The following is a 140305-nucleotide window of genomic DNA, read 5'->3' as shown; positions in this document are numbered from 1 at the left end:
TAGGAGGCAGGGTGCCAGGACTACTGAGGGAGAAGCCAAGGCACAGAGAGGTCAAGCAACTGATCCTGGATCACACAGCTCCACAATGAAGCTGAACCCGAACATGATTTGCCTCCCAAGCCGCCTGCCTCCCCAAAGTCACTCCTTGTACCGAAGGACTAACGCTCTATGAGCAAGCACCTATAAATCAAGACTAATAAAATGCCTACTTTGAAGTGCTGCCATGGTGATTCAATGAGATAAAGGGCATGAAAGATTCTGGTACGTGATTCCTTAAGAAACATTCGCCCATTTCCTGCCTCTCCCAGCTGGCAAGACACATTTGTAAATACCAAAGACAAAGATTCAGACAGATTAGGTTCAATTTGAGCACTCATCACTGAGTGGCCACGTGATCTTGAGTGAGTCACTTAACCCTTGCTGGGCGTCAATCTTCCTCACCTGGAGAATGGAGCCAAGGGCAGTGCCTACCGCTCGCTCGGGCTGGCTGCGGCGAGGGTACAGGAGGAAGATGCGGCAGTCCCTGTGATTATAGAAGACAGTAGCCAGCTGGTGACCTTACGGGGCATGGCTTGACCTGGAGAACACAGGCGCCGTGGGGCCTGGGGAGGTGGGAGACCTGGGACGCCACCTGAAGGGAGCCCCAAGGTGACTCTGCACCTTTGCTTTATGCCAGGTGCTGAGCTAAGCTCCACTCAGGAACTGACCTGGGACATTTGCTCTGATTCTCATTTAAACCGCGCAAAAAGCCCAGGGAGCGAGGTCCAGGGATGAGACCTGAGGCTCAGAGAGAAGTCCCTTCCTCGGTCGGCCATGCAGGGGTGTGGCAGGAGGAGACCGTGGGGCCCCTTCCCTGCCCCAGTTGCCCATCACACCCCCGGGCACCGGGCCTCCCGCAGCATTTCCACTCATCAAAGGCCTAGCGTCCACTCTTCTGGGTTGGCTGCCGAGCGACCTCAGAGCCTCACCAGGCAGCACAATCGCGACATCCTTACCGGGCCCCTTAGCTGTTTAGAAAGGACTCAAGGAGAAGAAGACTTTGGGGAAACCGCTGGGATTCTTTGGTGGCTACACCCTCGCGATGCAGTTGGCAGCCTCGCCGTCAGAGGTGAACTCGGGTCAGGGTTCTTAAAAAAAACTCAAATCCCACAAAGTGGCGGGGCTGCAACCTGTGCGGATGTGTCCCCACCCCCGCCCCCAGCAGAAAGAAGCAAATCCCCGAATTCTTGAAGCCCTCCCAAGAGCGCTGGTCTGGTGGGATCTTCCAACCTCCTCCCCGGCGCCCGAGACCAGGCAATTCTTTGTCATGTTAATGAATCATTTTAATAGGGAGTTTTAACAGAAACATTCATCACCTTTTGTACAACGCGGCTTTTCTTTTTTGTTTGATTTAAATGGTTAAGTAGGTAATAAATGCCTATCAGCTTCTCCGCTATAGGCTGGTAATCCCTCCAAGCCGTCAATCATCCCAAAGATTATTATTGTCCTGATAAATTAACACTTGGAGGAAATGGGTAAGCCAGGGTTTGGGGCTGTCTGGCCCACAGGAGCAAGGAAGAAAAATCTGGGTTTTCTCTGAGACGTTAATCTGCTGATCAGTGAGGGTCTGGGTAGAGGAGGGCCCCACTCCTGCTCATCGAGGCTGCGATGCCAACCCGGGATGGTCACTTCTCTCTCCCCGTGCAAAAAGCCCTGCCATGTGCTGGGGACTTTCTAGGCCTGGGGCAACTGAAGAGAAGGAGCCAGGTGGCACGCTTGTCCTCACGGAGCGAATGGGCAGCTGAGAGCTGGGCAGAGATGCCCAGTGACCCGATGCTCTGCTTTGTCCTGCTGTGGTTCCACCAGGATGGAACTGGGCAAGGCCTGGCTCAGCTGTGCTCCTGGTGGGGGTGACGTTCATCTGAGAGGCTGGGCTTGCTCTCATGTCCTGGTGTGGCCAGGCTGAGCCATGGAACCCCCTTCTCTGTGGGGTGTTTGGGGGGGGTTGCATTTGTTTCCTGGGGCTACTCTAGCAAAGTACCAAAAGCTTAGATGGCTTACCAGGACAGGGCTCTATTCTCTCACAGTGCTGGGACGGGAAGGCTAAATCAAGGTGTGGGCAGGGCTGTGATCCCCAAAAAAAGCCTTTAGGGGAGGAACGTTCTTCCCCCTTCCCATTTCCAGTGGCCTCAGGCCTTCCCTGCCTTACACCTGCCTCCCCCAGTCTGCCTCCACTGTCACACCAGCCATCTACATGCCTGGGTCTGAATGTCCTCCTTTTAAGGTCACTGAGCTAGAGCGGGACACCCTACTCTGATATGACTTCATCTATGACCTTAACGAAGCACGTCTGCATTGACCCTACTTCCAAATGAGGTCACGCTCAAACATCCAGGAGGTCAGAGCTTCAACATCTCTTCGGCAGGGACACAATTCAACCCCTAAGAGGGGGCAGTGGAGAGATCCTCGTGTGAGACCCGGAGGGCGCCGTGGGGCTCAGCCTCTCTGGCTCACCGCCACTCACCTCCTGGCTCACCTCCATAGCACCAGGCCTGCCACTGGCCCTCCTCCTTTCCCCTGCTTCCTCCTTCAGCTCCTGGGCCAGGCTGTGTTCAGCTTTTGGACGTTCTGGCTGCTGCAGGACCCCCAGGCACCAAGTCAGAGAGAACAAGAGGGGACCGGCTCCAGTCCACCCTCGGGGACTCCAGCTCATGCTTGCAGCCCCAGAATGGTCTGTTTGTCCCCCACTTTACATGCACCCTGCTCCCTGCCAGTCCTCCACATGTGTCCAGGCTGCCTGGGATCCCCCTCCTGTGCTGTGCTCACCTCTCCAACACCCCGACGCCCCCGCACCTGCCCTCCTCCTCAGAGGACGTGGCCTGGGCTGCGGTGGCCCCTCTGCCTGCAGGTACAGGGACCAAGAAGCACCTGGTTGTTGACATGCTAGCAGCCTCTAGGCTCTGAGTGTCCTTCACACTCCAGAACCTTCCATGGGACTGTGGGATTGGGCCCAGCCGGGCATTGTGCCCAAAACCACCCCCAAGTCTGGCTTCTTCCCTCTCTTGTCTGGCTGCCCCCGGGCACACATCCTTAGCAAATCACGCGCACATGAATCAGCAGCTACTTCAGGGGGACTCGACCTATTGCAGAGGCTTTTAGCAAGGTGGTTTCAATTTGGGGCTAGGGGTCAATCTGACTGCGTTCAAGTTCTGAGAAGCCAAACACAGGGGTATCAGAGCATCAATATGTGTACTTTCTAAAAAGATCTTATTTATTTATTTATTTGAAGGAGAGAGAACACGAGCAGAGTGAGGGGCAGAAGGAGAAGCAGACTCCTCGCAGACCAGGGAACCCCATGCGGGGCTCGATCTCAGGACCCTGGGATCACCATCTGAGCCGAAGGCAGACACTTAACCGACTGAGCCACCCCGCAGCCCCAATATGTGTGTATTTTGAGTGACTTTGCTTTGTATTAGTGGAGCCTCACGGGGATGGTGGATAGACAAAGGACAGGCCTTGACCCACAGGATAAGGGGGTCTCGCCCTGCAGGATCTGTGGGGCCTGAAATCAAGTCCACTAGGACCATCAGGATGAATGGGCCCCTTTTCTTGTTAACTTTTTGTTTTGGAAGTAATTTTAGACTTGCAGCAAAATTGCCAGAACAGCACAGAGGGCTCCAGTACACCCCTTGCCCCGCTTCCCCTAAAGTTAGCGTCTCACATAATCATGGTACAGGGGCATCCTTTACAAATTCATACTAGGGACCCAGGGCCAGCAGCTGCTCTTCCCCCAGGGTGAGTGGAGGAGACAGGGAACCGATGCTGCAGGGAGGGGTGACCTTACCTGATCCTCAGGGCAGAGGCATGCCAGGAAGAAGGAACAGCTCATGTGGAGGTTGGGAGCAGAAAGCACAGGCTCGGGGGTGCTGAGGGGTGGGAATGGGTGGGGACACCAGCGAGGGCACAAGGCAGAGAGAGCTGCCACCCCAGGTCGGCCGTGCTGAGCAGTTTGGAGATTAATGTGCAAACAGGGGATCCTGGGCCACTTCTTAGGACACCCCCATCCCCAGAGTTTGCTGTCTTCACTCCAAGGGAGCAAAGGGAGGGGGTAGGGAGTGGATGAGGACAGAGTCAAAGGCAAGACAGAGAAGCAGGGTGTCTAGGACCCATCCCCCTGGGATGGAGTCACCTCCTAGCAGGGGCAGCCTTCGGCCTTCCTGCTGTGGTGAAGGCAGTGACCTTATCACCGGAGGGCTTGGCCGGTTACCTGGGACCCCACATCTTCCTCCCATGCCTCCCAGCAATGCCCAGGTCCGGCACTTTCCTCCCGTCTGCACCAACCCCTTCTAAGTGTCTGGGAAGTTCCCCCCCTCCTCCCCAGCCTCCTCTGTTCCTCCTGCAGTTCCTGAAAGTAGCTTTGTCCCCATTCAGCCTTGGTCTAGCTTCCCTGAGAAAGAAGTCAGTCTCTTTCCTGATAAGGCCTCAGGGGAAGTTTGGGCATCTAGGAGGTAAGGTGCTGATCTAATTAGCTGAGTAAAGCAATTGCCACTAAGGTGTGAGTGACAATAGGCCTCACCTGGAGGGGAATGTTTGCAGGGCCATGGAGGAGACTGGGTGAGTTCTGACAGTGTGCCGGGCAGGCGACAGCCACAGCGAATGGGGAGGGGCACACAGGTGGCTGCCCCAGGAATGCCAGGAACTCCCAGAGGGGCTCACCTGCTTGTTACCTGGAAGTGCAAACGCCCCTCTGGCTTGCTTCCTCGCCTTTGCAGGGACTCTTGGCCGCTAAGGACTATCACAGCCTTGTCCAGGAAGAGTCTTGCCCTTCCGTGGATGGAAGCCTGCCCAGCTTTGTCCCCAAGTCATCCCTAGCCGTCCCTGTAGACCTCCAAGGGCACTGCCACTGCCATCCACCAATGACACCAAGCCAACTACCAATGTAGTCAAGGAACAACTGGGGAGAAGGATCACCTGAGGGGCCAGGAGCCATGGACTTCCTAAGATTTTCATGTGAATTTTCTTTCATTTAAAAATTAAACAGGTATCATAATCCCAATTCCTCTTGTATGCGAGCTAGGTGATCTAAAGCAACTACCATTTGGCCTCTGTGCCTTGATTTCCCCAATAGTGAAGTGATGGGGTTGTGATGATTCCAACGGGATGATATGTAAGGCATTTTGGAAGCGCTCCATAAGTGTGGGCTCTGGTCCTCCGTGACCTGCTTATGTTGGAGAGTAGGAAAAGAGGGTCAGTTGGCAGGAGAAGACTTGGAATTGATCCTTCTGGGGGTCAATGATAGAATATGGGCCAAAATTTAAAACATGCTACTCACCAGCTGTGATCTCAATTACTTCACCTGTCTGTGACTCCGTTTCTACAGCTGTAAACGGGGCTAAGATTGCACAGATCACTGTAAAGATTAAATTAATTAATAACAGTAAGCATTAAACAATGCCTCAGTCCTAGTAAGTGCTTGATTCCTACTATGATATTCACTGACCCACTGATTCTGCTTTTCTAGTTTGAATTCTAACTTTCAATTTTATGACTCCTCCAGTGCCTTCCAATACGGGCATAAGGCTGTTCATTGCAGCAGTGTTTGTAATAGCAAAAAATTAGAAACCACTCAATACCTACCTGTAGTGGCGGGAATGATATATTACAGATCATCCCTACAACAGATTCTTTGCAGCGGTTGAAAAAGGGTTTGGGACTCCTGGGGGGCTCAGCAGTTGAGTGTCTGCCTTCAGCGTGAGGGGGCGTGATTCTGGGGTCCCGGGATCCAGTCCCGCATCAGGCTCCCCCACAAGGAGCCTGCCTCTCCCTCTATGTCTCTGCCTCTCTCTGTGTGTCTCTGATGAATAAATAAAATATTTTTTAAAATAAAAAATAAATAAATAAAGAAGGACTTGATTTGGAATGATGTCTAAGATGTGCCTGAAGGGGGATCCCTGGGTGGCACAGCGGTTTGGCACCTGCCTTTGGCCCAGGGCGCGATCCTGGAGACCCGGGATCGAGCCCCACATCGGGCTCCCGGTGCATGGAGCCTGCTTCTCCCTCTGCCTGTGTCTCTGCCTCTCTCTCTCTCTCTCTCTCTCTCTCGTGTGACTATCATAAATTAAAAAAAAAATGTGCCTAAAGGTAAAAGAAAAAAAAAGTGACTAAAATACACATAGTGTTGCCCATGTTTGTTTAAAAAGTAGTCAGGATATACCCCAAAAAATACTAAAGAATTTTTCAGAAACTGCTCATTTCTGGGGAAAGGGATTCACTCATGTTTCAACATTTAAAAAATGAGACTATACGGCTTGTGTAACCTAGAAATAACAATATAGTAGTAAAGGTACATGGAAATGAAAACGGCTATAATTGCTCTCCTCAGGGGAGGACAGAGATTGAGCTCCTGAGAGGCGGGTGGGAACAAACCATGGAATCGCCTAACTCTGGAAAAGGGCTGAGCCAGTCTCTGGGGGTCAAATTCCACTGCAGTGACCTGGAAAGGGCTGTCCCACAATTTGCAAAAGGAACCTGGGTGCACCGAGTGTGACTTTGACGTAGGTGATCCGGGAGTGTGGCTGGGAGAGGTTTTGCTATCCAGAGGTAGGTGCAGGCGAGCAAGGAGCAGGACCCGGTGGTGCCCTGTGTCAGTGCACCCTGGCCACCCAGAGAGGACTACTGGGGCCCCAGAGCAGGGAGATGGCCCTGGGAGCTTGGCAGGCAAGGTCTCCATCCCGGCCACCCCCACCTTGGAATGCAGCCACTTGAAGGTGGGAGAGGAAAGAGCAGAGGGGGGTACAGGAGACAAGGAGGTCAAATCCTCCTCTCCTTCCCATGTCCCTGGGACACACCTTCGCTCTCAGCCATCCGCGTGCCTGAGATGGCTCACAGCCGTCTTGTGGATGAGCATTACGTGAGCCAGTGTAATTGAGGGCTTTCCATGAGCAGATGCTGGGCGCTCAGCATTACACTCACTATTTCATCTCTGAACAAACTGTGGCTAGCCCATTCTCCCCCTTTCTAGAGTCAAGATCCTGAAGCTCAGAGCTTGAAAATAATTTATGCCAAATCACACACATCACAAGCAGTGGGTGGAATTTATACTTTTGAAATGTGTACATCTTTTTTTTTCTCTACAAGCTACTGTTTCTATAAAATGTAAAAGCAGGGCAGCCTGGGTGGCTTAGCAGTTTAGCGCTGCCTTCAGGCCAGGGCGTGATCCTGGAGCCCTGGGATCGAGTCCCACGTCGGGCTCCCTGCATGGAGCCTGCTCTCCCTCTGCCTGTGTCTCTGCCCCCGCCCCTCTCTCGGTGTCTCTCATGAATAAATAAAACCTTTAAAAATAAATAAATAAAAAACGTAAAAGCTGAAATTTCAGCTCATGATGCCTTGAAACCATCACAACACAACATAGTAAATAAGGCACCAACGTCTGAGAACGTCATTGCTGACAAGCTCTTGAGAGATTCACTGCACCGTCCAACAAATGTTTGATGAGCCTCTTCCATATGCAGCACACTGCTCAACTGTTCCAGGCCTGAAATGCCTGCTTGGACTTCAACAGGAGGGACACCTGAAGGGAGGACCTCAACCGGTATTTTATTTTATTTTTTTTAAGTTTTATTTATTTATGATAGTCACTCAGAGAGAGAAAGAGAGTGAGAGAGAGTGAGAGAGGCAGAGACACAGGCAGAGGGAGAAGCAGGCTCCATGCACCGGGAGCCCGACGTGGGACTCGATCCCGGGTCTCCAGGATCGCGCCCTGGGCCAAAGGCAGGCGCCAAACCGCTACACCACCCAGGGATCCCCGGAATACCTTTTTAGACTGGACTTCCTTATACTAATCTCCAACTCACTTTGAAAGGATCGCCAAAAAGCAGATGGAATGATTGGTGGCCAGAGGGAAATAGAGATGGATAGATATGAGAAGAAGTGAGTTTAGTGAAATGGGGATATGGGTGTTCACTGTACAATTTTTTCTGCTTCTCTGTATCTGAAAGTTTCCAAAATAAGAAGGAAACAATTTGGACTTCCTTTGAAGCTGTATGTTAAAGAGTATTCCTATAATTATTCAGACCAATGTCTATCAATGAGCTGATCAAAAAACCTACGTTTTAATCTTGTGACTCCAAAGGGCATGTGAGGGATCCCTGGGTGGCGCAGCGGTTTGGCGCCTGCCTTTGGCTCAGGGCACGATCCTGGAGACCTGGGATCGAATCCCATATCGGGCTCCCGGTGCATGGAGCCTGCTTCTCCCTCTGCCTGTCTCTCTCTCTCTCTCTCTCTCTCTCTCTGTGACTATCATAAATAAATAAATAAATTTAAAAAAATAAAAAAAAAACTAAAAAAAAACAAAAAACAAAAACAAAAAAAAAAAAAAAAAAAAAAAAAACAAAGGGCATGTGAAACAAGAAAGAAGAAAATCCATCTGACAAGAGTAAAGCCGGATAGAAACTTTCATGCGAAGAAAACCAATGTTCTTCTGATGGAGACTTAGGGAATTCTTTGCATTTCACTCGGCAATTGGGAGGAAGGACCCCTCCATTGTGGGGACTTCACAGGTCCCCTTGCTGGGGAATCAGCCAACAGATGTTCTCTTGGGGTTGCAGGACTGAGGAAGGCTTGAGGGGCCGTCGCAGCCTGCGGCCTAGGGGCCAGCCGCTGGAAGCCACAGGACACACGAAAACCTTTTCTGTGTTAAGACGTCCTCCTCTACAGGGCCGTGCACGTCTCCTTTCCCAAGATTAGAAACATGTAGCCAAGGAGCTCATCCTTCTGCCTGCCCTAAATCTTCAGTGCTGGGGTGTGGACGGAAGGCTCTCAGATGCCCCCGTGACCCCCAGCTTCTGGTATTCATGTCTTTGTGGAATCCCTCCCCTGTGAGTAGGGCCTGGCCTGTGATGTGGGATGTCACTTCCTGAGTAGGCTACCAAAGATCGGGCACTCTGATACTGCCATATTCTATTGATACACTGTGATATTCCATTGATACACATAACACTCTACTGATAGAAATGAAACTCCATTGATACAACACAATACTCTACTGAAACACTATGGTACCCCATTGATACACATAATACCCTATAAATACACTAGGATATTCCACTGATACAGTGCAATACTCTATTGATAAACTACGATACTGGTACATATAATACTCCATCGATACACTGATACTCCACTAATTCAGTGCAATACCTATTGATACACTACGATATGTCATTGATACTATGTAATTCCGATCATTCCAATCCCTACCTCACTCCTGTTCTTAGAAAAAGGATGGAAATTTTCACCGGGCTCTCAGGCTCCTGCATGCCTTTGCCCATGGTCCTCTCCAGCTCCCCTTCCCCACTTGCCACCTTCCCCAGCTCTCCAGCCTCGCCCACCTTCTGAGGTCACCATGCTTTCCCCAAGCCATTTGCACATGCTCCTTTCCCCTGGAGCTCTCTTCTCTGCCTCTTGGGCCAGGGAACTCTTCCTCAGACCTCAGCTCAGGTGTCACGTCCTGCATGAACTCTTCTCTGGTTCCCCAGAGGAAATAAAATCCCTCCCCGCCCCATTAAACATGCCCTCAAAGTCCAGAAACACTTTTCCCATTAATCCTCTGTGTGATAATGTCTGCCCACCCATCTAGACTGTAAACTTCACAAGGACAGGACCATGTCTGTTTGCTCTCCACTGTCTCCCCGGATAGATGCTCATTAAGTAACCACTGCATAGGGTCCAGCCTTAAGGGGGAAGGTGGACATGTGGTCCAGATAACCCTAAGTCAAGACAGGCCAAAGCCATATATGATGTTGCCGTAAGAGGGGAGAGGAAGGTAAAATTGCCCCCAGCCAGCAAACACAGAGGACACCTGATGGGGGACACACAAGGACCCAGCCTCAGAGAAGGCCAGGAATCAAGGCGGCAGGGGCAAACAGTCAGAAAGGCTGAGTGGACAGTGCATCCTCTACCCGGGTTGAAGGCTGGCAGGAGGCATGAAGGATTGAATCCTACGTACCTACGATGAAGACAACTTTTGTTTCTCAGAGTTGCTGCCCTCGTATTTTACAGTATGACGACCCTGCTCACACCGAGTCTGGACATTTAGGCAAGGTACTGAGTTGAGGATTTTGCCCTAAGTCCCTGCTTTGCTTTTTCTAGGGCCTCTTTCAAAATAACTACTTAGTGAAGTAGTTCATGAAGTTAGTGACCTCCACCCCAACTACCTTCTAAGTAATACTAAGTGCTCAAGCCTGGGATGGAAGAGGGCTCTTGTCCCAGTACATTGCGCTCCCGTGGTCCTGGGATCTGTAAGTAATAAATCTTGCAATTTTGCTTCCGTGGCGTAGGTGTACTGAAACCGCCTTCAGTGAAGATGACCCTGCGGTCTTCACTTCCCCAAAGCGGAGCTCAGCTGCTGAGGGAGCTCCCTGCCAACCCCGTGTGGGTGGCGTGTGCCACCCCATTGCTCAGGTCGTAATCTGCATCGTCTCAACTCAGCACACCAGCTCCAACTTCCCTACGCAGTATCAACCTCTAGCCTTTCATATGCACGAAGCAGAACCACCACTCCTCCCAGCAGGGATCTCCGCTTTTCCTCAACTGGCCCTGTACAGCCCTGGTGGGGCTGCCAATCCCTGAACCCATACCTCCTGGCCATGACGGGCGGCACAAGACTCAGCCTTGGCCACCAACGTCCTTATGAAGACTTTTAATGGGGCAGGGAAATGGTGCCACTACTACCATGCAGGAGCACCACGCACACTTAGATATGTAAAATGACCTTAATTATTGGAAAAAATATTCATAGTACATAGGAAACACGTTGGAATGTAATATGGAGGGCTTCCTCTGAGTGTGAGATTATAGGTAATTTTGTTTGTTTGTTTGTTTTGTATTTTTCCACACAGTCACATATTCCTTTATAAACAGAGGAGAAAATACTGTTGAAGGTGCGTACAGGTGGGTTGGGCAGGTAACACCTGAGCAGCTCCTGAGGGGGAGCTTCCTGCCTTTTGGTTTGTGAGAGCCTGCAAGCAGGTGAGCAGCTGGGGGTAATGGCAGAGTTACTGCACCTGCGGTGGTTGAGAACGGGAATGGCAAAGAGTGGAACCTATGGGAGATTTTTCTATAATAGGAAAAAGCTTGGGGCACCTGGGGGCTGGCTCTGGCAGGAGAGCACGTGACTCTCCATCTTGGGCCTGTGAGTTCCCACCCCATGCTGGGTGTAGAGATGATGTTTTTGTCTTCTCTCCTCAGTGTGCTTAACACTTTTTTTTTTTTTCTGAAAATTTCATCGGAGACACACCCTCCTCTGAGTCCAGGGAGCTCTGGTGGGGCTGGCGCTGGCTGTATATGGGTGAGCCAATCAGAGTGTCACATCCCCCTGTGGCCAAAGTGATTGGTCCAGGGATGGGCACATGACTCAGGCAACGTTGGAGTTAGTGCCACCCCGTCCCAGCCTTTCTGTTGGAAGGAACTATTGTGGGAGAGGCACTTCTTCCCACTGGAGTTGCTGAGAGCATTGGACGCAAGCCTGGAGCTACTGACCACCATCTTCCCGGGAGAGTGCCTGCCTGAAAAAGGGGGACACCGCAGAGAGCAGCACTGTTAGAGCACCTGGACCCAGCCGCACCTGAAATCGTCTACTCTGCACTTTTAAGTGAGGGAGCCAATATTTATCTTTCTGTTTTTCTGTTAAGCCAGTTTGATTAGGTTTTCTGTCACTTGCAACCTAAAGTGTCCTGCTAACACCAGAGGCAGAACACGCAGAGTTGCTTTTGAAGTGGCTTCTTGAGGCCACACCTCCTTGATTTCTTCTTGGAGTTCCGCAGCTGGCTGGCTGCAAGCTGACACTCCTGCCCAACAGGCTTGGGCTCCCCTGGGAGGCCTGTGCCAAGCATCAAGGCCATCCAACCTCCCTCCCTGACACCTGCGCCCCTTTCTTCCTCCGATTCTCCTGTCCCCTCACCGTCTTCTCCCTCTTCTCCTGAGGCCGTTTTTCTTTCCTGTTTTTCTAAGAGGAAGAATTGTGAGCCAATTAAGGATGAGAGGATGGAATTTGGACTCAAGACAACCCAGACTTCAGATATCCAGTGTCCGTGCTGTGTGACCTAGGCAGATTACTTAACCTCTCTGAGCCTCAGTTTGCTTTTCTATAAAACGAGGATAATAATTCCTTCTCACAAGGAATCTTATCTATAAGTTGTGCACAGTTTGTAGGAAGTACTCATCAATGTTGATTGCCACTGCTAGCCTTTTCCCAGGATGTGGCCCCTTGATGCCCATAGCCTTTGGTGGCCTTGAGCCATCTCCCTGGCAGTCTCCACGGAGTCATTTAGAGACACTGTTGGCTGATGACTTAACTCTTCAAACAAGGCCCACCCCAAAGAAATCCTGTCTGCTCAGCCACATTTTAAGAATATAAATACCACCATCGGCAAGATTCAAAGGCCAGGACCAGGTAATGACTACCCCTTATAGTCTAAGGCAGGTTTCAGCTTGCTGTGCAGGGCACGGAGCTTCTCTTCGATGAGGCTGTAGCAAGCAGCTTTGTCTTGCAAGGAGCATTTCATCTGAGTTTAGGGAATAAGAGTCACGTAGAGCTCTGCTGTGTCTTCTCGTCCCCAGGTTCAGCTCCCTTACAGCGGAATGGAACATGGTCACTGAGTAGACTTAGCTAGAGGTCACTAGGAAACCGCATCACCAAGTGTAGCCTGTGAATGAACTGGCGCAGCACCCTTAGCCGAAGCCGTCCCCGGGGATGCTGCTGGGTTGTGAGGTCTATTACGAAGCCTCTTCCATTCAGAGCACTATTCCAACAACCGGCTATTTGTGTGAGATATTCAACGTGTTCTGGTCCATGTCTTTGCATAACTGGGGATTCTCTTGGAGTGACACGGACGTCAGTTCAGGGCATTCTAGAAGCCATGGAGTGCTGTGTCGTGACCTGAGTGTGGGCTTTGGACAGTCCTTCTGTAAGGAACGGGATCTGAGGCACATTGTCTGCATTTGACTTTTTTTTTTAAGTGCCACGTAAAGCAGAGCTGAGTTTTTGGTGTAGTTGTTTTCTTCGTGCCCACTAAATTGCAAACTCGCTGAAGGCAGGGTGGGCCTTGTTTGGCTCTGTCTGCTGACAGGCTTGCTTAGTTTCCCAGTCTTCTAAATGGGGATCCTAGTGGTTCCTGCTCAGTAAGGCTCCTGTAAGGCTTAGCAACGGCTGCCTTGGCTGAGCCTATACCCCGCATGGAGCACCTTTCTATGTATGCTACAGACCTCACTTTATTAAATCCGGACAACATCCCAGGGAGATGGGTACTGACATTATCCCCAGAGGGGGATTTACAGATGGGGAAATTGATACCAGGGAGCCTGAGCAACTTGCCCAAGGACACAGACGTAGCAAGTGCTGGGGGCAGAATCGAACCCAGACAGTTGGACAGTAGAGCCAGCTCACTGGCTGCATGCACCACAGCTCCCCAGTTCAGCACGTAATGGGTGTGCAACACACGCACAGCACAGCATCTCATCCAGTCGTCCGTAACTTGCAGCATTTGACCTCAGCACCCTCCACACCCCACAGGATTTTCACTCCTTCATATTTAGAGAATGGATTCACGCCGTTGATCATCAAGTACTGGTGCAGTTCCTGCAATGCCAAGGGTACTATTCCAGACACCAGGAACGGAGCAAGGCCAAGCAAGGCCTCTGTCCTGATGCTTCCACTGCAGTAGAAGGAAACCACAGCAGACCGAGAGTCAGATATGGAACCAGATGTAATCTAATGCCAAACGGCGGTATGAAGGAAAACACAGCAGCCCCAAGGACAAGGGAAAAACAGGAGCCGAAAGGGGAATCACTTATGGTTTGTTTCAAAGTGTGGACTTTTCAGAAAGAGAGGGGCAGTGAGAAAAGTTCCAAAGCGAATATATTTGTGGCTCTGTCACACTTTGGTGAAATTAAGTGCCAGCACACAGCAGTGAGAGTAATGGTAGGGGTTTTGGGATGGCAAGCAGGAGAGGTGGTTGGTGAGGTTGGGCTGGGGGAGGGGGCGGGGTTTGTGGGGAAGCCTCGGAGCACACCTGCTTGCTTGGGCTTCCAGAGCCTAAGGCCCAGTTGAAGGCAGGGACTAGCTCCCAGCAGAGGTCGTCCACCTGCACCTCACCAGCCTGCCTAGTGGACCTGGGAGGGTGCCTCTCGAATCCTGTATTTCACCTACTCTTGAGTGAGTGGTGGGGAGGTGAGCACAACCTAACATATGATGCCATCCATCTGTGGCTGGCACAGAAGAAGCTAGACCCCCCGGATGGAATGGTCAATGACGTCAAAAATGCAGATGCAGTCCCTGCCCCGGTTGCAGCCGCTGGACACAGCGAGAAGCTCATCAAGACAGGGATTTACAAGCACCTGACAAAATGGACAGCTTCCCTGGTTGAAAATCCCACAAAAGAGGGTGGGTATCTTCGCGTTGCAGATAACCAGATAAGAAAGAAAAGAAAACAGATCTGTGTGCAATTATCTCCGGCACTGAGTCCGAAGGCACACGAGCGGCGTCCTGCAGGACTGTCATCCACAATGACAGCTGCGGCCTTGGCTGATGGCCTCCCGGCTTCTCTCCGTCCGCTGAAGTCCCCAGGGAGCTTGGTGGTGACTGCATCAATGTCCAGTTCTGGCGCTCCCTAGGGAACCGGCTGTGTGGAGGCCTGGATGAGGTCAGTCGAGGAAATCCACAGGGAGCCAGAGATGGAAGTTACTAGCAAACAGAAGCAGTTTCTGCAGCAGGTTCCCACTCAGTCTGTGGCATCGCCTTCAGCAGGTGGCGTTATGGGATCAGAGCAGACCACCAGGGCCCCCTCCCCAGATCAGCACCTTGCTCTCCTGAACAGCCCGAGGAGGTGAAAGGACAGGGAGACCCAGTGGCTGAAGTCTGCAAGCCGACACCGTGCGTCACCTCGGGAGAAGACAGGAAATGACAGAGACGTGGGAGGGAAGGCCAACGTTATTCCTAAAACTCCCCCGGTGAGGTTGGATTTGGCATGCAAAGAACGGCCTGTCTTCGCACACCCAGCCCTGGGGATGGAAGGACAAGCGTCAGCTGCCATAGCCACGTCCCGATGACACATTGTGTTTGTCCTCTGCCTCTAGCACTGAGTACGTGGCTTGCTTGGCCACCCCCAAAAGAAATCCATCTTCACAAGAACATTCTAATTCTATCAGCGAGGCAGCTGAGCCAAAGGGTTTTTGGCTCTTCCTGTGTCTCTGGGGAGCACCCAGGATCACGCAGACACAGGGAGGAGGAGCATTGTGAGTGGAGGTCCTGAGCTGGGACCCCAGGAATCAAGGCCAGTGTCACTCTGGTGTGTTGATCCTTAAGAGGTGCTTCCACCAGGGAAAGAGCAGGGCTCCTGTCCCAGGAGAAGCTGTCTCCCACGGTGGGTACACACTGGAGTTTGGGAGACAGGTCCGGGCCCCAGTCCCAGCTTCACTCTGTTCTTGCTGGGGGCTTGGGGGTAAGTTCCTTAACCTCTCTGTGCCTCAGTGGCCCTGATCTGTGAGATGAAGATAATCAACACCACCTCAAACGCCCTTTAGGAGGACTCAGTGCAACAGTGCACACAGAGCACAGACCCGAGCCTTGCATGTAGTCTGCGCTCCGTAAGTGCTCTCATTTACCACGAACTCCGTCACAGGCGCAATGTTGAAGAGCTCTTACGTTCCAACCACCCAGGGCTGACGCTGGCCAAACACTTCAGGACTAGGCGCTGGGCTAAGTGCTTTACAAACACCGCTACCTCCCTTAATTGTTGCATCGGATCTGTGGCACAGGGCCTGGGGTTAGGTCTGACAGGTCACAGGAGGGTCAATTAAAAGGAGATCAAACAGTAAGAAAGTAGGGACACCTGGGTGGCTCAGTCAGTTGGGCATCTGACTCGTGATTTTGGCTCAGATCATGGTCTCAGGGTCATGAGATCGAGCCCTGTGTTGGGCTCTGCATTGGGCATGGAGCCTGCTGGAGATTCTCTCTCGCTTTCTCCCCCCACCCCCAAAAACAACACAACAACAACAAAAAACAATAAGAAAGTGAATTTCCTCCCAGAATGTGATGGCCACTGGTAGGTGGCTCCACTTGGGATCAGTAGTGTCCCTGGGAACTGTTCAAGGATCCAGAGTCATCTTACTCGACCCCATCTACTTCAGACCGGCCCGTCCCCTCAGGGTCACGGGATGCTGCTGGAGCTCCAGGCATCACACACAGATGTGACAACATCCTTCAGAGAGCCTGAGAGACCTTAAAGCACAAATTTTCATGCCTGTTGTTTTGGGGGACTCCCGATTTACTGCTGAATAAAAAAGAGTAAATGGGTCTCGGGGATCTGACTGTGATCTTGTTATAAGGACATCACTAAGGTCCCCTCCTGCAGGCTGGTCCTCTGCCCACCTGTTCCTTTTTTTTTTTTTTTTTAGATTTATTTATTTATGAGAGACACACAGAGAGAGAGAGAGAGAGAGGCAGAGACACAGGCAAAGGGAGAAGCAGGGTCCATGTAGGGAGCCTGATGAGGGACTCAATCCCCAGTTTCTGGGATCACGTCCTGGACTGAAGGCAGCGCTAAACCACTGAGTCACCCGGGCTGCCTTTTTTTTTCTTTTCTAAAGAAGCCCACCTGTTCTTAATCATAGTTGGGGGTCATGGTCCTTCAAGACCTGAGAGGAGTTGGCCCCTGTCCCCGCTGTGGACAAGCAGCCATGAGGCCATGTCCTCCCTACCTCCCATGCTGCTTCTCCTAACTACCTAGAAAATGGCCTTTGCTCCTGCCTCTCTTTATTGGAGCAGGAAGCCTGTCCCATAAACTGATGGTATGGAGGCCCTTGGGTCTCATCGGCCAGGACGGGGCATAACCCAGACTAGAGTCTGAGCATGTGTTTATACTGACCTACATTTTCATCACAATCGAAAGACAATGATAATAATATTAATACAGAAAGTAGTGGTAGTGGGGCACCTGGGCGGCTCAGTCGGTTAAGCGTCTGAGCTCAGCTCAGGTTACGGTCTCGGGTTCCCAGGATGGAGCCCCCATCGGGCTCCCTGCTCAGTGGAGAGTCTGATTCTCCCTCTCCCTCTCCCCGTTCATGCTCTCTCTCTCCATCTCTCTCTCTCTCTCAAATAAATAAGTAAAATATTTTTAAAAAAGTAGTGGTAGAGGGGCAGCCCGGGTGGCTCAGTGGTTTAGTGCCGCCTTCAGCCCAGGGCATGGTCCTGGAGGCCTGGGATCAAGTCCCACATCGGGCTCCCTGCATGGGGCCTGCTTCTCCTTCTGCCTGTGTCTCTGCTTCTCTCTCTGTCTCTCATGAATAAATAAATAAAAATCAAATAAATAAATAAATAAATAAATAAATAAATAAATAAATAAATAAATAGTAGTGGTAGATATTTACAGAGTACTTACTATGTGCCAGGACCTGTGCTAAACCCTTCACGTGTATCACCTCACTTAATCCTTCAAACAGCCTATGGCATAGACACCTGATCATCCCCAACTTAAAGGTAGAGAAACTGAGGCCCAGAGGGATAGATCATTTGTCCAAGGTCACGCAGCTAATAACTGGGAGAAGTTGGGTGAGAGCCCAGGAATTCTGGCCACAGAGCACACATTCTGAGCCTCAAAAACCAGAGTGAACTGTGTGTCTACCGCCGGGAAGCCGAGCTGCTCTCAGGGCGATGTTCTCGTTTCTGGTCCTGACTGCCAGGCCTTGAACGAATCTTTTGAAAGAGTTGCCAAACGAACTCCTCATCACAAATGCAGCAGAAATGGAAGCGCTTGGACGCTGGAAGGCTTGTGGCTGTGGGACAGTCCTGAGAGGCTCTCCAACCACAGATCTGGTGACGGCTCTCCTCTGCCTGCCTCCTTGCTCTTTTCTTTCCAGAATCTACCTTGTCTGGACAACATGCTAATGAGCTGAGAAGCTCTGACTTACTGGCAGTGTTTCTTAGTGAAACCCACTTGCTCAACAGAAGAGCTGGCACTGGCCAACAAGCCTGAGTGGCAGGGCTATGCGCAGGTGCCAAGTGGCATTGGGATAATTGAGTTCAAGGGGTTGTCCAGCTGCCAGCAGCACCTCTACACATAGAACTAATAACAGGGCCAAAGCATGTGGGTGTGATTTTCTTTCTTTCTTTTTTTTTTTTTAAGATTTTATTTATTTATTCATGAGAGACACACACAGAGAGGCAGAGACACAGGCAGAGGGAGAAGCAGGCTCCTAGAGGGGAGTCCAATGCGGGACTCGATCCCAGGACCCCGGGATCATGCCCTGGGCTGAAGGCAGATGCTCAACCACTGAGCCACCCAGGTGCCCCTGGGTGTGGTTTTCTAGGTAGTTAGGGGAAGCAGCATGTGCAGTAGGGAGGATGTGGCCTCATGGCTGCTTGTCCACAGCGGGGACAGGGGCCAACTCTCCTCAGGCCACCGAGGACCATGACACATAACAGGATTAAGAACAGGTGGGCAGGGGCCCTGGAGTCAGTTCTACCTTCAGCTCAGGTCATGATCTCAGGATCCTGGGATCGAGTCCTGCATCGGGCCCCCAGCTCAGCGGGGAACCTGCTTCTCCCTCTCCCTTTGCCTGCTGCTGCCCCTGCTGTGCTCTCTCTCTCTCTGTCAAATAGATACAATTAAAAAAAAAAAAAAAAGCAGGAAGCAGCAGGAATGAGGATTTGTACCTTGAGATCCCTGGGGCTCTCTGAAGCCGAGACAGAAAAGGAGGGAGACAAAGTCGAGGATATACCAAGATCCTCAGTGACTTCCACTCTGGGAGGTTCATGCCTCTTTCCCTTTTTCCTGATTATGAAATAATCCCTTCCTTAAAAAACAACTCAAACATTTCAGGAATGTACAATACGGAAGGCGAACATATAATCTACTCAAGTGGGATTATGTGACACAAGTGGCTTTTCGCCTGAAATGTCCCCGGGTAGCGCTAGTTCCCATTATCAGCCTCAATGGCTTCCCCTGGGTATCTGGACGGTGGAGCCCATCGAGTATTGGAGAATATTTTTCAGTGTTTGCAACTTGCTGGCTTTTCCGAACAATGAGGCAAACTCTGTGCCGATTTTTAAGGACGCTGCACGTTTTAGAACAGACACTGGGTGCCCAGAGAGGTCTTAGAGGCAAGGATTGCTCCTACGTGTTGAACACGTTACAGTGTCGAGGCCTGTTATCCTCACGACCCTCTCTGGTGGGTGTGGCGGTCGCCCCCACTTTACAGATGGGCAAAGCGAGGCTCACGGTCACAGGGTTAGTAAGTGGAGGGGCTGGGATGAATCCCAGCATGTGAAGGGGGAAGGCTCTGCACCTCAGCTGTGGGGTTGCGGCAGCAAAGCTGGGGAGGAGGAATCAGAGCCCAAAGGGAGCCAGGGACACGCACGGGCAGCAAGACAAGCATTGTGGGAAGACAACGTTACAAGCGCTCTGCTTTCCTGGGCTGGAAAAACGGAGCAGTCCCTGCCAGGCAGCAAGGCGATGAGAAGTGGGGTGAGGGCAGCTGGACCAGCTGGGGTGCTGGGGGCAGCACGGCCATGTGGGGAGGTCCCCAGGCCCAGCTCCCCTTGAGACGACAGTGCCCTGCAAAGATCTAGCCCTACCTCAATTTCCCCCTCTGCTCAGCGTGACATAAGCTGTGCCTCCCCATGCACGGTGTCCGACGGGCAACGAATGATGAGGCCATCGTGACGCCACCCTCCGCCCACGACCCTGGCCCCCGTCCCCACGTACCCTGGACGGGCTGCCATCCCTGCACCCTGGTCGTACAGGGCTGTGCCCAGCGGGGCCTCTGGGAGGTCGGGCTCTGCCCACTACCTCGCTGTGCAGCACCTGCAAGTGTCCTGACCCCCACTGAGCCTCAGTTGCCACATATGGAAAATGGGGGTCATGACAGACCTCCACCTCTCAGGGGTTGAGCTGCGGCTGAGCTGAGTCCACGCACGAACCACCCTGGGCGCAGCGCCCAAGCCCTGGTAAGCATCCTCAGCCGGGGACTATTCCTCCCACCAGTGACCCACTTGACCCAGTGTTGCTTGAGGGCCTGCTGTGTAGCAGGCAGGGTTCTCAGCGCTGCAGTGCGGCAGTGAACAAAACCGGACAAACCCCGCCCTCACGGGGCTTAGAATTTAGGGGGAGAAGGCAAGAAATGAACAGCTAGGTGCAGCACAGGTCAGGTAGGGAGCGGAGCAGCGGAGCACCCTGCAGGGCGGGCTTCACAGACGCGGGTGCTTACAGGGAGGGGTAACACTGAGCTGCTCCCCAAGTGTCTTGGTTCTTCTTTTGGACACTTGTGACTCGCTTTGGCCAATGAAATGTGACAGGTGCCAGTTCTGAGTGGCAGCACAGAGCCACTGCGTGATGTATCATTGTCCCTTCTCATGCCACTGTGCCCGTGAAAATGCAAGTGGGGGAGGCTGGATCAGCCTGGGCCTCCGAGGGAGGGACCATCAGAGCGCCCAGGCCGTGACATTGGATATGCAGAGTTTAGGGTTGCTAACTGCAGCATAACTGGGCCAAAGTCGTATGTCTTAAGGGGGTAGGAGCTTAAAGAGAGTGAGGGAACAGCCACAGGATAATGCGTGGGATAGTGATGCTGGGGGGGGGACTGCAGGTGCAAGGGTCCTGAGGCAGGACTGTACTGGTGTACTTCAGGAACAGCAAGGAGGCCCTTGAGGCTGGAGGAGCTCCAGCAGCAGAATGGAGTTAGAGGGGGAGAGGGGACCCATCACACCCTTGTAGGCCACTGTAAGGCCAAGCACAATGGTGTCTGGGGAGAGGAGGGTCTTCAAACCAACCAGCACACCTGTCCTCCCAGACCTGTTTCCAACACTGCATTTAGAAAAGTAACAAGGAGAAGATGCAGCTGTTGGTGCCACCCCCTCCTAACACACACACACACACACACACACACACACAGGCCATGGGCTGGGGCATCCTGCTGGACCACCCCCATCCCAGGGCTCCCCGCCCTGACTGGGACCTTCCAGCCGGCCTCACACTTGGCTACAGGTCATCGTTTGTTTGGGGCTTGGACAGACTTTCCAAGCTGCTCCTCTCGGCATCTGTTTATGAAGATGACTCTGTTGCACGAGCCTCCCAGGGTTGCTCCATGGCTCCAAGCATCTGTTCTGCTGAATTTCTTTCCCTATTTATTTCTCCAGTAAACAACCAGGGTAAAGGCAGGGTTGTGTGGTGTTTCCACAACTCCCGCTGCCTGTGCCAAGATCTAATAGGATGCAGAGATAACGAGGGGGAAAAGAGGGGGCCCCACAATTGGAGGGAAACCCAGGGTATGGCTCTGGAATCTCCATGCAGAAGCTATATTGCCCACAGCTCCCACAGCTCCCACGGTACCCACAGCACCCACAGCTCCCAGAGACGTAGGCAGAGCTGGCACTATTAGAACTGCTGGCTTTGCCCCACCAGCATCTCTTCCCTCTTTTGCTCTTCACAGCCTCCTGGTGACCCCCTTAAAGACCCCAAGGGACCAACCCTCCTCTTTCTCAGCCTAGGGGGCTTGAAGGTAGGCCAGAAGCCCCCTTACTCCTCATCCCCTGAGCCCCAAATTCAGGAACAGGTCCGTGGCTGAGGCCTCCCTACTGCATTTTTCCTTCCCCCACCCTTTGGGAAGAAGAACCAGTCGCAGTTCTCTGGTGGTCACATGACCCAAGCTGGGCCATTCCAGGTCATCCCAGGATTTTTAGGGGAGCCATGTAGAAAGGTGGAGGGGGGGGCCTCTCTGATTGGATTGTTAAGAAGATAGGATGTGACTCACAACTGCCGGTGACCGTTTCAGCTGCCACGTGGGGGAGAGCCTGCTTGAGGATGAGGGCAAGGCAGAAGAAAGCCAAGCGGAGGGAAGGAAAGGCAGATTTCTGAAGGTAATACTTGAGCTCCTGGATCCAGCTACTCCTGAAGGCCCTGGATGTGAGGGTTAAGTAATTTGTGTGGTGTCCTGTCACTCACACTTAACAGTGCTCCAGTGGATTCACAAACACCCATCAGTAGGTAGACATAAGGAAGTAGGGTGTGGTGACGGAATGAACACTGGGCAGGATGGAAAGTGAGAGAAGGCAAGTCTGTGAACAGACGGTGAGGAGGTCTGAGAGTTACACAACTGTGGTGCTTTCCCGTGTCCTCGGCACACACGCAAAGCCCTGCGGGATCTGGCCTGTCACCTCTTGGGCTTCACCACCTCTTCTCCCATTTGCACCCTCTGTTCTAGCTACACCACCTCCACATCCACTCTCTATGCTGTATAATGAATGACCCACATTTACCAGCTTAAAACAACACCTTTCCATTAGCTCACAGTCACGTAGGTTGGAAGTACATCTCAGCAGAGCCGGTTCTCTGCTCAGGCTGAAATCAAGGTGTTAGCCAGTTGTGCTCCCTCCAGGAGCCGAGGGTTCTCTCCCACGCTCATTCTTATAATCGGCAGGATTCCATTCCTCGTGGTTGCAGGACTGTAGTTCCATTTCCTTGGTGGCTTTCTGCCCGGGGCAGCTCTCAGCTCCCAGGAGCCAGCATGTCCTGTGGCTCCCAACCAGCAGCAGCACATCAAATCCTCTTGACGTCCAGCCCCTCTGACTTTTCCTCCTGCCTCCAGCCCCCCCAGAACTCACTTTCTGCTCCCAGAGAGCTCACCTGATTAGGTCAGGTGCACTGGCTCACCTCTGCACCTGAAGGTCTGCTGGCTGGGACTTTAATTACTGATGCAAAGTCCCTGCCCAGCAGCACCTAGATTCCAGTTTGGATGAATAAGCTGAGGATCAGAATGTGGGGGCGGGGGCAGCTTGAGGATTCTGCAGCTTCTCTGTTCCTCCAACATCCCATCTGTACTCTCCCTCGATGACTGTATGTGCTGTCCCCTCCTCTGAAAGAGCTCTTCTGGCAAGTGCCCATGTGGCTCATCACTCACCTTGTGTTTCCGTACTGATGGCACCTCCTTGAGGAGACTGCCTTGATCTCCCAGCAGAAACATCACCCCTCTCGCTCCCCAGCCCCTTAACCCCACTTTGTTTTTCTTCACAGAGCTCACGTGACATCACAGATTTATTCGCTTTCCCTCCCCCGTTGGACTGCGAGCCCAGGGACAGGGACTTTATTTTGTTTGCAGAGCCTGGCACAGAGTAGATGCTCAATAAATATTTGTTGAATGGAAGGATGAACATGTTTTTTAGATTTTCTTAATGGTCTTAAATAGTCACCGTGAGGTCTTTCTAGTGTTTAGCTGCCAGCCCTGGGCTCCACAGGAGGCACAGTAAAAACGAGGCAGAGAGCCCAGGCATCGGAGCCAGACTGCCTGAGTTCCAGACTTACAGGCCAGCCCTTCACCTCTCAAAGCTGGTTTCTTTATCTGCAACACGGGAGGATACTAACGACCTACCTCAAAGGGCATCTGTAGGTGTGAGATAGTCCAGGTGAAATGGCAGGCACCCAAGTCCAAACCATAAAGTGACACCATTTCACACCCTCAGAAAGGCAGGGTTGTCACAGATGGACAAGGATGGGTGTGATGGGCCCTTCTGTGGGAGGGTCCCTCGAGGTGGTCACTTCAGAGATTCATTTGGCAAACTCTAGCCAAATAGAGGTGAGGACATGCATGTCCCATGTCTCGCCCAGAGACAAGCCCAGGAATCCTTTAGAGGTTTGCAATCACATCCACCCTTCTACCAAGATATAGTGTTTACATCAGTAAGATCTCACAATACGGATTCATAGACGCTACCAGCTTCAGTTGATGGACTGCCAGACACTGGAGCAAGGACTTTCCATAAACCACCTCCTTTAGTGTATGTGTGTATGTGTGTGTGTGTGTGTGTGTGTGTGTGTTTTAAGATTTCATTTATTTATTCATGAGAGATAGAGAGAGGCAGAGACGTAAGCAGAGGGAGAAGCAGGCTCCCTGCAGGGAGCCCCCTGCGGGATTCGATCCCAGGACCCCGGGATCACAACCTGAGCTGAAGGCAGATGCTCAACCACTGAGCCACCCACTCTACAGATGAGAAAATCGAGGCTGGGGAGGTGCACATTACGTGCTCAAGATCACACAGCTGGGAAGCAGCAAAGTTCTGACCTGCACCCTGGACGGTGGAGAGGGGAGGAGGCGGGGACATGAGGGGGATGGCAGAGGGGACACAATGAGGGCTTCAATGAGTCTCAAAGAAAGCCCTCTTCTGCAAAATGCTGAATGCACACCTACCACCTGGCCCAGCTGTTTCACTCTGAGCTCTGGACCCAAGAGCCACAAAAACACATGGCTACACAAAAACTTGTATGGGAACGTTCATAGCAGCATTATTCATAAAAGTGGAAACAGCCCAAGTGCCCATCCGCTAATGAATGGGTAAACAAAACAGTGTTCTTTCCACACAGTGGGATATTTACTTGGCCATAAAACGGAATGAAGCCCAGATACACATGGATAAACCCCGAAAACATGCTGATTGAAAGAAGCAGTCACAAAAGGCCTCATGTTGTCCGACTGCATTTATATGAATTTCCAGAATAGGCAAATTAATGAAGTCAGAGGTTTGCCAGGACTCTAGGAAGGAAGAACGAGAAATGACTAATAGGTACAGGGGGTTCTTTGCAGGGAGAGGAGGGTGGGGAGGAGGGACACAAATATGTTCTGAAAGTGGGTAGTGGTGGTGGTTGCACAGCTCTGTGAACGCCCTCGGAACTGTGAACTTTAAAAGGGCGAATCTTGTGATCGGTGAATTGTTTCTCAGGATAGCTGTTGTTAAAACGTGTTCTAAGGATCTCTGGTTTTTCTGAGTGTCAATGAGGAAAAGTCATGAAAAAGTAAGTTTGGCAAATGTAGGTTAAACAGGTTGGGTAAGATTTTTATGCAGGGCCTTCAATTTGTAGATATGCGTGGTGACACCCCGAGGGACGTGTTCTACAAACAGGTCGTGCTGGCCGAGTACCCGCCATGTGCCAGGCACATACACACTCATGTACACACATTAACAAATCAACTCTCCCTGACCCTGTGAGGTGGGTACCACTATTCTCCTTATTTTAGAAACGAAGAAACTGAAGCACAGAGAGATTGCAGAATCTTACCCCAGATCGCACAGCTAGCAAGTGGCAAAGCCAGGGTTTGAACCCATCTCGCCTTGCTCTGGGATTTGTGCTAGACTGTGGCCTTGGTGGACTATCCTGGATTTTCAAAACATGTATGACCATGGCTTACCTGGATAAAATGCATCCCCAGACCTGTGCCTTCTCTCCTTGGAGGATAGCACCCTGGTTCAGGAGCACCCTGGTCACCTGCATGGGCACTGCTCACCTGCATGGGCTCACTGCCTCCACCCTCACTCCCTATGTTCCGTTCTTTGTTCCTAACCCAGCTTGTGTCGTTCCCTCACTCTGAACCCTCTGATGACCTCCCCCTGCCTTTGGACCAGGCTTTCTCAGCCGTGGCACTATTAGCATTTGGGATTGGCTCATTCTCTGCTGTGGGGGCTGCCCTGTGCACTGCAGGATATTTAACAACATCCTGCCCTCATCCTATTACATGCCAGTAACACCTCCTACCCCCTAACCCTGACCTCCCGAAAGTCTGACAGTCAAAAATATCTCCCAACATTGCCCAATATCCTGGGGAGGCAAAATTGCCCCAGTTGGAATCACTGCCTTATAGCAACGTCCCAATTTGTCCTGCTGGCTGGGAGGCCTCCAATGGTCTGACCCTTGTCCACCTCCTCTCCACCACCTTCCTGTCCTTCACACTCTCCACCAACACTGGTGGGCTCTCGATTCCCATTTCTCCTCAGGGCCTTTGCACGTACTCTTCCCTCCACCTGAGCCTAGCCCTTCTTCATTTTTCAAGTTTTCTCTGTTCACTTCACTTCGTGTTCGGCTTTTCCTGTCCTAACATCGGGATCTGTGTTCCCAGCAACACAACATTATTGAAATTATGTCGTGTATCTGGCTTTTCCCCTTTATAATCTGTCTCCCCCACCAAAGTACTAGCAATGTGGGCCTGGCACTCTGATCTTGCTCTTCGTTGAATCTTGGTGCCAGGAAGAGCCCTGGGCACCAGGCAGGCGCTTGTCTCTGTGTGCCAGATGATTCACGTCAATATGTAAATCCAGAAACCCTTCTGGTGTGAGCCTGTGCACAGTAAAGAAAGGAACTGAAGGGGAAATCACCTTAGGAGAGTTTCATCACCTTGGCTTTGGGCACCAAATATGCCTTCTGGTCTTTCATCAAAGGTCTCTTTCCTTCAAAACCAGTTGCCAAGAAGCCTTTAGAAAGGAAGACAAACAATAAAAGAAGAAAAAGAAGTGGCAGAGAGGAAGGATGAGAACTACTTAAAAAATTTTAAAGTCTCTTAAATCAAAGCAAGTCGACGTTTAGTGTCAACTGATTTTTCGAATAAAGCAGAGACTAGATGTTGGAGCAGGGCTGGAAAACAGTTGTGGTAAGGGTGTCTCCAGGCCAGGGCTTCGCCAATTCCGACACACGGGGTGGGTGGAAGGGAGTGATTAGCAGCCCGGTTGGGGTGTGAGGAAGAAATGAAAAGCCTAGAGGATGAGTCAGGCTGGGCTGTGGCAAGAAGACTGCGTGTTAGCCAGCCAAGAGGCAGCCAGGTGGAGAAACCTTCCCTGCAAATCCGTAGGACAGTTCCATGCAGTGGAGGGAAATTGTGAACTTCCTTCTCTGAGTTGGTCTTCCTGTAAGGGATTCAGAACTCGGCAGGGATTTTGCTGAGTGTGACTTCCCTACTGGGGTGAGTTTCTCCTTCTGCTAATTGGGAGGCTCAAGCTGGCTCTGAGCTTATCAACCTGGAAACCCTAGCCACAGAGGTCCTGGAAGGTTATAATGGAAATCTTACATATTTCAAACTACCTATGATATATTTTTTGCTGAAGGAAGGCAGGAAGGGAGGAAGGAAGGAAGGAAGATTCAAGCAGGACCAGTCAGGCTCCTAAATCTAACCTCCAATTTACAGGAAATACCAGGGACAGAAAAACATGTTAAACGACACCACAGGGGTGCAATCCACAAACTATTAATTGCACGAAACTCTCCAGGACAAATGACTTGTTATCTCCAACAAATAAATGGTAAAGAAGGAAAAGAGGGGAACCTATAGAATAAAGGAATTTAAGAGACATATTAGCCAACAGCTGATTGAATGGATGGATCTTATCTGCACTTTGAACAGAAGAAACTATAAAAACAATTCATGGAGTAATGAAGATCACTGAGCAGTGATAGAATATTGGGGGAATATTAAAGGATGATTGTGAATAGAAGATTGGTTCTGAAAATGGGACTATGGCTATCTTTTAAAGAGTCCTTATTTTTTAAAGATACCTGTTCAGATACTTTTTTTTTAAGATTTTATTTATTTATTCTGAGAGACACACAGAGAGAGAGAGAGAGAGAGAGAGAGAGAGAGAGAGAGAGGCAGAGACACAGGCAGAGGGAGAAGAGGCTCCATGCAGGGAGCCCGATGTAGGACTCGATCCCGGGTCTCCAGGATCACACCTTGGGCTGAAGGTGCCGCTAAACTGCTGAGCCACCCAGGCTGCCCTATCCGTTCAGATACTTAAGATGAAATCATATGACACATGGAACTTGCTCCCAAATAATCTGGAAGGAGGTTTGGGAAGGGGGTGGATGTAGGTGAAAAAGTTTGGCTACAAGTTGACAGTCATGGAAGCTGGTGTTGGGTTGATGGTGGTGTATGTATTTTACAGCACTCTCTCCCTCAAAACAACCACCATGCCCTGCATCAGTAAGATGACCCACAAATGCTCACAAAATATTTTGCTGATATTATTAAAAGTTGATTTGTCTTCTATTCACTGATCTGCTTCACATCACACATCCTGTTATATAATCACTGGTTATGAAAAATGGGCAAAATAATTCACCAGTGCTAAATTACCTTGACTTTGAGGTGACATTGGATAGTGGCTGACAGCTCAGCTTTGTCATATGCATCTCTAAGAAACCCAGTTCAATTTTTTTTAAAAATATTTTATTTATTCATGAGAGACACACACAGAGAGAGGCAGAGCCACAAGCAGAGGGAGAAGCAGGCTCCATGCAGGGAGCCCAATGCAGGACTCGATCCCAGGTCTCCAGGATCACGCCCTGGGCTTAAGTCAGATGCTCAACCGCTGTGTCACCCAAGCGCCCCCAGAAGTTTTCTTTATACTTCTTCAAGCCTCAACTTTCTCCCTCACACAGTGGGAAGGAGTAAATGAGGTTTTGTGTGTGGAGCATTTGGCTCAGTGTCTGACCATCAGCAAACTGCGGTTTTGATTATGACCAGTGGCAGCAATCCCAGAAGAATGTAGAGTAGCATCTTATTCATATAAAAAATTATGCTTATTTGGGCATGCACAGAAAGATGTCTTAGGTGAAATACTACAAGTAGATAATAGACATAATCCCACAAGGGGTCATTCATTCATTCAACAAACACTGCTGAGTGCCTTCTGTGTGGCAGGCACAGAGGAACTGTGGGGTACTGGATGAGCTCAGCCCCTGGGGCTGACAGGGTAAAGAAATGCAGGCATGTCGAGACAGGGAGAACACAGGGGTCAAGACTTGGGGGTGGTCCAGGGAAATGTCCAGACAGAGATCTGAAGGATACAGGAGAATTAGCAAAGCTGGATTTGGTGGAGGGATGACAGGGAGTAGAAGACAAAAAGGACAAAACATTCCAAACTACTAAAGGATGAGCAAGTGCAAAGGCCCTGGGGTCAAGAAGGAGTAATTCCCAGGGTCCAGAGGATGGGAGAGTCCAGAGTAGGACACATGAAGGTGGGGCAGTGAGTGGCTGCATGGGGGGAGGGGGGTTCTTTCACTCTTACTTTGTATCTTCTGAATTATGTAAATATTTTATGAAAAACATATATCATTCTTACAAAGTTTTAGGAGCACCTGGGTGGCTCAGTGGTTAAGTGTCTACCTGTGGCTTAGATTGTGATCCCGGGGTCCCGGGATCGAGTTCCAGATCAGGCTCCCCACGGGGAGCCTGCTTTTCCCTCTGCCTGTGTCTCTGCCTCTCTGTGTGTCTCTCATGAATAAATAAATAAAATCTTTTTTAAAAAAAAGCATATATTGGGCAGCCCGGGTGGCTCAGCGGTTTGGTGCTGCCTTCAGCCCAGGGCCTGATCCTGGAGACCCAGGATTGAGTCCCATGTCGGGCTCCCTGCATGGAGCCTGCTTCTCCCTCTGCCTGTGTCTCTACCTCTCTCTCTCATTAATAAATAAATAAAATCTTAAAAAAAAAGCATATATCCCTCTTACAATGTTTTAAAAACCTAAAAAGCCCCACACATATAAAAAAAAAAGAGAACACCCCTTAAAGCTCCAAGAAATGAAATTATTATAGCATTTACTTTTTTCCCCAAGAATCTATATGTTAAAATCCACTTACATTTGCTAAGAAACCACCTTGCTTAAATGTAACAAGTATGGCATCCCCTCCTGTCTGGTTTGCTGGCAGGGCCTCCCCATCCTCCCCTACGATAATTGTGCCTGATTTAAATAACGCTCCTTGCCAGTCCGCATGTGGGCTCTGGCTCTCAGACAAGTTTCTGGAAGTCAGGTTGGGTTCTGAGGAAAGGCCCACTGGCGGGGTTTGGGGAAAAGCTTTTCATTTTCCCAAGAGCGGCTTAGAGCACGGCTTTGTGCCCCTTCTCTGTCCCCGTGCCCAGCACAGCCGGCCAGCAGGAGAAAGAACCCAAGAGCGAGACTACTCTGCAAAGTGGCACTTGCCAGTTTCATTTGCAATCTGCTGCTAGGGGCGGAATCTGTTTTTCTGGCTTCCTCCCCGGGGCCTGGGGCGAGGCTGGCTGACTTTGATGTGGAGGTGGCGCACGCAGAGCCTGCAAGTTACCTGAGTGCAGCCTGGTACCTGGAGGCAGAACTACAGCTGCCTGCAAGGACGGCTAACGCCTCCCGCTTTGGTCTGCCGCAGTGGGAACACAGCGAGGCCTTTCAAGTCTGCCCCTGTGGTTTCTCGCTGCAGGAATGCCAGGTTTATTATGGGTTGTTCCCTGCTCTGTTTTGATCCCCTCCCTGTGCCCCTGCCCAGCTCGGGACTTTTCATTTCATGTCAGATCTAGTGAGGCCGCTGGCTCCTGGCTGCAGAGCGTTGCACTACGTGATACAGAACGGCCTGTCCAAGAGAGAGGGAAAGAGAGAGAGATGCAGAGACACCCACACAGATGGTTCTAGTCCTAGGAGAGGCACCTCCCAGCAGACAAGCACCCAGGTGATATCACTGACTGGCCCTGTCCCTTCAAAGGTCTGTTGGTTCTTCCTTGTTGAGGATGATAAAGGAGAGCCCACCTGTAGCACCACCCTCACCGAAACCTGGAGAAAACTCAGACTCCAGGGGTAATCCCACTGCTAGAAAGGCGGCTGCAAGATTACTGCACCTTCCCGAGCCAGCCCCGCAGTGGTGCCTCCTAACCCCAGGGGAGCAGCTCAACTGCCAAGTTAAGATTTACCTCTCGGCTCTCTCACCTTCCAGAGTGCAATCTTGCACAAATTGCTCAACTTTTCTAAGCCTCAGTTTCTTCATCTGTGAAATGGGGATAAGAATTCTTGGGGCACCTGGATGGCTCAGTGGTTAAGCATCTGCTTTTGGCTCAGGCTGTGTTCCCGGGGTCCTGGGATCGAGTCCCGCATTGGGCTCCCTGCATGGAGCCTGCTTCTCCCTCTGCCTGTGTCTTGGTGTCTCTAACAAATAAAAAATAATAATAGAGTATTTGCCGTTTATCTGAAATTGAAACTTCACTGAGTGCCCTGTATTTTCATTCGCTAAATCTGGCAACCCTTCCAGGCCATCCAGCTGGGATGCTACCCCAGCCTGACTGAGCTGTGCATGCACCTCACGCTCCTCCTCTCCCGCAAAATCACCACGACCGCATCAGGAAGCTCCTGGGATCGTTATGAGGATTAAGAGCGGCTACTGTAAACATATCAAAAAGGGCAGGAATTTTATTTGCTTTGACCGCAGCCGAACCCAGGGCCTAGTGCTGCATCTGGCACGGAGGCGGATCACCAGAATGATTTATTTTCATGAAAAATCGCTAGTACTATTTTCCCTAAAAACCACCCCTTAGTAACCAACCAACCAACCAACCAACCAACCAACCAACCAACCAACCAACCAACCAACCAACCAACCTCATAAACCCATTTCAAGGAAAACTGGGTCCAACATCCAAACACGCCCTGCGGGTCCCCACTGGCCCATCACTTTGCCCCGCCCCCAGGTGCGCCTGCGCACTCCCCTCACTGCAGAGAGGCGTTATACGCATGCCTGGGGGGCAAGGTGTGCGCATGCGCAGAGGCGGTGGCATGGGGGGGGGCGGCCAAGGGGTGCGCATGCGCAGAAGCGGTGGTGCCCGCGGAGAGGGTGGTGCGGTGCCCGCGGCAGCCCCGCCATCGTGGGCGACGGTGCTGGAGCTGCTGCCCTCGGAGGTTTCCCTCGCCGTCGGCCGTCATGGCCTTTGCGCCCATGGGGCCTGAGGCCTCGTTCTTCGCGGTTCTGGACCAGCACAGGGCTTCCCTGCTGGCCGCCCTGAGGAGAGGCGGTGGGGAGCCCGCGGGCGGGGGGACGCCTCAGGCCTCGAGGTAGAAGGGCCCCGGGGTCCCGGGGCGGCGCGCATGCTCGGGAGGTAGAGGGCGCGGGGCGCGAGGCCCGGGTCTCCAGGCCGCTGAACGCCCCCCCCCCCCCAGGCCGGGCCTTCCTCAGCTCGCCCCTCCCTTCCCGGCGGACAGGCCCCGCCCCCGACTCCCGGTGTCTTCTGGAATGTTCCCCGCCTAGAAGGTTCCAGGAGCTTCCCGCGCGGCTCCGCTCGCAGGTTCCCTCAGGAAGTGGTCCCGAGGTCAGGGAGTGTGGGGCGCGCTCCGGCTTTGTGTTTGTTTTAAAACACAATTTAAAAAAAATGTTTTTTTTGATAGTTTTAACTTAAAAAAAGCTCTGAGGAGAGTGTGTGAGGAGAGAAAGAGGGAGGCTTGTGGAGAGACCTCGAGGGGAGCAAGGACGCGGTCGCGGTGAGACGACGACGGACCTGGAACAGGACAGCGTCTACACACGTTTGAAGTGGTTTATTTAAAATCTGTGAAAGTCGGTGGCGGCTGGCGGCGGCAGGTGCTGCGGCCGCGGGGAACGTGTTCGTGTTCTTGGCCATTTTTACTTAAAATGCTGTTTGTTTTTTTTTTTTTTTCCCCTCTCTGGATCCGCTTTTCTGGTTGATCAGCAAAGGTTTTCTTTTTCTTTTCTTTCTTTTTTTGTTAAAGATTTTATTTATTCATGAAAGAGAGAGACACACACAGGCAGAGGGAGAAGCAGGTTCCACACAGGGAGCCCGACGCGGGACTCGATCCGGGCGGGGTTCTCCAGGATCATGACCTGGGCGGAAGGCAGATGCTCAACCGCGGAGCCACCCACACGTCCCACTACTTTGAAATTAAAAAAGTTCTTTTGTTGTTGTTGTTAAAGATTTTATTTATTTATTCATGAGAGAGACAGAAGCAGAGACACGGGTGGAGGGAGAAGCAGACTCCCCGCAGGGAGCCCAACGCGGGACTCGATCCTGAGACCCGGATCCTGAGACCCCGGGATCGTGACCTGGGCCCAAGGCAGACGCTCAATCCCTGAGCCACCCATGCGCCCCGATCAGCAAAGTATTTCAGCCTAAACAGCTTGCTCTCATTTTTTTTGAATATTTATTTTTTTTTAATTTTTATTTATGATAGTCACGGAGAGAGAGAGAGGCAGAGACACAGGCAGAGGGAGAAGCAGGCTCCATGCACCGGGAGCCCGACGTGGGATTCGATCCCGGGTCTCCAGGATTGCGCCCCGGGCCAAAAGCAGGCGCTAAACTGCTGCGCCACCCAGGGATCCCTTGCTCTCTTATTTTTAAGAAGACTAAGCCAACTACCAAAAACAAAACCAAACAATCCCCACCCCCCCAAAAAAAAGTGGAAAACCTACAAGCAAACCGATTTTTATGAAAGTATTTGCTTTGAGGAAGAATTCGTGAGGGGGATGGAAAGGAGGGAATGGAAGGCCCTGGTTTCGGCTTCAGATGCGAATGAATCTAATTGTATTTTCTAGTTGGTCACACTATCACCTTGCAAGTTTTTTTTTTCCCCCCAGACTGGAAAAATGAATGAGATCTTGGAGTCAGTTTTTCTCTGTGTTAGAAAATACTGATCGTTTTAAAATTTGCTTTCTGACGAGGTGCATGTTCAAAGCAAGCTCTGAAGTTTCTGGGGGAAATTAGAACGTTCTGCATTTTTACGCATTTTCTAGATTTAATTTGATTTCCCTTCTTAGGCAATACACTAATGGTATTTATAACTGAGCAGCATTTTTTGAAGCTGATGGCTTGTGAAATTAAAAGTCAGCTCACAGAAAACTGGGCTAAGTCTTCATATTTTGCTGTAAAGTGGTGAGATGGTTGCCAAGTCTTTCCATGGTAGTGATTAAAAATTTTTTTTTCTCTTTGTATCACTAAAATTCAAAACGGCGGGTTTAAGGCATGAGATCAATCAGGGTGATGTGCTACAATAAGAAGTATTTATTTTGGAATATTCTTGCATTGCATTTTTGGGAAAGAAATTAAATTCAAAGCCAGTATTATTACATCATTTTTAATTAAAACATTTATCAGTAGTATTTCGAGCCAACAAGTTTGAATTTAAGTAGGTTAATATGAAGAGATTGGAATATATTTATAAATCATTGTCTAGTTATTAATATTGTCTAAAAGGGAGATATTACTTCAGTTGGTAATTGAGAAGCAAAATTACAAGCAAATGAAATTTCTCTGCAAGAAACTACTATGAATACAGTTCTTTCAGTGCAACGCTGATGTCAAAATTTAGTGGGAGGGATCAGTATGGACGCAAATTACCTATTCTTAATAGACAACCAATGAAACAAAAACCTATCTGTATTGATCTGGGGAAATGTTACATTTTGCAAAGGCCTAATCCAGAATTAAGACTGAATCACAGTGTGTTTATTGTTTCAGTTCTGAGGTTCTTGCATCTATAGAAAGTGTTATCCAAGACATAATCACAAGCGTGGCAAGGAATGAAGCACCTGCGTTCACAATAGGCAACAGATCAAGCTGGGAAAATATAAAGTGGGCACTTTGCATTTTTAAGTTTTTAAATAGAGTATCTATGTCATTATTTGAATTTATTCGAGTTAGAGTTCTAGTCTGATTTCATTCTTTTTACTGCTTTTACCCTGCCTAGAAGGATTTAAGGAAGTTTACAAAATACATATCTCATAGGCAGGTCATATAAACTAGAAGTGGGTGTGAAGATAAGGCAAAGGGAAAAAAACAATGTTAGGAACAACAAATGAAAGGGCCAAAAGAGTTTAGAATTAAAAATGTATATGATAAAGTCTTAGGGTTCTGCTAAAAATAGCCTCCAAACTGGGATCTAAGCTTCCTAGCACTCAAAGGGGGGAAATACGACCAGCGGAATTCTGCAGAAACTACAAAAGCAACCCACTTGGCTCAGGGAAGCTACAACCAATCCTGATACTGGAATGAAAATAAATGTATCCAGAACACAGCACATTTCAAAGGCTATCTCTCCTGGAAGATTTGTGCCTTTGCTAAGTCATGTGTCCAGGAGGGAAAATCTGCAAACAGCTTTGTCAAAGTCCTCCAACCTGCTCCTATAGTTTGTGTATTTCATATGCTCAGCCTGTAGAACCTAAATAATGAAAAACACTACAGTAGTTCTCAGTAAGAGTTGCACAAGCAGAATAAAAGTAATTTTGAGTCTCTTTAGTCACTATTTTTTTATGGTCAGTATAATTAGTACAAACTGTAAACTTTTGAATCATATTTTGCATCATTTTCCAAGATGGATTTCATGAAGCCCTGAGGCAGCTAATATCTGGCCTATTTGCCTGGTGCCTTCTGCCACCTTTAGGACAGGCTTGGCAGTTCAGTTTAACAACCTAATGCAAATTGTTATTTCATTTAATGTAATTTTGGAGGTAAATCAGAAATGCAATATTTCAAAACTTGTTAATTGAGCAAAATGAGTATATTAAAATGAGCAAAATGCTAACAAAATCATGAAATGCCTAAAATAGTTTACATACACTAAATCACACATTAAACACTAAATACACACATATACACTTATTTTAAACACTTTTAGTGCCTCTATATGTCACAAAGCCAATTAATTACCACCTGGAGTTATCTAAGATTATAAATGAAGTTGTCCTAAAGCTTCAGTGCTTCTGTTGAGAAGTAATATGGATTTTGATGATGTGCAGAAGAGGATATTACATGCATATTGTTTGGTGTTCAGAAATTAATTCTTTTTTATTTTGCCTTTCAACAAAATGACAGGTTTGAAGATTCTGTGGGTCTTCAGATGGTAACTCACTGTACCACAAGAAAAATCAAAAGTGATTCACTAAAATCAGTCAAAAAATTTGGTAAATTAATCTTTCTTAGCTTTTAGTAGTAAAATAAGTAAGTTTGGTTACCTTCTGGGTCTAGTTGTTCCTAGTTGAATGATTTCTAGTTGTTCTTTAATAATAGACTACCCTTACACCTGAAATAAAGTCACAAAATTTTGCATTGTCAATAACAATGGAAGCAAATTTTAAAGGTACATGATTCAGTGGAAAAGTATTCTTTCGGTTTTGCTGTTCAGAAAGCAATTAATTTTATCTGATCCTTCAGGAAATTATTATTCTGTACTCAGTAATTCTATTTTGGAAAGATATATTTTTTTTAATCTTATGGAAAGTAACTGGGGGCAGTTAAAATCCTTGATAGTGGGTGTTTTGAATTAATGAGTGAAATGCTGAGTAACTTGTTTATCGCATCTTATTTTCCAGCCCTAATTCTTAAAATACTGTCCAAGATTTATAAACTAATACAGAGCAACACTTATGCAACCAAAAGGTAAATTCTTGTTGTGGTAAATTACTCTTTAAGACACAATGTGAGAGTTGTTTAGGTTAACTCCCATTATGTTTTAAAACTGTACATAAGACTAGGCTATGGGTAATAAGTTACTTTCTTTATATGTTGTATTTCATTCAACAACACTTCCTACAAATAATACTCCAATACTTGTCATAGTCAAAGAGAATATGGCTAATTAAAAATATATATTTAATTTTCATAGAGACATATATTATACTGACAGCCAACTCTTCGGTAACCAGACTGTCGTGGACAATATCATCAATGACATTTCTTGTATGTTAAAAGTGCCGAGGATGAGTCTACATATAGTAAGTAGCATTTAATACGAAAGATTTGTGTAAAATCATAATAGAAAAATACAGGTAATCTGTGCCATGTTTTTGTATTAGTTGATACTACATTTTTCTCATTATGAATTTAAATAATCTGCTTTTAGTATGTATACCCTTGGATGAATGGACCAAAAGGCTGAATTACTAAATATTTTTTATCCCTAAATACCCTTACATATTTTCGCCTTTACTTCTTAAATTCCAACCTAAGCTAAAATATACGTAATCTGGTAGATGAACACGAGGATTGGCTCAGCTGTATAGAATATGTTAGTGGGGGGCACCTGGCTGGCTCAGTTGGTGGAGCATGAACTCTTGCTCTTGGGGTGTGAGTTTGAGCCCCACATTAGGTGTAGAGGTTACTTTAATAAACTTAAAAACATTAGTGAAGTGTTCAAATATGGCTATTATTTTTTCAGTTATCTACATCAAAAGGTTTAATTGCTGGCAATTTAAGGTACATCGAAGAAGATGGCACCAGAGTACACTGTACCTGTGGTGCAACAGTAAGCATTTTAATGTTTTCAGATGTTTTTCCTCTCTTTCAGATCCTTTGTTCTTGAAGTGTATTTTATTTCCTGCTTTCTTACGTAGTTTCAACCTTAAGATTTTCAAATAAAACTGAAGGGTGAATAAGCATATGCTTTAGGGGGTCTTTCAATCCACAGTTTTAAAATACACCAATTGTTCAATGTCATATTGAAATACACAAAGATACTCTTTCCTTTGAAAAATATACTGTTTTCAGGTTGCATGTAGCTTGTCTATTTTAGCATAATTATGTAATCTTTTTGCAGTTTTCTGGTTCTGAAATTGATTTGTTTAATTCTGAGCTATTTCTGGGCTTTGGCACCTGGAAAGCCCACAGCACTAACCTGCACAGCAGTTTGGAAACGAGCAAGATGACACCTGTGTGCTCTAGGATAGGAGGGCTTTAATTTACCACTTCCTGCCACCTAAGCCACAGATCCACAAAGTTTCTGAGAGATTCTCACCCGTTAGGATGTAGTTAGGATGGCGCATCTGTCTTTTTATTGAGGAGTAAATCTGTTTCCTAGCATTTCCTTACTGAGGAATAAATCTCTGATGACTAGTATATTCAGAGGAAAATGAAAACATAGGATTTTTGTGACATATTTCTCAAATGTGGTTATACTTGCTTTTATTTAAAATAAAAACTCTCTTGTTCATTTAGGCTGTTGCTGTGCCATCTAATATTCAAGGAATTCGAAGTATCCTTTGAATGGGAAAACTATTTAAGCTTGTAGAATTTTCATTTGTTCATTACTTTGATAAACCAAACCTTCATAATGTGTAACTGTCAAGCTAGACCCTATAGTGGTCAAGATGAACACATGTGGTCCCTGCTTTAGGGGCTCCCTCTCTAGTAGGAAAGATGGGTATCTAAATATGTAAATACATACCTATATATTTGAAGGTAAAAAGGAATATACTATATCTATAGCTGCTTTAGAATTGATTTATGTGGCACCGCTATTTAGTTGGTGATTAAACAGAAATACTCTTGGCTTCAAATTATCAGCCTTAACATCACAGATTTAATTACAGATGCAAAATTTCTATTAATTGTGGAAAAAGATGCGACATTTCAGCGACTCCTAGATGACAACTTTTGCAACAGAATGTCCCCATGCATCATGGTTACGGTATATCATCTCCCTTTACTACAGTTACAAGACTAACATACTACTTCAGTGATTGGCAAGAGGGGTTTATACCATTATCTGTACAGCTTACACGACATTCTGTTATCAATGTGGTGCATCCTTTGGGGTGATCGAGTAAGAATTTCCAAGGCATTTATTTAAAGATCCTCAAATCTGGGGATCCCTGGTTGGCTCAGGGCATGATCCTGGAGTCCCAGGATCGAGTCCTACATCTGGCTTCTTGCAGGGAGCCTGCTTCTCCCTCTGCCTGTGTCTCTGCCTCTTTCTCTCTCTGTGTGTGTCTTTCATGAATAAATAAATAAATAATTTTTTAGAAAATAAACATCCTCAAGTCTGACTAAAATCAAGGTGGTGGTCCCCACTCTTAAATACCAGTGATTTTTTTCTTTTTCTTTTTTTTTTTTTAAAGATTGTATTTATTAGAGAGAGCTTGCATGAGCAAGAGAAGGGGCAGAGGTAGAGGGAGAGTCAGACTCCCCACTAAGCAGAGAGCCCAACATGGGGCTTGATCCCAGGACCCTGAGATCCTGACCTGAGCCCAAGGCAGATGCTTAACCCACTGAGCCCCCAGGGTCCCCCAGTCATTTTCCAATCCCACAGTGAGTTTACACGGTCCTTCAGAGTCACCTACGTGCCATTCCCCCATGGCTGCTTGTCTCAAACGTAATATGGTAACACTGGAGCTCTGGGTGGGTTGAACGTACAAGTGCTGCTTTATGTTCTGCCTCCGCAGATTTGTAGATCAGAGAATTGCATGAATTCCATCAAAGGAAGCCTGCTTTTTTATACATATATACATTCACATATATATGCACCAAGAAGGGCAGAGAACGCAGAAGTATACATTGAGATGCCACCCAGGCAACTACAGGTTCTTGAGCAAAGGGTAGTAAGCTTCCCACTACAGGGTTAGTTGTATAGGAGAGTTGGTAACATTGGAGCAATCAAGGAGACCTGCTGGCCTAGGGCCAAACGATGTGTGTGATGCTGCCTCCACGTCCCTGTTGGTAGATACTTGGGCCACTTACCATAGCCTTTGTCGTTTTAAATAAGACTGCAGTGAACATTTGTGTATGTCAGATTTTTATAATTTCCATTTTTGCTGAAACGTTTCCTTAGAATTTTTTCCCAGGACTGGGATAGTTGGGTCACAGTTACAAATATGCAGGCTCTTTCACTCTGTTGTGTAGACTGTACATTTTTCACAGTCCATGTTGGTCTTCCATCTGAAATTGAAGGTGACCTAACTTTTCTAACTTCTAAATTATTAAGAAGATAAGGGAAAGGTTTTGTGAGTTTCATTCTGCTAGAATTAAAATGCATAATTTCTTTCAATCTTGCTTTTAGGGAAAAGGAGTACCTGACCTGAACACGAGACTTTTAGTCAAGAAGCTGTGGGATACATTTCATATTCCTGTTTTCGCTCTTGTTGATGCCGATCCACATGGTGATTTGTGGTTGGATTATTTGAAGCAGTCATCCTACCTAAATCCTGTTTATCATATTTGTAGTTGTGCTTTTCTACTCTTAGAACACTTTCATAAATTATTTTAAAAGAAGATGATTATTAGATTAAAATTAATGACTGTAATCATTCAAGGTAATTTATTGCTATTTTTGCCGCACTAAACTGAACCATAAATTTTTTATTGGTAGCATCTATGAAGTAAAAGTTGCAGATGTTAGATAAAATGTGAGAGTGCCCATGCCCTGACCTGTAATGTACAGGGAGACTAACTGTATGGGTGACTTTCTTTTCACAGGCATAGAAATCATGTGCATCTATAAGTATGGATCTGTGGTAAGTACAAAAAAGTATTTTTCCTTTTCCACTATTGAGATAGTTTATATTCATCAGAGTGAATGCTGCATTCACTTCAAGGCCCATAGTTAGCTGCGGACCCCCAGAGTGTTCTGGGGAGCTACTCTCCAAATCTAGGGCCAATCTGCTTCAGAAGGCTGTGACTCCAGCTTCCAGCATGACCAGTGTGACCACGGATGACAGAGTGGGATTAGTTGTGGACAAGAGGCACTGTTATTCTCCACTCTCCCACCTTGCTGCACTAACTGTGGGACCCTGGGGTAACAGGTCTGATTGCCAAATAAACCCTGAAAGTTATATATAGCCTTGAATTCTGACGTTGCCAATTCCTTTTCCTCCCACTGTAAGGAAAAAGAAAAACATCACCAAATTTCACCACTAGAGTGTCTGAACTACCGTACATCAATGGTTCTGGCCTCAAATGCCAGACAAGCAGTATTGGCATTACCAGGGCACTTGCTAGAAATGCACATCTCAGTCCCCATCCAGGTATCCTGAATTGGAATCTCTAGGCTTGGACCCCAAGTGATTCTGATGAGTGATAAAGTTTGGGAACCACTGGTATACACCTTGAGTGTTCCTGACATATATGTTTATATGGCATACATGTTTAGACAAAACAGATGACGAAGCAAGATGTTAAAATACAGAATCACAAACAACAATAAATGTAGGTCAGAGAGGTTCATTTGTAGTTTTACTTTATATAAAATCAATGTGGAAATACTAGAGCAGTTTTAAAACCTTCCTGAAAGCCAGGTTAGCAAAAGTCTTGGTGATTCACTTAGTTCTGTGGGTTCAGGGAGTATGCAGTCTTTAGTATTTATGCTTCTTTTTTTAAATTTTTTTCTTTTAATTTTTATTTATTTATGATAGTCACAGAGAGAGAGAGAGAGAGGCAGAGACACAGGCAGAGGGAGAAGCAGGCTTCACGCACCGGGAGCCCGATGTGGGATTCGATCCCGGGTCTCCAGGATCGCGCCCTGGGCCAAAGGCAGGCGCCAAACCGCTGCGCCACCCAGGGATCCCCTGCTTCTTTTTTTTTTTTTAAGATTATATTCATTTATTCTTGGGGGGGGGTGCAGAGACACAGGCAGAGGGAGAAGGCGGCTCCATGCAGGGAGCCCAACATGGGACTTGATCCTGGGTCTCCAGGATCACACCCTGGGCCGAAGGTGGTGCTAAACCATTGAGCCACCCGGGCTGCCCATTTATGCTTCTTAATAAGTAAAAAGTGTATCTGTAAAAACAGATATGCTAGTTTTCTGCAGTTTAGCTTCACCTAATGTACTTTTGCTCTTTATTTTAGGCAATGTCTTTTGAAGCTCATAATCTCACAGTTCCAGCTATCAGATGGCTTGGTCTCCTCCCTTCTGATATTAAACGGTTAGATTAATTTTGGTTTTAGTAAAACTAGGAGTTTTAAAATGATGACTCATCATAATATGTAACAATAAGCTGAAAAAGTCACCACAGGGAAGGTCTTAATATGTTTTATTTATATTGTTACTATGACTCAAGATTATAGAATCATGAATTAAATTCATCAGATGTTTCTGTTTCAATTAGGAAAATATTTAAATGAATTTGGCAAAATATAAAAAATAAAAAAATAAATGAATTTGGCTAGCTGAATTTTCAGCTAGAGGATATTTTTTGTTCTACCTTTTGGTTAAAAGATTTTGTAATATTTTTATTCTTTAATTTTAGTCTTTAGTTTTTTAAGGCTTTGTAATATTTTTACATTCAAAAAGTGTAAGACATTGAATCTAGTTAAATGGTCATCATTGACAACATCATTTGCCATATGAATCAGCTTTACCATAGACTTAAATTTTTAAGTTCCTTAAAAAAAAAAACCTGGGGATCCCTGGGTGGCGCAGCGGTTTAGCGCCTGCCTTTGGCCCAGGGCGCGATCCTGGAGACCCGGGATCGAATCCCACGTCGGGCTCCCGGTGCATGGAGCCTGCTTCTCCCTCTGCCTGTGTCTCTGCCTCTCTCTCTCTCTCTCTCTCTCTCTCTGTGTGTGACTATCATAAATAAATAAAAAAAAATCTCATTTTAAGGTGACTTAAATTTTGGAAATCTAAATTTGGCAAGTTCTATGTGTTAATTATAGAAAAAATATCATTAACAAGATAAATATCACTTACCAATCAACAGCATTACTCTTATAGTTATTACTCTATGTATAGCCATAACTTTCACAAAAATGGGATCATACTTCATTATTCTATAATCTGCTTTTCTCACACAACACAATGAAATCACTTTTCCGTATCAATAAATACAGTTCCATGACCTCCTTTTAGTGTCTTCTAATACTGAGTTCCAATTCTGGATGTACCAGTGTTTGTTCAGCTAGTGCCTCAGAGTCTGACATTTGGGTGGTTTCCAAATCTCTGATAAATAGTGCTTTGATGGGCCCTTCTGTAACCAAATCTTTGCCTGCATCTTTAATTAGTCCCACAGTCCTGAAGCCTGAATTCTCAGAATTGCTGGGTCAAAGGGTATGCACATTTTTAAGATTTTGACTGCCCTCTGGATAGGTTAATTATTTTGTTTTCCCTGGAGAGTAAGAGCCCACCTGTCCCTCATCACAGGACATCATCACTTTTATTCATCTCTGCTAGCGTGCTATTTTAAAATATTCTGTTGTTTTAATTGGCTGGTGTGAATGCACTTAAATGTGTTTATTGGATATCTTTAAGCAGTGAGCAAACCTCAGTACCTGGGACTTATTTCCTACATTTGGAACACGAACAGGTTTTGGGTGATTGCCACTTCTGACAAAATGAGGGCATAAGAGAAAACATTCAGTTGTTGATTTTTGAACATTTACGCTCTAGTGAGTTAAACTTTTGTTCTATTTGGTGTGTGTGTCATGGCCAAAATCTCTTGGGGGGGACCTGTTTGTATGAAGAGCTTTCCTAACACAAACTCAGGTAAATGATCTCATAATTATTAAGGAGGAGGGCTTGGAGAAACTCTAGCTGCATCTCATTAATTCCATCAGTGCCCTCAGAGCCATTCCAAAGAAATGGACAATGAAAAATTCTTAAAGTGTGGTAGCTACCCAAACACGATTTCAGGGGAAATCGTCTGTGCCCCCACCCTTTTTAGTCAAATTGTCACCCTATCTGGTAGCTGCCACTGGCAAGTGATCATAATTGTGAGGAATTGAAAAAGACTATTTGAAACTGGAGCTCTCCTGGGAAATCCAGGATTTGTGACTTCAAAAAGTAGTCTATTCCATAAATAGGAAAAAATCTTGTGTTCTGTTTTTAAAATACACACCAAGAAAAAAAATTACAATCCACTTTTTTTTAAATTTAAAATTAGATAGGGGTGTGTGTATGTGTGCATATTAATGAAAATAAGTTAGAGACTAACTTCCTTAGCCCATAAAATTTTGAGTGAATTACAAGGAATGAAGTGCCCAGTAGAACCTGAGACCCCACAGTGAATCTTGCTGCTGGCCATGTATATTAATTAGCTCACTGCTTCAAGGCTGTAGTGCTCTGGGAGCCACGTTGGTGTCCATGTACTTGATGTTAGTGCTGTTGGCATTTTAAAAATTTTTTATTTAAAAAAATTTTTATTTATTCATTCAACACAGTGAGTGCAAGAGAGTCTGAGTGGGAGGAGGTGTAGAGGCAGAATAAGAAGCAGACTTCCCACTGAGCAAGGAGCCTGGACCCAGGCCTTGATCCCAGGACCCTGAGACCATGACCTGAGCTGAAGGCATCCACTCAACTGACTGAGCCACCCAGGCACCTGGCATTTGTTTTTATAACCAATGTCTGTGTTCTTGTCATTGTCCTGTGGGTGTGATGTGAAGGAAAACAACAATTTAGGACAGACGTCCACTGTGAACTTGAATACTTGCTGGTCTAGGACTTGCCAGATCCCCCAAATTCTGGATTTAAATGATGGATCCATCTGTTACTTCTGCATTTCTTGAAATAGTATAATAAATACAAATAAATACGGGCCCTTCAAGTTATAGGAGCACTTTGTTTTTGCTGATTTTTTTAAATATATTTTTTCCAGGTTAAATATACCTAGAGATACTTTAATTCCACTGACAAAACGGGACCAAATGAAACTTGACAGTGTCCTAAAAAGACCTTATGTTACTTGCCAACCATTTTGGAGAAAAGAAGTATGTTTCTTCTTTCTTTCTTTCTTTCTTTCTTTTTTTTTAAGAAGTATGTTTCTTTCTAAAATTCAAGTATTGTATGTTTTATTGCTTTTAACTTTCATGGTGGCTATTCACATAATGTTTTGAAGATATTCTTGAAATTTTGTATAACTCAACTAAAGTGAGTGTTGTTTGGCAATAAATGACTGTTGAAACACTGAATTATGAATGCTAATAGATAAGATCAGATGAATGGAGCTGACCTATTATTATCCTCATCATAGTTCTATGCTCATTGTCTATGGCTGTAGCACAGTTTAGGGGGGAGGAAAGAAGAGAAAGAAATTACATAAAGACCCCAGATCATTCCTAGTTATTGAAGATCCAAACTGGGTGGTATTCTGACATTTTTTGGTGTAACAGCTCTGGAATGTTCTGGCTGACCTGAAGCCTATTGTCCATGATTTGGGTGAGTAAAATAAGTCTAGATTTACTAGTTTGAGTCAACAGAGCGGTAGCACAGGACTCTGTTACAAGTGTACTTTGCTTTTATTGACAGATGGAAATAATGGCAGACTCTAAAATGAAGGCAGAAATTCAAGCTTTGACCTTCCTATCATCAGATTATCTCTCCAGAGTGTACCTACCTAACAAATTAAAATTTGGAGGATGGATATAAAAATATATCAGAATATATCTTTTTATTTGCAAGAGATTTTTCATTAGTTTTCAGTAGTAGATACTGTTGTGCGAAGAACATACATTCCTGATTCTGTAGAGATAAAATAATTTTCCATTAGTGATCTTTTTTGTCAAAACAGCTTTCTTTAGAAGACTTTGTTTTATCCTTCTCTGTAGAGACTGAGTTGTATCCTATGTTCTAAAGTAAATTATAAAAGGGCATATGTTACTTTGGCTTTACCACTTTATTTGAAAAAATATACATGCCATCAAAGTCTGCAGGAATATTTTAATTTCTATAATGCAACTAATGTTAAGCCATAAAGCATCTTTTTTGTATCAAAACTAAAAATCTAAATTTGAGAGGCTGCAAATGAATTACAGTGTCTAGCGTTTCCTTTTTAGTTGTGCTTTTGTGTTTGCCTTCATGGTGTAGGGGTCGTACCCACTTCATTCACTTGTGAAAGAAGTAAAATTTATTATGAATAAATATTTGGGTTGATACAGTCTGAAGCACTTAATTTTGTTTCTGAGTATGCTTGTTATTATTAGGAATTTATATGAAAATTTCCCCAGGGTTTTATCTGTCCTCACCCAAAATCAAATCCCCTGACCTCCCCTCTAGTATAGGTTCAAGACTTGTACCTGTGGTATTCCTACCATACTCTAAGTTCAAAACTTAGAGAAACCTCGAATTTTAATAAGGCCTTTCTGTAATAGTAAAGATTCCATTTTCTACCCTTCTGACCCTCTCTGAATTTTTCCAGAGATGAGTTTTATGACTTTATTCTGTACTTTCAGCAAACATCTAACTGCATTGAAGTTACTTGTAATGGTAAGCAAAAATATGTATTTATAGGAGAATAGAAACGTGGTGAGTTATTTTATCAAGACAAATCTTAATAGTAGTGAGTCCTGTTTCTGAGAAGGTACCTAAGCCAGTTACTTCTTACACATTATTTTAACTCTCCCAAGAGCCCTGTCAGGTCTGTCATCACATCCGTGGGTTATAGGTGAGAACAGGGGGGATGTTGCTTGTCCAAAGCCACATCGCTGGAACATGGCAGAGGAAGGACACCTCACACTGTTGAGCTCAAGAGCAGGACCAGCTACTGGATACGTGGGGCCCAGTGCAAAAGGAAGCATAGGGTCCTCTTTCAGAAGTTACTAAGAACATCAAGACAATAGCGAGAATTAAAATACGCACAGGGGGCTCTTCTTAGCTTGGGGCCTGGCGTGACTGCACACCTGTGAAGCCAGCCCTACTTAAGGGGTTCTAGTAAGTATTAAATGAGGTAATATATTAAGAAAATAAAATACCGGGATCCCTGGGTGGCGCAGCGGTTTGGCGCCTGCCTTTGGCCTGGGGCGTGATCCTGGAGACTCAGGATCGAATCCCACGTCGAGCTCCCGGTGCATGGAGCCTGTTTCTCCCTCTGCCTGTGTCTCTGCCTCTCTCTCTCTCTGTGTGACTATCATAAATAAATAAATAAATTAAATTAAAAAAAATAAAAAAAAGAAAAGAAAATACCTGTATAGCACCTATTATGTGCCAGGTATTTTTCTGAGTGCTTTGAACATTAACTTCATCTTCACAGAAACTCTGTGAGCTAGGTACTTTCCTTATCTTCCCCACGTTACTAAGATAAGACAGCAAAGGCACAGAGATGCTAAGGAACTTTTCCCAGGGTCACATAACCACTAAGCAGTGGAGCTGGGATTTAAACCCACAGTCTGGCTCCATCCACGGCTTGTGCTTTTAACCACGGCACTTAGTACATATGAAGTGCTCTGAAAAGGTCTGCAGTTCGTATTGTTGGCTCGGGGTCAAATCAGGTCCTCCTGATTTCAAGACTGTAATGCCAACAATTAGGTTATTTTCCTTGGTCATGTCAGAACCAGATTTCATTTTGAGAATATTCTGTGAGACTATCAAATTGACTTGTGAGACTATCCTAACTTTGTAAAAACATTTTTATTTATTTTTAAAAAAAATTTTATTTATTCATGAGAGCCACACAGAGAGAGAGAGAGAGAGAGAGAGAGAGAGAGAGAGAGAGAGAGAGAGAGGCAGAGACACAGGCAGAGGGAGAAGCAGGCTCCATGCAGGGAGCCTGACATGGGACTCGATCCCTGATCTCTAGGATCACGCCCCGGGCCGAAGGTGGCGCTAAACCGCTGAGCCAACCGGGCTGCCCAAAACATTTTTATAAATTTATAATTTATAAATCATAAGTGTTTCTTTGAATTCCTACCATCCTTTACATCTAATATCACTTGAATGTTGACAGGTTCTGTGAAGGAGAACATCACCAACCTAGAAATACAGTCAAGCTGCAAGATTGGATTAGGACATACGGTCAAAATGAGAAGCAATGAAAAATCTACAGTAGTCATTAAAATTTGAAAATAAATATAAAATTTTTTGAAAATAAATTTGAAAGGGGCTCACAGATGCATTTAGTTTAGATAATTACATTCATTTCAAGTTTATGATTGGAAATTGACTTAATTTTCGTTTACTTGGGAAAAGAAAACGAGACGAGAGCAAAATGCACTGTGGTTTGGCTTTGCTACTTATCTTTGACACAGATGAAAACCTAATATTTGTAGCTATTTGGGAACCATCTAGAATTCTAATTCTCAAGACTTGTTTCTAAAAAGGGTTACTGTAAAATAGATAATTATTTAACATGGCAACTGACAACAGATATCCCCTCTACCTCGTCTACTGTGTTTATTTTTAATATTTTCATAAGTTTAATTAAAAAAGAACATTTTATTGGAATTAGTTTCTAATGAAAGTGAATAGAAACTGGTGCAACAAGATGTTCAGAGAATCTTACTCTTAAGAGCTCATAATCACCCTCATAAAAGCTCTTGTAATCCTCAGGTTTCTGGGAAATTTACCTGTCATCACTGATGGTACTAAGTGACTTGAGAAGTCATGATTTTTTTTTAATTTTTATTTATTTATGATAGTCACACACACACACACAGAGAGAGAGGCAGAGACACAGGCAGAGGGAGAAGCAGGCTCCATGCACCGGGAGCCCGACGTGGGATTCGATCCCGGGTCTCCAGGATCGCGCCCTGGGCCAAAGGCAGGCGCTAAACCGCTGCGTCACCCAGGGATCCCGAGAAGTCATGATTTCATAGAGGAAAAAAAAACATACTGCAATTTCTACAAAATAGGCAAAAACACTCCAGGATTTTATCTCTGACTTCCTTTAATTAGAGCATCTCGGTTGAACTGTTTGATAGTACCTGTTTATTGGTGCTAAAGGATGCCAAGAACAGAGACTGTCAGAGCTAAACCACATTTACATGTGCACTAAAAAATATTTGCAGCAGAGTGTTTTTGTAGCAAAGTATTGAGAAACATTACTTCTTTTTGGACTTGGTTTCACCCTTAAAAGTCTATATCCCAAGGAGACATTTCTGTAAACACAAGCCAAGGGCGCCCTCTGCTGGCAGGAGCCCTGTTCTCTTAACTCCCACTATTTGGGAGAATTCCTTCTTTTCCTTTTTTTTTTTTCTTAAGATTTACTGATTTTTTTGGAGAGAGAGCAGGGATGGTGCAGGGGGAGAGAGTGAATCCTGAAGCAGACTCCCTGCTCAGCGCAGACCCGACGTGAGGCTTGATTCCAGGATTCCCAGGTTACAACCTGAGCTGAAATCAGGAGTCATGGTGGCTTAACCTACTGAGCCACCTGGGTGCCCCTGGGTGGATATTTCTTTAAAATATTTTTGGGGTGCCCGGGTGGCTCAGCGATTGAGTGTCTGCCTTTGGCCTGGGTCGTGATCCTGGGGTCCCGGGATTGAGTCCCACATCGGGATCCCTGCATGGAGCCTGCTTCTCCCTCTGCCTGTGACTCTGCCTCTCTCTCGCTCTCTCTCGCTCTCTGTGTCTTTCATAAATAAATAAAATCTTTAAAAAAATAAAATAAAATATTTTCAAGTTGGGGCACCTGGATAGCTCATTTGTTTGAGCGTCTGCCTTTGGCTCAGGTCATGATCCCAGGGTCCTGGAATCAAGCCCTGTGGTGGGGCTCCCTGCCCAGTGGAGAGTCTGCTTCTCTCCCTGTCTCTTTCCCCTGCCTCACTTGTGTACGTGCTCTCTCTGTCAAATGAATAAATAAAATCTTTAAAAATGTTTTCAAAAAATAATAAAAATAAAAATATCTTTTCAACTCGTTAAGACATGGGGTAGAAGAGTCTGAGACATAGCAAAAAGAATCTGAGTAGAACCATGAGGGTTTCTGTGTGAGACTGAATACTAGTTTTTGATAAAAGTCCATTCTGCATCAGCTTTGGATGCCCCAAATTTCTTGTAAAGCTGCACTTTGTGTATGTTTCTTGGTAACCAAGCTCTTTATAAAACCTTTACATATTAGAACTTTTTAATTAGAATTTCAAAATTAAAGATCACTTTAAATGAAAAGGAATTAGTACTAAACCAGAAGCATATTTCGTTTCTATTCATCTAGAAATGGAATATAAATATTGCCTTGGGTAAAACATGTGGAAGTGGGGATCGCTGGGTGGCTCAGCTGTTTAGCGCCTGCCTTTGGCCCAGGGCATGATCCCTGGAGTCCCGGGATTGAGTCCCACTTCGGGCTCCCTGCATGGAGCCTGCTTCTCCCTCTGCCTGTGTCTCTGCCTCTCTTTCTCTCTCTCTCTCTCTCTCTCTCTCTCTCTCTCTGTGTGTCTCTCATGAATAAATAAATAAAATCTTAAAAAAAACATGCGGAAGTGTTTGGCAATGCTAATGATTGCCATAACCGAAATTTAATTTTAATTATTTATTTTTGATAATTTTTTGCTTATATTTTGTGGCTCAATAATTACACTTGTGCATAGAGGTTGTTTTGACCCCCCTTTTTGTTTCTAGGGGAAGAAGTGAGGTGACTTCTGCAGTCAGCTAATGTGGAGGTGTGGGGTCTGATTTTCCGGGCAGGATGCTTGCATCCCAATTCCCCTTCTTTTTACAAAAAAAAAAAAAAAAAAAAATTTATTCATGAGAGACACACAGAGAGAGGCAGAGACATTGGCACAGGGAGAAGCAGGCTTCATGGAGGGAGCCCGATGCAGAACTCGATCCCAGGACTCAGGGATCATACCCTGAGCCAAAGGCAGACGCTCAACCACTGAGCCACCCAGGCCTCCCTTCCAATTCCTCTTCTACTCACTGCCTCTATGAGTGGCATAGGTCACAACCTGGCCTTGGTTTTGTCAACTGTAAGATGGGAATAATAATAATAATACTCCCATAGAGTCATTGTGAGGATTAAATGAGATAATTCATGTAAAGTGTTTTGAGTAAAGTATTGAGTTCAGAAAAAGTCAAAGAATGTCCGTTATTGTTACATCTGGGTGTGCGTGCTGCTGCTATTCTTCCCAGTATGGTATATGCAAAAGGAGCTGGTCGGTTGTACATCCCTAGACAGCAGAAAGAGTTTTTAGAGTATGCTGAATGGCCAGTATTATATGAGAATCTGTATCCTAATAGAGGTTTCTGGAATATTCCTCAGGCACAGAAAATATTCAACAAATACTGATTTCGCAGCATATATGCGTAGGACCCTGTGCTTGGTGCTGCAAGGATGTGCACTGGAGTAAGGCATAATGTTTAAAACCCAGGAAGCTGGACAAGGCAAATACTTGGACTGTTTTATGAGACAGGATATGATAAGCACTGAGGGGGCTCTGAGAGGTTAGAAAGATGGTAGGAGATGATCCCCTTGGGAAAGAATGGGGAAAGGTGTCGTTGAGGAGGGAGTACTTGTCAGATGATTCCGAGATAATGCCGCTAGAGCTGGGTACCCGGCAGACCTCTCCGGCTCTGCTGCTTAACAGCTGTGTGATGTGCGACAAGTATGTCCTCTCTCTGGGCCTCACTGTCTGTAAAACGGAGATCACAGCACCTGCTTTTTAGGGCTGCTCTGGAAATTACAGACCAACGTCCAGGGCTCCAGAGAGCTAGGTAGGACTGTCACGATCTACACGAGGGGCTCTCAATCCCGCCCGCATCTTAAAATCACTCAGGGAGCTCGCAAAGACCATTAAATTCCCTCTGTGCCACCGCAGACCAACTCAATCAGAAATTGCCGCGAGGCCCAGGCAGCGGGCCTTGGCAGAAAGCTCCCTCCAGTGATTCCGAATACCTCGTCTAGATTCTCGGTGCTCAGCTGGGGACTTGCTGGAAGCGCAGGGGCGCTGCTGGGGTCTGAGAGCTCGCTGCAGATTTCCAGGCGGCCGTGCGCGCGCAGAGCGACCACAGGGGCAGTGGAGGGAGGTTCAGCGCCTGCCCCACCGCCTCGGCGGACCCTGCCTCTTTTCTCCCCCTTGAGAAATCCAGCAACCGGCTGAAATATTTGGGAGTTGGCACGAGCGCACGTGGGTGTCGTGACCGCCCCTTCACATTCCTAGGGAACCTGACGCTCGGCTCCTTCAGGTCGCTTCACTTGCACCTAGTCGGGAACTTCCCCAGAAGTCAGGCGTCCTCGGGACGGTTTTACGGAGGGAACCGAGGCCCAGAGGGCCCGGGCTCGTCGCCCACCGAGGCAGCGATCCGGCGGCTTCTTCGAGGATGGCTTTGGACGTGAGTGGGCGGGAATCAGAAATCTGCTGGACTTTTAATTTATTTTTTTTAAAGATTTTATTTATTGGGATCCCTGGGTGGCGCAGTGGTTTGGCGCCTGCCTTTGGCCCAGGGCGCGATCCTGGAGACCCGGGATCGAATTCCACGTCGGGCTCCCGGTGCATGGAGCCTGCTTCTCCCTCTGCCTGTGTCTCTGCCTCTCTCTCTCTCACTGTGTGCCTATCATAAATAAATAAAAATTAAAAAAAAAAAGATTTTATTTATTTATTCAAGAGAGAGACACACAGAGAGAGGCAGAGACACAGGCAGAGGGAGCAGCAGGCTCCATGCAGGGAGCCCGACGTGGGACTCGATCCCGGGTCTCCAGGATCACGCCCCGGGCTGAAGGCAGGCGCTAAACCGCTGAGCCGCTCAGGGGTCCGACTTTTAATTTTCTAGGGAAAATGTTAACGCCCCTCCATCAGCGGCGGCCGCGAATTCACCGAAAACGGCCGCTTGGCAACTCGGGGGGCGGACCCACCAACTTTCGGCCAATCCGCAACTTGCTGGCACGGGGACTCCTTCTCGGCGTCAAAGGCGCTTCTACGCATGTGCCGTCGCCTCGTGGGCGGGGGAAGCCTTTCCCTTCCTCCCCTGCCTTCCGGGCGGCGCCGGAAGTGGCTCCGGAGCGCCTGCGCAGTGGCTCCACGGTAATTGGGGCCGTTTCCTGCCCCGGCGTGGGGGTGCTCCGGCCCTCGCCCTCGCCCTCGCCTCCCCCCGCGGCCTCGCGGGCCCGCAGGCTCCCGAGCCTCTCCCGCTGCCCGCCGCCGGCGCCCGGCCGTGGCGTGACTCTCAGGTAGGCCCCGCGCTGCCTCCCTCCCCGCCGCCACGGCGCCTCCGAGGCCGGGCCCCCGGCGGGGTGCGCGGGGCAGCGAGCTGCATTGCTGGCCCGCGGGACGGGCCCTGGGGCCCCCTCGGGCCCGACCCCGTCGTCCTCTTGGGGAAACCGAGGCGCCCGGAGGGTCCGGCCGGTGGCAGCGCCTGTCGCCTCCGCCCGACCCCTTCGCACGCCTGCTGATGGAGCCCAGCCCCCGGCTCCTCGGAGACGCCGTCCTGGGCCTGCTGCGGAGGGGCGTCGTCCCCTCGGCCCCGCCCGCGCTGCCCGCTGCCCGCGCCCCGTCGCGCGTCGCTCTGAAACCAGGGGCCCCTGGTCTGCCCGCCCCTAAGCGAGTGTTAGCTGCCGGCCGCCGGCCCGGCCCGGCCCCGTCCTGTGGTCGGAGCTGGAGGAGGAGGTCGGGGGCACGCAGCACCGGGCCGCGACGGTGCCACGCAGGAGGCGGGGGCGGTTTCGCGCCAGGTCGGGTATGTTGGAGCAGGAAGGCAGGGGAGCCTCTGAGGGCTGACCCTTTTGAACAAGGTAGGTCTCACGGCTTCGTAGGCGTGCGGCCTCCCTGCTGCCGACCGCCCTCTGAAAGCGGGCCTAAGCGCGCCTTTTGACAAGTCTGGGAGACTGAAGGCAGTTGTGGGAACATCAGGACAGTGCGTGAAAACAAGACGTTTCCATTGCCCCACCCCCACCCCCACCCCCATCCCACACCCCGCAAAGGGTCTCAGGATCTGAACATTCAGGCTGAGACAGCTGGAGGCTTGGGGGAGGGCGAGTCCTCCCAGGCTGAAGGAACAGGTAGTAGGAATGCTGCAGGGCAGGGCTGGGCTTGCTGTGGTCACAGGCGGACCGGGTGCCCCCAGAGCCCGGGAGCCCGGGAGCCCGGGAGCCCGGGAGGCTGGGAGGCAGCGAGGCAGCGAGGCGCGCAGGCCTGGAGGGTGGTTCCGGGTGCACCTGTGTGCCCTGAGCTCCGCACAGCGTGTGGTCCACGGAGGCTGACACCTGAGTGACCCGCGCTCCCTCCCTCGGTTCATCCCACACGGCACAAATGTTCTCTTCCGATTTGATAGCTGAAGAGGGGGAAGGAAGGGAAGGATGCATTTTCAGGCATCCCGTGTGCGACCTCACTTGCTTTCCGTGATTCTGAGAAGTGGGTGTTAGTGACTCTGTTTTTGTGGACGAGAGAATCGAGGCTCAGTAACCACCCCAGAGCCACATAGCTAGCTCCTAGACTCCGACTGCAGAAGCCTGGTTATTCCTCTCCCCGGTCATGCAGGCGACTGGTGTTGCACGTGCACCCCCAGCATCGGAGGCACAGGTCGGTCGCATGCACCCTTCCTCTCGCAAAGTTGCTTTCCGGGATATTAATGTGACCAGAACATCTGCACTCGTTTTCTCCATGAAGTTGGGAATCCCAAACGCCTTTCCAGAATCCCTAGCGATTTCCCCATTCTCTGTTGTCCAGAACATGGTAGCAGACCTTTTGGTACTCAATTAGACCAAAGTGGGTTATTTTTTTAAAAAAACTCCTACAGAGAAATTGCTGAATCTTTGCCAGGACTGGTTGCTTTTCTTAGTAGCTTCATGCAGAGATGTTGACCTAAACCAGAGTGTAGAAATTGATAAGAAGAAAGTAAGCTCTCACTGAGTGCTGACCTGGAAGAATGGGGCGTTCTGCCAGTCTACTATCGTATTCCTGGCGCTAAATAAGCTCAGTGTCTGAGACTATGTAAGAAATGGGTGAATTTATTTTCTAGCTGGTGACTGAAAAGTACTTTACTATAGTGTATCAGTTTATTTATTATTATTATTTAATATTTTATTTCTTTATTCACGAGAGACACAGAGAGAAAGGTAGAGGGAGAAGCAGGCTCCATGCAAGGAGCCCGACGTGGGACTCGATCCCAGGTCTCCAGGATCACATCCTGGACTGAAGGCGGTGCCAAACCGCTGAGCCACCAGGGCTGCCCAATGTATCGGTTTATTAACCGTGACAGATGTAAGACGGAAATAAGGAAGCTGGATGTGGGGTTTATGGGAACTCTGTCTTTACAGTTTTCTATAAATCAAAAACTAAAGTATAAAGTTTATTTTTAAAAAGCGCTTGCTTGTTGCTTATTTCGATCTCTTTAGAAGAAAGAAATCTGGCATCAAGTCATTTTTAGACTCTTATTACCCGTTTGTGACTTAATTAGCTTTATATTAGCTCTCAGTGATACCACTTACTGAAGGACCTGTCCTTAACATTTTCCATTATTTTTTAGGGCCAAAATGAGTCTGTTTGGAACAACTTCGGGTTTTGGAACTAGTGGGACCAGCATGTTTGGCAGCACAAGCACAGATAACCACAACCCTATGAAGGTACCACATGAAGTTTCACGGGACTCGTAAATTACACGCCAGGGTTTCTCATAGTTAGAGATACCCAGATAGCTTGGGAGCTTTCTTTGGGGCAAAAGCACAGAAACTGTGTGTCCCCTGCACTAGTGTCCTGTGCTCCCAGACTTTCTTCATACTTAAGTCACCGAGGTCCTTATTAAAATTGTGGGTTCCCAGGGCCCAGCCCACAACCTTTGAATTAGAATCTCCATCGGGGTAGGGGGCAGGCAGTGACTGATTGAGAACTTGGGGCGAGAGTGAACCGGTGGGCTGTCAGGTAGGAAACATCATTGTGGGCATTTGAGAGTGCTGCTTCAGGTCCCCACAGAGCTAGCCCTTCCACTAGCTTCTTTATCACTCGTTTTTTGGATCAAAGCAAGAGAGGCCCAGTTCACTTAGTTCTTAGCACAGGGAAAGTCCACCATGAGTGCTCATTGAGAAATAAGACAATTTTGAGTGAAATTGATGATGCATACATTGTAACATTGATTTTCCTCCCTAGGATATTGAAGTAACATCCTCTCCCGATGACAGCATTGGTTGTCTATCTTTTAGCCCACCAACCTTGCCTGGGAACTTTCTTATTGCAGGATCATGGGCTAATGATGTAAGTGCTCCTTACATGTGTGTTCTAGAAGTCTTATCTTTGTAAGGGTAAGGTTAGCTTTCCATTTGACTCCATTCTTTGCCAAGTGAGTGAAGCAGAGATAAAGCTTGTTCATGGCCTTTTTAAAGAACTCAGTAAGAGGGTATCACCCTTCTGAGTCAGTTGTTACACTGCTATTACAGTGGTATTTGCTAAAAAAGCGTAATCATATACATCACTCAAAAATTCCTCCTGTAAAAAAAATAATAAATAAATAAAAAAATTCCTCCTGTAGTTCAGTAACTTGACATGGATTTCCAAATCAAATATAGCGTCATTGAAAATGACTGTTATCTATGCTGGTAGACATGAACTTCTAAGTATCCTGAAAATGTTCTTAAGGCACATGTTAAACTTTTTTCAACTTCAGGTGTAGCGCAGATCCTGCATAGACATTACACTTAACCTCTTGTGTACAAAAAGAAAGACGAGGTCCTAGCGCACAAAAGATCAAAACTCTGCTAGAAAAATAAGCAAAGGATGTGAAGAGGCACCTCACTATAGGAGCACAGGTGGCCCAGTAGTGTGAACTTGAACCATTCAGCCAGTGTCATAAGCAGATAATTTCAAACTTACATGATGGACTCTATCAGTATTAACAAAATGAAAAGTTTCAAAGAATGACATTTGGTTCCAGCAAAGAAAAGCTGAGACCTTACATGGATTGCTGGTAGATATGTAAATTGGTACAGCTCTTCTGAAGGCTAATGGGCAATAGTTATCAGAAGTCCTTAAGTTTAAACTCTGCACCTCAGTGGTTCCACTTTGGGGCTCGAGGATCTCAAGTAATGGACTTAACCTGCATAACTGAATTAGCCTCTCAGTAGCTAAAGTGCTGTGAATGTACTGTCCTCTCCACCTTCCGAGGCAGGATGTGAAGCTTAGGGAAGTAGAATAACTGGCCCAGGTCCCACATCTAAGGGAGTGGCAAAGCCTGGATGCTGACCCACCCAGTAGGACCCAGAACCTATACTTATAGCTACTATCTGATATTGCCTCATTTTTAAAAGTTTTCATGCTAGTGGAAGTTTTGAAAATCGTAATATCTAATAATATACATTATGGTATGTTTGTGTGCTGGAATACCACATTAGAAGTTTTGGAAAAGATTTTTTTACAGGGGCATTGGAGGGTTGAGAAAAGAACAGTAGGGGGAGGAAGGCAGTCATGGTTGAGCAGGTTTGTTTTTTACATGTAGTTTCTGGAACGACTTCACGTGATTAACTGCTAAAAAATGTTAGAAGAATGTTTAATGGTAGTTAATGCAAAGAAGAAATATTTCAGTTAAAAGAGTGAAGGTATTCTATAATCTAGCTTTTTGAAGAAAGTATGTGTGCCTGGGAACAGTGAAGGCACAACAAACTATTAACGTCTGTGGTGGGATTAGGTGGTGTGTTTTTCTTGTCATATTTACAAAGTCTCTAAGTAAAATGCATTACATTTATAATCAGGAAAAAAATGATGTAAAAACAGTATTCAGAGATGAAAGCTAAGTTTCCCCTTTGGTCTTGATTCTCTGAATGGTAATGGATGACATTCTACTTTAAAAAATAAATCTCATAAATTGATAAAAAATTTATCTGCAGTTTTAGGTGTAAGCAAAAGAATTTGTATATTTTGATGGCTTAGGGATAGGAACATAGCGACTTGAGTATACTTTTTTTTTTTTTTTTTGAGATTTATTTATGTATTTTGGAGAGGGAACACGAGTGGTAGACACAGAGGGGGAGAGAGAGTCTCAAGCCAACTCCAAGATGAACATAGAGCCCAACCCGGGGCTGGATCCCATGAACCTGAGATCACAACCTGAGCTGAAACCATGAGGCTCCTTAACCAACTGAGCTGCCCAGGAGCCCTTGACTGCTTTATTCTTAAAGTTAGAGAATTAGGTTGATAGGAGAAGTTCGTGTATATTTAAGTTGTACTCCATTAGTTACTGGTATTCAATGCATGTAATATGTCATGAGTTGCTGTGTTTGCATTAATTTGTCACATTACTGTAGGTTCGCTGCTGGGAAGTTCAGGATAGTGGACAGACTATTCCAAAAGCCCAGCAGATGCACACGGGGCCTGTGTTAGATGTCTGCTGGAGTGATGTAAGTTTCATCTTATTTTTCATATTTTCTGCTACGTGAGATCATGTGTTATCCAGAGTATTTATATATTTCTACTTTAATATAACTTGAAACACAGAAACCATGTACACATATACATTGTTGGAATTCTAAGTTTCTGTCAATATAATCATTGATTGATGTTCCTAATGTAGTCATTGACCATTAGCTTTAGTTTATTTGAAAGTTTTTCTTGCATAAAAAGTTCCGTTATTTTATTGACATATTACCTTAAGCAAACAATTTCTGGAAGCCCTTCCTACCCTGAAATTCATACCATGAATTTCATCTTAAAATTAGAAATTTAGTATCCCAGAAAATAAATCCTAGAGAAAAAAAGAATCCTTTTCTATCCTTAGACATTCGAAATCTTTTGGGTTTTTGGAATTCTCTTTTTCCTCCCAAATCCTGAGTATCAGTAATATAAGCAGATATGTTACAAGTGTATTTGGCTCTGAGCTTTTGTGGTTGACTGGAGAGAATTTAACGAAGGGACTTTTCACAAATTGCCAAACTATTCTTCTTTTATGTTGTCATTTTTAAATTACACTGTACATTTATGTGATCTTAATTTGTGACTAAAAATGATTCTATTTATAAATATTTTGAGATGGTTTAGGAGTCAGAGTTGCTCCCATTTTCACATTAGCTGTGATAGGTTTCTCTGAGCATTTTTGTCATCTGAAAAAAGTTTTCTTGACATACCTGAATGGGTTATTATGAGGCTAATAATAGATCTGAAAACAGTTTGAAAAGGGATGCATGTATTGCAGATACAACTTATTTATTATTTATTTATTTATTTATATTATTTATTTATTTATTTTAAAAGATTTTATTTATTTATTCATGAGAGACACAGAGAGAGACGGGGAAGCAGGCTCCACTCAGGGAGCCCAACGTGGGATTCGATCCCGGGTCTCCAGGATCAGGCCCTGGGCTGAATGCAGCGCTCAACCACCGAGCCACCTGGGCTGCCCACAACTTTTTTTTTTTTTTTGTTTGTTTTTTGTTTTGTTTTGTTTCACAACTTATTTTTTTTTTAAATATTTTATTTATTTATTCATGAGAGACACAGAGAGATAGAGAGGCAGAGACACAGGCAGAGGGAGAAGCAGGCTCCATGCAGGGAGCCTGACGTGGGACTCGATCCTAGGTCTCCAGGAACATGCCGTGGGCTGAAGGCAGCGCTAAACCGCTGGGCCACCCAGGCCGCCCTCACAACTTATTTTTAATTTACATGTGGAAAAGTAGCAACTTGAGTAGGTTGAAGATATTCCTGATTTATTTTGCCTGTCTTTTTTAAGGATTGGGTAACGGATCAGAATGTAGTTTCTTATAAAGTAGGGTGAGAAGTGGAATTAATTGATACAGGAATTCTGCTGCCCAGATGTTACTGAGTGGCTGTTGGCATTTATAAAAACTAAGACAGCCTATTTTATAAAAACGAAGACAGCCTATTTCCTTTTTCCAAGTTGTGCATCATCTAGTGGAGGAATCGAACGCAGCAATGAGGAGTTCTAACATAGTGAGCCAAGTCCTGAGAGGGGAAGGATGTCCTGGTGCTGGGTTGTAGGGGACACAGAAAGCAACTATAAATTTTAGGGGGGGTGCAATGAATGCCACACTGAAGAGACGAGCTGAATCTTAAATGAACCAGGTGCCCTCAACTTTTTGAGCATAGTGTCATCTAGTTCGGGCCTACGTTCAAATTTGGGCTCTGCCTCTTCAGCATTTTGACTTTGGCAGGTTACTTAATCTGTTTCCTCGTTTGTAAAATGAAAGTAATAATAATTACAACAGATAAATAATTATCAGGCTCTGCTAGTATGGGGATAGAGTGGAAAGCGAAGTAGCCATGAAACTCCTGGTCTCTTAGGACAGACATCTAGAATTGCAGATAGTAGAACTTGGTGGCAGCTAGACTACATCTAAGTAAAATAACTAGCTTGGGGTTAGTTGACAGACTTTCCTGAGGGAACATAGTGAATGGCTGAGTCTAGGCCCAGACCCAGACTTTCCTGGTCCAGGGCCCATGTGCTTGACAGCCTCCCATCAGAGGCTTACAGGAAGGGAAATGGACTAATGGACTAATGTGGGAGGTGGGAAGAGTGTTCGGGAGAGGAAGCTACACATTTAATAGCATAGAAGCGAGAAGGGGCCAGGGTTCCCTTTGAGGCATAAACTAAACTTGGTGAAGATGAATTCTTCAGCCCTGTAAGGACATGGTTTGCTGTGTGGCCATAGCAGGGTGGAGAGCACTTGCAAATACTCTTTCTCGGCCCTGGCCTTTTTGTAGATTAGCCTCCATATCTCTTTGCCCACTGGGATCTGGCATACTGCTGCTCCATAGTGCTGGTTACAGCTGGTAGGATGTGCATTTTATAATGAGATTCTGGGAGGCCAGTGTGTCACTCAGTCTCAGGGTAGCCCACTGCATACATTGGTCACTTCTAAGGATTTATGGAGTTTTCCTTATAACTTCACTGATAAAGAAGCAGGTTTTATCTTTTCTTTCAGTTAGAGAAATAGTGACTTTTCATAGGAAGAGATTTTTGCTGGAGAAGGATGGCAGTAAATCTTTGAGCTTTGGAACCAGAGATGAGTTAATCTAGTCAGCAGAGTATGGCCCATTGCCTATTTTTATAAATAAAGTTTTATTGGCACAGCTACACTCATTCATTTACATAATGTGTATGGCTGTTTTCAATCCATTGTGACAAGGAGTTGCAGCAGAGACCTATAAAGACTAAAATATTCACTAAATAAATCACCCTAACGACTGGTCTACACTTTCCATTTAATATTTTCTCTTTCTGAAAATTGTCTCGTGCTTCTTTAGATTTGATCTAATTTATGAGTTCTATATTTGAATATTTTTAAAACCACTACACAGTGATTGCTAATTTGTTAAGCTGTCCTATAGTTTTCATAGGGCCAATGATTATTGAAAATTAGTGTAGTTTTATGGTGTGCATTTCAGAATGCTATTAGATATAGAGCTGAACAAATGTATAATGATTATAGATGCATATGTGCGTATGCAGAGAAAATGATGCACTGAATGTCACATATCAGTTACCATTGATGATTCTAGGTAAAGGTTGATGGTGGTTTATTGTTTTATTCTTGCAACTTTTGTGAAGGCTTGAAATTAACCAGAACAAGAAATTAATGTGTTAGTATGCCTGGTACTACATATAGGTGCAGGATTTTCAGACTATTCCTAGAAGGTACTCAGTGGTCCATGAGAAAGGAGCAGGTCCGGAGCAGGAGACTTCATTTTCCTGTATAACTTCATGAGTTATTTGAATATTTTTAAATCCTGTTGATAAGATATCTCTTAGAAAAATAAATCCGTAATAAAAGAGCTCAAAATGTGTTTTATATATGACAGCAGAGTTTATATTTATAATACACTAGCCTGTAAATAATTAGAAAAATAAAAATTGCAAAACAAAACCTGCCTCAATATGATCAACTTGTTTTTTAGAATAGCCAATTTTCTCTATTTTCTTTTAGGATGGGAGCAAAGTATTTACAGCATCATGTGATAAAACTGCCAAAATGTGGGACCTCAATAGTAATCAAGCGATACAGATTGCACAGGTAATAAACACTCTGTACAGAAAAGCTGGTCCTGGGGTTGTGATTTTCAAATTCTAATTCTGTAGTATAGAAAAAATGTAGTTGACTCTACCAACTCAGTTAGACTTGAGTATTTCAGAAGCCACTTTAGCATCAAAGTAACACCAGGGTAATAACCATTCTCATTCCTACTGGCATTCCACAGTTGGTCTGTCATGGATCTTCCTTGTGTGCATAGATAAGAATGGGCGTCCTAAGGAGTTTGTGATGTTAAAACCTATAAAAGATGTTACAAGTGGGCCTCAACAGTCATGTGTTTGACATTCGGACACCCATGTGTGGCTTGCCATTTACCAACTGCTTGTAGACACTTGTTCATTCAGTTGAGTATTTAGTGAATGCCTGCTATATGCCAGGCACTGCCAGTAGGGTAGAGACACAACCGTGGTAAAAGCGACACTTCCTATGCCTGTGGGGCTTTCACTCTGTTCAGGAACAGCAGGCATGTGAGGACTGCTAGGGGAGAAGTAACGAAGCTCAGAGAACCAAGAACCAGAGGGTCTGACCTGGTTGAGAGGGCATTGGTCAGAAAGGTACTTTCTGAACCAACTTTCAGAAAGGCATTGCCTGCTCACAGTATGTGTGACTGTGTGCCAGAATCATCTCTTTGATCTCTTCCTTTGTATCTCCTTAGTAAATAAAAAAAAAAAAAAAAAAAAAAAAACTGGTAGAGTTCCCTACTAATTATTTCTGAATAACTTCCTAAGGAGGGGCTTATTTTTACTCTCATTATGGGTAAAATAAAATTAATGTTTGTCAGGATGGAAAATAGATATATGTTCTTAGGTTAAATTGAATGTTATGGTCATTGGGAAGGGCTTGGATATCTTTTGGTGTTTGGTATGACCTCAATTTTTAAATTGGTGCTTTCTCTTTGAGTTTCCAGAACTGAGCACATAGTTAAATTTCTCTTGATCTGTTTTGATTTTATCTTCTTGTAAGCATGATGCTCCTGTTAAAACCATACATTGGATCAAAGCACCAAACTACAGCTGTGTGATGACCGGGAGTTGGGATAAGACTTTGAAGGTATGGTATACCAGTGAAGGGACTGTACGGCCTGACCAGGCATGACATTTATTCTTACACTGTTTAGACCATAGCTCTGAATGGTCACTTACTGGCTTTTTGTTGTTGTTGTTTTTAGTTTTGGGATACACGATCATCAAATCCTATGATGGTTTTGCAGCTCCCTGAAAGATGTTACTGTGCCGACGTGGTGAGGAATTTCTAACTTAACATATATCCTTTTAAGAGAAATAACAAATTTCTTACCTTCTGACATCTTTCAATTAGAGGGTAATTTAAAAACTCCTCTAACTTTAGTAATAAACACACAAGGTTTGCTTCAGTCATCTTAAATCAGATTTCTATGCTGCATTTGTCTCCAGATTATTAAATAGTGGTTGTCAAGTTTGTCGTTTGAACATGTGCAGGCAGCCACATGCCATCGCTATATATCATTTATTGGAGGCCATAGGAAAGTGGACAATAACTTTGTGGTGTGGTACTAGATCTTTGGGGGCTGTCTGTGAGTAGAAGAGAAATTGAAGAACTTTCTCTGTCCATTTGGCTAAAAGTCTTGAAGTTTTGTGCTAGCAGTTAGTAATTCCACTTTTAGGAATTTATTATGAGAAAAATAAAGACATGGATGGTCTTCGTTGTGTATAATGTGATGAAAGCTTTGATGTGGCCTGATGAGCTAACAAGACCAGTGAGGTTAAATGAACCCGGTGGTAGGTTCATTTCTGCGCATATTGGACAGTAACTGCTAGTATTCTTGGAAAACACACCTTGAGTGAAGGATATAAATTATTATTATTTTTTAAAGATTCTATTTATTCATGAGAGAAAAGAGAGAGGGAGGCAGAGACACAGGGAGAAGCAGGCTCCATGCAGGGAGCCCGACATGGGACTCGATCCTGAGACTCCAGGATCACACCCTGGGCTGAAGGTGGTGCTAAACCTTTGAGCCACCTGGGCTGCCCCTGAATTATATGGGAACATACATCATACATATGCATGCATGATGCTCAGAGAAACCCCAGAGGAAAACATAGCATGATAATAACAGCTGTTAGCATTTGAAAGAGTGTTGGAAGTGATTTCATGTCTTCTTTCTCAGTATATTTTAAAAATAATCCTATAGTTTTGAAAAAATGGTGTTTTAAAAATGGATGTTCTACTTTCAAATAATTTTTTCTCTAGATTTTCATGAAACATATAGTGGTTATCATTGGATTTCTAAACTTAAAAAAATTCAGACTTATTTTTGTGAGGCTAAAAACATGGATCCAGTATTTTGGTATACGAAACCACGTTCCTTCATGTTAGGCGTGTTTCTGCTTCCCTCCATTCCCTAGATCTACCCTATGGCCGTGGTGGCAACTGCAGAGAGAGGACTGATTGTCTACCAATTAGAGAATCAACCTTCTGAATTCAGGAGGATAGAGTCTCCGCTGAAACATCAGGTGAGTCCCCAGTCAGATTAGGAAGCATGTACCTCACATGTGTCACATGCCATTCAGTCCCCATGTGTGGAATATAGTTGTACTTCGAAATGCCTAGAAGTATTTTCAAGGGGATAAATTTAAGGATACAAGCACACATATTTTATGGGAAGATACTGTCCATCCCTGGAGGAGCCCGACTTCTCTGTCCTTTCTAAATGTGCCGCTGGATAGCTGGACGCTTCCACGTACAGTTGCGTGCCTCCGTGGATGGGCTCCATCTGGGGTCCTGGCGCCTGTCCTCAGCTCTGCCTTCACCAGGCCCACACAGCACCAGGCTTTTCCCTTCAGGCTCCCACTCACCACAGACTCCTAGATTTTCTTCACTCTCATAACTCCTAGGCTCTCCTCCTCTAACCTTTGTCTCAGCAGATCAGATCAGCTCCTGGTCGGAGAACATAGAAACCAGTGGTGGGGAACTTCTTGTCCTCTTTCTAGGGAATGTGTCCACACCTTCCTCTGTCTTTCTCCCGCCAGTTAGGTGAGGCCTGTGCTCTGTGGAGGCGGCTTCTGTGGTGGGACTCCATGGAACTCCTCCTCCATGGAGTGTCTGGACACTCACACCCCTCTTTTGGCATGACTAGTACTGACGTGTGTTCCAGTCTCATTCATCCTAGGAGACAAAACAATCTCTTTTGCCCCGTGTCCTCTGGCACCACCTGGACCCCTTTTCCTTTGCCGTTAAGCATCTCACACAAGCTTTCTTGGTTTCCTTACCTCCCACTCATTTCTCACCCAACTCCGTTGACACTTCTACCCACATTACACCACTGAAACTGGTTTTGGCTTGGCCACCGACGGCTTCCTTATCCATAATTGCAGTGGATGCTGACCAGTCCTCATCTCAGAGAGCATTCACTGCTATTCTTACATGTTCTTACATACCCCGGCCGTTGCCCCCCGGCTTCTCCACATGCTACTTCGTCTTCCCTGCTCATTCTTACTGCATGTTGGGGTTCCCCAGGCTTCTCCTCTAGGCCACTGCCTTCTCTACTAAAACAACCCTCATCTCTGTCTTCACTGTCACTTAGGTATACTTCGTGGGCTGGGGACTCGGATCCCCAACCAGCCTTGCCTCTGGGATCCCTACAGGGACACCCACAATCTGAAAGCTCCTTTGCCTATCTCGCAGCGTCTCAGCCCAACAATATCTCACACCAAACCCGGGACCACTTTCTACACATCTTTAGATGTTGCCTCTATTCAGGCTTTTCTGTGCCTGTTTTCCCCAAAACTGTGTGTGTGTGTGTGTCTTAAAGATGTATGTGTATGTGTTTTATGCATTTTTGTCTCATGTTGCCCACTAGAATGTCAACTCAGAGCAGAGATTTCTCTTTGTTTGTTGCTGTCTCATCCCCAGCTTCTAGAGCCAGGTCTTCTACAGATGTTTGCTGAGTGAACAAATGATCTTAACCTGCTCCTGCCTACCACCCTCAGCCACCGCCTCCCTCTGTGCTCTGCATCTTGTGAGATGGGACCTCCACCTGCCCTTGTCTAAGCTGGAAATCTAGAAGTCATCCTCAGTCTGCTCCCCTTTTCTCCTCTCACTGATCTCCAGGCTCCCTTCTATCCTGCAGGTGTTTTGGAATCTATTCTTTTCACTCCTTCCCTCCCACACGTCTAATCCAGATCTCCTTGTGTGACCGTTAAGAGCTTAGATCTTGGCTCTCCTTTGATCCAGTCCTTTGATCATGGGTCAGGGGCTCTTTCTTATAACAGCACATCTGACTTTGTACACTTCTGCTTAAAAACCCAGCTCTGACTCATTTCCTTTTGGATAAATCCTGAACTCCTTGACAAAACCTAGTCTGACTGGCTTCATTTCCTGCCACTTGTGCCAGGCACCTTGGCCTTTCATTTGCTGGGGCATGCCATCAGCCTTTGCTTAGGGCCATTGTGTGGTTGTATTCTTGTAAATGGTGCCCCCCAGAGGTGTGCAGTTCCTGGTCTCTGTGCTGAGCAGGGGAGGCACAGTCATCATTCCTGCTGATTTACAGACTTTTGCCTCTTTTCAGTAACTTTTTTCCACTCACAAAAGTAATGGGCTTGTTATTCAAGAAAAGGCAAATGGTACAGAACTAGAACTAGTATATACTTTTCCATTTACTGAGGAAATTTGTGTGCTGTAGTAAGTGTCATAATAACAGATTGCTCTTATCTTCATTTTCTGTGGCTTCGCCCCCAGGCTCAAGTCCTGCCCCCATGCCTTCTGAACTCACGGAATATAAAACAACAGTTTGGTAGGGTTGGCGGTTCTCTGGGGTAGATGAGATTGTCATGACTGGAAGAAGGAAGTGAGGACCCAGGCCCTGACCTCTGCTCCTCTGCACCTGGAGGCTGGGTCATAGGCTCTTTTGTGGGATCTTTGTGGAATCCAGGAGACCCTCCTTTGGGTCTCCAGACCCTGTGTTAGATCAAGTGCAGTGTGTTGCTCCTGCATGGTATGGTCACAGTTTAGAAAGTGTTGGCCATGTCCACTGTCCCATGTGACCTTGTGATATTTGGGCAGATGGTATTTCCCTTCTCCATTTGGAGAAGCAGAGGCACAGAAACATTGGGTGATTTGCTGCAGGGTGCCCGCCTGGTTAGTGTAGGACTGTGGATCAAAGTGACGGGGCCAGCACCAGAATAAGAACTGATGGGATCCAGAGGGGCGCGTGTGCTGCTGGAGTGATGGCAGGCCCTTCCAGTGGCAGAGGAGGAGCAGCACCAGACACCAGCACATGGTCTACAGTGTGTTCATAAAGTCGTGTGGCTGAATAAAAGTAGTTTCTCAAAAGGTAGAAAATAATGCCTACTGGAGGACTAGAAATAATTTACTATGTTTGTATGTTTCTGGTTCTTCTGAAACCCAGAAACGAGGTGGACATTATTTACCTTCACTTAGTTATGAAGTCTTGTATTTTGCATAATAACAGTATTTTTTTTCTTTCAAACTGCAGCATCGATGCGTGGCGATTTTTAAAGACAAACAGAACAAGCCGACTGGTTTTGCCCTGGGAAGCATCGAGGGGAGGGTGGCTATTCACTACATCAACCCTCCCAATCCGTAAGTGGGCTTGATTCGCTTGCACATTTTCACTTGAGACTTTTTCAGAAAGGGAAACTTAGTTGAGCCTTTGCATTTCAGTGCCAAAGATAACTTTACCTTCAAATGTCACCGCTCGAACGGAACCAATACCTCAGCTCCTCAGGACATCTACGCGGTAGGTTAAAGAAACTTTAATCTTGAGAACGCCTCTAGAAACTAGACTTGGAGGTGGGTGGCTGACTCATTACAGGGCCGGGAAAGGTCATCCGTGTTGTTGTGCATGTTCACGGGCAGAGATCACTGGCTTCTGCTCTGGGTCCCCCTTGTCTGTTTTTGTGACACGTTGACTGCTGCTGCCGAGGGCAAACTTAGGGCTCTCTCAGAGGCCTTCCACCTCCTGAGTGCTGCCAGACAGTTCATACACTTAGCTAAAACTGTGAAATTGCTGATTGCTGGGAAAAGGAAAAAGGCCCTTTCCTGATGTCCCCTCCTTGCCGTCACTGGCTGCATACTTGTTAACTTCTGCTGACTTGTGTTCATAACGAGACGCAGTTCAGTTCTGGGCGGGCAGTTGATTCTGGAAGCGAGGCTAGCGTCTCCAGTCGGGGGGCAGTCAGCTCTCATGAATTTACTGTGCGTACGTGTTTTTTCCTGATGAAGCAGGAGGCATGTATTGGTAAATACCTGATGTCTCCTCCCTCATCCGCCACCCCTCATTGTGCGTTGTTAATCCTTGCAGGTAAATGGGATCGCGTTCCATCCTGTCCATGGCACCCTTGCAACTGTGGGATCTGATGGTAGATTCAGCTTTTGGGACAAAGATGCCAGAACAAAACTAAAAACTTCAGAACAGTTAGATCAACCCATATCAGCTTGCTGCTTCAATCACAATGGAAACATATTTGCCTATGCTTCCAGCTACGACTGGTCCAAGGTGAGAATTACCAGGCCTGCTGTGGGCGCGCCAAGGCAGCAGTGCCAGGCCCTGGGAATCAGAAGGCCTGGGCTTGACTTGTGACTCTTCTCTGGACTTGCTGGTGACCCTGGAAGGTCACCATCACGTCACTTCACAGGGAAATAGCCAGCCTTCCTCACAAGGTGTGGGGACTCAGTGACGTCATATCCCTGGAGCCTTTCCCTTGGAACCTGTTCTTGGGGGAAGGTCTGGTCATTGTGAGCGCAGAAGCAGAAGTGACCTAGAGGGTGCCACTCAGGGAGGGTGTAAGTCCTTCAGGGGCGGTTGCCAGAGAGCGAGGGGGCATGGCAGGGCTCCTGGAGGGGCGGCAGGGCCAGGGCATGGGGCTTTCGCTGGAGGCATTGCTTTTTTGTTTGTTTATTGTCTGGGGAGGGAAGTTGGCTTCCCGGGTTCTGGCTGTGTTGTTGAGGTGTCCCAGCGTGGCGGTAAGGAGAACAGACTCGGGGCCTGGGGCTCCAGGCTGCTGGCCAGTGGTCATGTCTCTCGGCCAGCCTGCGTGTTTGCTTCTCAGCTGCTGCTGCTGGTTCTTCTGGATTGTTTTGTTTTTCTCATGCCACCCCCCCGCCCCCGCCCCCGAACACCCCTCCACAGCAACCTTCCAGACTTTCCCTGCTCTGTCGTTGCTGCCCAGGTTCCTGACTGGGGAGGCCCCTGGCTTCACCCGGAAAGGCTTTGACCAGGCAATCACTTCCCCTTTCACCTGCCCTGGCCTGTCTCCTTCCTCTTGCCTCCCAGCCCAGACGTGCCCGAGACACCCTCACGCCCCTCTGTCCTCTTCTCCTGCAAGCACCTTCTCTTCCTGCCCACCAGCTCCTTGCTCTCCGTCTGTAAGCACACGCTCAGGCCTTTGACCGTGCCAAAGCCAGCTGGGAAACCTTGTTTTCCTCGACTGATGAATGCATCGGTAGGGTTCGCACCCACTAGCTCCTGCTCCCTTGGCTGCATCCTGGGTGCCACCCTTCCCCTCAGCTCTAGCCTGACTGCTTCTCCTTAGGCTTCTCCCAGGGCAAACCAGTGACCCTTCAGTCTCTAACGTGGTACCTGAGCTCGCCCTCCGCTTCTCTTCCAGTGGCCCAGTCCCGACAGGATGAATGCACGGTGTGCCCGGAGCACCTTAACTTACGAGATGAAAGCCGTGCTGACTCCCACGCATGCGTCCTTTGTCCTGCAGGCTCGCTGCCTCTCCTGGGTCCTTCCTTTGAGGCAATCACTGTCCGTTCACTTGGGGCAGAGGTCTTGGTGTCACCTTCGATCCTCTCTTTGTCAGAAGAGCTGGGCAGTCCCAATCTCTGATGGCTTTACCTGCAGCACCCTTGCCTGTTGGGCCGGTAGTTCTGAGGCCTCCCGGCCTCTGCACCTGGGCCTGCTCTCCGTGTGTGTGCTGATTTGGGTCGGGCAGCCACGCTGTGTTTTTCTTGAAGCAGCTTTACTGAGGTATCCTGGAAATGCAGCAGTTGTGCGGTTTTGACATCTGCATATACCTGTGAAACCATCACCACAGTCAAGATAACCTTGTTTTAAGATAACATTTTTATCTCCCCCCAGAAGTTTCCGTGTGTGTTGCTCTGATCCTCCCCCCACACAGTCATTAGTCTGTTTTTTGTCATTATAGATGAGCTTGCATTTTCTAGAATTTTATGTAAAAAAAAGTCCTACACTACATACTCTTTTTTTTGCCTGGCATCTTCACCTTGAGTAAGGATCCTGGGGTTCACCCCTGGTGTTGAGTGTGTCCCTCATCTGTTCCTTTCTGCTGCTGCCGAGCAGTCTGTGGTACAGGTGTGCCACGTGTTTATCCATCTACCTGTGGAAGCCACGCACTCAGTTTTGCAAAGTGTGCACTTTTCCGGTTTTGTCTGGCTGGGGCTGGAGCCAGGCTGTGGCCTGGGGCCTTGGTTTCTCCACTGGCTTCCCCTTGTCCACATGCTCCTCCAGTGGTTGCCTCGGGCTACACCTGCCTCTGTGTCACACTCAGGCTGCAATGTGTTGTAAGCATTGAAAAATCGGTAGTAAATGAAAGAAGTGAGAATGCTCACTGCTGTGAATGCTATTCCAGGTGAGTTCATCTGAACAATTAATGTCAGCTTACAGTAGGAGTTCAAGTTATAATCTTTTTTTAATATTTATTTGAGATAGTGCATGAGAGAGAGAGAGCATGAGCAAGGGAGGGGGGTGGATAGAAGCAGGACTTCCCCCCCCCCCCCCCGCCACACACACACACACACTGAGCAGGGAGCCCAGTGGAGGCTCGATCCCAGGACCCTGAGATCATGACCTGAGTGAGCTGAAGGCAGATGCTTAACCCACTGAGCCATCCAGGTGCCCCTTAAATTATAATCTTTTTAACTTAAAAAGAGTTGCTTTGGGAATTTCACACTGTTCTTAAAGACTGTTAATCTCTAGGATGAAATCGTGATCACATAAGGTGAATATCGTGAGCTTGTTGCCCAAATGTGACTGCCCAGAACAGCTGCATTTTGTATATTATGATGAGAACTTGTGGTCTCCATTGGGCTAAACTTCTAGAACTGTCTCGGCATATCTGTCAAAGGATGAGCAGACCCACGGCTGTGGTACAGGAGGCAGAGTGCAGCCAGCGGCCGTTCCCCTCTCCCTGTTCCAGGTCTTCTGACCACCTGAGGTGCCCACTCCTCTGCCTTGCCTGTCACCCCGCTCCTCTGTCCTCTCACCGTTAATGCCACTAATAACTTCCGTGGCTGCTGTTCTTTTCCCTGGGGGATAATGTTCAGAGGCCTCAGTCCCCTTCATGGTCCTTAATTTTCAGGCCTCCTAGAGTTGCACAGCTCCCCTCCCCTCACCATGAGAGCAAACACTGACCACCGCATGGACTTCCATTTCTCTCTGGGTCTGTGTGGGGCGGCTCATCCTGGACCTTGCCATCATCCCTGGGAAGTCCTAGGGCAGATGTGTCCCTCAAGTCTGGGCCACTGCTCCGCTGCCCTCGCTGGCGGCCTTGCTCCTGTGGGCGGCCACCGTGGCCTTGAAGTGGCAGTGGGTAACAGTCTTAGCACTGAAAAATATGTAAAAGATCATCCCTCCTAGTGGAACACCGAAGGCCGATTTCCACTAAGTCCTCCTTAACCTTTCCTCTTAAAACCAAAGTTTAAACTTAACATTTGACTTTTCTTTCTCTCTCTCCCTAAACCTGTTTTGTTCCCCTGGAGACCTTCTGTTTCACGCACATAGTGCAGGACTTGGCATATACAAAGTGCCCACAAAATTGCTCAGTTTTGTTCTTTAATGATAAGATTGTTGTGTTTTTTCCCCCCTCAGGGACATGAGTTTTATAATCCCCAAAAGAAAAACTACATTTTCCTGCGTAATGCAGCTGAAGAGCTAAAACCCAGGAATAAGAAGTAGTGGCCAGAGACTTCTGGGTTGTCCAGAGTTGTTTTCTCTCCACTCTGCCTCGTCTTTGTACGGATCTGGGTCCCAGTGTTGGTAGGTTGTCAGCCCTGGACATGGATTTCAAGCCCTGGAGAAAACGACGTCTTGACCAGCAGTCAGGAGCCCAGACGGCCACAGTGACTGTCCGTCTCTCCATTCCACTGCCCGATACAGGTTGCTTCTGTAACTCCACAGGGACTGAAATCATAGAAGTTAGATTCCTGTGGGCGACTGCCAGGTATCTGCAGTGCTTCATTCAGCCACATACGTGTTAGAGAGCATTGGGCAACATTCTATGAACGCTGTACTGTATTTTGTAATAAAATATTTTGAAGATTCCCTACTAAGCTCCCTTTGTGTGTCTCTCCCCTGGCCTGCCTCATAAGCTCTGAAGTTGTCATCCTGTTGAGCAGTGTCACAGGTTGTCATTTGTGTTTAGGGCCCCTCAGTCTTGCCCCTTAGCAGAGAAGGAATCCTGAGCTGTGATTCCTTCTACTCTGTGGAGTGTCTAGCTGCAGCTTCACGCACAGGCAGGCAGAGTCTGAATGTGTGTTTCTCTTGCTTCCTTCATCTGTCTTTAACATCCCCAGTGGTTTTTGGCTCTGCGGGGCAGATCCTGGTGGTTGGAACGGGACCTGTCCCGTGCGCTCAAGGGCAGGCCTTTGTAGGCAAGCCCAGGTGGGTGATGTGTGGCTGGCAAGTTAGGACCTGAGCATCCCCGCATGAGAGGTGCTCTTAACTCCTGCCCCAGTACTAGTAATTTAAAAAATGTTTTCATCAGAATTCTTCACTGGTAAGTATCTGAAATGAAATTCAGTTTAACATTGGACTTTTGAGGCTCTTATTGTGTGTTTACCCATTTGTGATCCCAAATGCTGCTTTATACGTTACTGTTTGGGGCTGGTGTATAAACTAACTTGCTGAATTTGGAAATCTGGCTTTGATAATGCTGTAAAGTTGTGTTTGCCTACTCATGAAAAGCAATGAAAATAAAATTTTCTACTGGAAGAGATTGCCTGCACTCAGTGGTTTAAATTCTTTGGTAGAGCAGAAGTAACATCAGACCTGTTAACTCTTCAGCTCTGTTTGCATGAAAAAAATGTACTTTTTGAGAGAGAAAGGCAGGTGCACTGGGGAAAAAAAAGTGTGAATTTTCAAGTTAATTATTTACACCTCACTTTTCATGAGTCAGCCCTGTGCGAGTGGGAAGATAAAGCAAGTAGGACTGCTGTGCTGAGAGTCAAATTTGATTATCCCAGTAGCTGACTTTGTCGGTAGGTAGGCAAGATTCATGAGCATTGGTTTAGCCATAGTTTTGTAAATTCTCTTTACGAGCTGGTGATTGACAGTGGTTGCCAGTGACCTTGAAAGGAGTCTAATATTTTTATTTATTTTTTTAAAGATTTTATTTATTTATTCATGATAGTCACACAGAGAGAGACAGAGAGGCAGAGACACAGGCAGAGGGAGAAGCAGGCTTCCATGCAGGGAGCCTGACGTGGGATTCAACCCCGGGTCTCCAGGATCGCGCCCCGGGCCAAAGGCAGGCGCCAAACCGCTGCGCCACCCAGGGATCCCTGAAAGGAGTCTAAACCAAGAGCTTTATAGAGTGTTCTTTCCCAAGACCGGGCCTCACCACATTACGAAGGGGATAGGTAGTTTGTGTCATTGGCTAATTTAAAATACTTGCCAAAGTCCATTTTCCAAAGTTACAGGTTGGGGTCCCGGAAACCAGGAGCAAGGGAGCCCCTGCAACAGGGGGCCGGGGCTCACTTCTCACTCGCCCAGAACCCAGAGCATAAAAACCTGCGATGGGTTTGCTAGTGATGAGCCGGGAAATACTTGTTAAAAATCACTGAACTTCTTAAGATACCTGTTTACATGTTTCCTAAAGGGATCTGGAGTCTTTGAGGAGCCCCTCAAAGACTCTGCAGGTGCATCACCCCTGCAGGTGCCCATACCGTATGCTGCTGGCATCTTCTAGTTCAGAAAGATACAGACGTGATCCGGAGAGCTTGGATAAACAACAAGCCTCCGTGCCACGGGAGATTTGCACCCAGTTAGAACCAGAGGTAGAGGTCCCGCTTGCATGGAATGGGGGCCTGTAAGCCTCATGGAGAAGGCAGGTGGTCTTGTCCGCTAACGTTTTCTGATATTTTGTTGTGAGAATTCTCAAAAGTGTAGGGGAGTTGGAAGAGCTTCCCACTGAACACTACCACCCAGCTCCTAAAGTCGGCAGTTTGCTTTCACGTGACGTCTCCCAACTGGTTTCGCTAGGCCTCTGCCCCGCCGTGCCTGTGACACCACAGTCGGTCGTGACCGTGGACATGCCCCAGCGGCGAGAACTCGCGTGAAAGGAGTCAGGGGTCAAGGCAGGACTGTGCAGGGGGAAGCATATGCAGGAAGGCACAGCTCTGCTCCTGCCACGTTTGGGCAGACCTCACGGTGCTTGGTGTACGCACCTGCGAGCTTTCCCAGAGCCCTCTGCGGTCAGCGGGGCCTACTGAACCCTTCTCACCTAATCTGAGCGAGGGCCTGGCCGCAAGGTGCTGTGGGTGGGATGTAGTAGCACAGGGCGAGCGGCCAGCATGTCACGTACGTCCTCGCCCTTCCCGAGGAGCAGGAGTCTGGCGAGTGACCAGCTTCTCAGACACTTGGTCGTGTGTTACGGGGCTCGTAGCATGCAGCTTCCCAAACACATGCATCTGGTCTCCATTTCGACCGTGATTTCCTTATTTTTCTTTAAATCGATCGACTTCTTTTTTTAATCGATCAACTTTTTAAAAAGCGTGGTTGCCTCACAAAATGAGTCACTGCCGTAAATTTAAGGGAGGAAATTGCATATATGGAAAACTTATCTTTTGTCCAAAGTTAGAAAGTAACTGTAAACATTAACACACTGAAAATGAGGCAATAGAAACAAGCTCCTAAATAAAACAGCAGAAGTTAAAACTGTACCACCTAATTGGCATCTTCGAGGGACAAAATACCTCCCTGGAAAATTCTGCAAATGGGACCTTATCCCGTACGTTCACATACAGGAATCTCCCAGCCATTTTTGGAGTCACTTGGGAAGTCAGTTTTTTTCATTCAACCAAAACGTGATTTTCCCTTGAAGGCGGTGCTCCGTGAGAAATGAGCCAAACGGGATCCCTGGGTGGCGCAGCGGTTTGGCCCCTGCCTTTGGCCCAGGGCGCGATCCTGGAGACCCGGGATCGAATCCCACATCGGGCTCCCGGTGCATGGAGCCTGCTTCTCCCTCTGCCTGTGTCTCTGCCTCTCTCTCTCTCTGTGACTATCATAAATAAATAAAAAATTAAAAAAAAATTAAAAAAAAGAAATGAGCCAAATGCGTCAGGAACACAGAAGTTGGCATTTTCCAGATTATATCACAGTCCCTTCGATGGTTGTGACATGACCATGGGTTGTTGCTGCTTGTGTTATTTGTAATGGAAATGCAAGACCGCATTAAAATGTGTCTTCTGTACTGCACTACCTCACACGGAGTAATCGTGCTACCATTATGTGTGCGTGTGTGGATGTGTCTACACGTATCTATGTCATCGATGTTAATCACGTCCTGGACTGGGATTTTTCTCCGTTACCTCCTACGTAATCGAGGACAAGTAGCACTGCCATGAGTACCAGTCATAAGTGTTCCCTTGCATCTGCCCCCAAATGAGAGAGGGATACTGACTATTACAGGACATTTGAAATACCTGCATCACATTGTACGTACTTTATTCTGTTTGTTTTAAGATTTTATTTATTTATTCATGAGAGACACAGAGAGAGGGGCGGAGACACAGGCAGAGGGAGAAGCAGGCTCCCTGCGGGGATCCCAACGTGGGACTCGATCCCAGAACCCCAGGATCACGCCCTGGACCCAAGGCAGGCACTCAACCGCTGAGCCACCCAGGCGTCCCAACATTGTACGCACTTAAGAACATGGACTGCCTGCCTCCGAATCCCTGTTCTGGGGCCTTGAGCATGTGACTGGTACTTCTCAGCCCCAGGGACCTCATCTGTATAACGGAAGACATTAAAAACAGCATTCCCAGGACCCCTGGGATGCTCAGCAGTTGAGTGTCTGTCTGCCTTTGGCTCAGGGCATGATCCCAGGGTCCCGGGATCGAGTCCCACATTGAGCTCCCTGCAGGGAGCCTGCTTCTCCCTCTGCCTGTGTCTCTCATGAATAAATACATAAAATCTTAACACAGACACACACACACACACACACACACACACACACAACCAGCATTCCCAAAGGATTGGTGGGAGTATTCAGAGTTAAAGCCTGCAGAGTGCTTCCGTGGCTGGCCCATAGTAAGTGCTAGCTCTATGGCCTTGTGGTGACCTCACGCCTGTTGTGATAAAAACCCAAAAACAAAAACAAAAACCACCTCTCAAAACTACAGCCACATGGTTCTCCTGCCTCCTCCCACCTGGTGCTCGAGCTCTAGGCCATCAGGGTACCTGCACATGCCTCAGTGTGCAGGGTGTCCCGCCGCTGAGCGGTGCAACGCTGGCCGCCTCTGGGCCTCGACCCGGCCTCCGTCAAGGGAACAGGATGCTGTTCCAGCTCCTAGTGCTACTTCCAGGTGGGATGACATCCGTGGGAAGTGGCCAAGATGTCCCCAGACTGGGCTGTCCCCGGACCCCCCCCCCCCCCGGGGTCTGTAGGAGGCTTCCCGCAGCCCTGAGGCAGTTTCCAGGCCGCCAGCAGATGGCGCCCGCGCCCCCAGTGCCAGGCCCGGGACCGTGTTCTGGGTGCTACTCCGGGGACTCGCGCTTGTTCAGAGGAGTGGGGGCTCTCCACCTGGTGGTGTGACTAAGCTTGTAAGGTAGTCGGGATTATTCATCCTGCTGGAAGAATATCCTCTGACATTATACACTTTTATCTTTACGAGGATTGATGGCCTCCTTAGGAAATACTGAAGTCAAATCATTTTTTAGAGGTCAGGTTCCCGATTTTTGTACTTAAAATTTAATCCTCCCCCCCCACCCCCCACCCCGCAGTGTCCTTATGGGACACTGAAGTTTTGTTGCCCGTGGTGTGGGCAACTCTGAGTGCCCACTCACCCTCTGGCATTATCTCTGCCCTGCTTTGGGGAGGAAAGAGTAGGAAATGCAAATCTCCATCCCAGGTGGGTGCTGGTGGCCAACAGGGCCGCGTTAAGACTAATCTTAGTAACTCTGAATGCTCTAGACCTACGCGTGCTAGTCGGTGGGAAATCCATCCTGGCTGCAGGCTGGAGGAGGCGGTTTCAGCGTGAGCATCCTGTTCCCTTGACAGGGGCCGGGTGGAGGCCCAGAGGCGGCCAGTGAGCGTTGCACCGCTCGGCGGCGGGACACCCTGCACACTGAGGCATGTGCAGGTACCCTGATGGCCTAGAGCTCGAGCACCAGGTGGGAGGAGGCAGGAGAACCATGTGGCTGTAGTTTTGAGAGGTGGTTTTTGTTTTTGTTTTTGGGTTTTTATCACAACAGGCGTGAGGTCACCACAAGGCCCGTAGATGCTGAGCAACTCATCTTAGAGCCTGTTGTAACCAAGTCTGTCGCGAATTTTGCATCAATATTCAGAGAACTACTAAGGTGAGGGCTGTTTCCAAAGCAAATAAAAGCCTGTTGCTTACTTGCTTAAAACGTGAGTCAGCCCCTAAAGAGAGCTGGCAGGCGAGCTTATCCTTGGAGTTTCCCCCTGGGGTGAGGGGTGAGGGGTGAGGAGGGGGGTGGATGGAAGTGCTGAGAAGCAGCTCAGCCACCAGCACCCCGCGTGCCAAACCCACACTGCCCTTCGGGTCATCCAGGCACTGGCAATGCTGCTTCCTGCAGGACGGGTCGGAAACTTGGGGCCCTTCGGCCCCTGGTAGCGGGGTGGGCAGTGTCACCATCACCCCAAGGCCTGGAGGGGCTGGCTGGGACTCTCTGCACCCCGGGGCCTTCCTCAGCAGGGCTGAGCCCCACCCTTCCTGACCTTGGGCCTCCTCCAGCTCCAGGTAGGCCATCATTTCCATTCTGGATCTTTCAGACACTGGGCTTGACCTTTAAAGCAAAAGTGCAATAGATGCTGAGTTTTAGTGAGGGAATTATTTGAGGCATGTGTTCCCCACTGTCTTTAGGTTCAAGGCATGTCCCGTGATGCCGGAGGTCTCCATCTCATGTGGGACCTCGTGCAACATGACCCCAGTCCTTGGCCGCCTCTGGGGGACTTTGCAGGAGGGGCCCCTTGACCAGCATGGGAGGCCCCAAGCACAATTCTGAGTTGCCTGCAAAAGCGAGGTAGGTATACAGTATGGACTGAATTGTGTCCCCCCCCGCCAAAATTCCTGTGGTGAGTCCCAACCCCCAACGCATCAGTGTGTGACCACACTGGGAGTCGGGGTCGTTACAGGGGTGATTAAATTCAGTGAGGTCATCACTATGGCTTCTAAGAAGAGATCAGGACACAGACACACAGGAAAGACCACATGAGGACACGGGGAGGAGACAGTCACCTGCAAGGCAAGGACAGGGGCCTCATAAAAAACCAACCCTGCCAATACCTTCATCTTGACTTCTGACCTGTGAGGAAGTAATTTCTGTCTTTAACCCCCGCAGCATGTGGTCTTCACAGCAGCCCAAGCTGACCAGGACAGTGTTCCCAGGTAGCCATTCGCTTCTCAACTGTGTGACATGGTGTCCCCCACCCCAACACGGACCCCGGGTCCACGCCGTACCTGCAGGCACCTTCACCAGCACACTCCTGGGCTCCCTGGGGACCAGGCCGGCACCCTCACTCCCGTGGCACAGACAGGCTCGGCCTCTGCCTGGCCTTGGCTCCCACGGAGTTCTCGAAGCCACACGCACGCCGGGCCGAGGGGCTTCCCAGCACACCCGCTAACCTGTAGAGTGCCAGAAAGTGTGCGGCCTTCAGCAGGGGAATCGCCGGGGAGTGGATCCACGTTTTCAGATCAGCACTGGCCACCTTTCTAAGGTTCACCGAGGCGGTGTCCTGCCCTGGGATGTCCACTGAGGAAACCCCACCGTTAGCTCCAAAGGGGGCCACTGCTCTCCGTGCTGCCCACGTGGCAAAGGGTTGTCGCAGAGGTGAGTAAGGCTCCGGACCTTGAGACAGGGAGATCACCTTCCACGTAGCAGGGGAAGCAGGAGGCAGAGGGAGAGAGCATCCGGGTGGTGCGGCCTGAGACAGGCCCCGGGCAGCTGGCCCTGAAGTTGGGGGCAGGGGCCCCGAGCCACGAACCCAGCAGCCTCCAGAAGCTGAGACGGGGCAGGGCTCGGATTGCCCCCTAGAGCCTCCAGAAGGAGCCAGCCCTGCCAACACCTTGACTCTATCCGGTGAGACCCCCTTTGGGCTCTGACCTCCAGAGTAAGGAGAAGGAGAGAGTAAATCCGTGTTGCTTTAAGCCATAAAACGTGGGTAACTTGTTAGAGCAGCTGTAGGAAGGGGCCCACAGGCCCACCAGCCCAGGGCCAGAATTCAAGCTCTGTGAACTCAATGGCAAAAAAAAAAAAATTCTTCTTCCTGGGGTCGGACTGACCCAGGTGACCCCCGGGAGCTGGTGTGACCCCGACCCCCGAAACCCAGCGGCTCTGCCACGGGAGGCGTGTGCTCAAGGACATCTCACTCGTGGCCCTTCCACGACCGCAGCCTCCTCACAGTCACCATCGGCTCTTGTGGCTTAATGCATCAGCAAAAGAGCACACGCCTTCCTATCTCACACGCTTATGGTTTTTTAAAAATATTTTAATAGCTGCATTTTATTATTTATTTTTTTAAAAGATTTTATTTGTTTAATCATGAGAGACAGAGAGCGAGGCAGAGACACAGGCAGAGGGAGAAGCAGGCTCCTTGCAGGGAGCCCGATGGGGGACTCGATCCCAGGACTCCAGGATCACTCCCTGAGCCAAAGGAGATGCTCAACCGCTGAGCCACCCAGGCGTCCCTAATAGCTGCAATTTAATGTGATTATTTTCCTTTGCATCTCTAGCCACTTTGCTGTTTGACACCATGGTCGGAGGAGGGGCCTTAGGCCTCAGCAGACCGCCCAGGGCCCCAGAGAGGGGACGCGGCCTGCAGGGGCAGGCTGGGCCTTTCCAGCTGGCTGGGGGCGGGAGGCCATCTCCAACAGTGGGATTTGGGACTGCGTCCCCCAGGCAATGGGAAGGCCTGAAGGAGCCTGCGTGGGAGGGCCTGGCGCGGCCCCACCTCCCCACCTGGCCCCAGGCTGATGTGTAGGCTGGAGCCGAGGCGTGCTGGAAAAAAACCGAAAATTGCAGGAGTCTGCATTTACTGAGTTCCCACTCAGTGTGAGGATGACCTCAGCACTTTCTGTGTTTTCCTCCTGCAGCTTCCCATGGGCCCCTGTGACGAAGCTGCTACCATTACACCCATTTTAGAGCTGAAGAGACTGAGGCCTGGGGACGTGGTTGTCACCGGCAGACGTGTGATGTGTGCAGGACACGAATGTAGGGCTGTCTGGGCTTGGCCTGCCCTCTCTCTCCCCACCTGGCCCCTCACAGCCTGCAAAGAAAGTGGCTTTCACCACCTGTCGAGGGGGGCCCAAAACAGGCCAATCGGGCTTAAGGGATGTGTGAAAGTCGCTGGCCAGCGGAGGTCCCCCTCGCTTCCTCTTTTGTTTGTCATGTTCATGTTTTATTTTGGGGTCCCCCAAGCCTCCAGTTGGGGCCGAGGTGGCAGCAGGGGGCCCACACGCTTCCACCTTGCAGCCTGGCTTTGAGGTGAATGCACCCCCGGCCTGAATCCACAGAACCCCCGAGTCACTTGGGCCTCCGTGAAGATAAGCAGCTTTGGGGATCCCTCCGCGTGCCCCCCTGCTCCCCACCTTCTGGCTGTGCTCCGTGCCCCACTCTGCACACCTCTCCTGAGTGTTTTCCTCGCGCCTGGCACCCTTGGATCCCCACCTTCCCCAGCTGAGCAGTAAGGCCGGGAGCAGAGCTGCCTCCCACGCCTGAGTCCTGGGAGGACACTGGGGGGCCCGCCCCTTCCCCCATGGCCCTGACAGTGCTTCCCCATCCCAAGAGTGACAGGCTGTGGGATTCCATCGGCTGGGGCTCTGCCCTGCCCGTCCCTCCAGCGTCCGAGTCTCGTGGGGCTGCCCCAACGCAGCCCTAGAGGCCACGGGTGCAAAGTCACAGTGTCGGTGGGGCTGTACTCTGCAGCCGGCGCTCTCTGGCCCGTGTATCTCTCCAGCCTCTGCTCTGTTGTCACTGGTGGGTGCATCTTCACGTGGGCTTCTTGTGAGGACAACAGTCATGGTATTAGGCCCCATACTAATCCAATATGACTTTCTCTTAAATTGATTAGATTATTAAAGAAGCCCCTACATCCAAATAAGGTCACATTCATGGGGACCAGAGATTAGGATGTGAACTCATTTTTGGGGGGGGGGGGACACAATTCGACCACAACAAGGGCCCTCACCCAGGCATGGTCTCAGACAAGGGCTGGCATTTGCAGAGTAGGGTCCTGAGTCTGGTCCTTCCCCCTGACTTCTGTTTCATTCTCCCTTCACTTGACATCTCTGAGGTCCCACCTGCGCAGCCTTCAACCAGAGCAGACAAGTCTTCCATTAAAGGCTGTGCGAAGAATAAATGGGACAGTGGACTGGCCACCATTTGCTGCCCTCCGTGGCCTTGGGGAAGCCACTCTGAGCCTCGCCGCCCTCCCTCTTAAAACTGTGGGCTAGTAGTACCCACTGATGATAATGATTATTTTGAGCTTAAATCATCTAATCCGTGTAAGTCACCTAGTCAAGGGCCCAGCTCCAAACAAAGGAACTTTATCATTATTGGCGGTGTGTGTGCCCGACACTCAAAAAGTGTTCTGAGCCTTCGCATTCCCTTCTCTCTGCCGTCCCCTGTCCTCCAGGGGCCCTGGCTGTCACCAATCCCACAGGCCTTCCCTGACTCTCGAGAACAGGTATCACTGTCTGCTCCTCTTTGGTATCCCCCTCTCACCCCTGGACTAGAAAAATCTACCTAAACATAAACCTACTATTCACCATTCTATTCATTCATGGTCTCTCCACTCCCCGGAAATGAAATGTAAGCCCTGGAGGTGGTGGTGGTGGTGGAGGGGGGGGGGTCTGCTTGTTTCCTGCCCGCCCTGTCCTGAGGCCTCGAGCCCTGGCCTGACACCTGATGGGCCATTAATAAGGATGTGCCGGGGGAAGAGCTGATTCCCAAGGCGAAGTGGGGGCCCGTGGGGCCACCTGGCGCGAGGAGAGGTGGGGAATGCAGAAACCCTACTAGGGGCCGCAGGCTGAACCGGTGAAGCCCCCTCCCGCCCCACGCACTCCAGGCACCCGCGCTCGGGCGCACGCGGCCCCGGGCCGGGCAGGGGCGCGAGGTGCACGCGGGCGCCCCGCCCCGCCGCGCCCGCCGCGCCCGAGCCCGTGTTCCCGCCCCGGGCGGCCCCTCCGGCTGGGGAGCCCCGGACCCCGCGGCGCCAGCACGTGCTCCGCCGCCGCCGCCGCCCCGCGTGCAGCCGCGCTCCAGGCCGGCGCTCCTGCCGCGCGGGGCTTTCGCCGGGAGGGGCCCGGGGCCCGGGGCCGGGGCGCGGGGGCGGGGCCGGGGCGGGGGGCGGGGCCGGGCGCGGGCGGCTCTGGGACTTGTAGGCGGAGAGTCTCGGCGGCGGGCGCCTCGGGGCCAAGGCGCCGCCCGCCCCGCCCGGGTCTGTCCGGCCAAGGCTGGGTGGCCTCTGAGAGGCCCTGTCCGCCGCGCAAGGGGAGGTTGAGGCCGGCGAAGGCACTCAGCGCGCCCCAGATCACGCGGCCGGCTGCTGGCCGCCCTCCCTGGCCTCTCGGAAAGAAGTCTGGGCCTCACTTAAAAGTTTCCAGAGGGCGCTCTGGGAAACCCCGTGCAGAGCTTGCCTCACCTCCGTTCCGTCGTGCATTCACTCAACAAACACTTGCCGAGGGCCCCCTGCTCGCCAGGCCTTGCCGCTCGAGCAAGACGTCCGAGGTCCCTCCGAGCAGAAGAGGGAGGCCGTACAGGCAGGTGCAGGCAACCAGGGCTTCGGGAAAGAAGTACAGCGAAGGGGGCAAGAAGGCAGGATGAAGAGCCCAGGAATGAGGCCAAGGCCCTGGAGGAGGCAGGACTGTGCCTGGGGTGTGGGAGCAACATGAGCCGCAGGGCCGAGGCAGGAGTTAGATGGGACAGGGAGCTGCAGAAGGCGGGCGAGGGGGGCCAAGCGGCCCAGGGCCTGGACTCGGCAGGTGCCGGGTAACCGCCCGAAAGACTAGGGGACGTGGTTCGCCTCCCCGCCGCGCCACCCCCAGTCCCGCAGGCCCCGGCCTGTACCCCTCGGCCCCAGAGGAGGCTCAAGGGTCACAGAGTCGGCCCGAAGGGACCCCACTTAGCGCCGCAGGTCTCCACCGTACAAGTGGGTGCACAGCTGTGCCCGGACGGACGTGCAGAGTGTTTGGGGCGCCCAGAGCCACGCTCTGCACCGCGTGGAGGTGGGACCCCCCCCCGCCCCCAGCGGAGAGCGCGGGTGCTGGGGCCCCGAGCTCAGAAGGGCCCCACGCTGGGTTTGGCATGACATTTCTAAAACCTTGGAACAAGTTCTGTGGCCGGTCCTGCCTGGTGTGGAGCTCACAGAGGCCCTGGCATGGCCTGCTTCCGCGGCTGGGGACGGGGACAGAGGGGCCGGACTGCCGCGCGGCAGGGCCGTCCCCGCGGACGGAGGAAGGAATCCCTGATGCCGGCCGGGCTGGAGAGGCCAGAGCCACCTCCTGCGGGGACCCTCCCGGGCGGCAGGCCCCTGGCTTGCATCCCTCCCGGTTGTGCACTGTGGGCTCAACGTTGCCTTGTCCGCGGGGCGAGGGTGTCGGTGCCGGGCATCCAGGCGGCCCCCGTCCCGCCGCGCCTGCCGCGCCTGCCGCGCGAGGGGCCCTGGACGGCATTCGGGGAAGGAATCTTACTTACTTGGAGGTGAAACCAGGGTCGCCTCACCTGTTAATACACGTTGCCGCATCCTGCGTGCCCCGTGGTAAGCGTTGGCTCGGGACACCCGATGCCGGTCACCGCTTACCTGCCGTGCACCAGGCTGTGCGCGCCACGAGGGCGGGGGCTGGACTCCGGGGGGCGCGCCCAGGGCAACCCCCCCCACCCCCCCACCCCGCTGCGAGCCGCGCCCCGCCCCGGGGCTGCCTGGGCCCGGCGCGGACTACGGTTCCCGGCGGCCCCTGCGCGCCCGGGGCGGGGCGGGCGGCGGCGGGGGGCGGGGCGGCGGCGGGGGGCGGGGCCGCCTACAAAGCCCGGGGGCGGGCGGCGCGGCGCAGAGTGTCCGCAGCGCCGGCCGGAGCGCAGCGCAGCGCAGCGCAGCGCATCCAGGCGCGCAGGCGGGAGCGGCCCCGCGAGCGGACGGGCCCGGGGGCCGGAGCGGCGCCGCCGCTGCCCTGCTCGCTGCCCGCCCCGCCCATGAGCGCGGCGCCGCGCGGCCCGGGTCCGTAGGCGGTGGGGCGCCCCCCCATGCTGCTGCAGCCCGCGCCGTGCGCCCCGAGCGCGGGCTTCGCGCGGCCCCCGGCCGCCCCCGGCGCCATGCACGGCTCGCAGAAGGACACCACGTTCACCAAGATCTTCGTGGGCGGCCTGCCCTACCACACCACCGACGCCTCGCTCAGGAAGTACTTCGAGGGCTTCGGGGACATCGAGGAGGCCGTGGTCATCACCGACCGCCAGACGGGCAAGTCCCGCGGCTACGGCTTCGTAAGTGGCCCCGCGGCCCCTACCGCGGCCCTACCCGCGGCCCTACCGCGCCCCTACCCGCGGCCCCGCCCGCCCCGCGCCCCGCCCGCCCCGCGCGCCCCGCCCCGCCCCGCCCCGCACCTGCCGCCCCCGCCTGGGCTCCGCGCCGAGGTGCGCGCTCGGCCGCCGGCGCCCTGCCCCCACCCCACCCCGCTCCCGGCTTCAGAGGCGCAGCCGCTGCGTCCAGTTAGCACTTGGGAGTTTGCCGGGAGGTTTTGGGGACGGTCGGACGCTGCCAGGACTTCCTGGAGCAACGAGCAAGCGGGAGCTCTCGGGCTCCCCCCGCCCCCCCAGGGCGCCCTGGAGGCCGCGAGCACCCCCTCCCTCACGGTGCCCTGGGAGTTCCGCTCGGGGCCCCGAATAAACATCAGCTCAAGTCGGAGACGACTCCAAGACTTGTGTCCCGTTCCCCTTCTAACTAGTGCCCCGCAGCCCCCCCCAACAGGCAGGCAGGAGGGCTGCCCCGCCCCTCCCCCCTTCTGGGGGAGGGAGGGGGAGGGGGGAGGGAAGAAAGAGGGTGCCCTGTCTCCCCTGGGGAGCTCTCTGTCCTTGAAGGCAGGTTTCCCAGCGCTGAGCTCGGAGGGAGCAGAGGAATCCAGGGGCACCTTGGTGGGAGGGCCCCCCCCAGGGGAAGTGGGCGCCCCTAGCGCGAGCCAGCAGCCCCGTGCTCCTCCCAGCGCCTAAGGGAAAGCCCTGATGCCCCTGTGCTCATGCAGGTGACCATGGCCGACCGGGCGGCGGCTGAGAGAGCTTGCAAAGACCCGAACCCCAACATCGACGGCCGCAAGGCCAATGTGAACCTGGCGTATCTGGGCGCCAAGCCGAGGAGCCTCCAGACGGGTGAGAGAGCCCGTGTTCTCCTTCCCTGGCTCGCCTCGATTGCTATATTCAGTGCTGGTATCTGTGCGGTGGAAGAGGCCCCCCCGCCCCGGCGCGGCCCCAGGAGTGGCTGTCAGCTATCATGTGCTCGCAGAGCTGTCACAGGGCCGTCGTCCTCTAGCTTGGGAGCTGGACCCCTGCGTCTGGGCACATGTGCCGGTGGGGCAGGGGGAGGAGGGCGCATTGGGTGTCCCCAAGGGAAGGAGGAAGTTGGTCCCCGGGGCTGGAGATGAGGACCCACACCCAGAGGGTGCTGCTGCCCTGCTCCCTGGGCTGGCTTCGGCAGGGAGCTTTCCGGTGGGTGGGAGGAGGGTGGCCTGGGAGTGTAGGGGAAGCCCGTTATCTATCTTCAACTTTTGTTGGGGGGTGGGGGGGGTGGATGGGTAGGGCTGTGTGTTTCTGCTCCCCTGGTGAGGCCGAGCCTCTAACTGGTGTCTGGTTTTAGGCTTTGCCATCGGCGTGCAGCAGCTGCACCCCACCTTGATCCAGCGGACTTATGGGTGAGTGGATGTGGCTGCCGGGGGCAGGGCTGGAGGAGGGGTGGCAGGACAGCCGGGGCAAGCCACAGGCGCCCCTTGGTCCCAGGGAGTCTCACCCCAGGACCGCCAGCCCCACAGCTTTGGTTGTCATGTTCAAATCCACCTTCCCGTGACTGAGAACCATCACTTTCTCTCATCTTCCAGAAATGTGATTGCGTTCTGGGGGTTGGGAGGGCGGGGGGCACCAGGAGAACAGAGACGGCGGAGAGCACTTCTCCACTCCCGACAGCCTGCCAGCCTGGTCTCAGATCCTGGCTTCCCTTTGATGAGTTGTGTGACCTCTGGTAGCTTACATGGTGGCACGGTTCCGTGTGTGCCTCAGTGTTCTTCCCTGGGAAACGGGGGTGATAATGGCATCTGGGAGTTGTGTGGGTGGAGCGCTTAGGATGGGCCTACTGGGGGCACGTGAGCTCTGGGAGTGTGCCCCACATTCTGTGGAACCGGCGGCTGGGCTCTTGTCATGTCAGGGTGCCTGGTGACCCGCTCTGGTGGGTGACAGATGGTGGCGGCAGGTCACTGCCATCCAGGGTCTGGTGTTTATGAGAGCTGCAGCAGGTGAGACCGCACCGGGGCCAGCTGTCCAGCCCGAGTGGCCCGGCCTGTGGGCCTTTTGTCAGGCGTGCTCATCCCACCCTCCCTTCGCCTTTTTTTTTTTTTTAAACTTCTAATAAGTCTTGGCAGCTGCTCGTGGAAAGACACACACACTTCAGGGGCACAAAGGAGCCTGCCATGCGGTGTGACTTCCCGGCCCCATGATTGATGTCGGCTGTGTGCCCCAGTGCCGGGAGCAAGTTGATTGTTGGGGGTGGGGGGTGCGTCTAGGGGTGATGAGGGCAGTTATAAAACAGGTGGCCCCTGTTAGGGCACTAGCACTTGAGCTGTCAGAGACCACATCCCAGGCTCTAGGTCGTGTGCCTCAAGTTGTGTGAGTGTGTGTGTCTGCAGGAGTGTGTGTGTCTGCCCTGGAAAGAGGAGCAACCTGGCTCGCTGGCAGGGGTGGGAGCTGGGCTGGGGTGGGTGGGGGCACGGAGCGGGTCAGACAGATGGCCGGGGAGTTGCTACATGCCTCTGATTTGGGGGTGCTGGCCCAGACAGGCAGCATCTGTGTCTGCGTGGTGGCCTTGGCGTGGATTGGCGTGTGTGGGAGCTCAGCTCTTGGTCTGTTCTCCGGAGACGGAGCCCGGGGGCGGCTGGGAGCAGGTGGTTCTGGGTTTCCTTCTGGCCCCGGGATCAGCTTCATCAGTGTCTGGAGCCGTCTTGGAAGGTATTTGGGGACACCTGCCATCACCCTAGGTCCTTCCTCTTTGGAGTTTAGGTCACAGGGGGAGGGCGTTCCTCATTTTCTGTAGCCTTGGCTCTGTTCCCCAGGTCCATCCCCGGCGCCTGGGGTGGGGTGGGGCGGGTGCTGGCCCCGCAGAGCTGGGGCACAGGCCTGGAGCACCTGCAGCCCTTGTTGCTTCAAATGCAGCAGTGCCTTCCCCTCCCAAGTTCTAGGTCTTCACTGGTCCTCTGAGCCTGGCTCTAAGGCTCCAGTAACTGTCAGGACTCGGCCTCTGGAGCCTGCAGACCTGGGTTCAAATCCCGGTTCCCTCTGGGCCTGTTGGGCCTGCGGCCTCTTCTGGAGCCTCCAGGTGCCTCGTCTGTTGTTCCCCCGACCGAAACCAAGCGCTTCCCATGGTGCGAGCGTGGGGCTCCGTGCCCCTGCCCCCCCTTCCCTCCTGTCCTCACAGCAGCCTTCTGAGGTCAGGACTGGCGTGATCCTCACTCCGTAGATGAGGAAGCTGAGACAGGTTCGCAGACCGCCAGGGTGCCCTGAGTGGCGCGATCTGAAACCGGGCTGGCTGGCTCCGAGGCCACACTGCACCGCCGCTCTCTGGGGTGGGCGGGTAGGAAGGGTGCCCCGGCCTTGCCCTCATGGCGCCCCCAGTGCCACGCACGTGAGGTTGGGGCGGGGGTCAACCCAGCTTTTGCCGCAGCGTCTTCCCGACTTCAGGTGACGGTGTTTTGTAACTAGATCTCTGGCTGGCACCGGATACCCGTGACGATGAGGAGGCGGCCAGTTCTGTTTGCTGGTTGCCAAGGGGCGGGGACCCAACGGGCACAAGGGGTCAGAGGGACCGTCCAGCTCCTCGTTGCCAGCGGCCAGCGGACCGAAGCCTCTCCGGGTCACGCCGCCTCCCACCAGGCCTTGCTCTGGGCCGCAGGGTGGCGGGTGGGGCCCTGGGGGTGCTGGCCCGGGGGTTGGGGCCAGGCAGCCCGGGGTCAGCTGTCCTCCCCGCAGCGCCCCTCAGCTGGGAGAGTTGGGCCGTCAGCGTCCCTTTTGTCTTTTGTCTTTGCGGAACAAGAACAATCGGGCGGGAGCGCGGCCGGCCTGACTCAGCAGTCGGCGTGGTGCGCTGCGGGCTGGTGGCGGGGCAGGCCTGTCGCTGGCCAGGGCGCCGTGGGACCCGGGGGCACGGTGGGAGCTGGCGCCCGTTAACCCCTCTCCTGCCCGGCTGGACTTCCCCACAGCCTTCCTGGCTCCCATCCCCTGCCTTGGGCGGCTCCAAAGAGTCCACGGCCCCACTTTGGGGCTGAGCCACGGCCGAAGCCTCGCCCGCTGGGCCGGACACATCGGTGCGGAAGGTTCGCCCGAGACGTTTTACACGTTAGGCCTCTTGCTGGGATGCCCCTGCCCTCGGTTTTTCCAAGTGGGTCGGGGTCTTTTGGGACCTGCCTTGGGCTCTGTGTCACGGAACTATACGTGGAGGGACCAAGGCCTGAGGCTTGCAGGGTCCTTCCTTGGCAGGTGACAAGAGACTTTTAATGACAGGACCCCGGCCTCCATATAGGCCGTCCAGCGAACGTCTCAGCTGCCCTGGTGGGACCGTCCGCAGCCTGCAGGTAGGCAGGTTCCAGGCTGTTGGGAGAGGGCGCATGTGTAGGCAGAGCTTGGGTCTGGCCTGGAAGGGACCTCCTGGTGTCAGAGGCTGTGTCCACGCCTGGGCCCGAGGCCTGCCAGGATCTGAGGTTTGTCCTGGGCCTGGCTGTACTTGGAGCCTCTCCTTGGGTTATTTTTGAAGGCCCAGCTGCTTCTCTGGGCACAGCCCCCACCCCCGTTCTTAAGGGGGCCTTGCTGAGGCCTTCGTGCCAGTTGACCACAAGCCCCGCTCTGTGCCAGGCATGCGGCCGGGCCCCGGGTCCCAGATAGCAGCGTCGCTGGGTGCTGGAGCGAGGATCCCGGGGCCTGCCTGGGCTCACCTCCCCGTCTGCGGGGTGGGGACCAGGATGCTGCAGCCACACAGGGCGGCCTTGAGCACTGAGCGGCCCCCGTGGGCAGAGCCGGTCGGGGCCTGGCCTTCCCGGGACGACTCGGGGTTTGTCAGTGACCGTCTCCCGCAGCGCCCTGACAAGGCCTGTGGCGGAGCTGGGTGAGGAACCAGCCCGAGCTCACTCTGGGGGGGGGGGGGTGAACGGCTGCCTCCCCCTGGCCAGCTCCGAACAAATCGGAGCCAGGCGCCCCAGGACAGACCACTGCCCCGGAATCCTCTTGGGGACGGCACGTGCCCTGACTTTCCGGGACCCCTGTGCCCCTTGTGACTGCCCTCGCCGTCACGGGGCCACGGGCATGTGCACGCTGAGGTAGGGGTCTGGGCCCATCCCTGGGTTACCGGGATAGGAGAGGGGGAGGGGCTGGGGAGTGACGGGAAGGTACCAGTGTCCCCAGGAGTAAAGGGTCATTCATTTATTCATTCATTCACTCCTCATGTTGGGTGTGTCCAGGAGGCGTGTCCAGGATGCTTTATGTAAGAGAGACACAGAGTCGGTTCCCCACCTGTGGGCGCTCCCTTTCCAGCGGGGACGTCAGACTATTAAAAACTCTTCTGTGCCCCTGAGGGTCCCGAGGCGGTGCCCGGTGTCGCGGGCCAGGGTGGCTGGCCGGGGGCGGTTCCCCGTCGGGGAGCGGTTCTGTGTGGTGCGTGTCGTGGTGGGCGGGCCGTCTGCGCACGTGATAGAGTGTCCTGGGCTGACACCAGGACACACCAAGAAAACACCTGCCCAGGGCCCGCAGCCTAGCTAACAGCGTGCCAGCACCGGGTTCCTGGTTTTGGTAACGCGCGGGGTGATGTCACCACCCGGGGGAGTGCAGGAGGTACACGGGACCTCCCAGCGCCATCCTTGCAACTTCTGGGGCTTGTACCATTATTTCATAATCGGGAGGAAATAAAGGGTTGGGTGGGGAGGGAGTGGGAGAGGCTGGGGGGGGTGTCAGCATCTTGGGGGTGCGGCAGGAAGTGAGGTCAGAGCCGGAGGCCAGGGGGGCTGGGAGGAAGCTGGTGCCTGCTGTGGCGTCACCTGGCTTGTTTTTACTTTCAGGGTGCCTGGGGTGGCCCTGCTCCCCACACTGTAGCTTCCTGTTTGGCAGCCACTGGAGCGAGGCGTGGGCTGGCGTGTGGCCCTCCCCCGGGGGCGGCCCGCGCGCACCTGTTGTTTGCCCCGCGGCTGGAACAGAAACCAGCCCCTCGGGGCAGCTTTGGGGCTCCTGGAGGATGAGCCCTCGCTCCGACCCACTGCCCTGGCAGGAAGGGCCTTCTGCTGAGGCCCGGAGAGCCCCGACCAGCAGGCTCGGGCCGAGGCACGGGGCCTGAGCACAGACGGAGGAGGCCAAGGGGTGTCTGAGCCCCCCATGGGTGTGCCCCCCGGGGGGGGAGGGCTTCCAGGGGGCCTTCTTCACAACCGGCGTGTGCGATGCCTCGTTGCCGTGACTTCTCAGGGAGCCCCAGCTTCCCCATTGTCCGTGTGGACGTGATGAGGGCCCTGGAGGGTTGTGGGGGTCTCTGCCTTCGTGCTCCACCCCCACGTGGTGGGAGGAGGAGGCCAGGGGTGCATTCAGCCAGTGTGGTCAGCAGATGCTCCGTGGCAGGGCCGAGGGTGCTGTGGGGATGACGGGGAGCAGAGCCAGGTTAGGGGTGCGGAGGGGCCTGTAGCAGAGGGCTGTGTGCGGGGGGACCAGGTGGCAGCAGGCGGGGGCGGCGACTGGGCTGCAGCACCAGCGTGAGCAGTGGGAGGAAGTGGGCAGTGGGGGCCCAGGGGTGCCTTTAGATTGTTCTGAGGGCTGCGGGCCTGAGGGGGCCCCTGAGCGGAGGAGGGCTGGGTCCCTTGTGTCCTGAAAGCGCCCTCCTAGGCAGGCCCCCCGCGGCCCCCCCGCAGTCCCCGTGCAAGGCCGTGGTGCTGCTGGCTCCGACGCCAGGGTGAGCAGCTGCAGGATTCCGAGTACATTTTAAAGAATGTGTGGAAGAGGAGCCGGGAAGCTTCCAGAGCTCCGGGCTGAGCACATGGAGGGGTGGCTCGGCCTTGGGGAAGGGAGGCAGGTGAGGCCGAGGGTTTGGAGGAACGGGAGGATTTCAGGTTCGGACAAGTTGGGTGGGGATGCGAGCCAGGGCCTGGCGCTGTCCCGCGCCCACCGCCCCCACCTGGGCCTGCTGTCTGGTGGCCCCAGGGAGCATTCGCGTCCCCTGTGGGGGTTCCTGCACGGCCCGGTTTCCTGCCTGCGCTGGCGGCCTCTCGGGGCCCCTCCCCGCGCCCCCAGCGCTGCCTGCGCGTCCAGCACGGCGGGCGAAAACCTCCAGACGGCAGAAAAAGTGAAACGGGCTCATTTGCCTTTCTTGCTTTTATTTTTGGGGGTGGCTTTGTGTTCAGAAACGGGTCCCTCCGGGGCCCTGGCGATTCCCTCCCGAGTCTTGCTCTGAGTGTGTGGCGAGCGGCCGTTGTCCCCGCCGCTGCTGCCCTTGGCTGCGGTCGGGTGCTGACCCCGTGTGCCCAGGCCTTCCCGGCCCCTGCTGCTCGGAGCCCTGAGACCCCTGCCTTCTATGGGGGCTCCGGGGACCCAGGGCTGCTCTGTCGAGCTCAGTGCAGCTTCGGCTTACAGAGGGGGAAACAGGCCAGACACCAGGCCTCAGACTCAGGGTTCTCGCCTCTGGACCCCGGGGCCTCCTGGGGGCCAAGTCAGCAGTGTCATTAATTGGGGTGCCGCAGGCGCCAACAGACATCACGGCCCCCGGGGGATGGGAGTGAGGCCCCGAGACCCCCGTTCAGCAGGTCGCACGGGGCAGGAGTGGTCCTGGTGGGCGTTGGTGACCTGACCTTTAGCTTCTGACCCTGGGCCTGACTGTCCCCCCGGCCAGTCCGGTTGTCGCTCCAGGGCTCCCGGCTGCTCTCCTAGGGGCTGGTCCTCACCCTCCCTCAGGCCCCCGGACTGCTCTGGGGCACGCAGAACCTTAAATCCTCAGGGCAGCCCCTTGGGGGGATCCCACCCACAGAGGCAGAGCTGAGGCCGCCAGGCACAGAGCAAGCGCCAAGGCCAGCCATGAACTGAGCCGGCAGGTCTCGCCTCCCCAGAGTCCCCCGGCTGTGCCGGGCGGGGCTGCCTCTGTTGCCTTCGGAGGGCCCAGGAGACGGTCGGCAATCCTGGGGGAGGCTCCTTTGCCACCCGGGTGCCAGCAGTACCAGGAGGGGCCCTCTGCACTCGACAGGTGATGTGCTAAGTGCTTGGGACCCAGTCCCTTTCCTCATAGGGCTTATGTTTTCGTGGAGGAAACAGCAGAACAAGACAGTAAATAACCAGATTTCAGGTCGTAAGAAGGCAGTAGAGCTGGTGGTGCATGGGGTGTGCTGGTGTTGGTCTGGGGTTTGGTCAGGGAAGGCCTCTGAGGAGGTGAGGTTTGAGGGAAGGGGGAAGAAGCAAACAAGGAGCGGGAATAGCAGGTGCAAAGGTCCTGGGGTAGAGGCGCTCGTTGAGTCTGGGGAACAGAAGGGAGCTGGAGGTGGCGGGAGTGAGGACACTGAGTGAGAATAATTGGGGGAAGTTGAGGCCTGGTGCCGTGGGAAGCCGTGGGGTGAACAGCTTGGTCCTGGGGGGACCTGGTCTCCTTCATGCTCTTAAGATGATCCTCTGACCACCAGATGGGGGCAGAGGTGGGGACGGTGGACCTGCTGTGATGTGTTGTGGGTGGAGGCTTGACCTGGAGAGATGGTGGGGAGACTCGGGGGGCCAGGGTGGGAGTGAGGAGTGCCTGGCGGAGGGAGCGTGTGCAGGGCCGGCAGGCCAGCCTTGGTCAGCACAGGGTGTCATGAGGCCCGGGCCCTTTCCAGGGGCCTGAAGATGAGGCGTGTGGAGGCTGGCAGCGCCCCGAGTTTTCTGGGCAGCGAGGTGTGGGGCAGCGAGGAGCCGGCTGGACACTCCCGTCTTGTCCCCCCGGGTGCCCGGCAGCCAGGACCTCGTGTGCGGGCCTGGGGAGGGGCCCTCCCACCGGGAGCTCGGAGGGTTCCCCGTGGGCTGTGTGCAGCTCACCCGCACCCCTGCAGCTCCGCCCCTCCGTCTCCACCCGGGCCAGGGCATCTGGTCACGAAAGCGACAACCAGGAATGTTCCAGGCATGGCCTGGTGTCCTGGAGGGACACACTTGCCCAGGCGGAGAGGAGCCCGCTCTTGGGGTGGACGTCCCCGGCCTCCCAGCTGGCAGAACTGAGGGCCCGTCCCCTCCTGGGCGGGCTTACGGCTTCCTCCCCCCACTCACCTGTCCCGGCCTCACTGTGTGGCAGGACCTGCCAATGCTCCTTTTCCTTTGGACCCCGGTCTGGGCTCACGCATTTGTCTTGGGCCCAGTCTCTGGAGATGCTGAGCTCCTCTCTCCAGGGGAGAGGCACTGGGGGCTGCCGAGTTGAGGACGGGTACCGCTCTGCCCTCTGGGTGGCCTCCCGGAGACCTGGGCTGGCCCCCGAAGTGGGGCCGGGGTCGCAGGCTCCAGCCAGCAGCCCGTCCCTGGGGGCACAGGGCCCAGGCAGCTTTGCCACTCCCCGGCGTGTGATCGTGCACGTCACCCGGGCCTCTCTGAGCCTCAGCTTCCATCTCTGAGAAATGGGGTAACACGGCACCTCTCGTGGCATGAAATCTAAGTTATCGGGCTTTTTGCAGAGGGCAGGGGCGGTGGGGGCAGAGCCCTCCAGGGAAGGGGGTGAACAGATGCCAATGTGTACTGTCCCGGCGCGTCCACGAACAGGGGCTCCCTTCCTCCCCGACCTAAACAGTATTTGCTCACACCACGTGGCAGTGTCCCCGTGCTGGCCGGGACAGAGGTCTGCATCGTGTGACCACGGTCCCACCGGCTGACCTTGGGGTCACGTGGCCAGAGACCTGGTCCTTCTGAGTGGGCGGTGGCGTGAGGTGTGGGTCTGGGCAGCGCTGCTGGCGTGAGGGTGAGCATCAGAGTCCCCGGGGGCCGCCAACTGCAGATGCCCAGATGCCATCTGACTCCTCTGTCTGCAGGGGAGACACATTTTTAGCAAACGCTTGGGGGGTGTCTCCGGCAGGGGTGTCCCTGCCCATGTTTGGAGAAGTTCTGGGCTTTAGGCTTCCGTGGCCTCAAACTCAGGAATGTTCATGAGGCTCCAGGAGCCAAGCAGGGGCCCTGACGGTGCCGGGGGCGTCCCGGTGGGCGCTGTACCAAGATCCGCTCCGTCGTGGCTCCGTTCTGCTCCTTTCCTGACAGGGGCACGGGCCGGCCTCAGGTGGGGTCAGGAGGACGCCTGGGGGAGGGGGCTCCAGGGAGGCAGTGGCACGTACAGACCCAGGTAGGGGGGCCGTGAGCACGCAGGGTGCGTGCTGCCGGGGCGGGACAGGCCGGCCTCAGAGGACAGGCTGGCACCTTGGCCTGCTCCTGCAGTGCACGCACCTGCCTCTTCCGTGCTCTTCCCCTTCTGGGAATGCTGTCCCACAGCCAGTCCGTCTTGTCTTCCGGGCTCCGTGCAGGTGCTCCCTCCTCCGAGAGGCCTTCCCTGACCACTCCCTGCAGTCTCGCCTCTGGTTCATGGGTCGGATGGTTGGTGTGTCCATCCCCAGGCCTCCTGACAAGCACAGCAGAGGGTGGGGTGTCGGGGGGGGCACAGCCTGTGGTCAGCAGGGGTGTTGCTGCCCCGCCTAGGAGGGCAAAGGGCAGTGGTGAGGGTGACAAGGTCGAGTGGGTGTGCCCTGGCCTGCCCCTCCCTCCCCCCAGGGCCCCGGGGCTGCGGCCCTGCCCACACCAGGCCCTGTGGGCGCTCTGGCCTCGCTGGGGGGTTCACAGGTGCAGGATTCGTTCCTCTGGATCTGCCCTTGGGGGAAGGATGGTCCCCGAACATCCACCACCTCCAGGCACAACGTGCGCTCGCAGACGCGGGTGGACACTGGCACGTCTTCCTCTGGACCTTGTCGTCTCCCCAGGAGGAGCCCCGATGGCCCTTGTTCTCCGTCCCGGCCCCCTCGCGGAGCCCCTGGCGGCTAACAAACCACTCTTGCCTCAGGTTTGCCGTGCGTGCGGCCTGGTTCACCGCGCTGGCGTGCGGCAGCGGCCCTGCTCGTCGCGGCCTGGGCACACCCCGTTGGTGTGTCTGTCCTGCCGTGGGGGGTGCCCGCGGGGCTTCTGCTTCACGGCCCCTATTCCTGCTTATGCCCGGGAAGCCGTGGGCCCAGTAGCAGCCACAGGGCCCTGCAGCACCCTCCGGCGGCCTCCAGATCCCCCCAAGCGCTCAGAACACGGTGCCGAGAACGTTCCATCAGCTCCTGGACCCGTAAAAGCAGGGGTTTCATCCGGGTCAGCCTCCCATCTCCTCGCGTGGTCGCAGATACACATCTGGTGGTTTTAGCGTCCACGGTGGCACGTGGAGCACGCACGTCGAGGTTTTGCAGAGGCAGCACGTCTGTTCCGCTCCTGGTTCGCTCTCCCGACGGCGTGGAGGGCGGAGGCGTGGGCCGAGCGTGGGCCGCCTGGTCGCCCCCGCCACCGTGTGCGGCGGGTCCTGGAGGGACGTGGGGTGTTGCTCGGTCCCCTCGGGGGACACTCGGCTTTCTCTGCTTGGTTGCCGGTCCCATGGACGCTGCCGTGGCCCGCTCCGTACTTGGTGCCGGAGCGAGGGCGAGGGGGGCGCCTGCGTCCTGTCCACCTGCTCCCAAGGCCGCCCCAGGGTCCGACCCTGCTGTGTCGAGCTGGAGGGAATGGCGGGAGCCTGGTCTTTCAAAACTGCTTCTCCTGGCGGGGGGGGGGGGGGGCGCTGATAGGTGCCGGGAGGAGTTGGGGTTCCCTGTTGCCCCAGGTGTGGCCCTGTCCTGTGCCCCTCGTGTGGGTGAGGAGAGGCTGATGCTGACAGCCGGTCCATCCTGCCCGATGAGGCTGCTGGGACCTGACAGGCCGGGACGCCCAGGGAGGCCCCGCCACCCGCCCTGGGATGCCCAGCGCTGGTTGGCACAGCAGGCCCGCGCCGCGCCGATCCTGCCTTCCTGCGCGTCTCCCCACTGGCGACGCGTGGGACCCCGTCCCTGCCTGGAAGGCTGGTGTGCACGGGTTCAGAGGGTCCCCTGTGTGGCCTTGGGAGCCCCTGAGCCCTGTCTGTCGTGAGACAGGACGAGGACCCGAAGGGCAGCCTGACCGCAGCGCAGGTCCCACCACTCAGTGTGTTGAGGGTGTTTGGGGCCCAGGGCTGCCTGGAGCCTTGCTTCTAGGGTCCCTCCCATCCTCTTTGTCTTCGTCGACGCCCTCAGTGCGTCACCCTCACGTGGTACTCACTCAGCCATGTTCGCCGTGCCCTGGGCTGGGCCGTGCTGTCAATGACCAGGTGAGGCTCCCGGGTGCGGGGCAAGGCGTGCTAGGCCGCACATCCTGCGGGTGTCACCTGGCAGGTGGCAGACACTGGGGAGTCCATTGGGGACACGGAGGGGTGGGGTCCCATGGACCCATGCTCAGAAGCCTGTGCCGGACTCGATGTTTGCTGACACCATCTGAAAATCAGAAGTCATTTTTAAACCTGGGCCCCATTGAGATCACATAGCTGACCCTGTGGGGGATGGCGGGTTGGGCTGGGGGTGCCTGGGAAGGGCTTTTTGAGAAGGGAAGCTCTGGACAGCCGGGGAAAGTGGGTCACAGGTGGTGGGAACAGCCAGTGCAAAGGCCCTGGGGTAGGAGCACATCTGGTGTGTTGTTGCTGTCCCCATTTTACAGATGAGGAATAGACCGGGCAGGGGAATGGAGCCTCACCCCGCTCCCTCACTCCCTGCTGGAGCCCACTGTCCCCAGCTCTGCCGCCTGACCCTGGCCCTGACCCTCTGTGTTTGGCCCACAGGCTGACCCCCCACTACATCTATCCGCAAGCCATCGTCCAGCCCAGTGTGGTGATCCCGGCTGCCCCGGTCCCATCGCTGTCCTCGCCCTACATCGAGTACACGCCGGCCAGCCCGGCCTACGCCCAGTACCCGCCGGCCGCCTTTGACCAGTACCCGTACGCCGCCTCGCCCGCCACGGCCGCCGGCTTCGTGGGCTACGGCTACCCGGCCGCCCTGCCCCAGGCGCTGTCGGCCGCAGCCCCCGCGGGCACCGCCTTCGTGCAGTACCAGCCTCCGCAGCTGCAGCCCGACAGGATGCAGTGAGGGACCCACACGCCGGCCGGGCGGCTGGCCAGCTGCGGGCTGCATGGCCCCACGTGTGTCTCCGGGGACCCCGCGGGACCCCGGACGGACTGGAGACCGCTTCTTTATAAATCCAGGCCCCGCCGCGTCTCCAGGGCGGCCTTAGGGAGGAAGAACGCCTGGAAGGTCTTCGAAGATGCAACCCAGACCTCGCGCACACCGCCAGCCTTCTTCCTGCACCTCTCGCCCGTCCCCGCTCCCCCCGCGCCCCACCAGGCCTGTCCCCCCAGCACCCGGCCGGGCCCTCTCACCCTCCACAGACTGGCTGCCCCCTGGGCTGCGGAGACACCGTGTCCTGCTCAGAGATGCCTTAGCCCGGGGCCGCCCGAGAGCACCACGGGGGGCAGGCCGCGCGCCGCAGGTGCATCCACGAGCCGCCGCCGTAGGAGGTGTCGGGGGGCACCTGCCTCCGGAATCCGCATCTTCTAGACCGCAGCCCGCACCCCACCCCGCCCGGGGCTCCCGGGCGCAGCAGGGCCGCTGGCGACGTCCTTTCCTGTCAAAGCTGCAACTCTTTTTCTTACCGTCGTTGTTTTGCTACTAAGATGATTTCAGAATGTCTAGTCTATTTTTTCAACCGGAACTCCCACCACCAAGAATCCAGAACCTATTTTGACTCGGAGAGACACCTTTGTCAATGGCTCCGCCCGAGGAACCCGGTGACAGTGTTTCCGTGGGATAAAGCCACTGCCAGCTGGGGGCGGGCGTCTGCAGGCGACGGCAAGTCGTCTCAGAGCTTGGTCCCCCCCTTGTTCACAAAGGGCAGGGGGAGCGGGGCCCGAGGTGGTGCCGGCTGAGGGGCCGGAACGCAGCATCCTGGCCAGCGACAGGGTCCCCGAGTGCAGAACCACACGGCTGCACCTGCCCTGCCCCCGTGTGGTGTCCCCTGCTGTATACCAGCCTGGGCGGTGGGGCTGAGCTGAGACACCCCCCCCCTCCCCTGGGGGCTCAGTCCTGGGTGGAGGTGAGATGTTCCGGGGGCCATCGGGGGGCCCCGCTCAGCGGAGGAGGGGAGCGAGCCGAGGGCCAGACTGGCAGAGGGATTCGGGAGGGGCGGGCCGCAGAGTGGGGGGCACTGGGGGTATTCCTTTGGACCTACCTCAGGGAAGTGGGGGGTCTCAGGGGCTGACTGACGTGGGCAAGCACTTCGCGGCACGCCTGGTACAGAGTCAAGGCCCAGAAGTTAAAGGTAGCTAATATTATAATAATATTTTTATTAGAACGTTCTGATTATAAAAATAAAACTTGTTTTCTTTAAAGAAAAAGTTGGTCTCTGGTTTTTCTCTCCAAGTGGGAGCCTTTAACACTGTCCCCGCCCTCTGCCACGGTGATCACGCCCTCTGCCACGGTGATCACAGGGGTGTTGCTCTGGGGCAAGGTCACACCTGGTGTCACAGCTTGGGGGTGCGGGGATTCAATCAGCAGTTCCTTGAGCCCGCCCCCGCCCCCGACCCTCATGGGCCTAAGGGCCTCCAGAGGGAAGGGACAGACGGGGCCCCCATCACCACCCACCTCATCACTGAAGCTGGCAGGGGATGGATGCTCCCCCCACCCCGGGTGCTGCTCATCTGCTGGCCCCGCTGCACATCTGGGGGAGGACTGGACGCACACCCACCCCCACCCCAGGTGCTGCTCACCCGCTGCACGTCCAGTGGAGGACTGGACGCCCCCCTACCCCCTACCCTGGGCGCTGCCCACCTGCGGCCCTGCTGCATGTCCAGGGGAGGACTGACCAGCTCAGCGTCCTGGGAGCGGTGGCTGGGGGCAGGGGTGGGCGTGGTGTGATGGGCGGCTCCCCAGAATCCCATGGGATGAGGGTCAGTTCCCCGAGAGAAGGGAGGGTGTTTACAAGAACCTGGGTAGCTGCCCGAGGGGTACTGAGGCAGGGTGCAAGGTCCCAGGAAGGGCGATCGTGGTCTGGGGCTGAGGGTCCAGCCCGGGGATAGTCCCGGTGTTTCGCAGAACTTGGCTGGAGCCACGACTCCGTTCTGGAGAAATCACGGGGGACTCACAGAGGAGGTGTTCAGGCTGGAGATACATTCACTCCAAGAAACCTGGACCGGTATAGAAGCAGAGCACTGGGGAGAGTCCTAACAGACACGATGCTGCCCATTGGGGCTTACGGTGTAGCGGGGGAGACCTGACAAATGTGTATGGGGTGATCTCGGAGACTGATGGGCCCTATGAAGCAGGTATCACGGGGGATGGAGAATGACAGTTGTGGGTCGACAGCAGCAAGTGCAAAGGCCCTGGGGTAGGGTCCACAGAACAAGGAGGCCGGTGTGGCTGGAGAAAGTGGCAGGAGACAGTTGACCCTGCAGAGCAGAGCCGGGCCCCCTCCCATGCCATCTGTCCCCTTATCCTTCCATCGCCTCCCCCAGGTGTCACCTCCCTCACTGGCTGAGTCAGAGATTCGAGTTGCTCTCACCTCCGTTCTCTCCCTCACCTTCACATCTGACCCGCTGCTGGGCCTGGAAGTTTCCGCCAGCTAAGCCTATGCGGAACCTGCCCCCCACCCCTTGCCAGGCACCGCCTCTTCTCCTGCCCCTGGCTATGGCCCCTGCCCGGCTGCTGTCCTCGTCCTGCAGACAGGGGGATCCCGTTCGGCCTAAGAGAGATCACGCCTGTCAGCTCAGAGCCCCCTGTGGCTCCCCGTGGGCCTTGAAGGAACAGCCAGTGCCATCACTGTGGACTGGGACCCACGCTCACCTCCTCCCTGTCGGCTGGAATCACCAGTTCCAGCTCACCACAGGCCCTTTGCATGTGCTACGGAGTCCTCTAGCCTCCACCAGCTGAGTCCCTCCTTCAGCTCTCAGCCCAAAAGTCTCAGTTCGGGGACCCTGGAGCCTGCCAACGTTCTGAATCTGATTCAGGCGGCGATGAGTGGGCGTCAGAGATTTGTGGCAGGAGCTTCAGGACCACCCATTCCGGGTAGGGTGTGTGGTGGGGCCGACCTGAGCCCGGAGAGGCTGGGCCAGGGGACGGAGGGAGGCACGGAGAACGTCACGGCGGCGTCCGCTGGAATGGGGCAGAAGGAAGCGTGGTGAGCCCGACCCTGGAACCCGGCAGCCGTCACTGCATGTGGTCTGCTCTGGGCCAGGGAGTGAGATGGGGTCTCACTGGGGCGGGGAGGGGGCCTCCCTGGGACCCCCCAGTGACCTCCTCGGGCATCTTCCACTTTGAGGTCTCCTGATTCTTTTCTGTGGTTCAGAACCCCTGGCCTCTGCCCAGGAGGAGTCGGGCTCCCAGGGTCAGGTCAGGTGAGGCCGGCCAGGCAGGGTGGGTTTTCTCACCAGGGACCCGGCTCTGTCCCCGTCATCCCCCCCCCCCGCCCCCCTGCCCACACCAGCCAGGGGTCAGGGAGGTCAGCGTGGGGCTCCCAGCTCGGGGACACATTTGCTGCGGCTGATAAGGGCTTGGGGGCTGGGCAGGGGCTGCGGGCGCTGCCAGGGTTATCTGCGGGGCCACACACTGCCAGCCCACTTCCTGTCGCTATCGACGTGTGGCAGCCCGGGGACAGGCCTTGGGGCCTTGAAAACACCCGCCCGGGTCCCAGGCCCGAGGGCTCCGGGGAGTGGCACACGGAAGAGAGTTTCCAAAGTCACCGGCTCCAAGGGGAGGGCAGGGCGGCTGCGGCTGAGCCGGGGTGGCGGGGACCGCAGGGACCGTAAAAAATGACGATGGGCACAGCCGCCAACCTCAGGGGGCTGTCCCGGGCCGGGCACCACGCTGGGAGCTCTTCACGGATGGTCTCCGTTACCCTCGCAGGGAACATTCGGAGTGTCCGCGTTGCCCTGGAGGGGGGCTGCCCCGAGGGTGAGGGACCCCGGCCCCACCCAGGCCGCCAGGGAGAGCGCGGCTGCCTCCACCCGCCTCTGCAGTGACCGTCCTGCAGGGGTGGCACCCCTTGTCCCTTCTTGGCCTGTGTCCCTAGCAGCCAGTGTACGGGGCCAAGGGGGCCCCAGCTCCTTCCTCAGCTGCCCCTGTGCCGTCATCCCGGGTGCTAGAGGGCCAGGCACCCAGAGGGCCAGGTGTACACACACACACACACTCTCACACTTTCTCCTTTTCTTCCCCAATCCCCACACAGACACATACAGACACATACACGCTCAGAGATGCACACACACAGATGCACCACACAAGTCACACACTCACCCCTGCATCTCTATGCTACACACGGACACTCACACCCGTATATACAGGAACAGGCCCCCGTGCACGTGTACACAGGCACGTATACGTGCACACACCCAGACACACACAGTCACACGTGCACACAGAGCCACCTCATACACGCTCCACACACCAGACACACGTGTGTATGTGCAGAGACAGACATACAGATGCACTGTGGACACACAAACGTGCACACACACACAGGTGCTCACACATTCGCTCCCAGACACGCGTGCTGACAAGTCCGGAGCTGCCACCGTGGTCCGAGGGCCACACTAAGTGTGTCAGCAGCATCCAGGCTTGTGCAGAGCTCGCAGGTCTGGCCCACCAGGGCCGCGTGGCTTGGGGGTGCGGGCAGGGACGAGGGTGGTGGTGACCGGGCCTGGGCTCAGGGGACAGCAGAGCCGTGAGTGTGAGTGGTGAGTTGTCCCGGCCAGCCTGGCAGGGAGGAGAGGGAGAGAAGTTGTGCCCCGGGGGCAGAAGGGGAAGGGGGGGACGCGCCCAGGTTGCGGCTGCGGACACAGGATGTGCCGGGCACCATGTCCTCCTGGCACACCCGAGGCCACCGGCTGCACCACCCGCTGCCCTGCTCTCTCCCTCTGACCTCGGGGGTGGGGATGAGCCCCCAGGAGTGGCCCCAACAATACTGGGTGGCGGTGGAGCTGGGGTTGGGGATAGTTGGGGTGCAAGCTCCCTGGGGATGGAGCTCCAGGGGCCCGCAGCAATCACTGACTCTGTAACACACCTTCCCTCCCACATGGCCCCGCTCTGTGCCCAGCTCCCTGGGGTCCTGTCCCCAGGACACGCTGCTCACGGGGGGCGCCCATCTAGCCAGCTGAGCGTGATCCCGAGCCCCACAGTGGGGGAGTCAGGGCTGTGCTGAAAATCCCCTGGGCCCCCGCTCCCCACCAATCCTTCGGCAGCTCCTGGAAGGGGGGATGTTCCTCCCCTCCCGGAGGTGGAGACAGGTGCAGTGAGGCCCACAGGTGCAGTTCGTGCGTGGGCAGGTGTCTGAGCTGGCAGGGGGCGGGGCCAGGTCAGGATGCCCAGGCCGGGAGCAGCCCCCTGGACTTCCAGGCTGCCACGTGAGCCATGGGGATTCCAGCCGGCAGTGGGGGGCGGGGGGGGGCACTTCCTTTACCAGATGGAGCCTCATTATCCCACTTTCCTGATGAGCAGACTGACGGCTGAAGAGGAGGGGAGGGCTTCCGAGACCACTGGCTTGTTGTTCGCAACCTGGGGCATAGTCACGAGGGGCCGGGCCAGGGCCGGGGCCGCATGGCGTCACCTCCACACTGGGGCAGGGTTGGGGCCCACCAGCCCCAGGCCTCCCTGATGCTCGGCTTCTTGCACAGATGAGGTGATCCCTGGTGGCACCGGCTGGTCCTGCCTCCCAGGATTCACCCCTTCCTCACTGAACACCCCCCAGGTTTTCCTTTGAGGAGTTGGCCTACCTCCCTGATGGGCCACCCCTCGATCAGCCCCACAGCTCAGACGGACCCCCCCCCCCGGGCCCCTGTGATTGGCTCCCAGGGATACGCATGTGACCTGGTTTGGGTCACCGAGAGTCAGTCCCAGACTTCTACTAGAACTCCTGGGGAAGGAAGCGCTTTCTGCTGGGAAGCCAGGCTGGGAGCAGATAAGCCTAGAGCTGCAGGGACCCGGTGGGGACGGGGAGGCACGATTTGTGCTTAAGGAGACCCTGCCTGACAAGGAAGCCAGCACAGGAGCAAGGAGAGCTGAGGAGCGGAGAAGAGAGAGGGTCTTGGTGACACCGTTGGGGGCCCCTTGATCCAGCTATGCCTGAAGCTAAATCCTGGGCTTTTCTGTTACAAGCACTAATAAATTCCTCCTTCTGCATAAGCCTATTTCTTTTTTTTTTTTTATTTATTTATGATAGTCACAGAGAGAGAGAGAGAGGCAGAGACACAGGCAGAGGGAGAAGCAGGCTCCATGCACCAGGAGCCTGATGTGGGATTCGATCCCGGGTCTCCAGGATCGTGCCCTGGGCCAAAGGCAGGCGCCAAACCGCTGCGCCACCCAGGGATCCCAAGCCTATTTCATTTTATTGTTCTGTCCCTGGCATCCAGAACTCTGGACACACCATCTCAACGTGCCTGCATTACTTAGAATTAGATTGACACACAGGAGAAAACCACAAAATAACACTGGTTCTTAGTTACTTACAAGTTCATTTTTTTCCCCATGTAAAAAAAAAAAAAAATCTGAAGCAGGCGGTCCAGAGCTTCAGTGATGGCGCTGCAGTCATCAGGAACTCATGCTCCTTTTAACTCCCCATTAAACTATTTTACTGCGAGGCTTACTTTCTCAAGACTGTCTCATGGCACAAAATAGCTGCAGTAGCTCCAGCCCTCATGTGCAAGTTCCAGGCGGCAAAAGGTAGAAGAGGAAGGTGAAGGGAGTACCTCAAGCTGAGATGTCCCAAGGAGACTTCCTGGGTGTTGCACAGCGTGTTCCTCGTCCACCTCATCGTTCAGAACGTAGTCACTCGGCTGGAGCTAAGTGCAAGGGAGGGTGGGGAGCTTGGGCGGGCAGCGGATCAAGGCTGCCTGGAATACGGGAGCCCGGGGCTATTCCCAAGGGGAGACAGAAGCCCCTCACCCAGACTGCTCGCGGGTTCCCCGCATCCCGGGGCATAAGGGTCACATGGGGGTTTGCGGAGACTGTCCCTGGTGGCCTGGGGCCTCTCTCTCTACCTTCTGGCCCCCCCGGCAGAGCTGGGCCTGTCATCGCTGGGCGCCCATTTCACCCCCGGGGAAACTGAGGCTCGGCGTGCTCAGGGACCGGGGTGCCCTGGGTCGCCTGGGTCCCTCCCTTGGGGGCAGCTGGGCTTCCTCACTGACCTGTTCAAGTCTCAGGGGCGCCCCCACTCAGCGGGACTTGGGACCTGAAGCACCTCCGCGCTGGGAGAGCTCGGGTGGGGCTCCGGCCCAGGGTGCCCGCAGTGCCCTCGCGGAGTGGGTCGACATCCCATTTGACAGAAGGGATGACTGAGGCTCAGATGGGGCAAGGGGGTGGCTGCCGGCGGCTCCAGGCTGCCATGTCGCCGGCCTCCGCCACCTGCCCCCTGGAAGCTCGTGGTGGACCGTCTGTGCCCCAGGGCCCCCTGCGCCCTCTGGCCCGCACCCCTGCTCCGGGAGCCATCGCGGCGGTGCGGAGAGCCAGTGCTTGGGCACCCCGGGCTGTGCGGCCGCCTGGTTCCCACTTGTCCTGGGGTGGCGGCTGCCTCCCCCACCCCTGGGGGGATGACCGTGGCCGCCTCCCCCTGCACAGGGGGCGAGGGGCAGGTGGGGTGGGCGGGGGGCACTCACGGGGGGGCCGCGGGGAAGCCGGGCGAGGAGGATGGTGGGGGTGAGAGAAGCGCCCTAAGGCTACGCCTCTGCCCCCTGCCCCTCGGCGTCGTGCGTGTAGACGAGGGACCCTGTGTTTCGGGTCCAACATGACGGCCTCTGCCAGCCCGGGCCTGGGGTTCTGGAAGCCCCAGAGCGCGTGAGAACTGGGCTCTGGGGCTCCTCCCTCCCTGACCCCTCCTGGCTGCAGGGAGGGGTTAGACTGCACCTCTACCCAAGTTCTGGGGCTCCTCCCTCCCTGACCCCTCCTGGCTGCAAGGAGGGGTTTGACTGCACCCCTGCCCTGCTCTGGGGCTCCTCCCTCCCTGACCCCTCCTAGCCGCAGGTGGGGCCAGAGGTCGACTGCACCCCATTCACAGACAGGAAACCAAGGCTGGGTGGGCGCAGCCACTTGGGGCAGAGCCAGGATTCGGGAGGAGAATTCCGCATCAGGAGGCCCCATGCTGCCCGCCCAAGGCCTGGGCCCGGTCACTGCCTCACCCCACAGCCCGCCTGGGGTGGGACCTCCCCGTTCGCTGCCCTGGCTGCTGAGTCACACTTGTGTTTGTGTCCCAGACACATAAACAGCAGACTGGGAGCCCCTGGCTTGGGGGCCACCCAGGCCCAGCCAGGGGGACGGGGGGCCGCCCGGGGTGGGGGCAGGGCGTCTGCACGGGCACGTGTGCGGCGGGCACCTGGCCCTCCCGATACCTCCCGGGCCTGCTGCGCCGGCCGATAAGTGCCCAGCTCTGCTTATCGGCCGCGCCCCCTGCCCGCTGTCGCCAGAGCCCGACCTGGGCATCGGTGCGCTGCAGCCTGGCCACCCCTGATGGGTGAACCTCCCCAGGCCCGGCCCTGCGGCCCGCTGAGCCCGGGGCCTCAGGCACGACCCAGGTCGTCTTTCGCTGGGTGCTGGGTGCCGCCTGCTGGCTTCCCCGTCCCATGATGGGGGTAGTTTTAGAGAAATTAAAAAATAAAGTTGTTTTATTTTTTTTTTTTTTCAATTTTAAAGTTAGTACTGTTGCGGGAAAATTCTGAAATAAAGTAAATGTATTAAGATAATCTGCACACATGTAGAAACACGGAAGGAAACAGCCCGTGTTGATGGCATCAGGACTACAGGAGAGGTTCATTCTTTGGTTTTGGTTTTTTAAAAAATATTTATTTATTTATTTATTCATGAGAGACACAGAGAGAGGCAGAGACACAGGCAGAGGGAGAAGCAGGCTCCCTGCGGGGAGCCCAATGGGGGACTCGATCCCCGGACCCCGAGGTCACGCCCTGGGCCTAAGGCAGACACTCGACTGCTGAGCCCCCGGGTGCCCGAGGCCTTGTTCCTAACAGTTGTGTGTGCCTAGAGCTGGGTAACAGCCGGGATGGAGCCCGTGTGAGCCTCTTCCAGAACCCCTTCCGGGCAGGGGTTCTTTCTGCGGCTGTGAGTTGCTCATTCTGATCCGGGTGCCGGAGCCCAAGCCGGGGAGGGGGTCCGGCGGCTGTTCTTACCCCCTCCCGCCCCTCATCTATAGCAACTGACTCGGTTGTCTGAGAAGGTAACTCCGAATACGCTGTTCGCTGGATAGAGCCCGCTGTGGCTCCCCACTGCCCTGGAAGAAGCGCCAGTCCCCGTCGCAGCCTCCGTGGCGGGCTTGAACTGGGCCTGCCAGCCCTCAGGTCCCCTCTCCTGCCCCATGTCCTGCCCTGGCTCCTCCCCATCTCTTAGCCCTAGCTCCGGGGTCACCAGGTGTCAGCTCAGATGTCACCCCCACCCCCAGGCCCCCGGACCTTCCTGGGTCTCCTTGTCCACCCCCATCCCTGTTCTCTCTCATTTTTCTTTCTTTTATTTCCCCTGAGCAGCTGTCTCTCCCTCTGTTGGCGGCGTCCCGTAAGAGGGCCCGGGCCCGGCCTCAGCACATCGGGGGGTGAGCCTGAGCCCCTCTTGCTCCTCCTTGGAGCTGACCGGGCTCTCTGGGCCGCGTGCCCCCGATGCCCCCGCCCGCGGAGGGTGGGCCTCGCCCCTGCCCGAGCCTAGGCCTTCCACTACCCTGCTCGCCCGCGGTCAGCGCACCGGTGGGGCCCAGTCGCCGACCAGCTGGCGGCCTGAACCCTGCTGGGCCAAGGCAGGGGTGCACACTGCAGGAGGCTGCGTGGCTCCCAGGGGCCCGGGCTGGGAGCGGCTTGTGGGTAAGACCACCGCCCTGAATCTGCAGGCGAGGTGTTAGGAGGTGTCTGAGGTGAGCAGGGGTGTGGGGCAGCCGTGCTCCTCCTCCTGGGGCGGGCAGGTCAGACAACCCTGCACCTACTGAGCACCCAGCTGGTGCCAGGCCCCGTGCCCACCGCCCAGTGGTGTCCACTCCTCGAATCCACACAACTCCGTGCAGGACGCGTGTGCGCTGTCCCCATTGTGCAGACGCAGAAGCTGAGGCTTGAAGTAGCTGGGGGGCGTGCTCGAGGCCAGGGGCCCGGCAGCTGGCAGACCCCAAAGCCAGCCCCTCGGCCAGCTGCGGGCTCCCGCTGGAGGGAGCAGTGACGCGATGCCCGGTGCAGCCACGAGGGACCATGAGGTGGGGGCGTATCTCTTGGGCTGCCTTCCCCTACAGCGACCAGCTGGTGCGCTCTCCGGTTTGCCACCGTCTCCAGCAGGCCCTGCCGAGCCTCTCCCCAAGCTCTCGGGGCCCCGCTTGTCAGCCACGAGCCATGGGAGAAGGGCCGGGGGACGACGGGGGCCGGGGCCGCATCGCGTCCGTGTGGGTTTCGTCGGCCCCACGTCCAACTAGGGATGGTTCAGCCCTGAGTGGACGGAGGGAGGGACAGACGGGTAGATGGACTGCCACGCCTGGAAGTCGGCTTTGCCTCCAGAGGTGGCTGGGTGCAAGGGTTGAGTATTCAAGGGTTTGGAATCAGACCCCAGCTTGAACTGGAGTCCCTTTCCTTACACGCTGTGTGACCTTGGGCGAGTCACTCACCCCCTCTGGTCCTCGGTTTCTCCATCAATTAAAAAAAAAAAGGATAGTCATAGCTCGTTGTGCATCATGGGACACGCGTGGAAGGAGCATTTATTTATTTATTTTTTAATTTCTTTTAAATTTTTATTTATTTATGATAGTCACAGAGAGAGAGAGGGAGAGAGGCAGAGACAGAGGCAGAGGGAGAAGCTGGCTCCATGCACCGGGAGCCCGACGTGGGATTCGATCCTGGGTCTCCAGGATCACGCCCTGGGCCAAAGGCAGGCGCTAAACCGCTGCGCCACCCAGGGATCCCTGGAAGGAGCATTTAGGGCCGGGGTTGAGGGAGGAGCCCCAGGGGGTCCTTGGTTGCTCCCTGGGCTGCTTCAGCTGCCGCCCTGTCTGCCCCGTGCTGAGAAAACAGGGCAGTCTCCGGGGAGCTCAGCGCCTCCCACCCCTCCAGTTCTGGGGATCTCAGGATCGCACTGGAGCAACACCACCGGCAGCATCGCTTGCTGGCTGGCTTCAACCCCGCGGGATGGGAGTAAGGCGCCCGGACGCCCGGTCCATACTCGGCCGTGGAATCTAGAAAGGCCCTTGCAGCCCCACCCCAAGCAATCCCTGTTATCAGGGCTCCAGTCCCGGTTGTACCTCAGGACCTGCCTCTGGGAGCTTCTCAAAACAACACTGCCCAGACCCCACCCGGGCTCCCAGGGAGCAGGGCCTGGGCATGGCTATGCGTTTAAGAGCTTCTGGATGATTCTACGGTAAAGCTGGGCCCAAGAACCACCGTGTTTAGTGCTTGTCAATTTTGTATGTTGCCACCTGGCCATTCCCCCCTCAGTTTTTCTCTTTAGCTTCTTCAGAGATTGAGAAAGACTCTGCTCCCTGTTGCCAGAGGAAAATTTGAATTTGTTTCCTTTTTAGGGTCTCGATGGTTCAGTTTAAAAAATATTTTTTTGTGAATCCTCTTGGAGAACAGCCGGTTAGAGCCGGGGAGATGGGCGCCCCGTCTTTTTCCTTTCTGGGGCTCTAACATCTGCCTGAGGGTAGCCTGGGCTCCCTTCCAGGACAGCTTCACCTGGCTTAGGAGGATAACACTAAGTGCGGGGCACCTGGGGGCTCCGTCGGTTGAGCATCCGCCTCCTGATTTTTTTTTTAATTTTTATTTATTTATTTATTTATGATAGTCACAGAGAGAGAGAGAGAGAGAGAGAGAGAGAGAGAGGCAGAGACACAGGCAGAGGGAGAAGCAGGCTCCAAGCACTGGGAGCCCGATGTGGGATTCGATCCCGGGTCTCCAGGATCGCGCCCTGGGCCAAAGGCAGGCGCCAAACCGCTGCGCCACCCAGGGATCCCTCCTGATTTTGGCTCAGGTCATGATCTCGGGTCGGGAGATCGAGCCCTGTGTCCGGCTCCTTGCTCAGCAGAGTCTGCTTGATGTTCCCTCTCTGCCCCTCCCCCCACGTGTGTGCGTGCTCCCTCTCTGTCTCTCTGTGTCTCGCAAACAAGTAAATAAAATCTTAAAAAAAATAGAATAACACTAAGTGCAAATCAAAGCAAAAAAAGTAGGATTCTGCTTCACGCCCATCGAATAGCTGGAATGAAAAGCCAGACGATACCACATGTGGGGGGTGTTGGCGGGTGCTGGTGGATGCTGGTGGGTGTTGTGGATGCTGGTGGGTGCTGGTGGGTGTTGTGGATGCTGGTGGATGTTGGTGGGTGTTGTGGATGCTGGTGGATGCTGGTGGGTGTTGTGGATGCTGGTGGGTGTTGGTGGGTGTTGGTAAGTTGGTGGGTGTTGGTGTGTAGGAATATGGAGAGTTGAAAGCCTCCTACTGGAGGGAGTGTCAGATGGAAAACAGCCTGGAGGGGCTTCAGGTGATTAAACACAGAGCTACCATATGACCCAGAAATTCCGCCCCAGGTGCCCACCTGAGACCAGTCAAAGCAAACATCCACACAGCAGTCTCGACCCTGAGTGCTCACGGCAGCACTATTCCTAGTGGCCAGAAAGTGGGAACAACCTAAATGTCCATCAGTTGAGAAACGGATGAACAAAAACGGTCCAGCCGCACAACAGGTATATTATTATTTGGCCACAACAAGGAATGAACTTCTGATAGACGCCACAACGCAGACGGACCTCGAGGACGCACCTAAATGAAAGAAGACTGCCACGGGGGCGTCCTGTGCGCCCCATTCCCACGAAGCGTCCAGACAGACAGCGAGTCGTGTGCTGGTTGCCAGGGGCGGGGGCTGCCAGGGCTGCGGGCACAGAGGGCAGGGTGGGCGCCGGCGCTGGGGGGTAGGGGGGTGTCCGCCGCTCACCAAGCAGCTCCTCGGAAACCAGGATGGCAGTGGCTCTGGAAAAAAATGAGGAAAGACTGAAAGAATATTCCAGAAAAGAGCAACCGAAATCACCAGGGGGGAAACCCAGAACTCTGGGGGCCCTCCCTGCACTGATTTATACCCACCTGTCGCTTCTGTTTTGGAAGACGTGTTGGAGAGTCACCCTGTCCTTCTCGATGTCTGTACCCAAGGTCACAGGGTAGAGGCCGTGACCGGGGGCAGGATCAGCCCTCAACAGGGAGTGGGTTGCTGTGGGGGGGGGGTGTCCCCAGGACGCACAGGGAGGGAGGTGGCCGGCCGTTTAACAACACTGCGGACGGGCTTGGCCCTCCCAGGACCCCGCCCACACTCACCCGCCACCCCGAGCCCCTGGCTCTGTGGCCTGTGGGTGGACACGGGTGGGGGGGCAAACTCCTCCCCCAACCTGCAGGCGTGACCCCGGGAGGTCAGGGGGTCTGATGAAAGCTGCATTCCGGGAATTCAGGGCAGGCTGAGGCGCTGTGTCTGGCGAATATGAACTTTTCTTCTTACTTTACACCTTGTTTGAACGTGGTGCCACAGACGCATGTTGCTTCTGTAATTACAGAAAAACACAACAGATTAAAAATAAATAGAACCTCACGGTAAAACGCTGGAAGCTGGCAAAGTGCAAGGAGGGATTCCCTGCAATGCCAGCCCCTGGAGATGACGCTTCTGTTTGCTCCTCTAGATTTCTCTCCTAGAACCGGGTGACACGGCCATAAATACTTTGTCAGTGGAACCTCACCGGTTTTCTTTTTTTTTTTTCCAAAGATTTTATTTATTTATTCATGAGAGACACAGAGAGAGGCAGAGACGTGTGGGGAGAAGCAGGCTCCGTGTGAGGAGCCCAATGTGGGACTCGATCCCAGGACCCCGGGATCATGACCTGAGCCAAAGGCAGAGGCTTCACCCAGTGAGCCTCCCAGGTGCCCCCTGGAGATGGACAGTAAACAAGGACACGAGTAACCAGGATAATTAGAGAACCAGGGAGGAGCTGGGAAGGAAGTCACAGGGCCTTTGCACGAGCAGCTCCCTCTGCCCTGGAGGGCGCGTTCCTGCGTGTGCCCACCCTCGGCCGCCTCCCTGCCACCTGCCCTCGCCCGCCTCCTCCAGAGCACCCACTGGGGGTGGGCTTCTCAGTGTAGGGTGTTGTTTGCTCACGTAGTCCCTGTCTCCCATCTCGGACTGGTTGCTGGGGTGGATCAGGAGCGTGTCAGAGCCGCCTACGAGCCAGCCACTGCGCGGGAGCTGGGCACAGCAGGGTGACTCATAGTTCTTGCTGAACGTATGGATTCTAAAGAATTTAAATGAAATCATCTTCCAAGCTGAGAAGTCACCTGAGGCAGCGTGGGGGTGTGTCCTCAGGAGAAAGTTCAGGGGGGACATGGGGACCCTGCCCACGGGCCCGGGACGCGGGCAGCAGCTGACCTGGGAAAGGTCTACGGGAATCCAGAGGTGACCCCCTCCCACCCGGACCGTCCTGGGCGATCAGAGGCGTCTGTGGGAGTGTGGGCTGCGGGCACCTCCCACCGGGCTCCTCTCGGGACAGCCTCGCTCTTCCCCGAGGGCCTCCGAGCGCAGTTTTGACCATATTTGCCTCCGAGCCAAGTGGCCACCCGATGGGGCCGTGGTATAAATATCAGTTTATTTACTCTTTGTCCCAGTAAAGCGTGATTCTGAGTCAGGAGAGGCCTCCCTGTTTGTTCTTGCATAAGTTTGGGAACGAGGCTCTGGGGCAGGAGACCCGGCTCAGCTGGGGAGCCGTCTGGTTCTAAATCACCCTCCCCAGCCTGGCCTGGGGCTCTTCCTGCCCTGGGGCTGCTTCCTGTAACCGCCCTTCTTTTCCTCCGGGGCACCTGCCCTGGGTCCCCGGTGGCTCCAGATCCTTTTGCTCCTTCTCCGAATGCCCGAGCCAGGCAGTGCCCTGACTGAAGCTTGCCTGATCAGGAAGGCGAGCAAAGAAATCACTGAGTCACAACTTTGTGAAGGAGACGAACAGGTGAGTGGATGGAGAAGAATCAGGAGGGTCCAGGTGGGAGGTGGGTCCCGCGGAAGGCTCACTGGATAGAGACCCTATGCAGAGGCAAGCGTGGGAAGAGCGTCCCCGATGTGGTCACAAGCATGTGCAAAGGGCCTGAGGTCGCGTGTATCCAGCCAGGCTGGCCAGCAGGGAGGCCTGCAAAGCAAGAGGGTGGGCTGGGAGCAGAGGCTGAGGTTGGCACAGGGGATAGGTAGGACACTGGGTGGGGATGAACGCATGGAGCCGCTCCTCCCCCCAACCCCAAACAAAAGCTGGCACCTGGCGTGGCTTTGGCACAGCCTCCCGTGGGTTGGGAGGATTCACAGGCGGACTGGGAGGACTCTCTGGCATCTTTGTTTTCTCCTCTCCCCCAGGCACCACTCCCCCAGCATCTCTTCACTTGCTCCTCACTACAGCCAGAGCCCATCACCAGCGTGTCTTCCCCTTCTGCTTCTGTGCGGCCACCCAGGATAGCGTTTGACACCTCCCTGAGGTCCCCACCTGCCGCTGGTGGCTGTCTCCACCCAGCTGTCCTCCCCGGAGAGGAGGGGGCGCACTGCTGTTCTCTGGTGGGGACGGGTTGTGGGGATGGTTGACTTAGTGGGACGGGAGGGGATGGGCAGGTCCCCCTGCGGGGCGAGCCACATCGTCCCAGCCTCCGTCTCACCCCAGCCCGGTGGTTTCTCCAGCCTCCCGCTCGGGCGGTCACCTCCCTGCCATGAATCATGGTGGCATTTTTATCGGGAGAGTCACAAAGCTTGTGTCTACCAGCGCACGAGCTCGGCGGCACGGAGGCAGGTCGGACCCATCCTGTCCCACAGCCAGCATCAGCGCCTCCAGCTTGGACACACCTGCGTCTTGCACCCAGGGCCCTCCGTCCTCGCCCGGCGGAGCACGTGCATGCGCTCGATGACGCGCCAGCCCCTGGAACCCTCTCCAAGGGCTCCCATCAGCCCCCACGCAGCTTGCTCTGGCTCCCTTGCTGGCCGTGGGGTGTCCCGCCGGGTGGGTGGGGCGTCTCTGTCACCGGTCCCCTGGGATGTGGGTGGAAGGGGAGGACGCAGTCTCGGTCAGTGCCCACCTGCTGGGACCCCCCTGCGCGCGCCTCCCCTGTCCTGGCTCAGCCCTGCTAGGCGGCCACCTGGAAGCACACACAAGGGGCGTCACGGCCACACTTTTAAAATTCATTTTCCAAATTCAGTGACCGGGCAGGAACCTGGACCCCCTCCCTTCCCCCACAAGTGGTTTCCCGGTTCCTTCTGGGGTGTCTAAACGGGGCTCACGGAAGCCTCAAGCCAAGCCTGGAGACTGTGGAGTCTTCCCTGTTCTTTTCCCTGCTTTGCTCTGAGTCGCTCGTGCCTGCCGCCCCCAGGCTCCTGAAAAAAGCTGCCTGCTGTCCCTGTCACCTGCCACTAGTGCCTTGGCCTGCAGGTGCCCGCAGAGCTCCAGCCTGTGAGCTGCCCCTGCGCCTCAGGGTGGGGTGAGGCTCCACGACAACTTCACGAGCCCCAACCCCTCCCTTCAAATAAAAGCACGCGTAAGTCCTTTCTCCATTTATTTAGTGAACAAGCACCGAATACAAGACCCTGGTGGGTATGCCAGAAAGTGTGTAAATCATCACCGGAATGATTGTTTAATTTCTTGCTGGTAAACACCACAGAGAAGTGCTGAGCCCTCCCAGGTGAGCCTCTGCCTCAGGGCCTTTGCACATGCTATTCCCTTTACCTAGACCCGCTCATCCCCAGGTGTCCACCTCCTACCTTGTTCCATTAAAAATTACAGCCCCACGCTCCCCGCTCATTTTCCCCTGCAGCTCTTGACACACCTCAAGCCGACATTCGTCAGTTATTATTACTCGAATATTCCTTATTTTTCTGTCGATTGCCTGTACCCCCGGGAGATCGTAGGTCCACGGGGCAGGCATTTTTGTCTGTCTTGTCCATTGGTCTGTCTCCAGTGCCTAGAACAGTGCCTGGTACAGAAGAGCTGCTCAGTATGTATGTGTTGAATGAATGAATGACCTAACGGGGGACCTACTCAGCTGACCCAGCACCGGGGAAGAGTGTCAGGGGACATTTTCCCACCACTGGGGAGAGATGCGGGTTTTGTGGGACCGTCTTTAAGAAAAAGAATCTACATACAGTTACACGTAGAGCATTAGGGCGGAGACCCAAAGCCAGACTGGCGTCAGTGAAAGCAAAGATCCTCCAGGCGCAAGAAGCAGCTTGTGGGAAGGGCTGGTGGTGACCGGGAGCCAGAGAAAGACAAGGGAGAAGGTCTGCGTGGCCACAGCTTTGCAGGGGATCCAGGAGGGGCCGCAGAGCCACCGCTCACTGGCCAGGAAATGACGGGCTGTGACACAGCGGTGCCCTGGTTTCTGCGGGATCGCAGGGAGAACGCCCAGACGGGTGACCTTTGGGTTCCAGCGGACGGGGCCCTCTGCCAGCCACCACGGTCCCCCTCGTCCCATTGAGCAATCAGAGGGTGGCCCCATTCTCAGCCTTTCCTGTCCGCCTCTGGGAATGGGTCCCCTTGCCTTGGGGTCCCTGCTTACCCCTAACCCACCTGGGAAGGTCCCTCGTGGCTGCCTGGGAAGGCTTCCCTCCCTCCCTCCCTCCCTCCCTCCCTCCCTCCCTCCCTCCCTCCCCCCTCCCTCCCTCCCCAGGCTCCACTCAGAATAAAAGCTGGGGCCCTGGCTGGGGACATTGCCCTGGCCCCAAGCCACGGCCAGCCATTTGCATCACAAATGAGACCCAGGCTGTTGGGCTCCAGCCAGCCGGCCTGGTGCTGCCCTCGGTGACTTAAGGACACGAGCCAGGATCCAGCTGCTGCCCCCACTGCCCCCTCCCCCAGGGAGGTGTGGACCCTCCAGCCTGCCCCGGATCCTCCTGGCCAGGCTGCCCCCTCAGCGCCGGTCAAGGCCAGGGCGTGGGGTGGGGTGGGGGGTGCTCTCTGAATGTGGGCAGTTGGGGGGGTGGATGGGGCTCGGCACTTGACATCTTTTTCTCTGAGCTCATGCCAGGCCGCTCTACAGAGGAGGGGCCGAGCCTCAGAGAGGCGGACTGATATGCCCAAGGCTGCTCAGCGAATCATGCCCCACAGGACACGGACAGGAACCCACGCCATTCTGCTCTAGAAACTGCACTGTGGACGTGGGATCCCCCTCGGGGGTCACCTGTGTGTGTCCACCGTGCAGGGAGCAGCAGCAGCTGTGTGCTGGGTGAGTGAGTGGCCTTCTCGGCACGGGTCCGGGGGCGCAGGGAGCTGCTTCTCCTTCTAGACTCGGAGCCCCGTGAGGCCGGGGCACTGCCCATGCCCACGCCCACTTATGGTTCTGGCCTGCAGCAAACGCTCACTAAGTGTTTCCGAGGTAAATATTGAGCAAATCGACCCACAAACTTTGTTTAGAGCCTGGGTTGTACCTTTCCCCTGCAGCTTCTTATAAGGCAGATGTGGATCATGTCTATCCCAGGGTCCCCAGTGCTGAGCACATGGTCTGGCTCTGCCTGGAAGGTTCTGGAAGGTTCTAGAGGTTCACCAGTGACTTATGCACTGTGGGCTGGCTGGGGTTCCCACCTCAGAGCCTGTGATCCTGGTGCATAGGGAGACCCCTGACTAGCCCCCCTGTATCTCCCTGGTTTGTCCCTTGGGGTTCTTTCCCACCCCAGGGCCTTGGCTCATGCTGCCCTCCTGCCTGGATGTGTCCCAGCAGTGGCTGCCTTCCCTCCTGTAGGATTGACTTCATCGTCACCTCCTTGGAGGGGTCCCCGGGGCTGCCCCATCTAGCTGGAACCCTCAGACATTCTCTGTCCCTACCCGTCTGTCTCCAGAGCCCCCAGCTTGCCTTTTCTGGTTGTTCTTTATTTGTTTTCTTGGCTTTGCCGTGTCCCCTTCAGAATGAAAGAGGGAGACAGATGCAGACACAGAGAAAAGTAGAACGTGTGTGAGAGCAACAGCGTGACTCACAGGCAGAGACACAAACAGAAACCGAAAGAAAAGCAGGAACGGAGTCGCGGAGAGAGGGAACCAGAGAAAGTGCCATGGCTGGCGGGGGGTGGGGGGTGGGGGGTATGGGGGGGTGGAAAGGGGGCTGGGGCCGTCCTCCTGGGGTGAGGGAGATGTCCTGGGGCTTGATCGTGGTGACTGTTGCACAATCTTGTGCATACCCAGAGCCGCGGCGTTGTACGCTGTAAGAGGGTGCATTTTGTGGAATGTGAATTATGTCTCGTTTTAAAACACAAGGGGACATCTGACAACCCCAAATTGAAGTAGAATCTACAAAATACTGGACTGACACTCTTCAAACAGGGCAAGGCCATGAAAGACCAGAAAGGAGCAGAGAACCTCCCCGCCCCCGCCCTGCTAGAGACGGAGGGCGGATGCCCAAAGGCCGCCTGCATCCGGAACAGAAAGGAGACGTGAGGGGGGAAATTGGTGAACTCCAAATAAAGTCTGAAGCTCAGTTAACAGTCCTGCATCGATGTGGAGTATCTTGGTCTTGACAGTTGTGCCATCACGTAGTCTGTTACTATTAGGAGAAGCTGGGGGGTGGGGATACACACATTTTTCTCTGCACGTTTTCTGCAAGTCTGAAATTATTATTTTTTTTGGAAATATTTCAAAATAAAAAATTAACCAAGAAGACAGAAATGACAAGGAGTGGCAGGGGGCCGGGGGCTGCCTTGCTCCCCAGCAGGGACCACCAGCCCAGGCCTCCGCAAAATTAAACCCTGGGCTGGGGGGATGGGCGGGTGGCCCTGACTGGGGTCAGTTTCCCCATTAGCGCCAGAGAGGCTGCCGAAAATTCAGGGGGATGCCTCTCATTCACCTAAGGGGCTCGGCAGTGGTGGGGGCCGCCCCGGGGGCTCCCCTCCACCCACCTGAGACTGGGGCTGAATGTGCCTGCTGCTGCTGCCCACAGCCCTCGGTACCTATCAGGCTTCTGCAAGGCTCCCGGGCTCCTTCTGCAGGAGGCAAAAAACACCGGGTGCTGCTTTCCTGTGAAAGTAGCCAAGTGGCAGCCCCATGCCAGGGTTGGGGCTGCATCGTGTGGGTCCCGTCGTGTGGGCACAGGGCCGGCAGGTCTCCTTTCTGTCTCCCCTTGCTGGGCCCTGAGGGGCAAAATGCTTGGTTTTGCCTCCCTGCCTACGGGGCCAGGCAACGTAGTAGGTGCTCAATTAATGCTTGAGCATTTCTGAGGCCCCTTACTCACCGGATGGTAGTAAAAGAATAGATATTTTCTATCTTTTTTTTTAATTTTTATTTATTTATGATAGTCACACAGGGAGAGAGAGAGAGAGGCAGAGACATAGGCAGAGGGAGAAGCAGGCTCCATGCAGGGAGCCCAACTTGAGACTCAATCCCAAGTCTCCAGGATCGTGCCCTGGGCCAAAGGCAGGCGCCAAACCGTTGCGCCACCCAGGGATCCCCCAGAATAGATATTTTCTAATCTGAGGGTTTCCACATTTTTAAAAGTGGTGAAATCTTTTAAAACTGCAAAGACAAGGGAAAGCTTTCAGAAAAAGAATACAACCGCCACCCAGTTTTTAACATGCTTATGATGTCACAGTAGGTGCTGAGGTTTTTTTTCTTTAAGGAATAAAATGTTACAGATACAGGTGAATTCTGCTCTAACTGCACCCCGCCCCCGCCCCGAGCGAGCCGCACAGGGAGAGGAGGTGGGAGCCTCGGCCTCCTGCCCTGGTCTTCACCCAAATACGTATGATGAGTGTCCACTTACTGCATCGTCCTGCGCGCGCCGCTGTGACTTGTGCGCGAGCCGCCTGGCGCTGTGCGTGGCGCTCTGATGCGGGGTTTTCCATCTGACCGCGGGCTGAGGTCTGCTGCTGATGGTCGTGGGGAGGGATCCATCCTTGTAAGGAGCAGCTGCCCCTACTCCCACCCCACCCCCTCTCACCCCTCGGGCCACCCTCCCCAACCCCGGGGTGTGCAGCCCGGGCAGTCACGCGGGGCTCAGAAGGGCCCTGCCCCAGGCTTAACGCTCTGCTGTCTCCATCTCGAAGTTCTCAGTTTCTCTTGAGCAAGGGGCCCCACATTCTCATTCTGACTGGGCCCCGCCAATCTGACGACGGGAAGCGCCGGCTGAGCGCTCATCCTGTGCCAGACCCCGTCCTGGGCCAGCTGGCGGCATGAGCCTCCCCCCTGAATCCTCCTAGAGACTCTCTGCAAGGCGGGGTCCCCATCAGCCCATTCTGAGGTTGGGTAAACTGAGGTCGGAGAGGGCTCCTGACTGTGGTGCCCCTGCCTGAACCCCCACGGGAGAGCCCCCTCGAAGATCAAATGTGGCCCAGGTCCCTTCGTCTTAAACCAAGGTGCAGAGGGGGTGAGGCTCGCTCACGTGGACATGCCACGGGAGGCAGAGCCGGCTTCCGGCCGCCCCTCAGCCAGGAACCGGAGGCCCCCCGGCCCGGCGGCTGGGTTCATTTCACAGGTTTCCTCTCCCCGTGGGGACTGTCTCAGTGAGGGGTGAACAAACCTCAGGGTGTTAATCAGAGCAGCCACTTCCTCTCAGACCTGCCTTCTATAATTAGGCCCCGGGCCTCACCATCCGAGCCAGGCCCTGGTGAGTAGGGCCGGGCCTGCGGCTCCTTAACCCCAGGGGACGGGTTTCCCCTCTCGTCTCCAAGAACCCCAGAAAGCCTGGGTCAAGGCTGTGTGTACAGGGCCCGAGGCCCACGGAAGGGGCCCCGTCTGGCTCTCCTGGCTCTCCCTACCTTCGCAGCCCTGGGGACACACAGGATCCATTTCTAGAAGCCGAGAGAGGCCCACCCAGCTCATTCGTTCAGTCATGAAACTTGGGTTTCCTGATGTCTGCTGTGCAGCCGGGGCCGCTCGGGGCGAACGGGACACGCAGGCCCCTGCCCCATGGAGCGGAGGCAGAAATAAGCGCATCCGTAAACGACAAAACAGAAGCAGAGGGATTTAAGAAAAGGCAACGAGGTTGATAAATCAGGGAGATGGATGGAGAGGCTGATGGGCTGGGGTCACTCAAGCGGCATGGTCAGGGGTGCGCTCCACCGGCCCCCAGGGTGTGAAGGGTCTTGAACGGGACCAGAGATTCGAGGGTGACCGGAGACGGAGGGGACAGCGGGTACCCGGGCTGGAAGACAGAGTGGCTGAGGTCAGCAGGGCCCCTGGGGCCACCAGGACAGGGCCCGGCTCCCAAGGTCAGGAGAGGCCACCGGGCAGCGGACGCTAGCTTTGTTCTGCCGGAGTCTAGGAGCAGGGGTTCTCCGCTGAGGCCGATTCTGCTCCCCAGGGGACACCAGGCAATCTGCAGATATTTTTTGGTGTCACAACTGGGGGGTGGGTGGGGGTGCTCCTGAAATCCAGGTGGTGGAGGTTGCAGGCGGGTGGGAAAGGATTTTGAATTTGGGTGAAGAGGTGGGATGATGCCAGGGAGGCAAGTGGGGGTCACATCCTGCCTGGTTCGGGGGGCCGGAAGAGGACTTTCACTGGGAGCCTCTAAATGCAAAAGTGGTGAGAGCACTGGACAGGGGAGTCCAGACCTTGGGTTTCAGCTTGAAGTGGGGCTAACTGGCCAAGTGACTTTGGAAAAATTACCCTCTGGGGGCCTCAGGTCCCCCTCCATCAAAGTAGGGGCCGTGCTGCCATCCTGTCCTCCCAGGGGGCTCTGGGCAGGGTCAGCAAGGTGCTGGGTGTCAGGACCTAGGGTGTGCGTAGGGTGGGGATGGGGCATGTCACTCTGCTAAGTGTTGAAAGGGTGACCCCAGAGAGCCATGAACTCAAGTCTCGAGTATGGGTGACCCCAGGCCCCAGGCAAGGGCTTAACCAGCTCAGGCGTCCTTGCCCAAAGGGCAAGGGTCTGCAGGACTGTTCTGGCGCCGTCTCCAACAGCCACCCCACGCGGTGGCAGGATGCCGTAACAGCAGGGACATTCACTGGGAAGTCAGTGGCAGCCCCGCCTGCTGAGGATGACAGTGGGGTCCTTGGATGATTGGGGGGGGAGGGAGGACCCAAGAAGGAGCTCTGGGTGTCTTGCTAATAGGACACCAGGAATTGAAATGATTAAGGGATATAGAGAGTTGGGGATGTCTGGGTGGCTCAGTGGTTTAGCATCTGCCTTCAGCCCAGGGCGTGATCCTGGAGACCCGGGATCGAGTCCCACGTCGGGCTCCCTGCATGGAGCCTGCTTCTCCCTCTGCCTGTGTCTCTGCCTCTCTCTGTGTGTCTCTCTCATGAATAAATAAATAAAATCTTAAAAAAAAAAAAAAGGAATACAGAGAGTCATCACCTTATCACGACTTGGTGGAGGGGTTTTGCTCTGACCCCATGGTTTGGAAGGAAAGTTTCTTGGGACCCAGGGGTCCCTGGAGGAGCGTGGAGGGCGGTGCAGGAGGGCAGTGATGGGAGGTACAGGGGTGGCGTCTGTTACCCCTGCCTCACTGGCTGACTTGTTAGCTCCAAGAATGGAATCGACTCTTCCTCCCCCGGCCTCCATGCCTGCAGCTCCAGTCCCAGGAGAGGATTTCCTCCATTGGGGAGGCTCGTAGGATAATCAGGTGGCGGGAAGGCACGGGTTGGGGTAGGCAGGGGAGAGGCTTTCACTGCCATCCCGAGCAACAATCTCTCCCGTCTCCCCTGCTCAGAAGACGCTTCTAAGGTGGACCTGACAAGGGGACTTTGGCATCGCAGATGCCACTTGAGAAACATTCCAAGGAGGCCGCCACACCGTGTATTCCCAAGGAAATAACAGTTAATTGTAACATGAAAGAATGCACAGACTTGTAGACAAAGAAAGAAAGAAATGTGGACAGAGCCCCTCTCCACTTTGATCAAATTAGGAAACAGTTATAAAGTGGTAAAACCCAGTGCTGGCAGGGATGCGGAGAAAATGACACAATCAGCTCTTGCTGTAAACACATTCCGACGTGGAAGGTCAATCTCCGTGCAAGGAACAAGTGCCGTGGAACCGCCCGTGCCCTCTGATCCAGCATTCTGTTGTTTGGCAAAATGTTTTGATCCTCGGGGACAAAAACATTTACAGTTGCCTTATTTAAAAGTGGGAGAGGGTGGAAAACAAAGACCAAAAGCCCCAGATGCCCTGGGCCAGCCTTCGTGGAGGGCTCACACTATCTGAAACACAGAACGTGTTTTACTTCTTTAGTCCTCGGAGAGTGGTGTGTTTTATGAGCCCCCAAGTCACAGACAAGGATCTGGGGGTGCAGGGAGCCGGCCCCCGTCTCTGTGGTCACTCAGGTGGTTTGCAGCAGAGCTGAGGTGTGAGCGCAGGCTGCCGGGCCTCACCTGGCTGCGCGGCAGGGGGCGGGGGTGTCCCGACTCCACGCTACGGTTCTCTAACCCGAGGGCAGAATTGTCCCCCACAGAGAAGGTGACGCGCAGCTCCGTGGGGGCGTCTGTCACCGGGATGCCACCTGAAGACAGAAGGGCTTCTTTCTGCTTTTGCCCGGTGATAAACGCAAGCCCGCTGCCTGGCAGGCAAGCCCCGGCCTGCGGTTCTGGAATGTGGGCGAGCCACCCCCCCGGAGGCCGGCCTGGTCGGCTGCTCTCCAGACAGAGGGTCCCAGCCCGTGGACCCGGCCGGCAGCCCCACCGCGTGTTGAACGCCCCGGGGAACCAAGCCAACACCCTTCACGCCGCCGCCTTCCTGGGACTTGAGAGCCGTTGAGCCGCTGCCTAGAACCTCTCAGGGTTGCCGCTGGGCAGAAATGCCAGTGGCCTCGTGGGCGGAAAATGCTGGAAGCAGAGTGACAGTCTAGGCACCTGCGGCGTCAGGGAGGGCACGACATTTTGGAGATGTACTTGGCACAGGGCAGAGCTTGGAGACCCTGGGCCTCCTGAGCAGGGGACAGGAGGGGACACATCCTGGTGGCACATTTGAGGCTGCTGTGGGTGTGGACGTGCCCCAAACTCTCAGGGAACAGTGGCTCCTGCTCTAGGGGCCCGGCCGCCCCATCTCTAAAGGATGGGGCCGGCCCAGATGGGTGTGTGATAAATGTGGCACCCAGGCTGCCACGGGGTGGGCATGGGGCCCGGGGATGAGGCCATTCTCTTTCTTTCTTTCTTTTTGTTTTCCCAAGATTTTATTTATTCATGAGGGACACAGAGAGAGGCAGAGACACAGGCAGAGGGAGAAGCAGGCACCCTGTGGGAAGCCCAGTGTGGGACTGGGATCATGCCCTGAACCCCCAGGCACCCCCAGGCTATCCCCTCTCACGGCTTTTCTATCCTTCTTAGTTCAGCTTGAGGCTCGGTGCGTCTTCACGGCCAGCAGCCCCTCCTGAACCCCCTTTGTGGCAGAGAAAGAGCAGCCTCAGGCTCAGGACCACGGGCAAACAACACTATTTAGCGACCCGGTTCGTCTTCACCGTGCTCATGTTCAGGGGCATCTTCTCTTAGTGGCAGGTAATAGTGGTTTTCCATTGACCTCGGTGATAGAGAATTTCCTTTTGAAATAAACTTATTTAGGTAAAAAAAGAAAAATAATAAGGTGAGTCATTCTAAATACAGGTACGAAGCAGCTGAAGGTCAGAGGGAGGTGGTCAGAGTCATAGAACCCGCCTCTGAAGGTCTCAAGTTCGGGACCTACCGACAAGACCCCTTCCTGACCGCCGCCCCCCAAGATCAGCCCGGATGGTGTGGGTCTCGACAGTCCGGCCCCTCCTGGCCTCCCCTCAGTCCCGGTGTCCGGGGAGCCGATTCTTGGGCCTAGGGTCAAGCCCCTTAGCTCCCCACCTCTGCAGAGCACTGTCTGCCGCGCTGGCTGGGCCTGGGTCTGAAGCCAGATGGTCCCCGGCTCACATCCCTGCTCCAGTTTCCCGCTGTGTGGCCTGGGGTGGCTGTGTCAGCACCTCTGGGCTTTGCTGTTTGTCTGCACAGAGTTAACAGCCCTTCCTTCCGAGGACGGCTCGAGCGTTCCAGGAGGTGCCGCCTGGCACGGGGCCTGCATTCAGCGAACCTCCAGCCGTGCCTGCTGTCCCTGCGTTCCCATTTAATAAACAGGCCGACTGAGGCCCAGAAGATGCTCGAGGTCACAGAACTGGGTTCACGGCAGGCCTCCTTGACTCGGGACCAGCCCTCCCTGCTAGGCCGGTTCCCGGGCCTGCTCCCGCGCTCCGCGTCCCTGGCCCGCAGCCCCAGCCCTCCTTTTGTCCTCCTGCCGCCCGCTGTCCGGGAGCAGGTGGTGTTGCCCTGGCGCCGGTGGGAGGCCGAGGCCTGCGAACACACCGGTTGCTATTTGCTTTCCTCTCTGCGGCCCCTTCCTGGTCTGGGCGGGGGTGGGCGTGGGGCCAGGTGTGCGGGCGTGGCAGCCCTGGATGTCTGCGCCCCAGTCTAAGCAGCCAGTGGGGCCCCGAGCCCCCGAGGACAGGTGACCGACTATCCCATTGTGCCTGCCACCAAGGGATTTCCTGGGAAACAGGCGGGGTCCCTGGCTCTGCAAGGGGGCAGCGGGAGGGATGGCAGGTGGGAGGAGGCGGGGTCGGCCCCCCCTCAGGCCCCGCTGCTTTGCCGGGTGGGTATGTGGGAGGGTCTGTACTGCCCCGGCTAAGACGGAAGGCAGGATTCCTATCCCATCCCGTATTAAGGACACAGCGAGTCATTTCAGCCCTCAGAGCCTCAACCCGCATCTGTAAAATGGGGGTAAGGATTCCACTCCCCTCGCAGGGATGTGGGGGGATCAGATGAGAAAATGAACATACAGCACTTAGCCAAGCGCAGACTCTCATGCACGGTAGCACATGCCATTATATTAGATCTCTACTTAAAACACAGCTTCCCACTGCTCGGGGGGTAAAACCCACCCCCCTCCTGACATGAACCTTTGAAGCTCCTGTGATCGCGACCTGTGACTGCACCTTCTGCCCCAACCACCCTGGCCTCCTGGCTGGCCCAGGCCTGACCATGCTTCTCCCTGCCTCAGGGCCTTTGCACGTGCTATTTCCTCCACCTGCGACACCACCTCTGTAACTCCCAGGACTGACTCCGTGTCGTCTTTGGGCCTCAGTTTAAAGATCATCTGCACAGAGAGACCTTTGCTGTGTACCTTACTTGACAGGATGTTTCTCTTGGGGACAAGCCTTTTCTTAGCTGGTTCACTGTGGTTGCCCCAAGCCTGGGATGATGCCCGGCCCAGAGCCAAGCTCAGGACACGCTTGTGAACGCGTTTGTGAACAACGAGCATTGGCCTGATGAGGTCCCCACAGGGTTGGAGGAAGAGCCTGGAGTCCTGAATCCCCTTCCTTCTCTGGGCCTTGGCTTCCTCGTCCATCAGCAGGGACGACAGGAGCATCTGACTCCTTGGGGCCTGAGAGGCGTGGACCCGTCCTCTCGCTGCAGCCACACGCAGCGGGACCCTGCCCTGGCAGCCCCCCAGTGGCGACTTCCCGGGCGCCCCTCCACGCCACCCACCCCCCCCGTCCTCAGGGCTGCACGTCCTCCCCGCCCCGAGCCCCGAGTGGGGCAGCCCCAGGCCCGCCGCTGGAGCTCACCCGCCCGGTGATGGGCCGCGTGCCCTCGGCCCTCGGGGCCAGGCTCCTCGCGGAGACTCCAGAACACCGTCAAAGCTGTCAAACAATTTCCCTGCCAGGATTGTACAAGAATCCAAGCCTCCCTACCCGATGCCAAACACCCTCTTAAGACAATACCTCCGGGGCCCGGGGGCCCGGCGGAGCGCTGCCGCCTCTCCTCGGCCATATATAGGCAAAAGCCGGGGAAACCCTGTCCCCTCCCGGCTGGGAGCCCGGGGTGGCCGCGGTGGCCTGGGCCTGACCCTCGCCACCCCGCACACCCCGAGTGCCTGCCTCCTTCCAGGGGTCCTGGTTGGGAGGCAGCGCGGGGCCTCCCCGGTGCCCCCAGCAGCTCGGCCAGCGGCCGGCGCGGCCTCTGACCAAATAAGGCTGGGGCTGTGGGGCCTGGACAGGCTCACCGAGGGTGGCGGGACTCCCCGTCCGCCCTCCTCCCCGCCGTCCTGGCCACACAGCCGGCCTGCAGGCTTATCCCCACGCTGTCCCCGGGCGCAGGAGAGCCCGGCCCGAGCGGAGCCGGGGGTGCCCCTGGCGTCACCCGGGAGAGGAGGTCCACTAGGTCCCTTGGAATGTTCCATTTGGAACCTTCAGAAGCTCCATTTAGGATCTCAAGAGGAAGATTCCTGCAATTCCTGGGCAGCTACAGGGGCCCCCCCACCCCCTCCTCCCAGCTTGGCCAGAGCCGCGGCCTGCCCTCCCCTCCCTGCTCTGCACGCGCACACCTGCCCCTGCACCCTGTCGGGGGGGGGGGTCTGCTGCTTCCCCTCCCCTATGGCTCACCAGGCACACCCGTCAGCCCTTCCTGGGGCCCAGTCCATGAGGTCCGAGGGCGAGGCCAGCCAAAGGGCTATAGGGTGGGGGCGGCCCGGGAACCCTGGGAAAAACTGACCCCTGCTTCCCCGGTCCCACCTGTGCCCATGGTGAGGTGGGAGTGGAGCCCCGGAGGGAGGACTCCATCCGTACGACCCAGCTTGAGCAACCCCCTGAGGAACAGGCACCCTGCAGACAGGGACCTGGAAGAGGGGATACACCTGCCAGAGGCACAGAGGAGGGCAGGGAGGCTTGTCCTATTTCAGGAGCCACTGCGTGGCATGGAGCTCCTGAGCCTGCCCACCTTGGTTCTAGCAAGCAACTTCTCTTCTTGGAACCTCAGTGTTTCCATCCTGGAAATGGGTATAATGCACACCCTACATCAGGGGCGGATGCAGGGATTCAATGGGATAAGGTGCAAAGGGCTTGAGTGGGATCCTGGGCCAGGGAGGGGGTGCCTCCTTTCCTGGGAGACTGGGGGAGGCAGGAGCTCTCTCCCTCTGTCCCCGATGCCCCCTCCCCAGCTTTGCACTGCCCTATCTGCTTTCTGGGTGTGCTCGAGTGGCACTTTGAGGTCCCCCGAGCAGGAAGCTTGTGCCTTGGTGTGACCTGCTGTTGCACATGTGGGCACGCATGGGTGCGGGTGAGTGTGTGAGCCCCCTTGAGCCCAGTTGTGCACTCAAGGAGGTTTGCAGAAGTAGGGGTGGGGGGCACCTCGATCTCTAATCATGGAGAGCCTGTGTCTGAAGCCTCTGCATAAAATCTGAGAATCTCAGGAGGAAGGGGCTCACCTGCTGGGCCCCTGAGCCCCCTCTTCCGGGACTGGCTACAGAATTGGGGGCCTAGTGCAAAATTAAAATGTGCAGCTCCTATTCAGAGAGAAGCAAGACGTTCAAGACGGCAAGGGCAGAGCATTAAACCAAGGGTGGGGCCCTCCTGAGCATGAGTGGGCCTGTGTGACCGTCCAGCCCCTGTCCCCTCCCTCTCCCTGGCAGCTTGGGCGTGTGGCCTTGACCAGGCCCGCTGGCCCCTTGAGCCTGGCAGCGCTGGTAGGATCAGCAGGAAGGGTCTGTAAAGTCTGTAAAATGCCCCTCGTTCCCACAGTCATGGCAGCAGCCAGGAGCTGTGGCACCTGGCTCATGGCACCCCACACAACGCACCCTCCCCACTGTCCTGTTTGAGCCCAGAGCGAGGCTCGCTCCCACAGACCGCAGGCTGGTGGGTATGTGCGGCGCCTGCTGTCAGCCGGCCCGGCAGGTGCTGGCCAGGAAGCTGCGGGCACGGCTGTCCGTGAGCTGCACACCCTCTGGGTCCCCAGGATGGGCTCCACTGGACAGCACAGCTCAGCCGAGCTGGGGAGCCCTGGAAAGTGGAGGGCAGGGGGCCCCAGATGTCCTGAGAGCCCGCAGCCTCTCCTTGGTGTAGGAAGAGGAGGCTGCCACCTGTGAGTTCCTGCAAGGGACTTGGGGCCCCCCTGGTGGGTGCCACCTTTGATGCTGGCCCTGGGGGTGCAGTCTGCTGCAGGCACCCCCACCTCTCTGGAAAGCACTCTGGGATCTCCAGAAAGCACCCACCTTGGTGCTTGAACGTGCTCACTGGGAACTCGTGGCTGTTCTCTTGGAAACTCAGGAATTCCACTCAGAACCTTCTGGATTGCTGCCTCAGGGTCAGGGGAGTGGGCTCGGCTTGTCACCGGAGTCTCTCAGAGCCTGGCGCTGCGCTGGCGCACAAGGGAGGAGCGACCGGCCTCCAGTGGAGGAGGATGGTGGGACCCTGCTCAGCCAGCCCCACAGAGCCGGGAGCTGGGATCACAACCAACGCGGCAGCTAGTCCTTCAATGTTTCATTTTAAAGAAAGCTTCTCACGCACTTGCCTACTTTTCGATTAGAAAAAAGATCTTTTTTTCCACGGGTCTGGGGGGTCTGCACACAAGGGATCCCCTTCGTCCTTCCCCCATAAACCGCGTGCCCGGTGGCTCTCCTACCATTTGCCGTTTCTCTTTCTTTAACGTGGAGAGAGAAGAAATATGTTCCCGGAGACCATCAGCCCCGAGCTTCTGGGAAGACTCCTGTGCTCTAAAGTAAACTTGTCTTTTCAATTAATTAATCAACAGAGATTTATTTGGCCCCGACTGCATGCCACAGCCAGCCCTAGGTACCGAGAAACCAGATGAAAAATGAGCTGAGGGAAATCCTGCCTGGGTGCGGCTAGGTTGGGTTCCCGTTTCACAAATGCAGAGTCCAAGGCTCAGAGAGGTTGCGGAGTTACCTAAGGCCACACGGCGCGTGCACGACTGTCTGGATTGGAGGACGTTGAACTGGAGACGTCAGCTAGGAGAGGTAGGAGAACGGGCAAATCATCGGCCGTTAAGACTCATACTTTGGTGCCAGTGAAACTGGGTTCGAATCCTGCCCGTGGGAGCTTTCACCCACCCAAGCCTGGGTTCCCTCAGCCTCCGAGGGTTGTGCTTTGCTACATGCTGGCCGCCCTCTCGGAGCCTCAGTTGCTCATCTGTAAAATGGGAATGGTGAGAATATGGCTGGATCCTCTGGTCCCTCAAGAAACATTCCTGGAGCACCTACTATGTGCCACACTTCACTCTGGGTGCCAGGATTTGGCCAGGAACCAAACGGCCCCCCAGGGGTTGTTGTGAGAGTTGACAGGGTGGGGGGTGGCAGCATGCCTGCCCGGGCTCCCCCTGCGAGCCAGACACGGGGCGAGTCCCAGCAACGGGGCTGGGCTGCAGGTGGAATTCAGTAAGACCAGCCCCGGCTCCGAGCCTGCTGGGCAGGGGGCAGGACAGGTGCCCGAGGGCAGCAGCCGGAGGACTGGGGGCCAAAAGGAGGGTAAGGATTAGGGAGAGAAAGAAAGGAGGGGTCGCCATCATTGCCACCCTTCTCAGAAGGAGCAACATCTGCCAGGCACTGGCTCATCGGCCAGTCGCTGCGCCTGCCCTGTCTTCTGGACCCTGAGGACCACACAGCGAGGCGTGGGCTCTGGGTGGCCAAGGAGGCTGAGGCTCCTGGGGTGAAGCCACAGCTCGTGAGGATGGACCTGGGTGGCGTCCCTCCACAGCCTGATCTTTAATTTATGGAGGCAATGAAGTGGGAAGAGAAGAGCAGAAGGGGAGAGAGAGCCTTGATGGGGGGGGGGGGCAAGATGAGGCCCCTGCTCTGGAGGACTCTCTGGGCCCTGCCTCGACTTCCCCGAGGAGAGGGCCTGGCTCCCCGTGCACACCTCCCGGAGGGGTGTTGCTCCCAGGGACTTGGGCTCTGCTAGGCCCGCCCGCAGGCAGGTTTTTGGGCCTGGCCCAGGGCTCTCCTGGGCATCTGGCAGGTGTTATTCTCCCCAGAAGACGGTGCCCCCACCTTGGGGGTGATTCTTCTCCGCAGCCAAGAACCTGGCATCTCTGGCAACTTGGGGAGGCTATTTTTAGACCTTACAGCTGGTTTTTATCGCAGCTGCTGATATGTACGTGTAGAAGCCCCGGGTTCATTCTGCCAACACTCCGAACGAGCTTTGCAGAAGAGCAGGGGTGGTGTTCATCAAGCGGGAGCTCGGGGAGGCGGGGCGGGGGGAGTGGAGGATGCAGGGCTGAAAGGAATGCTCTGTCCCCACCTGCACTCTGGGAAGAGGAGGAGGCAAAAGGGCCGGACCCAGCCAGGAGGTCCTGAGGCGGGTGACAGCAGGGATGAGGCATATTCCAAAGAAGGTGTAGACTGACATTTGGGAAGCCAGAGTGAGATTTTTAGCAGCTTTGGGTTTTCTTACTTATTTCCCTTCTGGGGGAGGTGGCTGAGTATAGGGGTTGAGATCATAGAGCTTGGAGTCAAACAAACCTGGCTTTGGGTCCTGACTCTACCTTTAACAGCTGTACAATTATGAGCATGTCAGGTAGCTATTGCTGTGTAACAAGTGATCCCCAATTTTTTTTTAAAAAAGATTTTATTTACTTATTCATTAGAGACACAGAGAGAGAGGCAGAGACACAGGCAGAGGGAGAAGCAGGCTCCCTGTGGGGAGCCCAATGTGGGTCTGGATCCCAGGACCCCGGGATCATGACCTGAGCCAAAGGCAGATGCTAAACCACTGAGCCACCCAGGGGCCCCCGATTCTTAAACTTAGTTGTTTAAAATAACATGACTTGGTGAGTCAAGAGTTTAGCTTGAACCATCACCTGGATGGTTCTTGTGGCCTGAGCTGGGATCTCTCACGCACTTGTAGTCAGCTGCTGGGGCTGCTGGAGGCTCTGTTTCTGGGGAGTGGCTGACCATCATCCAGGGTGATGGAGACAGCTGGGTAGTGTGTCTCTCATTCTCCGGCAGGCTTGTTCTCCTGATGGAGACAAGAGTCCGAGAGAGAGAGAGAGAGAGAGAGCAGAGGCCGTGCTGTTTGAACCCTAAGCTGAGGTATGGTGCAACGCCATTTCCAGAAATGATGGAATCCAAAGCAAGTCACGAGACCAACCCAGATTCCAGAAGTGGGGACATAAACACTACTTTTTTTTTTTAAGATTTATTTATTTATTTATTTATTTATTTATTTATTTATTTATGAGAGAGAATGCAAGTGAGGGGAGGGGTGGAAGGAGAGGGAGAGAGAGAGAGAATCTTAAGCAGGCTCCCAGTGAGCACAAAGCCCGATGTGGAACTTGATCCCATGACCCTGAGATCATGACCTGAGCCAAGACCTGAGCCAAGACCAAGGATGGGATGCTCAATCAACTGAGCCCATCAGGTGACCCTAAACACTACCTTTTGATGGGGGCAGTCACTTGCCAAGTGTTCTGAATACAGAGAGGCCTGGATAATTACAGTGTTCTTTTTCAAAACAGTATATCACACCGAGCCCCGTGCAGCTCCTTGAGCCTCAATTCTGTTACTTGTAAAGTGAACGACATGGCTGTTGGGTGAATTATGCGTGTGAAGTTAGTAGCATCGTGCCCAGTGGAGAGTGAATGCTCGGGGCTGGAGCCACCACAAGCCCTTGGAGGGAAGGATAGCTCCCTGCCCCTCCCCACCATCTCTGTGAAGCATGCCTGGAGGGTGAGCTGCTTTCTGGAAGAACACTGTGCAAAATGAGAACCTATGGTTGCAAGAAACCCACCAGGGCTGGGAGCCTTTTGTTAACTATTTCTTCCACTTCCCTTGTTCAGCTGGACTGAAGTTGTTCAGACATAAGGACTCACTGGCCTCTGTCTGTCTGTCCCCCAAGCCATGTAGGTGTCCTCACTTTTCCATTCAATACTGCCAAGCAGGGATCCCTGGGTGGCGCAGCGGTCTGGCGCCTGCCTTTGGCCCAGGGCGCGATCCTGGAGACCCCGGATCGAATCCCACATCGGGCTCCCGGTGCATGGAGCCTGCTTCTCCCTCTGCCTGTGTCTCTGCCTCTCTCTCTCTCTCTCTCTCTGTGTGTGACTATCATAAATAAAAAAAAAAATACCGCCAAGCACATTTGCACACGCACACTCCTATTCATGTGTGTGCATTCACATACACACTCACCTGCACATGCACATGTGCACACACACACTCACAGGCACACATACCTGTTTACATGCAGACACACTTGCCATCTCTCACACTCACCCTTGCCCATGTATACCCTCCTGTACACTCACACTTGCATGCACACTCATGTGCACATTTGCACACATGCATTCTATAGCACACCCCCATGCTCTTGCAACACATGTGCTACACACACTCACACTCACACAGCTCTCTGGGTTTGAGTTTCCCAGCCTCAGTTGGCTGTGGCCCTGCAGGCAGAGAAGCTGTGCAGGTCCAAGGCCAGGGTCAGGAGACTCGTTTCCATCCAGCTCAGCCACCAGGGCGTGTGACCTTGAGCACATTCCTCTCCAGCTCTGGCCCGCAGTCTCCTAACAATGACACCCAGTGTTTGTTGAGCGTGCCTGGCACATTCTTATCTAAAACTCACAGCAGCCTGACAGATGGAGAAACTAAGGCTCAGAGAGGGGAACAGTCTGTCAAGGTCACCCAGGCTGTAACCAGAAGACTTAGGGTTTGAACCAGTTCTGGTTTGACTGCAGAGCCCATCCTTCCAGCTACTTCGCTACGAGGCCCCTGGGCCCAGTTCATCATCACAGTAAGGGAACGCCATTGTAATCCCACTTCACAGGTGAGGAATCTGGGGTTCCAAAGGCTTGGTGATGCCCCAAGTGCTCTGCCCTCCAATCACACTGGCCTTCGTTTGCTTCCTCCCTTCCTCAGACCAGGTCCCCTCTGGCCCCAGGACCCTTGCATCTCTGCCTCCTCCCTTTGCTGGGCCGATGTTTATTCATTCTGTGGGTCTCAGCTCAAACTCCACTCCTTTGGCAGCCTCCTTCCCTGACCTCCAAACCACACTACGCTATACACACTTTCTACTTCCCATCACAACACATTACCACGGTTTACATGTGTCACAGGTGCAGAGTCTCACCTGGCTCTGTGCAGGGTCTCACAGAGCCAGATGCGAGGAGCTGGCCGGCTGCACTCCTGTCTGGAGGCTCTGGGGAGCACCTGTTTCCTGCTCATTTGGGTTGTTGGCAGGATGCGGTGCCATGGCTCCCGGCCCCTTCCTCTGTCCTCAGGCCGGCAACTTCGAGGAGGTCCTCACTCGGCTGTCTCTCTGCTTTTAATTCTCTCTTCCCCGTCTTTTTCCTTGAGGCATAACTGACGTATAACATTAAATATATGCTACCTTCCACTTTGAAGGCTCTTTGTGGTTCCGTCGGACCCACGTGGATAATCCAGGGGAATGTCTTCACCTCTGGGTCAGCTGTTTAGATAAGTCCTGGGGATGTAATGCCCAGCACGGTGGCCAGAGTTAACAATACCACATTGCATATTGCTAAGTCGCTAAGGGAGCAGACCTTAGAGTCCTCATCACCCCAAGGAAAAAAAAAGAAAAAAACATTTTTTTGTAACAATGTATAGCCAGGGCCATTAACCAGACTATTACTGTGATTGCTTTGGGTGCACACGTGCATCGAATCATCACGTCACACACCTGAACCTCACATAATGTTACATGCCAATCATACCTCAGTAGATAGATGAATAAATACATAATTTTAATAATTAGATATATTTAAAACAATAAAGATCTCCTCACTGTAGACTGAAAACGTAAAAGAAAATAAGGGGTAGGAACGTAAAATTGAAAAGGAGGCGAACACCGTCTTTAACTTGCTCCCTTAGAAGTGGATTCATTCTAATTTGCCTAGATGTTCTCACTGTCATTCCCCGTGCCTTTCTTTATCCTGTCTGCTGCCTCAGTGACCCCGCAGCTTTAAGTCCTTCTAATCTATGCATATGGAATTGTCACGGGTTGGGGCACCCGTATGGCTCAGCGGTTGAGCACCTGCCTTCGGCCCAGGGCGTGATCCCGGGGTCCCGGGATCGAGTCCTGCATCGGGCTTCCCGCAGGGAGCCTGCTTCTCCCTCTGCCTGTGTCTCTGCCTCTCTCTCTCTGTGTGTCTCTATGAATAAATAAATAAAATATTAAAAAAATGGTCACATATTTAAACTGTACCTTATGTTTAAAATCAAGAAAAAAGAATCTAGTTGATACATAAAAAAATAAAAATAAATAAAGGTCAGCTGTTCAGCGACCTTACTTCCACAGGCAGCCCTAAATCCCTCATGCCACACAACCTAGGGTGTTCACAGGGTCTGGGGATTGGGGCGTGGACAGGTTTGGGAGACCATTATTCTGTCTTCCACACTCACCTTGTTGATATTTTCCATCCCGTGCATGTGTCAAACTTGTTATTATATATTCATTTGTGAGATTCTTTGTTTTCCGTCTGTCTCCTTCCTGAGACCATCAGGCTCCATGACTGGTGGTTGGAGGAACTGAGCACAAATTTCCTGAACGGACAGACAGTAGGACCAGGAGTCGAACCTGCACCTTTGCATAGTTGTTTATCAACAAAGGAGGTTGGATGCTCGTTCTCTCCCGTGCTCCCATCAGGGCTGCCGCGTCCAGTTGCACACCTTAAGGACTGCACAACTGCAGGGCTCTGCTCACCCCTCGGGCCGTGTGATCCTTGCAGTGGAGTGGGGCCCAGCCTTCAAGCCTGTGGGCCTCGGCTCTGCTCCTGAACCTGGAGCTTGTGTTCCCAACCTCGGCTGCCCCTGGAGTCATCCAAAGGGCTTCCAAAATCCTGATGCCTGGGCCATACCTAGAACCTCTGGAGATTCTAAGGCAATTTTTTGTAGGCTCCCGGGGTGACTCCAAGTGAGGGCCGAGGTGGGAGCTCTGTCCAGAAGGGCCGGAGAGAGAGTCCTGTAGCACAGAGGGAGGGGAGTGTCACAGAGGCCCGGCAGCTGTGATGACACATGGGCCTCCTCCCACTGGCCCGGTTCCCCCACCCCATGTGGCTGTGACCCGGCTCAGGGTTCCTGGGTCGGGCAGCTGTAGGGCTGACGTACGACCAGCCAACACGTGGCTGTCAGGGAATAGGGGCCCCCCTTGCCCATCAGCCCCACTCCATCGAGGGTGACGCTCCTTCCTCCTGGGCAACAAGCGGGCTGCAGAGACGGGGGGGGGGGCACCCGGCGACCAGCAGAGAGACCCCGGCGCCCGGAGACCAGGGCGCCCTCACGGCCGTACTTGGGGGCCACTGGCAGGTCGCCCGATCCCGACTGTACTTGGCCGCTATCAGCCTGCTGGCAGGTCCCCCGGGAATCCGGGATCCGTGGGCAGCTGGCTCTGGGGCCCGTGGGGAGGAGGGGTAAGGCAGCAGGGGCTGCCGGGGGCAGTGCGCCGTCCAAGGCTTCCAGGTCACCTCTGCTCCGCCCTGTGCTCCCACCGGCTGGAAGGAGCAAGGAAGGGGTGGCACAGCCAGGCCTGGGGTGGAAGCCAGCGAGGGACGGGCGCGGCTCGCACAGGCCTCCGCTGTGGGACACGCACGCACACGCTCCTCTTGCCCTCCCGCGACGCTGTGGCTCTTGCCGCCCCCCACCCCCGACGGCTCTGGCGTCCCTGCTGGGACCGGTGTGGCGTCACGCCAGCGCCACCCAGTCCGTCTGCCCGGGGCCCGGGCCCCGGGCCCTCTTCTTCTGGAACTCACGGCTTTGTCCTCCCCGAAGGGCTGCCGTCCCCTCGCCTCTTGGCTGGGGGCTGGGCATTCAGTCTCTGGCGGTGTCTTCCAGAACCCAACAGGCAGTGGGGATGGAGAGACTCGGGGTCTGCTTGGGGCAGGAAGGGGGGGTGCTGTGGCTTTGTCTGGGCAACTCCCCCCACAGAGGTGAGGCCGCAACATGATGAACCAACTCCCTTGACTGCTGACACGGCCCCTCCACCCGTGGCCTTGGACATCAGCGTGCTAAGCGTCTGTCGTGTGCCCTGCTCTGGCCTGACCGTGCCCTCATCAGGCCAATCTCATGCCACACCTTGCCCCAAGAAGGCGGGCAAGGGAGGCATTGGTGGGAAACCACTCTCCTCCATGGCGCTGCACGCTTGGTCTGTGCCAACGCCTGCTGGCTGGACACTTGCTGGAGCTGTTCTCAGCCTGCACGCGTAGGACTCCATCAGTCCTGCAGCAGCCGTGGGAGCCAGGTGGACCCTTGCTGTACCCATTTTGTAGATAAGAAGACCAAGGCACGGGGAGATCGGTAAACAAGCCCAGGCTGCAGAGCGGGGGCAGCGGGGGCCTCCGCTCGCCCGGGGCTTCTGGGGAGGAGGCCGCCGAGCCTCCTGTGGGTCTGCGCCGTGAGAGGAGGAGTCGTGGGGCCCTGGCCACAGGGGTCATGGGGAGTGCCTCAGCTGCTCAAGAGGAACCGGAACTTCGGAAACCGCAGCCTTATCTGCTCCCCACAAGAGCTGCAACTTGGCAGCACTCGTGGGCAATTGAGATGGTGGCTCTTCATTCACTTCCTTGTTCACTCACTCACTCACTTACTCATTTGTTCAGCCAGGGTTCACCGAGGCCATCTCATGGCCTGTTTCTGGGCACCGGGGCACAGACAGGGCAAGGCCCCTTCCCTCGAGTTCCCGATCCAAAGGGGAGCTGGCATGGAATCAGCAAGCACATGGTGTAGACGCGGCGGTGGGTGGAAGGGCCATGAAGGCTGTCGAGGCGGGTAACAGGGCGGTGGGTGACAAGACAGGAGCCCACCTGACACGGGGAGGTCGAGGAGGGCCTCTGGGGAGGTGACATTTGAGCAGAGACCTGCGTCGGGAGAGACAGCCAGGCGAGGAGAGGTGTGTTCGTTTTTAATGCTGCATACTTCTCCTCTCCAGTCCTCTTCTCTTTTTTTTTTTTCCTTTTTTTCTCTTCCTTCCTTTCTTTCACAGAATTTTCTTTAGTTTTCACACTCAGTGCCCCACACGGGGCCAGATCACACCACTCTGTGGTCATGACGTGAGCCAAAAACGAAGAGTCAGACGCTCGACCAACTGAACCATCCAGGCACCCTCCTGGGTGCTGCGAAGCTTCACGAGCTCAGAGGCTCACACAACACCCATTTATTTTCCTAAGATCACCCAGGAGTCAGCACTGTTTTAGCTGGGCTCTCTGCTTCGGGTCTGACAAGGCTACAGACAAGTTGCGGGCTGGGTGGTGTTCTCACCTGCAGACTCAACGGGGGAAGGACCCACCTCCAAGTTCCGTCGGGCTGTTGCTGATTCAGGAGCGAGACCCCGTCGTCCCGCTCGCTCTTGGCTGGGGATGGCGCTCAGCTTCTAGAGGCCGCTCGTAGGTCTTTACCAGGTGGCTGCTCTCCTCAGGCTCCCTCATGCTTACAGCCTCTGATTTCAGGAGGGCCTGGTTCCTTTTAGGAGCTCACCTGATTTGGTCAGGCCCATCCAGGATAATCTCCGTTTTGGTGCGCTCCACGTCACTGAATCACTACCTTACTGGTGGGAGCGACCTTCAGTTATATCCACAGTCCTGCTCACATTCAAGGGAGGGGAATTCTGCAAGGGGCCCGCACCCGGGGCCCGGAGTCTCCCTGCTACGAGGGGTGTAGCCTCTTTCTGCGCTGCAAGAAAACACGAGAGCGCTCTTTGGAAGGACTGCGGGCCGAACCACCTTAGAAAGAAAAACCAGTGTGAGGCACAGACTACTTTCCAAAGCGTCCCTCTGGCCAGCTTTAGGAATTTCTGCAAGTCCTGGAAACTGTGTTGGGGAGCCAACTGTGGGTTCTAGTCATGCACAGCCGTGTCCTTCACAACAGAGGGAGGCTCTTTTTGGCATGAGTGGCACAAAACTTGACTCAACTGACTCAAGAAAAACAATGTTTGCATAACTGAAATGGTCTGTGCTAGCTTCAGGCATGGCTGGATCCAGGGGCTGTTTTCAGGACTTGATTTCTCTCCAGCCCTGGCTCTTCTTCTCCAGTTGGCCCCTGATGGCTCAAGGTTTATATCTCCCCACTTCCCTTTCCAATAGAAAGTCAGATTCCTTCTTCCCAACACTTCCACAGAATTAACTCAGATTCTATCAACTTGGGTCCCACTCTTCATCCTGAACCAGTCGTGGAGGTCCAGAGGGTAGAATGAGCTAATCGGCCAGGCCTGGCTGCATATCCACCCTTGGATTCTGGGAGTGGGGTTTTCTCTGCCCAAGCCACAGGGATTCAAGTGGGGTTGGCATCGTGTAAGAACATTCTAAGTGCTCTTTCCAGAAGATGTGGGAATGCACACTGGGAGATGGGAAGGAGGGCAGACAATGGTGGCAAAGGTGACAGTTGTCTCTGCATTTGGTGAGACAAATGGAGGAGTGTAAATACCTCCCGGGGCAAGCAGCCACCGTGGGAACTTCTACAGCCTGAGCATGTGCGTGCTCACGTGCAGAGGGAGATGGGTGGGACCTCCCGGAGATGGATGGGTCAAGGGACAAGCCTGGCGGGCAAAGGAGGTGCAGACATCCCCGGGAGAGTAACATTGCCTCAAGCCTGAGAAGGGAAGGGTGACTGGCCTCCCCTTGAAGTGGGGGGCTGAGGGGTAGACAGCAGGATGTTTGGGGGAACCATCATCCTGGGGCACCTAGTAAGACCCAACTCGTCTTGGGGAGCTCAGGCTGCAGCCAAGTTCCCAGCTCCGGCACGGCCAGAGGCTGCAGATCCACCCCATTGGGGTGATTTGGGCTCCAATAATGAGCCCACCCAGGCACTGAATGTGGTCTGGCCAGCTAGCACCTGGAATGTTCCACCTGGGCAGGACCCTGCCTTTGCACGACACCTGGGACAGTGGCAGGATGGGCAGCTGAATTTGTAGGGCCCAGTGCAAAATGAAAATGCAGGCCTGCTTTCAAAAGTCATTAACAATTTCCACGGGCGCCTGGGTGGCTCAGTCAGTGAAGCATCTGCCTTTGGCTCAAGTGGTTGACCTCAGGGTCCTGGGATGGAGCCCCATGTCGGGCTCTCTGCTCAGTGGAGAGTCTGCTTCTCCCTCTGACCCTCACTCTGCTTGTGCTCTCTCTCTCTCTCTCTCTCAAATAAATAAATAAAATCTATAAAAAAAAACCCCACCCAAATTCTTAAAAGAAAAATTCCCAGATGCTGACAGCAGAGCATTAAACCCAAGGGCAGGCCCTTCTGGGTGCACATGGTGGGGGCGGCATGTGATCCTCCCACGACAGCCCACCTTGGAAGCCCACCTGCGGTGGGGGAGGGAGCCCAGCATTTCCCTCCAAAACCCAAATGTCATTTGACTCCGAAGAATTGAGTCAAGTGATGTCTCCTGCCCCTACTGCTGCATCCTTGTCACCCCAGGCTCTGCCCTGGTCACCCCAGGCTCTGCCCTGGACCCTGTCTCCTCTCGGCTGCAGTAGGAAGAGGGACTCTGCTGTGTACGCCGGGGGGAGATGGAGGGGGAAAGTGAGTGTGATTCAATCTGGGGGATTATACTGCTGCTGCCATTGGCCAGCTGTGTGAGCCCAGAGAGCAGGTTCCTCTCTGACCCTCAGTCTCCTCCTCTGTAGGGCATGGCTATTGATAGTGGCATGTCACAGAGCTGCTGCCAGCTTAGTTGAGCCCATGTGGGACAGCATCGGGGGTGGCTCTGTGGTTGGTCTCCGTGCCCGTGGGGAGAACCGTTGGGTGGCATGGAGCATGCTTGGAGGGGGGGGTCCTGCTGTCTGTAATTGCCCCAGAGTCTGGACACCCTGAGAACGGGGCCTGGTCTCTGTCTGTGGCCACCTCTGCTGGTGCCGCTTCCAGTGTGAGGTGAGGAGTTGATCCCTGGGCCTGTACTCCCATGTTCCTCCTGTCACCTGGCCTCCGTACTCACAGGCCCTTCCCTGCTGCTGTGGTGACACCTCTACCAGAATCCTTCTTTTTCTTTTTTTCTTTTTAAAGATCTTATTATTTTATTTTATTTTTTAAAGATTTATTTACTTATTTTATATATATATATATATATATATATATATATATAGAGAGAGAGAGAGAGAGAGAGAGAGAGAGAGAGAGATAGGCAGAGACACAGGAGGAGGGAGAAGCAGGCTCCATGCAGGGAGCCTGACATGGGACTTGATCCCGGGTCTCCAGGATCATGCCCTGGGCCAAAGGCAGGCGCCAAACCCCTGAGCCATCCAGGGATCCCTTATTATTTTTTTTTAATTTTATAAATTAATTTTTATTGGTGTTCAATTTACCAACATACAGAATAACACCCAGTGCTCATCCCGTCAAGTGTACCCCTTAGTGCCTGTCACCCATTCACCCCCACCCCCCGCCCTCCTCCCCCTCCACCACCCCTAGTTCATTTCCCAGAGTTAGAAGTCTTTATGTTCTGTCTCCCTTTCTGATATTATTTTTTAAAGTAATCTTTACATCCACCGTGGGGCTCAAACCTACAACCCTGAGCGTAAGAGTCGCATGCTCCCCCGACTGAGCCAGCCCGGCACCCCCAGAACCTTTTTTGCTTTGTTTCCTTCCTTTCCCCATGTACCCCCCTCCGAAGGCCTCCAGAAGGTCCCAGGGCCTCAGGCAGGGGCCCTTGCCCGTGTGGATCCCCCCAGTCTGCAGGCTCAAGGCATGTTCTCCTGGCTGCCACCCGCCAGAGGCATCCCAGGGCGGTTCCAGGAAGGTCCCCTGGGCAGTGCTGGGCTCCACCCGGCAGGGTGCCTAAGGGCCCGAACCCCGGGGCCCCCACACTCGGTTCGTGCTCTGCACTCACTCACGGTCTTGAAATTCTCAGAACTTTTCAAACAAGTGCCCTGAATTTCCTTTTTGCACTGGGCCCTGCCCTTGGATTCGGGAGCTGTCGGCGGCCCTGGGGGGTGCCCCCACGGTGGGAAGAGCACTTGTCTCCACTTGTCTCCCCAGACCCTTGCCTGAAGCTTCCCTGCCCTCAAAGGGCAGGGGTCGCAGGAGAGAGGGAGAGTCCACACCCTCCTCCCCCCGGCTCCGTCCCAGCGCTTGCTCTGTGCTGGAGGTGGCATAAATCCCCGAAGCCCTGGGTGTCTGTGGCTGCATCCCTGGGAAGGTGGGGGGCTGGGGGCGGGGAATCAGCCGCCCACGGGACTCGCATGGGAGCCATGTGTGGTAGTACCAGAGGCAGCCCGGGGCCTCTGCATGCACACGTCCCCCGGCCCTGCCGGGCCTGGCAGAGTGGCCTCCCCAGGGACTCGAGCCACTGGCCATGCCAGGGTTCCCAGGGCTGGGTTCTAAGGGAGCTTTTTAAAGGCATTTCCTGGGCCGGAAAGAGGAAGATGCCAATTAAGTGCCTGGCTGAAGCGTGAGACCCGAACGTCCTTGAGCCGAGTCACAGAGCTCCTGGCACGGCTGTCCCCGCTCTCAGCACGTGTCCTGGAGTCACAGAGCCTCTCACTGGAGTCCCTTTCAAGGGGAGAGGGTCCGAGTGGACTTCTCAGACTCTATGTGCCCACCCGTGCTCCAGAAGCTCCTCTGGAGGCACAGCCTGGGGCAGCTGGAGGCATTTGTAGCCAGCTCCCAGGTGCCACTGATGCTGCTGGTGTGTGGGCACCCGGAGGGGGAGCGGGGCATGTACCCCGGTGGGAGAGAAGCCCCAGGAGGTGCTGCAATGTGTGACCGGCCTGGGTTTGGCTACCAGGCTCTAGGCCCGAATTCCAGCTCCATCCGGGCTGGCTGTGACTCTGGCCCTCAATCTCCCCCTCTTGGAAATGGGGCTAAGGACAGGCTCTGCTTGATGGGGTGGTGTGAGGAGGCAGAGGGCCTGGCGCCAGGGGGAGTCTCACACCACGTGGGTTTTATGTTATTTGAAATGTGACCAAGTGTGGATCTTTCCAGGGACACCTCCCACCCCACTTTAGGACTCTTCCACAAGGATAGGTCATCCGCCATTGGAAGAGTCTTTTAAAAGAACTCCTGGGAGCGACTGGGCGGCTCAGCGGGTTAAGCATCTGCCTTCGGCTCAGGGCCATGATCTCAGGGTCCAGAGATCGAGCCCCATGTCGGGCTCCCTGCTCAGCGGGGAGCCTGCTTCTCCCTCTTCCTCTGCCCCTCTGCCCCCATCTCACGCTCTCTCTCTCTCTGTGTCTCTCTCAAATACATAAAAAAATCTTTAAAGAAATTAAAAAGAAGCAAAAGAACTCCCAAAGGCAAGGAAAAGCCACACGTCACATTTGAGCTACTAGGGAGGGGATTTGGGGCAGAAGGGCTGAAA

At 53.5% G+C, this 140305-nt stretch overlaps 3 protein-coding genes across 4 annotated transcripts; all 3 read left to right on the top strand.

The window, feature by feature from the left end:
- The first annotated feature begins 31500 nt into the window (after nt 1-31500).
- Nucleotides 31501-44651, top strand: SPO11 (SPO11 initiator of meiotic double stranded breaks). 2 transcript variants are annotated; one of them, XM_055306122.1, is made up of 13 exons: nt 31501-31631; nt 34043-34156; nt 35396-35484; nt 35893-35959; nt 36186-36294; nt 36738-36824; nt 37514-37550; nt 37876-37985; nt 39354-39453; nt 39770-39807; nt 41138-41214; nt 43882-43993; nt 44532-44651. In XM_055306122.1, exons 1-13 carry the CDS (start codon nt 31501-31503, stop codon nt 44649-44651), a joined length of 1191 nt encoding a protein of 396 aa, XP_055162097.1. The 2 variants fall into 2 exon arrangements, with proteins under 2 accessions (XP_055162097.1, XP_055162106.1); XM_055306131.1 differs by lacking the exon at nt 34043-34156.
- A 7294-nt stretch (nt 44652-51945) lies between these two features.
- Nucleotides 51946-71847, top strand: RAE1 (ribonucleic acid export 1). The gene is made up of 12 exons (XM_055305739.1): nt 51946-52092; nt 54387-54483; nt 55004-55108; nt 57151-57243; nt 60784-60870; nt 61852-61938; nt 62057-62128; nt 63273-63380; nt 66362-66468; nt 66550-66625; nt 67190-67384; nt 70721-71847. The coding sequence occupies exons 2-12, from the start codon at nt 54394-54396 to the stop codon at nt 70805-70807; spliced, it is 1107 nt and encodes a 368-aa protein (XP_055161714.1). The 5' UTR covers nt 51946-52092; nt 54387-54393; the 3' UTR covers nt 70808-71847.
- Nucleotides 71848-83159: 11312 nt separating this feature from the next.
- On the top strand, nt 83160-97757 carry RBM38 (RNA binding motif protein 38). Its single transcript, XM_055306464.1, has 4 exons — nt 83160-83569; nt 84325-84448; nt 84933-84987; nt 96156-97757. The coding sequence occupies exons 1-4, from the start codon at nt 83333-83335 to the stop codon at nt 96457-96459; spliced, it is 720 nt and encodes a 239-aa protein (XP_055162439.1). The 5' UTR covers nt 83160-83332; the 3' UTR covers nt 96460-97757.
- Nucleotides 97758-140305: the final 42548 nt, after the last annotated feature.

This window comes from Nyctereutes procyonoides, unplaced genomic scaffold (assembly GCF_905146905.1).
Source record: "Nyctereutes procyonoides isolate TBG_1078 unplaced genomic scaffold, NYPRO_anot_genome, whole genome shotgun sequence".
NCBI classification, from domain to species: Eukaryota; Metazoa; Chordata; class Mammalia; order Carnivora; family Canidae; genus Nyctereutes; species Nyctereutes procyonoides.
This window is presented reverse-complemented; position numbering and strand designations above follow the sequence as displayed.

Excerpts from the sequence above, each read along its gene's own strand:
- RBM38 (XM_055306464.1), top strand. The coding sequence starts at position 83,333 with ATGCTGCTGCAGCCCGCGCCGTGCGCCCCGAGCGCGGGCTTCGCGCGG. Across the intron at positions 84,449-84,932 it reads GCCGAGGAGCCTCCAGACGG|GCTTTGCCATCGGCGTGCAG; the intron begins GTGAGAGAGCCC and ends GTCTGGTTTTAG. Across the intron at positions 84,988-96,155 it reads TTGATCCAGCGGACTTATGG|GCTGACCCCCCACTACATCT; the intron begins GTGAGTGGATGT and ends TTTGGCCCACAG.
- SPO11 (XM_055306122.1), top strand. The coding sequence starts at position 31,501 with ATGGCCTTTGCGCCCATGGGGCCTGAGGCCTCGTTCTTCGCGGTTCTG. Across the intron at positions 35,960-36,185 it reads AACACTTATGCAACCAAAAG|AGACATATATTATACTGACA; the intron begins GTAAATTCTTGT and ends TAATTTTCATAG. Across the intron at positions 37,986-39,353 it reads CCCCATGCATCATGGTTACG|GGAAAAGGAGTACCTGACCT; the intron begins GTATATCATCTC and ends TCTTGCTTTTAG.
- RAE1 (XM_055305739.1), top strand. The coding sequence starts at position 54,394 with ATGAGTCTGTTTGGAACAACTTCGGGTTTTGGAACTAGTGGGACCAGC. Across the intron at positions 55,109-57,150 it reads CAGGATCATGGGCTAATGAT|GTTCGCTGCTGGGAAGTTCA; the intron begins GTAAGTGCTCCT and ends ACATTACTGTAG. Across the intron at positions 60,871-61,851 it reads AAGCGATACAGATTGCACAG|CATGATGCTCCTGTTAAAAC; the intron begins GTAATAAACACT and ends TCTTCTTGTAAG.